General features: G+C 49.4%; 29 protein-coding genes across 29 annotated transcripts; 9 read left to right on the top strand and 20 right to left on the bottom strand.

The window, feature by feature from the left end:
* The first annotated feature begins 435 nt into the window (after positions 1-435).
* BC939DRAFT_466506 (uncharacterized protein) lies at positions 436-3,805 on the top strand. The gene is made up of 2 exons (XM_051557650.1): positions 436-806; positions 950-3,805. The coding sequence occupies exons 1-2, from the start codon at positions 451-453 to the stop codon at positions 3,624-3,626; spliced, it is 3,033 nt and encodes a 1,010-aa protein (XP_051407364.1). The 5' UTR covers positions 436-450; the 3' UTR covers positions 3,627-3,805.
* A 2,907-nt stretch (positions 3,806-6,712) lies between these two features.
* BC939DRAFT_481303 (uncharacterized protein) lies at positions 6,713-10,023 on the bottom strand (the record flags this gene model as incomplete). The annotated part of the gene is made up of 2 exons (XM_051559013.1): positions 6,713-9,704; positions 9,791-10,023. The coding sequence occupies 2 exons, from the start codon at positions 10,021-10,023 to the stop codon at positions 6,713-6,715; spliced, it is 3,225 nt and encodes a 1,074-aa protein (XP_051407363.1).
* Positions 10,024-10,470: 447 nt separating this feature from the next.
* On the top strand, positions 10,471-13,943 carry BC939DRAFT_532902 (uncharacterized protein). Its single transcript, XM_051561679.1, has 2 exons — positions 10,471-10,828; positions 10,933-13,943. The coding sequence occupies exons 1-2, from the start codon at positions 10,608-10,610 to the stop codon at positions 13,889-13,891; spliced, it is 3,180 nt and encodes a 1,059-aa protein (XP_051407362.1). The 5' UTR covers positions 10,471-10,607; the 3' UTR covers positions 13,892-13,943.
* A 6,272-nt stretch (positions 13,944-20,215) lies between these two features.
* Positions 20,216-22,506, top strand: BC939DRAFT_466497 (uncharacterized protein). The gene is made up of 6 exons (XM_051557649.1): positions 20,216-20,587; positions 20,693-21,093; positions 21,197-21,261; positions 21,364-21,467; positions 21,554-21,695; positions 21,781-22,506. Exons 1-6 carry the CDS (start codon positions 20,301-20,303, stop codon positions 22,246-22,248), a joined length of 1,467 nt encoding a protein of 488 aa, XP_051407361.1. The 5' UTR covers positions 20,216-20,300; the 3' UTR covers positions 22,249-22,506.
* Positions 22,507-24,693, top strand: BC939DRAFT_466494 (CRAL-TRIO domain-containing protein). The gene is made up of 4 exons (XM_051557648.1): positions 22,507-22,828; positions 22,988-23,719; positions 23,817-23,976; positions 24,080-24,693. The coding sequence occupies exons 1-4, from the start codon at positions 22,764-22,766 to the stop codon at positions 24,623-24,625; spliced, it is 1,503 nt and encodes a 500-aa protein (XP_051407360.1). The 5' UTR covers positions 22,507-22,763; the 3' UTR covers positions 24,626-24,693.
* On the bottom strand, positions 24,681-28,663 carry BC939DRAFT_496772 (uncharacterized protein; the record flags this gene model as incomplete). The annotated part of the gene is made up of 9 exons (XM_051559693.1): positions 24,681-24,847; positions 24,983-25,023; positions 25,121-25,206; positions 25,284-26,194; positions 26,300-26,545; positions 26,643-27,218; positions 27,296-27,491; positions 27,584-27,837; positions 27,931-28,663. The coding sequence occupies 9 exons, from the start codon at positions 28,661-28,663 to the stop codon at positions 24,702-24,704; spliced, it is 3,189 nt and encodes a 1,062-aa protein (XP_051407359.1). The 3' UTR covers positions 24,681-24,701.
* Positions 28,664-28,763: 100 nt separating this feature from the next.
* Positions 28,764-31,813, bottom strand: BC939DRAFT_466488 (uncharacterized protein). The gene has a single exon (XM_051557647.1). It carries the CDS (start codon positions 31,681-31,683, stop codon positions 28,897-28,899), a length of 2,787 nt encoding a protein of 928 aa, XP_051407358.1. The 5' UTR covers positions 31,684-31,813; the 3' UTR covers positions 28,764-28,896.
* A 1,461-nt stretch (positions 31,814-33,274) lies between these two features.
* BC939DRAFT_335051 (uncharacterized protein) lies at positions 33,275-36,242 on the bottom strand. The gene is made up of 5 exons (XM_051551629.1): positions 35,929-36,242; positions 35,608-35,763; positions 35,486-35,527; positions 34,949-35,362; positions 33,275-34,824 (listed from the first exon to the last, which is right to left on the bottom strand). The coding sequence occupies exons 1-5, from the start codon at positions 36,161-36,163 to the stop codon at positions 33,581-33,583; spliced, it is 2,091 nt and encodes a 696-aa protein (XP_051407357.1). The 5' UTR covers positions 36,164-36,242; the 3' UTR covers positions 33,275-33,580.
* On the bottom strand, positions 36,092-36,978 carry BC939DRAFT_334782 (uncharacterized protein). Its single transcript, XM_051551627.1, has one exon. The coding sequence runs from the start codon at positions 36,803-36,805 to the stop codon at positions 36,275-36,277; it is 531 nt and encodes a 176-aa protein (XP_051407356.1). The 5' UTR covers positions 36,806-36,978; the 3' UTR covers positions 36,092-36,274.
* Positions 36,922-38,774, bottom strand: BC939DRAFT_402795 (acyltransferase-domain-containing protein; the record flags this gene model as incomplete). The annotated part of the gene is made up of 6 exons (XM_051552698.1): positions 36,922-37,440; positions 37,526-37,714; position 37,759; positions 38,121-38,230; positions 38,406-38,459; positions 38,547-38,774. The coding sequence occupies 6 exons, from the start codon at positions 38,772-38,774 to the stop codon at positions 36,922-36,924; spliced, it is 1,101 nt and encodes a 366-aa protein (XP_051407355.1).
* Positions 38,775-39,681: 907 nt separating this feature from the next.
* On the bottom strand, positions 39,682-42,893 carry BC939DRAFT_334779 (NADPH-dependent cytochrome P450 oxidoreductase). The gene is made up of 4 exons (XM_051551626.1): positions 42,801-42,893; positions 42,405-42,693; positions 41,175-41,815; positions 39,682-41,063 (listed from the first exon to the last, which is right to left on the bottom strand). The coding sequence occupies exons 2-4, from the start codon at positions 42,621-42,623 to the stop codon at positions 39,767-39,769; spliced, it is 2,157 nt and encodes a 718-aa protein (XP_051407354.1). The 5' UTR covers positions 42,624-42,693; positions 42,801-42,893; the 3' UTR covers positions 39,682-39,766.
* Positions 42,894-43,805: 912 nt separating this feature from the next.
* BC939DRAFT_466462 (uncharacterized protein) lies at positions 43,806-44,850 on the bottom strand. The gene is made up of 2 exons (XM_051557646.1): positions 44,600-44,850; positions 43,806-44,488 (listed from the first exon to the last, which is right to left on the bottom strand). The coding sequence occupies exons 1-2, from the start codon at positions 44,669-44,671 to the stop codon at positions 44,000-44,002; spliced, it is 561 nt and encodes a 186-aa protein (XP_051407353.1). The 5' UTR covers positions 44,672-44,850; the 3' UTR covers positions 43,806-43,999.
* A 720-nt stretch (positions 44,851-45,570) lies between these two features.
* BC939DRAFT_466459 (uncharacterized protein) lies at positions 45,571-47,400 on the bottom strand. The gene is made up of 3 exons (XM_051557645.1): positions 46,599-47,400; positions 46,238-46,488; positions 45,571-46,121 (listed from the first exon to the last, which is right to left on the bottom strand). The coding sequence occupies exons 1-3, from the start codon at positions 47,188-47,190 to the stop codon at positions 45,789-45,791; spliced, it is 1,176 nt and encodes a 391-aa protein (XP_051407352.1). The 5' UTR covers positions 47,191-47,400; the 3' UTR covers positions 45,571-45,788.
* Positions 47,401-47,453: 53 nt separating this feature from the next.
* BC939DRAFT_466456 (kinase-like domain-containing protein) lies at positions 47,454-50,469 on the bottom strand. The gene is made up of 5 exons (XM_051557644.1): positions 50,002-50,469; positions 49,720-49,881; positions 48,766-49,616; positions 48,278-48,667; positions 47,454-48,178 (listed from the first exon to the last, which is right to left on the bottom strand). Exons 1-5 carry the CDS (start codon positions 50,126-50,128, stop codon positions 47,501-47,503), a joined length of 2,208 nt encoding a protein of 735 aa, XP_051407351.1. The 5' UTR covers positions 50,129-50,469; the 3' UTR covers positions 47,454-47,500.
* A 2,031-nt stretch (positions 50,470-52,500) lies between these two features.
* Positions 52,501-54,726, top strand: BC939DRAFT_466453 (acyltransferase-domain-containing protein). The gene is made up of 6 exons (XM_051557643.1): positions 52,501-53,161; positions 53,315-53,448; positions 53,550-53,568; positions 53,696-53,803; positions 53,899-54,477; positions 54,570-54,726. The coding sequence occupies exons 1-6, from the start codon at positions 52,704-52,706 to the stop codon at positions 54,637-54,639; spliced, it is 1,368 nt and encodes a 455-aa protein (XP_051407350.1). The 5' UTR covers positions 52,501-52,703; the 3' UTR covers positions 54,640-54,726.
* A 3,390-nt stretch (positions 54,727-58,116) lies between these two features.
* BC939DRAFT_334701 (uncharacterized protein) lies at positions 58,117-61,221 on the bottom strand. The gene is made up of 2 exons (XM_051551625.1): positions 60,912-61,221; positions 58,117-60,828 (listed from the first exon to the last, which is right to left on the bottom strand). Exons 1-2 carry the CDS (start codon positions 61,121-61,123, stop codon positions 58,173-58,175), a joined length of 2,868 nt encoding a protein of 955 aa, XP_051407349.1. The 5' UTR covers positions 61,124-61,221; the 3' UTR covers positions 58,117-58,172.
* A 64-nt stretch (positions 61,222-61,285) lies between these two features.
* BC939DRAFT_466435 (uncharacterized protein) lies at positions 61,286-65,420 on the bottom strand. The gene is made up of 10 exons (XM_051557642.1): positions 65,115-65,420; positions 64,795-64,962; positions 64,657-64,700; positions 64,487-64,550; positions 64,264-64,377; positions 64,084-64,185; positions 63,653-63,976; positions 63,267-63,541; positions 61,982-63,171; positions 61,286-61,886 (listed from the first exon to the last, which is right to left on the bottom strand). Exons 1-10 carry the CDS (start codon positions 65,313-65,315, stop codon positions 61,369-61,371), a joined length of 3,000 nt encoding a protein of 999 aa, XP_051407348.1. The 5' UTR covers positions 65,316-65,420; the 3' UTR covers positions 61,286-61,368.
* A 4,308-nt stretch (positions 65,421-69,728) lies between these two features.
* BC939DRAFT_466423 (phosphoenolpyruvate carboxykinase) lies at positions 69,729-71,919 on the top strand. The gene is made up of 2 exons (XM_051557641.1): positions 69,729-70,413; positions 70,529-71,919. Exons 1-2 carry the CDS (start codon positions 70,007-70,009, stop codon positions 71,766-71,768), a joined length of 1,647 nt encoding a protein of 548 aa, XP_051407347.1. The 5' UTR covers positions 69,729-70,006; the 3' UTR covers positions 71,769-71,919.
* A 100-nt stretch (positions 71,920-72,019) lies between these two features.
* Positions 72,020-77,738, bottom strand: BC939DRAFT_334567 (uncharacterized protein). Its single transcript, XM_051551624.1, has 5 exons — positions 77,641-77,738; positions 76,076-77,527; positions 73,563-75,978; positions 73,313-73,437; positions 72,020-73,203 (listed from the first exon to the last, which is right to left on the bottom strand). The coding sequence occupies exons 2-5, from the start codon at positions 77,522-77,524 to the stop codon at positions 72,271-72,273; spliced, it is 4,923 nt and encodes a 1,640-aa protein (XP_051407346.1). The 5' UTR covers positions 77,525-77,527; positions 77,641-77,738; the 3' UTR covers positions 72,020-72,270.
* Positions 77,739-78,508: 770 nt separating this feature from the next.
* Positions 78,509-79,529, bottom strand: BC939DRAFT_466420 (uncharacterized protein). Its single transcript, XM_051557640.1, has one exon. The coding sequence runs from the start codon at positions 79,419-79,421 to the stop codon at positions 78,597-78,599; it is 825 nt and encodes a 274-aa protein (XP_051407345.1). The 5' UTR covers positions 79,422-79,529; the 3' UTR covers positions 78,509-78,596.
* Positions 79,530-79,920: 391 nt separating this feature from the next.
* BC939DRAFT_496760 (E1-E2 ATPase-domain-containing protein) lies at positions 79,921-82,039 on the bottom strand (the record flags this gene model as incomplete). The annotated part of the gene is made up of 2 exons (XM_051559692.1): positions 81,712-82,039; positions 79,921-81,331 (listed from the first exon to the last, which is right to left on the bottom strand). Coding segments are annotated over exons 1-2 (1,428 nt in total), but the record flags the coding sequence as incomplete, so codon positions are not given.
* A 4,718-nt stretch (positions 82,040-86,757) lies between these two features.
* BC939DRAFT_485248 (NAC domain-containing protein) lies at positions 86,758-87,376 on the top strand (the record flags this gene model as incomplete). Its single annotated transcript, XM_051559300.1, has 2 exons — positions 86,758-86,974; positions 87,114-87,376. 2 exons carry the CDS (start codon positions 86,758-86,760, stop codon positions 87,374-87,376), a joined length of 480 nt encoding a protein of 159 aa, XP_051407343.1.
* A 125-nt stretch (positions 87,377-87,501) lies between these two features.
* Positions 87,502-91,121, bottom strand: BC939DRAFT_532882 (Afadin and alpha-actinin-binding-domain-containing protein). The gene is made up of 9 exons (XM_051561678.1): positions 90,803-91,121; positions 90,530-90,692; positions 90,334-90,414; positions 90,163-90,227; positions 89,967-90,072; positions 89,518-89,832; positions 89,126-89,424; positions 88,794-89,006; positions 87,502-88,705 (listed from the first exon to the last, which is right to left on the bottom strand). The coding sequence occupies exons 1-9, from the start codon at positions 90,982-90,984 to the stop codon at positions 87,556-87,558; spliced, it is 2,574 nt and encodes an 857-aa protein (XP_051407342.1). The 5' UTR covers positions 90,985-91,121; the 3' UTR covers positions 87,502-87,555.
* A 90-nt stretch (positions 91,122-91,211) lies between these two features.
* BC939DRAFT_428980 (NADH-cytochrome b5 reductase 1) lies at positions 91,212-92,748 on the bottom strand. Its single transcript, XM_051553216.1, has 5 exons — positions 92,505-92,748; positions 92,284-92,359; positions 91,998-92,154; positions 91,727-91,885; positions 91,212-91,637 (listed from the first exon to the last, which is right to left on the bottom strand). The coding sequence occupies exons 1-5, from the start codon at positions 92,650-92,652 to the stop codon at positions 91,281-91,283; spliced, it is 897 nt and encodes a 298-aa protein (XP_051407341.1). The 5' UTR covers positions 92,653-92,748; the 3' UTR covers positions 91,212-91,280.
* A 1-nt stretch (position 92,749) lies between these two features.
* BC939DRAFT_466390 (uncharacterized protein) lies at positions 92,750-95,293 on the bottom strand. Its single transcript, XM_051557639.1, has 4 exons — positions 95,004-95,293; positions 94,778-94,877; positions 94,441-94,683; positions 92,750-94,354 (listed from the first exon to the last, which is right to left on the bottom strand). Exons 1-4 carry the CDS (start codon positions 95,115-95,117, stop codon positions 93,159-93,161), a joined length of 1,653 nt encoding a protein of 550 aa, XP_051407340.1. The 5' UTR covers positions 95,118-95,293; the 3' UTR covers positions 92,750-93,158.
* Positions 95,294-95,501: 208 nt separating this feature from the next.
* Positions 95,502-100,008, bottom strand: BC939DRAFT_481280 (uncharacterized protein; the record flags this gene model as incomplete). The annotated part of the gene is made up of 14 exons (XM_051559012.1): positions 95,502-95,515; positions 95,662-95,788; positions 95,893-95,991; positions 96,101-96,192; positions 96,245-96,431; positions 96,532-96,790; positions 96,890-97,127; positions 97,214-97,361; positions 97,474-97,493; positions 97,627-97,773; positions 97,861-98,095; positions 98,189-98,313; positions 98,423-98,677; positions 98,769-100,008. 14 exons carry the CDS (start codon positions 100,006-100,008, stop codon positions 95,502-95,504), a joined length of 3,186 nt encoding a protein of 1,061 aa, XP_051407339.1.
* Positions 100,009-100,758: 750 nt separating this feature from the next.
* Positions 100,759-101,698, top strand: BC939DRAFT_466383 (uncharacterized protein). Its single transcript, XM_051557638.1, has 2 exons — positions 100,759-100,953; positions 101,055-101,698. Exons 1-2 carry the CDS (start codon positions 100,850-100,852, stop codon positions 101,515-101,517), a joined length of 567 nt encoding a protein of 188 aa, XP_051407338.1. The 5' UTR covers positions 100,759-100,849; the 3' UTR covers positions 101,518-101,698.
* Positions 101,699-103,476: 1,778 nt separating this feature from the next.
* Positions 103,477-106,257, bottom strand: BC939DRAFT_466381 (heat shock protein 90). Its single transcript, XM_051557637.1, has 5 exons — positions 106,090-106,257; positions 105,758-105,987; positions 105,352-105,649; positions 103,837-105,246; positions 103,477-103,742 (listed from the first exon to the last, which is right to left on the bottom strand). Exons 1-5 carry the CDS (start codon positions 106,165-106,167, stop codon positions 103,572-103,574), a joined length of 2,187 nt encoding a protein of 728 aa, XP_051407337.1. The 5' UTR covers positions 106,168-106,257; the 3' UTR covers positions 103,477-103,571.
* Positions 106,258-106,614: 357 nt separating this feature from the next.
* On the top strand, positions 106,615-113,608 carry BC939DRAFT_507519 (uncharacterized protein; the record flags this gene model as incomplete). Its single annotated transcript, XM_051560892.1, has 5 exons — positions 106,615-106,872; positions 106,957-107,171; positions 107,299-107,590; positions 107,715-111,355; positions 111,463-113,608. 5 exons carry the CDS (start codon positions 106,615-106,617, stop codon positions 113,606-113,608), a joined length of 6,552 nt encoding a protein of 2,183 aa, XP_051407336.1.
* Positions 113,609-116,108: the final 2,500 nt, after the last annotated feature.

The following is a 116,108-nucleotide window of genomic DNA, read 5'->3' as shown; positions in this document are numbered from 1 at the left end:
AACTGTCCTACACATATTCGCGTTCGTCCCTCTGAACCCTTTAAGCTAGGTTAAGACAGGCCAAGACCCACCGATAAACCGTATTCATTCCTCTGGTTCTGGAAAAAATACCGTTTTTCAGGACACCTTCATAATTAAGATTTCACCGCACAGCAATCGGAGTGTATTGATAAAAGAAGGTCACTGACCACGGTGCGTACGTGGAATATCGGGCGGCAATCCGCTACATGCGCCCAAATCCACCTCGGTTCTTCCATGGACGCTCAGACGGGAAGGGGATCTTAGACAGGCGAGTCTCCTTCCTGGAGTGATTTCCATAGTGCAGATACACTCAGCAGACACATGCCACCATTGTACTCATAGTTGCGGCATGATAACGCTTCCTCGTGCAACCATACCACCCCCCCCCACCCCCCCCTTGGCCACATTCGTCCTCAAGCAAGCAAGCGCATGGGATATTTGTTTATTTATTTATTTTGCCCGGTCTCTGTCTTGTCTCTTTCCTTTCTTCCCACCACGTCGCCCATCTTTTATCGCTCCCCAAGCGCCGCTCAAGGACACCGCTTTGGCATCAACACCCGAATGGCCGAGCCAGGAATACCACAGCAGCGGTTCCAGACGTTCCGTCCACACTACAGCTCTGACCTTTTGCCTGCGTTCAACAATCGAATTGATGTCCGTATAACTACTATTGATGACAAGGATATTGTTCTCTGGGGTGACATTCAGGCTGCCGTTCATAATGCCGAATACATCACATACGAAGGCCAACCGATAGATTTCCTCGTCGACGAAAAGGAAAGAGAGTGAGTAAAATAGAGACAGGCACAGCGAAGCGAAGGCACCTAACAAATTGCACTTGTTAAGGGAAAGTGATGATATCCAAGTTCCTCTAACGTTTAACGAGTATCTTTTAAAAAAAAAAAAACGCACGCACACGCACATATAGGATTACGCCGCTTCGGATTTTGGCACAGCCTACTAAGGTATTGAATGTGGTCGTTCAGGCACCTACGAGAGCTCAAGCTTCAGGAAGGAGAGGACCTGGAGCACTGTCGAATTTGATCGCACACTCACAAATGCAGTCGGCAGTCTCAGCATCCGAATTTGAATCACTTCCTTCCTGGGCAACTTCACCCTCAATGATATCTTACGACAACACTCCTAATCGGGCAGCAGAGCCTTTCAGAAACCTCTCGCATACGCCTCCAACATATTTAATATCGATTTCCGCAGCAACAACGGCTGACTCGTGTAACGACGGCGCTGTGTATCCCGACAGCCTTTGGGACTCTCACCGCGACACCGATCCACCGACTCTCAGCAGTAGCGTCAGCAGCAGTGGAACCTTCTACAGTGTGCCAACGAGACAAAATTCCATGGCACAAACGGAGCCGGCTACAGACAGTGAGGATGAAGACGAGGGCAAGGATGAGGACGAAGATAAGAGTGAGGACAGAGACAAGGACAAGGACGAAGAAGATGGACTCAGCACGTCGCTCGTACCACCTAGCCCCGCGCTGTACCTGACCACGGATCTTTTCGCTGAGCTCAGCAGGGACTCAACCCCCATGAATAACGGTGGAATGACAGCTTCAGCTCCTCACAGTGGCTACACTCCTTCCGAAGCCGAGAGTACAGACCTTAGCGACTCAATCCGGAGAATCACCTTGCGGGATGAGGGCATCACCATTCTCTCTGTATCCACAGATGCCTCAACGTCCGCCCTATCGGCAAGTAGTGCTCGGGTACATTTCGAGGATACAGCCAGCAACCCGACTAACGCCCATGCTCGTCAGTTTGGAAGGATCCCTTCGATAAGTAAGGGACGATCACAAGGAGTTAATTCCAACCTTCATTCTGTGAATACCATCCCAGCGCCAAGAGATGTCCAAGGACAGGTCCTGCAGTATATGGAGCAGCTGCAGTCTCTACTGCTGCATGAGGTGCCGATGCCGCAGCTGTTCATTGTCATGCCAAAGAGCTGTCCGAACGAAAACCAGGCCAGGCCTTATGCGGATGGATATCGTCTCTTTTGGATCTGCGAGCATGGTGGCGATCACCCAGATGGATTCACTGTCAACGTCGATAGAGCACATGAGGATCCAGGATGTTATCTAGAGGCTGTACACGGAGGATTCGAACTGGAGCGGCATTCGGAGTTTTTCATGAAGTATGGCGATATCCTACAACTGAATCTGCAGGCGTTCATGTACAGTCGGCACAACGAGGCGATGAGCGAACCACCAAGGTCGGCACGGAGTAGTGGGCCGAGGAAGGAGAGCGTTGGGTACGATGAAGGAATAGTGTTCTTGGGGAAAGCACTCGGCATGACCAATCAGCAAGTGGAGTGGAGTCTAACCTGGATCCAGAACCATCTGGTATCGCTGACGCTGCACTCCACAACGATGAACCGGTCGGACGCGCGGAACGGGGCGAAAGACCGAGCGTGGCGCCTGACACCGGACGATCTGAAGGATTTACGGTCATATATTTGCCAAGCCCCGGATCCAAGCGCGGGACCGAAGGAGCGCGGAAACTTGTATCGGTCTGTCGACGCCAGCGGTCATGTGCGATGGGTCTGCTCAATCCACTATTGCGAGCTCCATCCGTTCTTTTTCCCCATATACGTCAAAGAGGCTTTAAGGAGCTCGGAGAGTGGATACTACGGCATGAGGATGGGGCAAATTTCTATGCAGCCGCGCTCAGGTATCGAGGCGTTGAATATCTACAGTTCACTGGTTGCGATCTCCGGCTGCCTGTCCGAACTGACGCTTGAGATTTGCTGGGATGTGACATTGGAGGAGTTGAGGAATCTTCGTGACGCGATCGTCTGCTTCGGAGTGGTCTGCGTCCAACTCACAGGACCAGGGCTCCGAAGAGCCTCTGCGGCCCATGCGGAAGTCATCATCGAGATTCTGTCGCATCCACGGATCCAGTCCTTTAAGTTGGAGTGTGCTCAAGGAATCCTAAAACATCTCACATCGGTCATGTTACCGACGATATTTCCGGGGCTCCGAACGCTGGAGCTGAGTCTGGAGACCACAGGATCGGACTTGGATACTATCAGCCGAGGGCTCTCCTCAGTGGTCATGACTGCCCTTGAGCTGCAGGAGCTGGTTGTAAAATGGGAAGAGTTCGAGGAAGTTTTTGATCTCGAGGATTTTCTGCGGAGAATCACTTTTGAGCTGTCCGAGCCCATCAGAGTTTCGCTAGAGATCCGAGGGCACAAGATCGGCTTGACGACACGTAGGGATGGGGCTTGCGATGCCTCGGTCGAGTGCTCGGATTTGTTGATTGCATGGTCGAACCATTTGGTTTCTGGCGGACGGGTTGGGAAGCTGACGATCACGAATACTATAGATATGATGGACAAGAGCAATCACGAGTTGATCGAACGGATCTTGGAGAATTCTTGTTCAGCATTGAGGGTGCTCCAGCTGAATTGCGATATGCACCACTTCAAGACTGCCGCAGAACTGATCAGAGAATATCTACTGAAGCAGCAGCCTCGTTGTGGGTTCAAGTACCTTTTTCTGGTGGACAGCACGAGGCCCAGTGCTGTGAGCAAATGGAAAGTTTCATTCCCGTTTGAAGCAGCATCGATTGCTTATGAGGTCATGTAGTTCTGAATAAAAGGATATACCTCCAAGAAACACTGGATCCTGTGGCGACATCTATGGCCTGCACGGAAGAACGTTGCGGATAAAACTAGTTGTGTCAAAGGGGTACTTTCAGCACTATCTGGACTATTCTAGCTTTATTATAGCCCATCTCAAAATGAGCAACATGTTTCCTAATATGGAGGTGTGTACACTTCTCACATTTAGAAATTCAAGTCAAACAAAACGTGCCGTTCAGAATTGCACGTTTTCCGCTTTTGAAGTTCAGGACAAAACGGAACGTCCACGTTTACCTGATATGAGCTTTAATAAATCAATCGTCCGTCATCAATCCAAGGTAAACCATCCTGTTGTCATGCCTCAGATTTCGAAACACCAAGAATACCTTAAGGACCTGGAAACACGGTTGGCTTTCGCTATTATAAATGGGGACAAGGCGTTGGAGGAAGATGTTCTTACTCTATTTCACTTGGTTTTGGAGTCGCGATATCTTGGTAGAGGCTGCGCGATTATTACTTCTACTCCACCAAGTTCCACAACCTTCCGGACGGTCAGTTTCAATCTCGGTTTAGTACAACTCGACAGAGGCTGGCAGCAGTTACAGCACTGATAGATAATCATCCTATATTCCTTGTGGTGTATTCACCATGTTGTCCTGCTTTCTGAAAGTGCCCCATTTCTCTGAATCTGCCACCACTCGGCGCTGATTATGTATTAAGAGCATACCTCCTATACTAGATGCACGACTTGCCCATTATTAAAAGGGCATTTCGTTTTTCACAGATATCATTCCCATACTCCGCATTCCTCAACAACTCAAACCGCCAACAAATACATCCTGGGAAATTATGGAAGCAGAATCAGAGTGGACGAACTGGCAACGGGCTTGGACATAAGAATGGGAACTGTTTCATTGTACACGAGCCGAGTGATCACAGCATTAATATCACTTGCACCACAATGGGTAAGGTGGCCGGACGAAAAGCGCAGGGAGGAGCTAGGCCATGTAATGCGCAAGGAGGAGACTCCTGGTTGTATTGGGCTCATTGATGGGACTACCATTCTTCTTTTCCAGAGGCCAGCACTTCACGGCAACCGTTATTTTGACTGGAAGAAAAGGTGCGGTATTGATGCTATACAGGCTCATGGTTACAAGGGAATTCAACCCTCATATATTTTTATTTATTTGAAGTAGATATTCCGTCAATATGCAGGTTGTTTGTGGTGTCGACGGCCGGATTACTGCGATCCATGCTGTGCGCCCTGGTTCCACTTCAGGCTCGTCTGTTCACAAACTCATGGAACTGCACATGCATCCTGGACTATGCTTCTCCCCGGGTCAGTACCTCCTTGCCAAGTAATACATTCCTGCATATAAACCTCCTGCCGCAGACAAAGACGGTAACGCTGAATTCAACTATTGCCTGACCCGCTCACGAGTCCGGAACGAACATTGCGTTGGAGTCCTGAAACCGCGATGAGGATCACTCAGAGAGATGAGGGAGCAGATCCGGAGCATGAGGGATATGCAGATTCTAACGAGCTGGATGCACTATATTGACCTATGTAGTACGTGCGAGCAGAGACAAGCACCCTTCACGTGGTGCAGACGGGCAGTGCCTTATAAGGTGCCCGTCTGCCCAGGAAATAAAGATCCTTCTCTTGTCTTGCTGACCTCCTGTCTGTAAGTAAATATATAAGGGTAAAAGATTGCACTGGATACTGGCTTTCTGCGTGCTTCACAACATGCTGGCGTCAATTGGCGATGTCTGGGAGAAATCGTACGCTGGCGAACCCCAATCTGTGTGTGCTGATTCTGGTGAACTAGTCCAGGCTACCATTGGCGTGCAAAGCTTTGAAGACGACGCGTGAGATAAACTATGCAAAGGGTGTTCTAAGTTCTAAATCTAAAATAAACGAGAAAAATTCCCGCGCAAAGATTTTCGTGCCGCAGCCATGTAAGAAATAAGATTTTTTTCGAGACGCGTTAATTTAGACTTTTTTTTTTAAACGCGTTTCTCCCTGCCCTTACCCACACCTTGGTTTATTCATCAGATGTGTCTGCAATTGCCAGGAGTTCTCTAGCTATAGTCTGATATTCGTGTGTCATAGCTGTTATACAAGTCTCAGCCATGTGAAAGGATCCAGGCTTGATCCAGCTCTTATCCATATTGGACCTCTGAGAATGAAACGCTTGTTGCCTCGATCAATCCGAAGGCCACATGCCTAGAATATTGGCAGTGACCTTTTACCCCAACCAACCTCATAGATAGCTTATAGGGATGGGACAACCCCATACTTCTGTAGGCGCTCCTTGCTGGCACATCATCACTGTAGAGAATCGGACACGGACACATTAAAATTATACATGACAATTGATAGTCAAGGACGACTGTAAATAATCAGTCAAGTCAGAGAGTCAAAGGCTAGGTCATAGGATATGTACTAAGCTCTGCGCTTTTCAACTATGTATGGAGATGGACACATCTTTGCCAAGGAAAGCCGACTTACTGTCCGAAGGACACGAGCGAGATGAAGATCTGTTTCCTGGGCTCATTTTCTCAGATGAAGTAAGGATGATGTTCTCATTGGAGTTGAATGAGGATGAAGCTGTGCATGCAGTCTGCTCCGTGACGTTTTTGAGGTCAAGCACATACCTGAAAGACCCGCATAGAATAATACAAGTCGACGATGTATTGTATTCTGGTTGCATAGTGCAGCATCATCAATAGCCAACTGCACACTCCTTGCTTTGCGCCATACTCGCTAAAAAACCTCGCTTCAAGACGAGGTCCATTAAGCAACATAACAAAAAAAAAACGATTTTATTTTTATGCCCTGCGATAGCTCTGATGGCAATCTCCACGGCGAAATGGCCTTAAATCTGTGCTTGAGTTACTTGCTAGCATGGTCAGAAGTGCATGCACGTGCATGCTGTCGCATGTCTAGGCTTTGCCAAAGTCATTTGTCCTGAACTTCAAAAGCGGAAAACGTGCAATTCTGAACGGCACGTTTCGTTTGACCTGAATTTCCAAATGTGGGAAGTGTGCACACCTCCATATTAGGAAACGTGTTGATTTTGAGAGGGACTAAATTAATGGGAAATCCTTAATCTCAGTCACTAATGTCTTCTCCTTGAACGCGATTTCCACCTCCTTCAGCTCCACCATATCTCTGCATCGCGCCAAAGCTGAGCCCTTCACATGCAGGGACTTGAGCGACACCTCAACGCCGTTCTGAGGAATTACTTCCGTAAGGACTCGCATTTGCTGGAGCCCAAAATTCGTATTTTCGAAGCTCAGGGTCTCCAACGTTGAGAAGTCGACCGCCTGGATGATTAAGTTCCAATCATCCGCAGAAAACTCCATGTTCTCTAAGCGTACATCACGCAATGGCATCCATGGCCAGGATGGACTCACAAGTGGATCAGATTGGGGCGAGGACGGTGTAGCGGCAGTGGGTGGGATGACAGGTGCCTGCAGAATCCCTGCCAGCCATTTTGCGCACGTTGTAGGGACGGATTGCCGCTTCACGCAAACGATTTCGAAATTGTTGAGTTTTGGAAGATAGCGCCGCTCAGGGAGCATCTTGCTGATGCTGGTAAGCCATTCTGCTGCGTGATCGCCTCGGAGAGTCAGGCCGTTGAGACGGTCTCCATACTGGATTAGGCACCGTTGGATCTTTTCCTGTTGGGCAGCATTACCCAGCTCCTGGAACTCCATTTGAAGGTCTTCGAGGTAGTCAGGCCAGTCAACAACTGAATCCATCTTCTCAAGGGCGACCTGTGTTACCGAGGTGAGATCCAATCTCAGATGCCGAGGGCCACAGTCTCCTTCGCGGGCGTATTTTTCGAGGAGTTCGACATGATAGTTACTGAACGACTTGCCAGCGACCAATTTCTTGATGGACCAACCATACATATCCAGAAGGTTCGCGACGCCGGAAGCAATAGAGGAGGAGGCCTGAGAGCTCATCCTTACGTCGGTCGACATGTCGAACTCGCCTGAGGTGCCTGAGAAAAATACGGTCATGATCGCAGCATCTATATGATGATTGCCGTCGCTCTCTGTGCCGGGGTCGTGTGTTTGTAGTCGTAGCTCGCGCAACGCAGAGGTGAGCCTATCGGAGATCATTTTCTGGCGTGTATCCTTGATCAGGCTGAAAATGTTGTGGAAGCTCCCTGCACCACTCGTAACCTCGATCCTGTCTATCTTGGGACTGCACCTCAGAAGTGCTGCGAGTCGATCGACGCTGGAAGCATCGGTAGAAATGTGCCTGATTTTGAGCTCTGTCAGGAGACCCTTGTTCAGGAAATGCGATTGAGAGGTAACGTCATGGATATTGGAGAGGTCTGCGATTGCGGCCAAGATCTTGCCTTGAGAAAAGCGGATGGTTATGGTGGAGTCGCTGAGCCTGATCATAGAAGGCATGGCAAACTTAAGGACCATTTTGTTGAGCTTATGGTTCGGGTTCAGCCTAGTGACAAAACTGTAGGTGGTCCACACGCAGTCGCTTCGGAGAGTCAGTTCGGTTAACGAGGGACAGTTTTCCAACGTTTTTTCAAGTGCAAAGGAAGGACTGCCTTCCTTGAGCGGAATTTTGGCGTCAATCGATAGCACCTTGAGCTGAGATACTTTTGTAGCGACATTGGTGATCCGGGAGAAAAAATCGTCAAAGTGCTCGAGTCGTAAGGATTGGATGGTTAGATTGCTCATGAGTTCTATGATAGGCTCGAAACGACGACTGGCGCTTATCAATCCGCGCGCTTTCGAGGGGCTCTGGAGGGAACTGCCGTTCAAAGTCAGATGGGTAATGATGGCTTTACTGACGGCGTCTTTGAGTTCTCTTAGGTCACTAGTGGTAACATCCCAGGCGAGTGACATGTCCAGTTCCCGGATCCCGCGTGCCTTGACCATGGCCTCGTAAAATTTTTTGGCTACGTCTCTGGATGACACCGAGATCTTGATCCTCCCGTACTGCTCGTTGAGCACTCCACCGTTGGACTCGACAACTTTTCTCAGCGGCACCATGGCCATATCGCGATAATTCTCGCGATAATGATCTATGCAGACCCACTTGACATGCCCCTCGCCAGTGACGATCCTGTAAAGGTTCCCGAGGACACGACCCTCGTCCTTGATTTCCAAGAATGACTCGAGCTGGCGAAGATCCGCTCCCGCGAGGGCCTCCAACTGAGCGAGCTCGAGCTGGCCGTCTGTCCGCTCCGGATCGTAGCTCGAATCGGTCGGCAGTCCTTGAATGTATGTGATCATCTCATCGACGACGGATCCAAAGCTAGCCCTTACAGCATCGAGGGATTTCTCCACCTTATCGGTCACTCCTTCAACGCTGAACAAGTTCAAGGCTGGCACGACCATCCCGGCGATCTTGCAGCCTGTCTGGACCATTTGGAGCATGGTCAGCGCATACCGGCCATATTTTGCGAAAAACTCGGTCGGCCGGTCCAAGTCGTAGCCTTCGTGCTTTGCCAGATGGATTTTGTGGAAGATCCTGCTCTCTTTGGATGATGTATGCTCGCCGCACTCACAGAGAAAATAAAGCCGGAACTGCTTCTTGAACGGTTTGAGAAGCCAGTCCCTCCGTCGAGGATCCCTGGGCAAGACGATGAATAGTCTTGGAATCGGGTACTCGTGCAGCTCATAGTTTTGGGAAATGACATGCTCGATGCGCTTTTTGATGTAGGTAACATTATTGAGGATCTTTTGAAGCCTGTCGGTAGTGTTGATCTGAAAGTTGTTGGTTCTGATCCTGTCTTCTTCAAAGCCCTGAAACATGCTCATAAGCTTGGCCTCCGTGATTCGGCCAGACATGATGCCCTGGGTGTATGTTGCAACAAAGTCCTCGTCCATAGGATCGCATTGCTTTGTGAGTACGTATTCTTCGCATTCATACTTTGCGTAGGGGCTTTCGACTAGTGTTGTAACGGACGCAGAAGAATCGGGTGGAGGTGGCATCTGGGGTCTCGATGGGGTGTTATGTGGCGGCATATCCTTGGGGGCAACATCGAGGACAACATCGAGGACCGCGCCTGGGTGATAGCTGATTCGTTCAGGAACAAGGCTGAAGGGAAATACATTTTCGAGTTCAGAAAAGGTCGACTCTATACGGGTTGCAAAGAGCTATGCCTATAGGGTTGTCTTACTTACTCTTCAAAGTTGGCGTCAGTCAGGAGAGCCACATGAAGGTCTCCGTTCATGACATATTGGACGTTCTTGAAGACCTCTTTAATATGTTTCCAGAGGATGATGTACTGTCCTGTGATTAGGTCCTTGTGGGCTTTGATGGTAACGATTCTAGGTGAGCACGAAGGTGCTCCAGAGGGTTCGCAGGCTCGGAAGGTCTGGGTGGGGTTCTGGTGGTGGCTGCTCGGCGCGGCCATGATGTTGCTTTTTTGCTACCGCAGCTGCGGGAAGCAGAAGAAGTGAGGTTGGAGTGCGAGGGAAAGATGGAAAGAGGGGTGGGGACACCTGTATGTATATATAGTCTCAAAAAAATAAAAAATGGCGAAGACCATAAGAGAGTTCACGTTGGTGCTCTCATCATTGCCCTATTTGCTATATCTCCATCTCCATTTGCGCGGTTTAGACCTGCATGACCGCCTCTTTTGGACCTTCTACTCCTCTTTTCCAAGGAAAACATGGGTAGACAACCACTAGACTACCTGCGTAATCGATGAGGAGCGAGAAATCGTCTCCGGCAGCCTGCCGGATGCACAATTGCCCTTTTTGTCGTTATCGCTTTTGTTTATGGACTCCTCAGTGGCTCGATTGTTTTGTATAGTGCAATGTTTTCTCCGTACCACCTTCGCTATGCCTTTCTCGCTCTTGTTTACACCTGCTCTGTCACATCTTGTCCCCCTTCGCCCCTCAGCCCTGTTCTTTCTGGTTTTTTTCCCTTGGCTTCTCCTCTTTTCTTCCCTTCCCGAAACCACGCGCCATCTCAACTCTCACGGACAAAGCCAACATGACAGCTACAGGAGCCACTCCAACGCACCAGGCTTTTCGCGTTCGCGCCGAGGGACCATCCAATGTAACCGCTCCTGTCGACATTCGCCTGGAATTTGACAGTCGGATTAACCAGTATATTGTCCGATGGAGCGAAATCCAACGAGTCTTCGAGAACCCCCGGTATATCGTTCACGGTAACGAAACCATCTCTCTCGTTATCGATGAGAATTTGAACGAGTAAGTGAGGTTATCAGTAGAGCAGTTTCTGTAACATATTAATTTCAGCAATTGAAGAAAAAATCACTCACGCACTCTGATACGCACAACAATCAAACCCATAGACTGACACCGCCTCGGATTGTAGCTCGCCCCGATGTGGTCCTGGATGTAGTCCTGGAGCACTTTAGCTCTCCCGGCTCCCCAGCTTCAGTCTCGGGTACATTGCTGAGGAGACACGCATCGACGGCAGGAACGACGGAGCATTTGTCATACACACCGCCCACTCGACGTTCGCTTCAACCCTCCTTGCGGCGCTCACCTGAACAGGCCGTGCAGACATCTCTTAACGTTGCCCTGGCCGATATCAAACGTCCTATCACCCCAGGGGCCAGTTTCAGCCATCCTGGCAACTATCCTTGGGCATACTCTGAGAACCATCCATTGGTCCTTACCAGTGGATGGGAAGGCTTGCAATACAACGTCGCGGATCCTGACACGCCACTGGTCAACGCTTATGCAGTCAGCTTTACACATCAAAACTACCCTCTCGTCGATTTTAGCAGGGGCAGCGATGTTGATGCCGCCGCCAGGCATGATACTCCATCTCTTCGTGCGGCCCGAGAGATGGCGGTCGTTAACACTAGTCGGGCAAGGACCTGGACTTCAGCGCATCCAACACCGGAGCAGGTGCATGCAGTCAGTGTTATAACACAGGAGAATCCAGCAGCAACACAACAGCCCCAAACATATGTCGATAGGTCTGAACTGCCTCATATCGTGGAATATCTGACGCAGGTGAATTCCTTGAGATGGCACGAGGCACCGATGCCGCGACTATTCATTGTGATGCCACGCGTCTTTTCCGAGGTGCTCGATCTAACTCGAGATACATTCCGTCTCTTCTGGATGTGCGAGTACATGGGTGATCCTAGCGAGAGCGAAGACCTACTTAAGCCTACCATCATACCTCACATGGACCTTCACCAAGGTTTTGATCTTGATCGGCCAGCCGAGTTCTTCATGAAATATAGGCCTCATCTCCTGCGTAACTTTCAAGTGTTCATGTACGACCTCTACTGGAATCCCTACAGAGGCAAGTCCTCTAAAGTAGGGACATCGAACGAGCCAGATATCCGTTACGATCAAGCCATCCGGCATTTGCAGGGAATGCTCAATATGACCGAAGAGCAGGTCGAGCAAAGTCTGAGCATGGTCCTCAGTCATCTTATGACGCTGTCTTCTGCGGCCCCGGACGTTGCATCATCAAGGCGGAGTATCCTTTCGTTCTCAGCGCCAAAGTGGTCCAACAACCCTCCCCAGCTCACCCCACAGGACTTTGCTCAACTACAGTCGTTTTTGTTGAAACCTGGCACAAAAAGGACAGGAGCCGAGAATGTGGGCAATCTATACCGGTCCGTCGATATTAATGGCAACGTGCACTGGGTCTGCCTCGCCCACCTTCATGCTATCTACCCATACAGTCTCTTCGGTCAAACGTTCATGCGGGATACTGAGGCGCTCTGCGGGACTTACAACGCTCACAAGGGTCAGATCGCCGCTCGACCTAGGTCGGGACTCCAGGCACGGATTCTCTATGCGATTTTGAAATCGAGCCCTGGATTCGTACCCGAGATCTTTCTTGACATCGGAAAGGAATGGACCATAAGTGACCTGGGCTACATGTGCAAAGTCGTCACCGAGTCCAAGGCTACGAGTCTCAATCTTACTGGACCAGCCGATTACCTTGCGTCCCGCGCCAGCTCCGAACTCTTGCTTCAGATCCTGATGAACGAGCAGATACAATCCTTCAGCATGGAGAACGCACAGGGGCTTTTGAAGCATGCACCTCCGATCATGCTTCAAAGTGGAGCATTCAAGAGTCTACAAAGCTTACGTCTCACGCTCGATACCGATGGTCAGGCTGCTACTGTACTGCTCTATCTGCACAAGGTTATTAACTGCTCGCCTTTTCTCGAAGACCTGAGCATACGCTGGGACGAGTTGGAGACTGAACAAAACATAGAAATATTTCTGTCGAACCTGACCAACCGATCAACGCCTCTCGCTGTCAACTTGAAGGTTAAGGGTCAGGACGTCTCTTTGACCATCAACAAGGGCGACATTGGTGATATCAGTCTGGAAGTTGCGGATCTTTCTTGGGCCTACAACAATACTCTAATTTCCCAATATCAAGTTGAGACATTAAGAATCATGGCTCGGATTGTTTTCTCTGACCCCGATACGGAACCAAGGCTGCGATGGGTTCTCTCGCACAGTTCGGCTTTGGTTAAGCTGACGCTGACCTGTTGTGCGCTCGATTTCCGACTTGTGGAGGACATGATCAGGAGAGTTACGGGAGAACTACCAGCAGATTGTGGTCCTCAATGGTTGGTCCTAAGAGAGACTGAGGACGACAACATCCGAGCCATTTTTCCGCTCGCCTCACCTCAGGGCGATTCCGCGCAGGTTGATATCACGGTTTATGAGCACGATAAAGGTCTAGAGTCGTTGCTGCAGACGTATGGTTCCGTGGTCCGCACGTTCAACACAACTCATACCTCTGGACAAAGCCAATTGAAGTTTCTATACCATGCCATGCGTTTGAAGAAAGAGACTTCCCAACTGGCGTCTATGATGATCGCCCTGAATTGCGGGAAATGGCGCGCGTACGAACCTCTGAAGGGGATTTTCGAGATCTGCAGCGGCACCCTGATGCAGTTGACTTTGGTCGGATTTATGGAGCGTCAGGAAGATGAAGTCTTGTTTCTGGAGACCTTGAAGTCATACGGAGGTCGGCAATTGATTATTTCCAAGACGAGACAGCCCCTAACACCCCCGGGTCCTCCTCAAGTACTCCGAAGAGGGAATACGTCGTTTTTTAACAGTAGGTTTCGTAGCGATAGCAACGGCCAAGGTACTGCTCAGTCTAGAGACTTGGATGCGGTGATGCAACGGTGGATTGCGAAGATTAAGGAGAAACTTCCGCGTGTGGATCTTAAAGTCGTTGACGACTTCGAGGCACTTTGTGATATCGTGCCTGGCGTTACAAGAAACAGTTTTACACGGCTGCAGCGAACGTAGTTTATTTTATTGCAAATGACAATAGTTAGGAGATGCGGAGCAAACATTAAAGGCACCGTTTAACTATTGAAAGTATCGGGCCGTGGATCTACATATTTTCATATTTTTCTTTTATTTGCGTGGGTGTGCATTATGTAACGAAAGTTGGAGAGCATGGGTCTGGAGAAAGAGCATATTCGTTTTGTTGACTGGCGTCTGGCAGTTATCAGGAAGCAGGCTTTATGATATAATCCACTTCTTTTCACCTCCCACAGCTAGCCTTCATCGCCTTTTAGCCCTTATAGCCCAATTCCTACTGCGATTCTGCCAATGCCAGAATCGATCCCCCATTCCCTACAGCCACCGCCTTTTCTGCTCCTCCCATCGCGGCGGCCGTTGTTGTGGTCCCTGCATGCGAATCTGGTGGCGACCCTGCTAATCCCGAAAACCCAATTCTTGACGATCCAGCCGAGGTCGGTGCAGGATTCGTGGAACTGTCCTTCGAGATAGAGTTGCGTCCAAACATAGACTGCAAGCGTGTCAGGCTGCCCTTCTTACGGATCGCGTTTTGAGTGTTCTCGCTCTGGCGGAGGTTCAGGATTGCATCGTTGGCGGGCGGAGGACTACCAGAGGTGGATAAGCTGCGGCCGTGATGACTGTGGCCGTTACTGTTGTTGCCCTGAACTTCGGACCAGGTCTGGTTGTCTGTGGCGATGTCGCCTCCGAGGGTCGTGGGGCGAGAGAGAAGGTATGAGATCGACTAGAGGGTTTATACAAATAAACGTTTTTGAGGGGGGTGAGATGGCCATGCGACGGTCTGCATATCAGAGGTAAACAGTAGTGTTGTAAGGAGAGGAAGTTGCTTACCTGGAACCAGAGTTCGTGCTTCTCACGCGTAGGAGCTTTCAGTTTAAGGTTACGGGTTGTCGTCTGAATCAGCAAGCTGACGTTAGGTAGACCCGGATTTTGCCCGCTGGTGTTTTCGTCCGTCACCTGGAAGACGGCCAGGATGAATGCTACAACGTTGGTGAGGGTAAAAAGAAGGCGGAGGATTAGAATAATAATCCAGCGGGAAAGACTCATTCCTTAGCATCCCTCGATAAAAAAATAGCAAATGGTGCTTACCGCTCTTGGCACGCTGCTCGCGCGATCCTTCAGCGCCGGGGTTGCTTAAGCTCCAGTACAAAGTCTTGGTGTAGGGATGGACCCACACATAGCGTCTGTGGCTCTTCTCGCTTCTCATATTCGTCATCTTTCTGCGGGTATACTTCCAGAGATAATCTCCAATCATAGTCTGGGTGATCAACTGAATCATAGTTGGATCTGTCGATGTAACATCATAGTTCGAGCCGCTCGACATTCTTCGTCCATTGCGGTATTGTCCACCATGGTTATAGTCCGTCGACATACTCGAGATCGAACCATTGGGCGAGCTGCGGTAGTTGGGATGACGACCAACCACGGCACCCGAGGCGTCGGTGATAACATGATGCTGGTGGGTGCTGCTGTTAAGTTGGGGCAGCAGTACCTGGCTCGAGTTTTGGTCGTAGGTGTATGTGGTTCGAGAGGAGACAGAGACGACGGTCGCGGGTATCGGTCGAACTGCAGGCTGCGATCCTGAGGCAGAGGCTTGGTGGCCCTTTTCTGTAGCTGCAGCAGCAGAAGTGGAGGCATCAGTCTCTGAAGTGGATGGGGCCTGTTGCTGTTGCTCGTTTTCGTTCCGCTCAGAAGCATGGGATCCTCTCCGGCTATTCTCCACAGTCTCGGGATACGGAGCAGAGGCACTGCCGTTGGAAGAAGAGGAAGCATTCTTGCCATTCGAGAGCACATGTGTTGCTGCTGCGGCTACTGCTGTAACTCCAGCTGCTCCAGCGATAACTGCAGGTGCTACAGATGATGACTCAGTGCCGGCCTCTTTAGAATTACGATCGTTGTCCATGTGAACCGAGCGGATTCTTCCTGTGTCAGTGGCACTGGGATCGCCACCAAATGCGGATCCAAACGAGACCCTGAACTCCCGTTCCTCATCATCCACAAGAGGGGGATGTTCGGACGAGAGATCCTTAGGCATCTCAGGAACAGAAGGCACGTCAGATGCAGGTCCTGCGGCGATGGTCTGGCTGAGGTCACAGGTGTGCCGACGCTCCTCGTCAACAGCAACGCTTGGTTTGCTGCGAGGCACGGGCGCATCTTTTTGCCCGTCCTCCTTCTCCTCCTCAGCATTATCTTCAGCATCAGTGCTTGTGGCAGCGACAACAACATCAAGAGCTCCGACGTCGGGAGATGAGGCAATGGGGCCCAAGGTATCGATGCGCTTTGTTTCCGTTCCAGGTTTACCGGTGATGGTTGTGGCGTCTGTAGTGTCCTGTTCCTGAGCTTCCGATTCCTTGTCAACACCGACCTTCTTAGTACTTGGCTCTTCGGGTGCATTTACAGGCGCAGCGACAGGGACAGGCGCAGCGACAGGGTCCAACTCTCCAGATGTTTGTTGAGATGCGGCTGCGCTGTTCAAAATATCTGTCAGTCCAGGAACTGTGTGAATCCAGCTCTCGATGGGCTCGGTCATGACCTCCTGGTCCTTGTACTCTGCTGGGGGCTTCACGTTAGATGCAGACGTCGCCTGCGCCAACTCTGCAAAGAGTCCTCCGGCAGGGAAGGGCGAGCCACGTCCGTTGCTGAAATCCTGGGATTCATCCTCTGACAGGGCCATGCTCAAATCACGACGGTCCGCAGCATCGACTTCATCCAACAGGCCCATTTCTGAGGGATACCTTGAGCCCACACCACCAAGCATAACATGACTCGATCGCTTCGACAAAGAATCGGGCTGCTCGAATGCGACGGCACCTTCCAAACGCATTGTCTCGATGGTCTCTTCACGGTCCGCCAGCATCTTGACCAACTCCTCCTTTTCAACCAACAGTTCCTCCTTTTCGTTAAGCAGCTCTTCCTTTTCTGTGAGCTCCTTGCTGAGCTTTGTCTGGAGTTCATTAATGATAGACTGCTGATGCGCAAATGAAGTCTCCCTAGCCAAAGACGTGATCTTTTCTGCTGAAGCCGCTACTGAGGCGATTGCAGGAGCTGCAGTAGTTCCATCGCTGCTCAACGTTCTTGCAGGCGATTGGATCAATAGTGGTCGACCTGAGGTGTTCTCCTGCTCCTTCTCCTTCTCTTCAAGTTCTTGTGCCAGGGCAATGGCATCCTGAGTCGCCTTCTTTGAGAGCTTTTGCTGTTGCAATGCCATCTCCTTGTTGAGATCTTCGACCTTGGTCAACAACTCCGCCTTCTCGCGTTGAACGCCCGCCATATGCTTGCGCATGGCCGCTATATCTTGCTCAAACCTAGTCTTTACGAGCTCGAGCTGACTGGTGATTTTCTCTTCCTTGTCCTTGAGCTGCTCCGCTTGTTCTGTCGCGGCCGTGAAGGCCTTCTGGACCTTGGCATTCTCGTGCGTTGCCTTTGACAGCTGTGCCTGAAGTTCTGCGTTCTGATTCCGGAGTTCCTGATTTTGAAGTTCCAAGTTCCATTGGTCTTCTTTTTGCCGTTCTATTTATACGTAAACATTCGCTTCAGATGTGCAATTATCTGCGACCTGAAAAAAAGACCCAATGTAACAAGACTGCTGCATACCTTCACTCTCCTCCCGAAGGCGTCGCTGCTTGTTCAGGGCATCGATGATGCGCTCCTGCTCGTTGATCTTGGTGTCATACTCCTGATTCAACTTCTCTTTCGCCTCTGCTTGGGATGACCAGTAGCGAACTTGGCTCAACAGCTCCTCTTGAATTTGAAGAGGGAAGGCCGCATCGCCCACAGAAGGCTGAGAGGACATGTTGACCTTGTGTCGACGCGGTTTTGATATTATCTGCGCTGGCAGAGCACTCGAAGGTAGGGCACTTCCTACAAGCATGGATCCGGGGCGAGAAGTCTGAAGCTCACTTGGAGGATTGGGTTCTGTTACGGGCTGCATGAAATGGACAAAAGCATGAATGTTGCGTGAGTATCATTGGCCCAGAGCGCATGTGCTGACCACAGCAATTACTGAATCGATGCAGAAAGACAGACTGGCACATGCTTTTTATCCCTCATTAGATAACGCCCATACAGTGGGAGCGTTACATTAGAAATGGTGATGGATAATAATGGATAATGGATAATGGATAATGAAATTAAATGAGGTTGAGAGCACCAACAAAATGAAAGACATGGGTCCTCAGAGCCACCCTTCCTTTCGTTTCGCCCGTTCACCCTCCCTCTTCTGGATCAGATGCAACCCTTTGCACATGCTGGTAGAAATACATTCCTCGCGCGCAGCGAAGCACGATATTGAAATTCGAGCGGGAAACCCGCAGATACATGGCAACGTGTATCAAACTCAATTGAAAAAAAAAAAAAAAAAAAAAAAAAAAAATGAGGATGTCCACTGGAAGTCAACAAGGTGTCGTCGGGAGAAAGATGAGATTGCACGCTCTCCGGCGTAATAAGAAACACAGATAGCATGCACGGGCATACACCTGCATGCATTGGCAGAATACCGGTCGCCCATCGTCGCGCACGTAATATGTGGTTTGCATAACCTACCATTTGTGCATCTATCAATCTCTTCAGTCCCGCAATACCGTTCTCGCCTTCCTGAAACTCCTTATCAAGAGCCGATAACTGTTCGCGAAGGGACTCTGACAACGGCTGCTGTTGGACTTCTGACTCGTGGTCTTTGCCCTGCTGCTGCTGCTCCTGTTCAGTTAACTGATGGAGCTGTTCGAAGACATTCTTGAGTTCCTCCTCTCGCTTGACGAATAGCAGGCCGATTGTCTGAGTCAACTGCAAGTCATTATGGATCCCTGCGAGACGGGCTTCAAGCTCAGCCCTTGCCTGACCAACCGTCTGTAAGTTGGAGATGGAAGTCGAGCTCGAGCTCGGGGTGAGGACCGGCTGTCGAGGGGACTGTTGGGGCGTGAGATGTGATCCTTGGGGGGACTCTGCCATTGTTTGTTTTTCAGGGCCCGCTCTTCTGTTGTTGCTGTCGCCGTTGTTGATGTCGTCCTTGTTCAACTCAGAATGTTTTGGGCCGGGATGTCGATACAAAGACTGAGGGTGGTGCCGAAAAGAGGAGACGCGTAGGTGTCGCTCTCAGGTGCGAGGCGAGCAGCGGTCAGGTGAGCAGCGGTCGTATATGCGCACAGGTTCCTATCGCGACAAAGATATATGGGCGCAGGTAGGGTTGGTTCAGTTAGCAGGTAGATATCCAGTCAGAGCATAGTGCTGATGCATGGGCACCGTAAAATGGTGTGTGCCAGAGAGGTCGACGAACAAGCTAGAGAGAAGGAGATCCGGAGTTGGAACAAAGGAGCTGTGGACACAGAGCACTGTGGAGGAACAACAGTCCGCCGGGGCGAAGTAGCCGAGGTCGTCCACAGGAAAGAAAGCTGTGGCCGCCGGTATGGGAAACACAGAGGAGATTGGGAGGCAGACAACGGGTTGTATGTCCATGGTATGGTACATGAAAAGGGGCACAACCGTTCCTGAGATAAGACAGGAAACAGTAAACGTACTTTATGAAATCCGTCCACTCAGAAGCGCAAGCGGGGTCAGAGAATGGGTGGGTGAGAAGGGATTAGAGAGCCGGATGGGGATAGAGAATGTGGCAGACTGAGAGGGGGAGGGGGGGGAAAGATGAGATGGAAGGAGTGATGAGAAAGAGTGTAAAGAAGGGGGGTTTGTGAGTGTAGTGTTTTAGCTACTGCTGAGTTTCTGGATGTTTTTCTTGTTGTCAATGTGAACACTTCAAGCAAGCGCGTGCTTGTGTTTGTCTGAGCGAGTCTGGCTCATAAATTGGCATCAGAATGATTAGGTCTTCTCTGCAACAGCCTCGTGGGGACCCTAAGGGATCACAGTCGCGAATATCTGGGTCAAATAATGAATAGTGAAGTAGTAAACCATAAGCAATGGCAACCGACTCCATGCTCCCGCCTTCCACCCATTGCAACCCCAGTTAAACATAACGTATCTTTCGTCGCCACGAGGGATAGAAAACGCCCAGCTGTACTCGCCCTCCAAACTAGAAGCGCTTGATTAGCAAAGAGCGCCGACCTTATTTCAGGAATCGAGCTCGAGGAACGCCGCCAACTCAAACTCTTGCGATCAATGATCAACTCAGGACAAGGGACAGCAGATGTCACTGCTGCCTCCAATATACATGCCAAGACCATTCCGCTGATAGTGCCTGGCAAAATGCGGACTATTAGCCAGCTGCAGCCCTCAAAGTTCTGCGACTTTATCGGAGAGGTACGAACCTGCGGAGGAAAAAAAAGGAGCACGTATTGTACGTCGACCTTTACGCTGACATCTATCCTTTCACCCACTCTGACAATGCACATGCTCACAGGTCTGCTATTTCAGAGCTGAGCACAGTTCGTCCGGCAATAAGGTCATCATGCTCATGACAGACTACACTGACCATGCCTCGTTGCCGCATCAGGATAACGATGATAAATTGACGCGCATCATAGTAACACTCTGGGACGAGCACTTCGAGACCGCGTTATCCATGAATATCTGCGTCGGCCAGCTCCTCTATCTCAAGAACCTAAACTGCAAGGTCAACAAGAGTAACATAATCGAGCTGAACATGAACGGCTACCGACCAGGTAGAGGATTTGCGCAGGTTGATCCGATCAGCATCTTGGATACTCATGATCCTCTAGTAGCAGCGCTGAGACGGTAAGTTATTTCGTCCGGGATCGATACTGGCAATGCGTCTAATGGCGAATGTTGACTCTTCAGGCCTAATGCATATTCTGGTCTCATCATGCCGTTTCATAATAGACGCAAAGCCCGCCATGGAATCACATCCGGAGAAGAAGGTCCACTACCACAACTTCTGGCCACGGAAAGCAGCACTTCGCAGCAAGGAACTATGGCGTCCAATACTCTATCCGGGCCAACAGTGACCCCCAACCCCACAGCGGTAAAGCCAGCACTACCTGTCACAATAGCACCAAGTTCGACACCATTAATTGTGCAGCCCACCAAACCTGCATCGTCTTCAATATCGACTCCCTCAGACCGACCAGTCACTTTCAAAACGGAGCCCCTCTTGCCGGTGAATCTCAAAAGAGAAGTCGCGTCGCCACCACGTTCTAGAATGTCGTCGACAATACTACCGTCTCTGCCTCCACCTCTGCAATTTAGTAATTCATGTTCGACTACCGATGGACCTCCAACACGTAAGTTATTCGGTACTCTAATATGCCAAGCGGATCAATCCTGAGCGCATAGCTTGGATGACAGTCATTTTCTGACACAATGCGCGTTTTCAAATTTTATTAGGTATTTTGATAGAGAAAGTTAGACGAAAAATTCGTGATAAGCCGAGCGGAAGGTTGCCTGCTACGGTACGTGTATGGGCTGAATTCTCTACATCCCAAAGAAAAATTGGCCATGTATTTGTGGGTTCTGTAATAACGGCTGACATTTCTCTCAATTCAAAATCGTAGCAAATTCGATTTCTGAGGCTGAATGCAGGTGTCGTGGATTTTGAGCCGTCGCAAATCAAGGACTTTTCAGTGGCAACTTGTAACAATTGCGCCCACGAGTACGGGTAAGCTCTTTCTTTTGTCTCATGAATCTGAAGAAAATAGCCAACGAAATATTCTTTAACACTGCCGCTGTTTTTGGATAACAAAGCCCTGTTTCAGATAGGAAAATCCCTACGAAGTGTCCTAGATGCCGGCGTGACGATAGCGTCAAATTCAAGTACAAGTTCATGTTGAAGCTGATGGATGAGCTATACCAGATCTACAACGTACATGTTAACAACGAGGGAGCAGTAAGTTCTTATTGTAATTTTTCTTCCCTACTGAGATCGTATTGTTCGTGCAATGGCTAACTAATATCTTTCAATGAATGTTTAGCAAGAGTTACTTGGAACCGAGCTTGCAAATGCACCAAAGCTGCGTAAAACTGGAGATCATCTTAACAAACTAAAGGAAAAACTCGCGCGCATTGGAGTTGTTGAAGGTCATGCCAACGCAGCACAGAAACCATCCATATATTTTGACTGCTACCTGGAACTGGTTAAAATCAAGGGCTCGTCGCCTGTTGAGGAACCGGAGGACCACGATTGGCGATCTGACGACGAAGGCAATGATACGAAATTGGAAGGCGACACGAACTCTGAGCTGTTTTCGCAGCCATTCGAGACCATGTGGCAGAAGCGGCAAATGACCAGTGATATGATTAGGCGAGGCAAGAGACCCTGTCGCAATGTGCTTGAAGGTGTACCAAATGAAAATTCCGTGGGCCTCGTGTTGCAAGGACTCGATAATCAGGAGTCTCAAGCAGATTTCCAGGCGCTGCTTGTCTGCACGACCATCGTCTGAAGACTCGTTCGATGTAGAGCACGTTTGTACTCCATTGAATATGCAGAGGAGCAGGCAATTGTGCCTTACGGCTTCATCCATGTACCAGTTCGCAAGCGTGCAATATGCATGATGCACAAAAGTGAATAAAAGTTGCATGTGCAGGGGATGCAGCGAAACAAACAGTAAAACTTGCTGGACAAGCGGAGCGGAGTGACCCCTTCTGGAACGGTGGACTCGGTTTATGGCCGCCCCGCTCTGCTGCCCTGCTGACTGCTCAGACAAGACGCATCCACTTTCAGGAAAACGGATGGGCGATTCCTGATTCTCATTCACGCCACAGCGGAGCAGCTGCATACTGCTGTCTAGACGTGGTTGATTACCTTCGCCCTTTCTCTTCTCTTCTCTTCTCTGTTCTTTTCTTCATTCATCCCTTTCCTCGTCACATTAGCAATCATCCGTGTCAATTCAAAAACGCTAGCCAGAACAGACTTGCCGGACCACAACTACAACAAACTGGTGTAACATCGACACTAATGAAGCATCAGTCAGAGTCCACAGGCCATGTTGGCAACCTTACACCAGAACAATGGGGTGCTTTGTAAGTGCCTCTTTTGCCATGTTGAGCACAAAACGCACGGATGGTGCAACAAGAAACTTGAGAACGAGGAGCACTGGGCTAAGCATATAAACCTTTTTTTGTCCCCATGAAAGTCTTGATCTCTACTAACAACACTTTTCGATGAAAATGATCTGACAGAGGCGAGATCTGGTCCTTCCTTCTACACCTCTGGTATTCGGAGCCATCTTCGCCCACCAGATCCAACTCGATGCATCCGCGCAGAGCCAGCAGCCATGGATTTTCCATCGCAGCATCAAACGACGAGGTCCAAAATCATAATGGCGAACACCAGCCCATGTCTTCAGGAAGCTCAGGACATCATCATAAGCATCATCGTCGTGGAAGTAGCAGCACTGGTGGTGAAAGGAGATCCATTAGTCCACCTCCGGCATCACCGACCCGACTTAGCCAGTCATTCTACCAGCCTTCGATCGCGTCCTCACCGCCCACTGGTTCCCATTCACCTATCAACAACCACATACACAGCGGAAGCACATTTTTGCCCGGTGGAGCTGCCTCGGCGGCGGCGGCGTTGAGGAGATCGTCCGCGAAATTAAAGCCCTGGTTGCCTGCCAAGAAATTCACGTTCAAGTACTCGCCTGCAGAGTACCAGACCGCATTCTGGGCGTTTGTGCAGGCGGAGCATCCGGACACGGCTGTGCTGAGATTTTTGAGAGCAAGAAAGTGGAACGTGGAAAAGGCCATGGAGATGTTGATCTTGGCATTGGAATGGCGCATCTCGATGGGTGTGGATGAGGTCGTGCAGGAGAGCGAGGAAGCACTTGAGGCCAAGTATCCGGGCTTCTTGGAACAGCTCAAGACTGGAAAGGTCATTTTCCGAGGTCACGATCGTCAAGGTCGTCCTTTATGGTAAACAGGGCTAAAGTGCGTACAGCGTTGGAGTGTCTTGCTTTTCTTTGTGTTCGGTCTAATCCTCTTTCGCTTTTTTACTTTTTTGATATTTTAGTTTGCTGGATCCTAGTCTGCATAACCAACACGCGCAAAGTCACCAGGCTGTCCAGAAGTTGTCAATCTACGTTATCGAGACGGCGAGGATGATGCTAAGACCTCCGGTTGAGACCATATCTGTCGTCTTTGACATGAGCTCATTCTCCATGTCTAACATGGTATGAGCATTCCTTCGTTATAGTTTGCTGGTCTTGGTCTTGTGTCAGGTTGTTGTTCTATCTGCAACAGTGGTGTTGAGATGAATTTTTTTTTCATCGCTAGGACTGGCCAACCACCAAATTCTTCATCCACGCTGCTGAAGCATGCTATCCAGAACTGCTTGGAGTATGTGTGGTCCACAAGGCCCCTTGGATCTTTGGCGCGCTTTGGAAAGCCATTTCGCCCATGCTCGATCCCGTCATCCGCGCCAAAATCAAGTTCACCAACAACCGCAAGGACCTAGAGGAATTCATCGCTCCCGACCAATTGATGAAGGGCAAGGCCTATGAGGGTGAGGACGATGTGCCCTACCAATACGTGGGACCGGAGGCCGACAAGAAGGATCTAGTGCGTGAGGATCCGGAGGCTAAACAGCGTGCGCTGGCGAGAAGGAAAGAGATGGAATTAACTTTTGAGAGGCTAACTGAGATTTGGCAGGGACAGAAACAGCTTTCATCGAGCGCAGCTGTGATCCAGGAGAGAAATGAGGTTGGCATGCGTATGGCGGACACTTGGTGGGCCACGGAGCCGTACACGAGGGCTAGAACCGTATACCATCGGATTGGAGCCATTCAGCCGCCTGGGCATTCACTTGTAGATTCTGTTTAATGGGACAATGGGAGGGGGACTGACACAGCAACATAAGTTAGTTAGGAATAAAGTAGTTTAATTTTTAATTTTTGGGCTAGTTCTGGGCCTCTCGTTCTTCTAAGAATGCATCCTCGGCCTTGGAGACTTGCACAAGACAAAGCTCGATATCGATGCCAAGCGACGTCAGTAGATCGATCCAGACCCGCTGCTTGGACGATAGTCGATCAGCGGGACCCTTGACTTTGAGCAACAGTTAACAGATCCAGGAGACATGGAGACAAAGAGAGTCGTCAGCGTGGGTTCCAGGCTGGGATGATAAACGCGCGTTCTTTTTTTTTTCTTCTTTTTTCTTTTTTTTTCCTTCCTGTACCATACCTTCCACGAACTTGACCAGTTTCTTGTTATAATCCCAACAGCTACATCAAGAACAGGTATCAAACTCAGTCGCTAGTAATTTAAGGCCAAACCCACCGTGGAATAATACGTAATAAGGACGCGATGTCTAATGCTTACCACAAGTCCGGCATGCCCGAACAACGCTTGCTGTACTCCTGCGCTAAGGTCTTGCAAATCTCCGATAACGCATCTCCGCCGATGCACTACAGACGACAGTATACAGTCAGATAGCATAGCTCACCTAAAAGGAGATAGGCCGCAAGTACATACTTCCACTTACCTCTGCAATCTGCAGGAGTTCCTCCTTGGAAAACATCCAGTTGACCCCTACGCAGAATACCTTCTTCTCGCGGTATAAATCATCGTGTTTCTGCAGTAAGTTCAAATAAAAACACTCCTTTCGTTTTCGTGCCAAGAACTCTTTGCGCGCCTCTTCCGCTCGTCGACTCTCGGGATCCTCCTCTGCCTGATTCAATTCTTGGTTGATTTCTTCCTCAAATAGGATATTGTTCATTAATTCCTGGTCCGCCGGCCTTGGATCCGGCCTATTTTGCCTTCTTTGATTGACCAAAGGCTCGTCCTCCCCCTCCGCTTCATGCTCTAAGGACTCGTGCTCCATAATCTCCTTTCTGATCGCCGCCGACTCTACTGTAGTCTTGAACGATACCTCGGATTCGTCAAGGATCTTCGACTTTGCAATATTTTCAATCCTCTCCATAATCATATCCTGCCTTTGCAAGAAAAACGCATCCGTCCGTAGATCTAGAGGCTCACTTTGAAATGAGGTCTCAAAGACACCGGGTTGTGGAGAAAACAAGATATCCCAGAGCAGTAGCCCAAATAGGGTTGACAGGATGCTGTTCTCAGAATGATAGCCTCTGTATCCGAGTGTGCCGTAGTAGCTGAGCGCAAGTTCCTCCACAGAACATTCAGAGCCGTCAATATTTCTCCAAAGGGGCCTTTGGTGTGCGATTGGATGAGAAGAGCCCATAGAGCTGGGGACGTACGAGTATCCATGGGAGGAGGCGTAGGATGGAGCAGCTGTTCCTGGGGTATTAAGTCGTTCACCTGTCAGGATACGCTTCTGTGCTTTCCGAAGTTCAAGGTATGAGAAATTGTGGCGGTCTCGAAAAGGAACCTTGAGCTCTGTCTCCAGTCGGACGATTCTTGCTTGTATAAGTGTCGCGTCCACTATTATTGTTTTTGAGGATCGGCATCGTTGGGGTTATAGAGTACTCAATAATACAGAGCGAGGCTGAAGAAAACCACAGGATAGTCTGAAAAATGATCGCATACCTGCATGAACATGCTTGTCGCGCAGTGCCATCATACACACCTGAAGCGCCTCTTGTTTTCCGAGTCGCTTATTATAGGCATAATTGGACTTGATCAAAGCGAGACGCTCATACCACCCACCTCTCTGGCCCAATGAATAAATATGTTGGTCTAGCAGCTCGTGTAACAAGATCGACTCTTCTTCGAAGCGCTTCAGAAATGCGAGTGCACGCATTTCCAGCCTGAGAATCTGTGTATATACCCAGCCTAGAAAAGTCAATTAGGAGACAAATGCCTCAGCTGGTGAGTGGCCTAATGCATGGGACTTCCCTGTTTGCCGTTCATCAAATAACATGAAACATACCTGGAGAGAAGCGCAATAAAAAGTAGCTCGAACTTTTTTTAGACATCTCGGTCTCTGTTGCAACATAGCTCCTCCACGCGTCCCTGATTCCCTCTGCCTCCTGAATAACCTTCTCGTATATCTTGATAACCTCAAGTCGCCTTCGCTCGCGCTCCGGATCCTTCTCCTCTTGGCCTGTCCTGTTATTATCGCCATTGCCGCTCTCGCTTTCAGGTTTTTTGACCGGTCGCACATTACTTGATCGTCGATGAATATTTGGTCCGCCATTCTCTTTGTCCTGCTCGCCATCCTTCACATATACCACTGCGTCCTTGCCGGGCCCCATCGCGGATTCGATCATTTCTGAGAGATCGAAATAGAGCTTCAAAGCTGCCTCGTACTTCAGGAGTGTGTCCCGGCTTGGAAATACCGTACTGGTACGCGTGATGTCGTATGTAGGGAAGGTACGCTGGCCAATTTTGGCGAGGATGGCTTCCAGGAGTGCGGGCCGTTCCGAGTACTCTCGAGCACGATAAAATACCAGATGGAGGCGCTCGAAGACCTTCATGATATTTGGGAATATTTTGATACACGGACCTGAGACAAAGAGGAGAGAGATTTATATTAGATGCAGTGGTATGAGATGCGAAACCTACGAGAATATGCATTCACACCTGAAATATCGATGATCCTGTCGACAAGGGCATTGTCTCGCTTGTTAGGATCGCCCGAGAAAATATGGGTTGCCAATCCTGTCTTCCGACCCTTGCCTTCGCCATCCGGTGCTCCGCCAGGCGCAAGCAGCATTCTCTTGAATATGAACGATTGCTGCCGAAAGTGTTCCAAGATTGTAGACACAAGCGCACTTCTCTAAAATGTATCACAAGATCTCGGTTAGTAAACACGACTAGTCTGTGATTGATCACTCTTGTCAGTCCAAAACGTGCGATCCATTACAGTACCTGTATTCCTGACAACTTTTCCAATATCCCGATCCTTCGCGCCAATATCTTGAGTTCGTCCATTGTGAGCATAACAAGCGCCTCCTCCGGATCCTGCATTGCACTCTGATCTATCAGTAATCCAGCTGTTATCAGCTGCTGTATTGCAGATTTCAAGTCTTCGATTTCCCGGTACCGACCCTCCAGTTTGGACTGTCGCTGCCAGTACTTTTGGTTCCGCAGGAATAGTCGAACAAACAGGTGCTTTGGATCGTCTAAAGCGATCAGATCGAGGTTCGTAGAAGTTTAGTGACAAAGGAACCATCGATCACACAGAATGGTCCAACTTTCGTGATTTCCATACTCACCTGGGAGTTCTCGATAGGTCTCAAAAAGCGAATGCTCCTCGTCCGTAAAGAGAGATGACTCTTCTGGGAGTACCGTGTCCAGGGCGAGTTCGAATGCTGCGACGTAGACGGTCTTCCAGCGAAACCGTGGTGGAAGAACCTGATCCAATGCGTTCTTATTCTCGTCCTCCGGCTCAGGCTTGATCTGCAATAGCTCGCTCACATCGAGTGTGTCTTCCGCCTTGATCTCCAATAATGAGTCGTTCTCGCAGTCCGCGTCTCTATCGAGATGACCGTAATCCTTCCGGCGTCTCACAACTGCACTGTCGTCACTATCATCCTCGTCGTCGCCGTCTCCGTTCAAAGTACCATTCAGGCAATCCTGATCTTCGTCATTTCCGGTCCAATCTCCTGCAGCCGCCTTGGTTTCCGTCTCAATTGAATAGGCGCTCCCTTCCTCCAGGGATTCTCTACACTTTCTGGATGCTACAAGATTCACCCTGATCACTGGGGGGTTTGATAATGAGGGTGCCGAGGTCGAGGGAGGTATTTTCCAGCGACTCGAAGGACTGGTGATGTTGGTGGCGTTTTCTTGTGATGGCGATATTTTTTTTACTTGAACAGCATGGCGACTAAAGTCTAAGGGCAGTTGTCTCTTCTCGCCAGTTTTTGATGTTGTTGCAGAGGTCGAGGAGTCGGCCGCGGCAGCCTTGGTATTCTTGGGTTTGGTCGATTCTCTCTTCTTCATGGCCATGAGGAGGAATGAATGTGGAACACAGGTGAAGTGCTGGGAACAAGTTGTCTCTACAGTAGACCACCTGTTCAGGAGGGGCACCTCGATTGACCTCCAAGCGCATAAACCTAAATAGAATTAAGGTGCTCTGTGTAGCTTGTAGTCTTGTACAGTACGTATGTCAAAAGAGGGTGTAGCTTTATTTGAAAAAGTGCTTTTGCGGAATATCATCGCATACAGTAATAAAATATCATTTATGCGACTCTACACGATAACGCGTAGACTACCGGCCCCCGACAATTTACCACTCCAGATGGCGAGGTCCATTTCGCAGAAAACCCCTCCGGCACAGCCGCACCGATCGCCACATAATCAACAGATGAAAAGGTTAGCTCGCCTGCTCCCGTAGGCAGACGTAACGTCTCCTCGAACGGATGTTCCAGCTGCTCCACGAGCTCTTGCATCCACCGTCCGTACTCGTTCCACCCAAGCGACATCCCTGTCAATTCATTCCAACTCTGCAGCAATATCTGGATCTGCTCTAGTCCCTCACCATCAACCTGAATCGTGAACGTTTGCACCTCGGGCCTTTGTACCAGCTCGCGTAGCACGCTCATGAACCGTGGGTGACGCGTTTGCTCTGTTTGGAACCACAACAGCTCATAGAACCAGAGCCCATCCACTGATGTATGCTTCACCAACAATTCTAGTTCCTCCGCGTTCTTGAACTCCCAGTCGATACTGAGAATCGTGGCAGTATAACTCAACGGCTCCATGTACGGCCGAAATCCGTCGTCGTAGGTTTTCAACGCAAGGCGCGTCTGATCCGGTTGCTGAGGACAAAGGGATTCCAGTGCATGACCCTTTAGATCGTCCAACCGCAGAGGAACCGCATACTTCCTGTACACAGCCTCAGCCTCATCACCATCACTATCGTCATTATAATCGTGGCCGCGCTCATCTCCACCTCGAGCGAGGGCAGCTGCCTCAGCGATCACCTCGGCTTCCATGAGTTCCTTCACGACAAGCGGCCATAACAGCCCTAGACCCTCGGTCTCACACGCCAAATCCAAGCTCGTTAAGGCCCCGATATTGTTGTGGATCACGTTATGCAGCGCTTCTGGGTGATCCCACAGTCTCGCGCACTCTGTGATGGTGTAGTTCTCGAGGCCCAGAAGACTCTGCTGATAAATATTGGGCCCCTTATTCGTACGGCGCTGGACTTTACGCAGCGCAGGTCCTCCCCCTGCAACTCTCCAAACAGTAATCTCTGCTGATTCCAATGCGGACTCACTAATGCCGACATATGTAATACTTCCAAGGGTCGTCGTAGCGTTTTGGATTGAGAGGAAGAAATCTTTTAGACACGAGGTCAGGGTCTCGAGGTGTGTCAGGTTGGGAAGACAAAGAACCATAGAGGTAAAACCAGGAATGTCGGGGTAACGCTCCCAGCGAAAGAAGTACAGCTTCCGAAGGGAAATGTTTTCCGGCACCACCAGTGTCGACGCATTGTCGCTCGATTCTCGGAACTGTTGAAGCGAAAAGGCTGCCAGGTCGCCTTCGGCCTTAATCGTCCTACCTCCTGGAAAGATATCACCGTTGAATTTTTGTACCGTCAGTGTCTCCAAGCCCTGCCGACAGATCATACCAAGCAATGGTCGGAAGCTCGGCTTGGCCTCATCATCCGCATCAAGGCCACTTTCACCACCACGGCCATCGCCTCCAGCGCCGCAATCCACCGTCAGCTCTCGAAGGTCCAGTTTGTGTACAGTAATGCACAGCTCCCACAAATCTTCGTCGGTCACCTTGTTGTCGCCCTCGTTCTTTTGCCACAAAAGCCCTATTTCCATCGCGAGCACACCTCTGTATTCGTCTAGGATCTCGTACAGCAAACGCGCGTCCGATCGCGATTCCATCTGAATCCGCAGCTGCTTCTTGACCGGAATCCATGTCCCGTGGTGTTCCTCCACAAACCGTGCGAGTCGCTCTGTTCTGGGAGCATCACGAAACATTTCCTGATGTGCTTGACATACCCACAGCATTGACGTCGCCTCATCGTCTTCCACGCCTGTGTAGGCGCTCATTCGAAAAAGAACCCAGCTGTTCTCCTGAGTAGACTCAACATCGCCCAGGGTCCCATGCACATTCCCACTAACGTACGCAACCGCTTCTGCCGGATCCATGAAATCACTTTGCTTTAACGATGGGATTAATGCCTCGAATTCGTTCAGATCGTCCTCATGTGCCGAAGGATGGTCGCGGAAATTCAGCAGAGTCTCGTACGCTCTTGTGGCCAGAAACCGAATCGCCGTTTTGATCCTCCCTGCCATAGCAGGGCTCGCGAGAGACGTTCCTGAGACATTCGGGTCATCATTCTCCTGAAGCACGCGTAAAAGACTCAGCATCGTGATGGTGTGGTGTAGGAGAAAGTTGTCAAAGTCGTAAAGTCGGAGACCATCTTGACCCTCTCCCTCGGTATCGGCATCATCTGTGCAGCTGAAATCTTTGCAGACATGCAATCTGATAGTCTGATCTTGAGGAGCACCATAGTCACACAGGAAGTGCACACAAAAATCCTGCTCCGCGGGGTCGATTGCACATACACTGCCGCCATGGCTCCCACTTCTGCTCCTGTTCTTTTTGATGGCGGTGCTGTTCCTGGGTAAGATGACATACAATCCCGGCAGGGCGACAGTATCCTCCGCTGCTGCGGTTTCATGCGCAAAGCGCTGTCTCCGAATCAACTTGCGAGCGATCCACCGTAGCTCGCGGTCGACAACCGGGTCTTTGAGAAGGAGCATAGGGCTCGGTTGTGGGTCGATGAACGTTGAAGTCGACCAACTGTGGAGTGGGCTCAGACAGAGGTTCGAAAAGTCGTACACGGTTGAAGCGTTCATGGTTGTGGCTATAGAGGACGAGTAGCAAGAGTCGGTGGCGTTAAATGGATGCTGGGGGTTGCGAGGAGAGGAATGTAGGCTGTTGGAGGAGCTGGAAGGGGAAGCAGAAGGAGAGACAGAGGGGGTGTTTGTGGATGAATACATGTACAAGTGTTTCCTTTTTTGGATGTATCAGTTCACTGGGTGAGCATGGTCGTGGAGTGTGAGAAGAAAGAAAACGTGGGAAAGAAGACACAAAAAAAAGAAAAGAAAGAAGGAAAGAAGGAAAGAAAGAAGCATGGGGAGAAGGAAGGGACAAAAGACGGCAGAATCAACCAGCAGAGTGAGGCATCAGCCGCAAAGGGATGTTCCTTTGGGGATGCGGTAGATATACAGAGCGGCGGAGGGAAGGGGTAGAAGCGAGGAGATATGCGCTTGCATATGAAGAGGGCGAATGGCGTAGCAGCTTTGCCTTTTTGTGGTTGCATGGTTGCATGGTTGCATGGTTGCATGGTTGCATGAATGCAGAGCTGAATTGACCCGGTGCACAACGGCGGGAAAAATGGATGCGATTTCTATTCAGGGATACAGCCGTGGTACAGGAAAAACATCACGGAGGGACAAAGGAGAGAAACTACATAAAAAGAGACGATAGCAGGAGTGCATATGTCGTAGATAAGGGTACACAATGACGGGAGTCGGTCCTTCGAAGAGACCGTCGATGAAATGGGACCGAAAGGTTTTTGCATGTCCTGCAAGCTCTGTGCACCCTCTTTCCTTCCTTCCTTCCTACCTTCCTTCCTTCCTTCTTTCTTTCCCTCCTTGCTTCCTTGTTTTTTTCCAACGGCTTTTGCCTAACATTCTTCTGCATGATGAGAGACCCACATGCTGTCTCTCTCCCCTGAACACGTTGCTTAATATTTTATTCCCGGCGATCAGACGTCATGTTTCCACCCCTGAGGGCTGATATGAAGCCAAGTGCTCCGGTAAGCTGAAAAAAGATGTGTCTACTTTCTGCATTGTGCCACTCTCTTTCCATGGAGTTGCACAACCTACATAGCACCAAGTAGAACGCGTCCCCCTATTACTCCCGCATGATATTTAAGCCCGTGCATTAGCAAATGCGTTTAAGGTTCTTCTCGATAACTTTATTGCATGTTCAAAGAACAATTAGAGACGTACTCCATCCATGGTCCACTACTTGTCCTCGATGCGGGAAGACCGATGATGCAGCTTCGCGGGCCGGGTCAGTTCTGGGATCGGGACACTGCTGCTACTGCCACTACCAGTGCAGGTGCTAGTACTACCCTCTTCAGCGGATACAGACATCTCTTGCGCCAACGTCGCAGCAATTCCTGATGACCCCTCCTTCTCCTTCCCCGCATACGTGCTGATCCTTCTCTTATTATTACCACCAACCCGAGGCACGCGACTCTGCTCCTCAGGATCATATCCTGCGATGAACGAAGATCGAGCCCGACTACTCGAACCCATCGATGCAGCAGTCGTAAAGCCTACGTTCGCCTTACTGTTCATATCCAAATCTGAGTACCTATACCCAAACAACTCGCCTTCTTCATCCATTATGGCCAAGTCGTCATCCACATCCGCCTCCGCCTCCGCCTCCTCCCTCTCCTGTCGACGCTGAATTTCTTGTTGCTCGCGATCCCGCTGCAGATCTCCAGAGGACGAGCTCTCGTATGCACCAAAGAATGAAAACGTGAATGATTTGCGGTTTTGTTTCTTGATCTCGTGGCTGGCTTCTGTGACAGATTGGCGCGATCGAGCCGAAGCCGCCATGGCCTTGGCTTTAGCCTCTGCAGCCTCCCTCGCACCCTTTGGAGCCGTCACTGGGACAGGCATGTCCAGTTTGGCATGCAAAATGGTGTCGTGAGGCAAGGTATCTTTTGATTGAAGCATCGTTCGGAGGATATGGTATGCAACATCCCTGTTATTTGATCAGAGTTTGCATGAGAACGCAAGGAATTAGTACCGGGACAGAGTTCCCTTGTGCTCTTTTTTTCTATTTTTCTTGCAAGCGACCAAGCATCGTGGTTTTAGTTTACCTGTTGCCCCAATACCGGAAATGACTCCGCATGCCCAACAGGTACTCGTTTGTGTACTGATCGACAGTCGTCTCCTGAAGGACATAGTCGATTCTGTACGGGACACAAGTCCGTCGACCTTCCACATGCACTGCCGTTCGTCTTTTGTTCGCCGTCGCCGCAGGGTCCTCTTCTTCTTCTTCAGTCTGGATATCCTCCAGCTTCGGCTGTGAAACATCTTTACTGGCAGTCTCCACTTGCGCTTCAATCTCGTGAGGTGACACTGACGGACGACGCACCATCGATTCTTGAACAACATCCGATTTAGCACCCAAACCCTGTGCTTTCTCCTCAGCGGTCGCACCTGTTTCCATGCCCAAGTAGTACTCTATTTCCATTGGCGATGGATCATCGCTGACCTTCTTGCTGGACATTTCGTCGACTGCTTCTTCGGGCAGTGCTTCTGAAGTGCTGCCGCATGCACCATCGCGTTCTTGATGCTGTTGTTGGTTCAGTAGCGCTGCATTGATAGCATCCTGGTTGTCTTCAATCCGACTGCTGACCCTGCGAGGGCCCAGACTAAGTCTCCTGACCGGTGTTGTTGCCTTGACGTTGGGTGATCCCGCAATCTCAGCCGTATCGCTGCAGCCCAAGTAAGCTGTTGCAGTTGCTGGGGTTATGCATTCCGTGGCCGAAACCTTCACATCAACAAGTGCATCCTCTTCCTCCTGAACCTTACTCAACACTTCATGGCCATGCGTCTCCTCAACCTCCTCCTGCCGACCGACTGAAGGCACCGGTGATGTGGCTGTCTCGCTCTGTGCACTCACGTCCCCTTCCTCGCCTGCAGTCATTACCGGTGTGGCTACTCCGCCAGTACTCTCAACAACAGCAGCGACTCCATTTCCAGAGAGCCACCGTCCACCTGCCTTGAGGGACTGGGTCATCTGAGAAAGACTGGACAATGTTGGGATCGAGGGCCTAGGCAGCGCAGGAACTTTGTTCTCCCAGAACGAAGAAATCGATTCCGGCAGTAAGGAAGGCAGCGATGGCAAGGAGATGGATGGAAAGAGCAACTGCTGCGAGCTGACGGTATTATAGGAAGTAACGGCGAGCGCGGGAACTCCTGCAAAGACCGAGTCGATCAGGGGCTCGATCCTGTAACCCAGCGGGTCAAACGGGTGATAGAGATTGTGGTGGATAATATCGTCTGGCGGGTGGAACGACTCCCACTCGAGGTTGCGCATCACCATTACAGCACCTATTGAGTTGCGATAATTGCCATTGGTTTGATCCGCAGGGGTGAAATTGTATGAGTTTCCGGTGTATTCCAACAGTTTCAAGCTGGGCGCATTTCCTTCGTCGTCTTGATGTTCCTTGCTTACCGACAGGCGATCCGACCGTGAATAGATAATGTGGTCTGAACTTGAGCTTTGGCACGACCGCCCGAAACTTTGTTTGATCTTGTTTCCTGACCTTGGGCTTTTTGTTCCCCGACGTGTTTGCCCCGTATTCCGTGTTTTTTTTCAGTCCAGGAACCTTTTGGTCCGCGTCCGATGTTGCATTCTTGCTCTTCGCGGCTGTGCCTTCATCATCTCTGCTTTTTTCCGACTCGACGTCTTCGTCGTCGTCATCTAAGCATGTCAGGATATCATACATGGCGACACCTCCGAGCGACAGCGCGAATACAGAGATCTTGCCGTTGAAATCCGGATGCTTGGCCATAAAGGTCTCGTATGCCTCGTTGAGATCGTCGACAATCATGCGGATCATGACTGAGCCAAAGTGGCCGTTGAAGTCTAGGCAAAGCAAACGATCAAATTCACGAATGAATGGCCATGGAACTCATAATACATATAACCAACAAAAAAACAAAAAAAAGAAGCTGCCGGGTGCGTATATCTTTGTCGTATGATTCTTACAATAGAGAATATCCGCAAGATAGTCGTTCATTACCATGCGCACTACAAAAACATACATGTTAGTTTCCACTACACATCTCTAGTTGATCATTCACCTTGACCCGCGTCGAAGTCGCGCCTACCTTTGGGCACTGTCCTCAGAGATGCAAGCGCCATGCGGTCGTCGACGAGGCTGTGCAATTTGGCGTGCCATTCGATCGGGATGATATGGACATCCGTCTCGAGTTCATGAAAGACACTTTGCAATACCGTCTTGATGTTCTCGACTAGATATCCGACTGCGTAAAGAAAGATCAAGGAGCACGTCAGTCTGCGATTCGATCCCACAGCAACAGGAAGCAACCGGAAGCTAGAGAGGAGGGGGGAGGGGGAGGAAAAGAGAAGGAGGAGGATGTACTTGTGATATTCACTTCTCTATCCCACTCGTCCCTGCTTGGCCTTACCGTTGCGTTCATAATTGCCATACTCCTCCAACTGGCGGCCCATTCCATGGACCACAAAGATGACATGATGTGCTGTATAAAAATGCCGGATTCGTGTTAGTTTTCGATGATTCTTACGATTCCAATGATCCCAGCAACCACATTTAATGACGATGAAATAAAATTTGTCTCCTACAGTGCTGATGTGCATCATCAGATTCTTGTGCTGGAGCAGTAGTGGGCGCTGTGTTTTCATTCGAGTTCGTGCCTGTGCCTGTGCCTGAGTTTGAGCCTGAGTCAGGGCCTGGGCCTGTGCATGGTTCCATCGTGTCACCTACAACGCCTTCAAGGTCCTTAAAGGTCGTTGTCATTTTCTCCGTTGTTCTTCTGCTGGAAAACCGCTGTTTTTTTTCTTTAACAACGACGATGAGATACAAAAGGAAGTGGAATGCCTTTTGGGTGGTAAGGTGAAGGCGAGGAAGTGAGAAAAAGTGAGAAGTGGGCCTTGCCCAAACGGTACGATTGTGCTCTTGCTAGGCAAGTGCAGGGGAGAATATTCATCCAGCGATTCAGCCCATGCCCAGAGAGCGCCTTCTTTCGCCACTTTTCTTTCGTTTCCAATAAAAGAACCATGCAAAATTCCTCGGCAATTGGCATTAGATAACACTTGCGAGAAGAATGAAATGAGTGGAATGATCATCCTCAGAATGAAACCTGGAACCCTGGCTCCCGAATGATATGTGCCCACGGTTATTTCGTCCGATTTGCACATGATTGCAGTCGCTCTTCCAATTGCACTTTCAATTGCGCTTTCTCCGAAAAAGATATCCACGCACATGCATATCCACAATGACGAGACAAAAAGCATCTTGAGTCTGGAGCTGCGGCCATAATACATGTTCGTTAAAAATACTTGCGACTACGATGAGCTTTAGAAATTATAAAGAAAAAGATAACGATATACAAGGAGACACCAAAAACCCGATCTGCCATCTATCTCCCCTATTCTCAGCTCTATGAAGAGTGCTGGAGCCCATAACGGATCGCAAATGCCACGATGGGCAAGGCAATCACACTGAGGGCGGAAGGCGACAGGTAATCCAGCATGTTGCGCGACTTCAACGGAATCCTGATACTCTGTCCCTGCGTCTGTCCCTTCTTTGAATCTGTAAATTCCTCAGACCCACTAATGTCCTCCAATGTCAGCTTGGAGGGGAACTTTCCGGTGGTGTAAAACTCCTCCATCAAATCATCCTTCTCCTGCCACCGTGCACGAACCCAATCCACAAATTCCGGTTCTGTCTCTGGAATGTCCTTGATTGCAAATCGACGCAGATGCATGTTGATTTCCTTGGGCTGTGCTTGGTCCACGTACAACCCAGGCAAAGGATACAGCTCTTGAGGAATCTCGCCATAGTGAACTCCAGAATATCCCACGGTGGCGTCATAGATGTACTCGACTGATCCCCGAAGTTTGCTAATGCACACAAACAGGCCACTGGTACGGGGCAGTAGCACATGGCGATGGTCCGTCTAAAGCATGTGCATACAATAATTAGTGACACGATATGACGAGGGGCTACTGACAGGAAAACTGGATCCCATACAACAGACTTACCAGTCCAGCCTTCTCTGCAAACGCGGTTGATCGTTTACGCGTTCCCTTGGAAACAACGGTCCCCTCTGGGAAGACCACGAGCCACAGAGGCCCTCCCTTGCTGGCACGATCCAAGTTTTCTTCAATCGCACGCTTGTCATGCGCCCAGTCATTGCGCTTCAGCAGGATAAAGTCGAAAAAACGCATGCCCTACAAAGTGAAAGGAAGATACACGATGCATAGATGCTTAGAACGCTGTAACGGAACTGATACGACTGCGCTGCTTCCGCCCCTTTTTGCAACAATCTTGTTCAGGAGTAGTGTGATTCTCACGATCACGTCTTCATGTAGCCAGCAGCTTGGAACTTACCCTGTTGGGTTATCGCAACATTCCGTCCAAGAAAAGACCGAGACATCAAAATATAACATAGCAGCAATGGAGAGCATGATTAGATAATTCATGTTAGGGCAGCACGAACTAAGTTTTCTTGGCATTCCCCAGAAAAAAAAAAAAAAAAAAACATAAGCATTGCCACCGTCTTGCACAGCATAATTGGTGCGCATGTGAGATTGATAAATTAATATATTCTTGTAAAGTAAGACTCCACCGACTTACCAGCCAAAGACAGGGATCCAGGTCAGGTCGCCCCGGAGAATAATCTTGAGCGCCCTGTGCTTCTCTGCAAGATATGCAAAGCACCAGAGATACATCCAATCTGAATAGATCTATTAATATTAGCGCCAAAAAAAAAAAAAAAAAAAAAAAAAAAAAAAGCAAGACTTAGCAACAAGTCACTTGAGCAGTAGACACGACGCTTTCTGCTTTGCCCCTTCCCACGTGCAATACACAGAAAAGGCTGGGTAAGTCCTGGGTTAGGAAAGAACTGGATGCCCTGCTTACCTGGTGGTTCGAGATCAGCACCAAGCGATCCGGCAAGTTTAACAATGTCTCGTCCTTGCCGTATTTCGTCGTCTTGTTCTCTCCATCTTCTTTGCCGTCCTTCAATTGCCTGCCCTTGTACACTTTGACGACCCCTCTCACGCTCTCATCGCCTGTGAGGATGATATCCGAAGGCGCAAAGAGCTGGTTCATCTTGAGTAGGAATGCTCCAAAGTGGCCCTCGGTTTTGTTGATGTGTCGGTGGTATACTCCTGGCGCAATCAGAGCCAGGGGCAAGGACAGGACCTGGGTCATTGATATCAAAGATGCTCCCAAGTTGAAATAAAGCGCCCATAGTAGGGTCCTGAAACCCTTGTAGATGGGGTTCATTTTAGGCCCCAATTTCCGGGCTGGCCTCTTGAGGAACTCGGGTGCGTGCTCACGAGCATCGTCGTCCTTACTACTCTCCATAGAAGATATGTTGGACGTGGTCCTGGTCGCGGCCTTGGTAGTAGTAGTGGTGGTGGCACTGGTTGTGGTCGAGCTGCTGAAGCTAGTGGAGTAAGCGTCCACCTTTGAAGAGGGGGGCGAATCTGATGGCGAGATAAAGCCATTGCCTCCCGAGGTCGTTGAGGCGGGGTCCAGCTTTGCAACGGTCATGGCCGTAGAATTGGATGCTGCAGTTTCGAGGACCGAGATATGTTTGCTGAAATGCGTATTAATCGACGGGGAAGTCGAGGCTGAGGAGAGGGAGGAGAGGCTTGTGGAGGATGAGGAAGCGGCGGAGAAGAAAGAGTTCAAAGAAGAAGAAGAAGAAGAAGAGGAAAGGGAGGAAGGGAAGAGGGAGTTGGTTCTGAAAAGGGGGGCTGGCTGCAGCAACGACCCACTAGTCGTCAACACACTGGTCGGCGACGTGGGCGAGGCCACGGGCAACGCTACAGGCGAGAGCTCAGAGGAAATGAGCGGCACAAGGGTCGCCCTCTTGGCCCTGAGATGCAGATCCGTCTGACCATCATCCGCATTGGCAGGGACATCCTCCTTCTGATCGTGCTGCTGCATGCCGTCGAGGGCCATAGCCATTGGACTTGGATGTGGTAAAGCTGTTTGTCGCCCTGCTCCGTTTCGGTGTGTGTGCCCCGGTGCTTGTTCGTGTGGGCAGGCCATGCGTGCCTGTGGCAATCTGTGGCTTATGAAGGTACCTTCGAATCGGCTGTCTCTGGCCGCCGGGTCGGCTCAGGGGCGTCATCCGGATAGACCCTTCTGGCGAGCATCCCGGCCAAAAGGTGTCAAGTGTATATTTAAAAGATTGTATTTTTTTTTTTATTCATGCGCTCTATGTATGTACTTATGATGGTGGTGCAAATGTCTCCAGGTCCTTTCCTTTATGACCAGACATCTTCCTCATAACGGCCGCGGCCGCGCAATTCCTTGACATAGGCTGTGGCCTTCTCTTCCGACATCTCGCCGCATGTCATGGCAATTTCAATCACCTTCTGGTTGACCTCACGCGCCATGTTCTTGGCGTCTCCGCACACGTAGAAGTATCCGCCCTTCTTGTGGATCAGGTCCCAGATCAGTTCCTTGTACTCATCCATGCGATGTTGGACATAGGTCTTGGGAACACCGGGCTGGCGGGACAAGGCCGTGATGATCTGAGCGCCCTCGATGTCCTTCATCAGCTCAGGCCACTCATCCTTGTACAAATAATCCTCGTCCTCGCGGCGGCATCCAAAGAACAAGACTGTCGCGCCAACCTTCTTGCCGTTCTTCACGTCCTGAGCGCGATCCTGAACGAATCCACGGAAAGGCGCAACACCGGTTCCTGGACCAACCATCACAATGGGCAAAGCAGAGTTACGGGGCAGCTTGAAGTTGGAATGACGGACGTGGATGGGCACCTTGACGCCATAGTCGCCCACCAAATGTATTCCTCTGGGTCCGGAAATCTCATACTTGGGCTCGATCACTCCAGCCCTGTTGATGTGGCCGTGGCAGTTGTGCAAAAAGTTAGTGGCCAAACCATAGACGATCTCATCGGGCGCGACCACAGGCTTGTAGTCCAGGACAACGGCAGTCAAGTGGATCGAGGTAGGATAGGCCTTGGCGGAGGATGAGATCGAATAGTAGCGGGCCTGAAGACGAGGGGTGGACTCGATAATCAAATCGAAAGGAGCCTCTAGGGTTTGACCAGGGCCCAAAATCTTTTCCAGAACAGTGCCCAAGCTGCGACGTGCATCAGCAACGTTGATACGGAAGGCTTCCTTGTCTTGACCCCAATGAGCAAACGTCTTGGCCGCCTCCTCAGAAGGAGCAAAGGGTGTCAACTGGCCAATGAAAGCACGCGAGGGTGGGGCAGTAATGTCAACGTAGTTACGCAGGATCGTGCGATAGGTCGTGGGAACCGGGAAGGGCAGTTTGGTCGAGGCAGGATCAGTGTTGGAAACAGTAAGGACGGTATCGAGCTTTTCGGTCAAACCAAGGACCTTGGCCAACTTTTCAACCTCATGCTGGGCATTCACCGGCCAAATTGCGATGTGGTCGCCAGCCTGGTAGGTGATGCCAGATCCAGAAATATCGATCTCCATGTGCAAGCAATGACGGTCAGCATCGGTAGTGAATAATTCACGAGAGACTGAAACAGGTGCAGAGTAAGGGTTCTTGGAGTCATAGGTAGGACGACTATAGAAGACGTCGAGAAAAGCCATAAAAACCGAACGGTTAGTATCCATCACAGTGGTCATCAGCAACATGAAATAAAGGGCGAAGTGCGACTAGGAACCATTGACTTACGAGCCGAGCATGAACTTGGGCTCCTGGTGTTCGCCGTAGTAAATCTTCTTCAGACCCTCGATTTCCTCAGTAGAGTGCTCCTGGATCTTGTATGTCGCTTGACGAGGTCCACTGTTGCCAGCCAAGAAGTCGATGCCCATGAAATCGCAAACAGCCTTCCACATGTCGTCCTTCCAGCTCAGGAAGTCTTCCTCCAGCGAACCGTCATCATCACCCTCACCGCGCTCGCCGATGCGGGTGGCACCAAGCGCTTGAAGCTTCTCATCGACGCGTCTGCAAACAGAGTTGTAGTGTTCATAGGTCTTGTTACCGAGTCCAAACATGACAAAGTGCAGGTTCGAAAGGGGCTTCTCCGCATCTTCATAGTCACCGACCGAAAACTCGGGGAGGTCCTCACCAGCAACCATGTGCTCCCAAAATTCAACAGCGTTATCCGTCGGCTCACCCTCACCGTAGGTGGCAAGGACAAAGACGGCGAGGTGATCCGAGGGCAATGTATCCAAGAGGTTCATATCGTAATCTTCCAAGTCGGCGGTCATGGTCTTGAAGTTGTAACGCTGGGTTCCCTCCTTGGCCAAACGGGCAGCGTAATCTTCGGCGGTTCCAGTTTGCGATCCATAGAAGAAGATGATGGTCTTGTCCTATTGTCGTAAACAATTAAACACGAAGATAGTGTTAGCCTTGCGCGAAGATCATGCGGATAGGGAGGACAACTGAAGACAATGGGATGATCAGAGCCGTATGGTGATACAGTAGAATGATTGCGAAAACCAGTAAAACGTCAATCGATCAGCTGCATTTCTATCTGAGCCGAGTGGATGCGTAAGACGAACGGCTATCACAAAACGATATGATAGCAACATGACCAATGGCAAGGTGGGCTGTGCCACCAACAAGGGAGTATCATGATAATAGAAGAACCATCCTGGGAATGAGTCCCGTGCTGCAGCTCCTGTTTTTGGAAAGGTTTTACTTCCTCTCGGGTCGGTCGGTCGGCTGCATCGGGTAGGTAAGAGAGAAGGGATCAAGGCTCTCGGGTAGCTCTTCTCTTCTCGACCACATAGAAAAAACCTTCATGGTTGCGGGCAGAGCAAGCCAGAACCGACAGGGAAAAGGTACCAATTGCAATTGCTGATATTCATTCATTCACCAAACTGTTCAATGACAACAAAAATAGACAATTGACATGATAAGGAAAGGTGCAGATCAGAGCAGGGTGTTTGCGCCTACCGTTTCTTTCATCTTCTGAACAAAGTCGCGGGTCCTCTTAGCGACCTTGTTGATCTTGAGGGCGGGGGCATTGGGCTTCTGCATTGGTACGAGGGGCTGCTTGGTGGCGGCCTTTGTGCCTGAACCCAGCAGCTTGTCCTTGAACCAGTAGATACCAGAGCCCACGAGGACAGCACCGAGGATGGCGATGTCGAGGGTGTCGATGACAGCGTCGGCCATGGTGAGAGTGATGTCGCCTTGAAGTTACTGTGTTATGAGGAGTGGATGAAGAAATAAGGAATCGACTTGTCTTGATGAGAAAAGAAGAGGTGTGAGGAGAGGGAGAGAAGCTACCAGGGGTTCGATTTATATGGCCTTACTTTGTTGAAGAAATCATATGCAATTGGTTAGACTTACTCAATTGGAACAATGAGACAAAGCCACGGCAGAAAACCTCATCCCACCCTCCCCGCGCGCAGCCTAAATTGCCCCATCAAAGGCAACCCGGGAGCCAGGACGATCTTTTCAAGTAGGACGCTATGCTCCACTAAAACCACGCCATCGACATCTACACATCCAAGTGTCCACGCCCGCCTGTCCACCGTGCTCCATTGTCTTCTTGGCCCCCTGGTCTTTTTTGTCTCTGCGTCCACGGCCGTATCACGCCATGTGAAATGAAGGATTGTCTTGGCCCATTTGTTGTTTATGGGGATGGGGACGATCACCTTCAACCTTATCCCCCCTCACGTTGCCCTCGAACCCAGTGCCATTGTCTAAGTGACAACAATGTTCACTTGCCATGTAAACCTGATTTTTGTTGCTATGCATGCATAGAAATAAATTCGATTAACGTGCCACGTCCTACTGCTCTTTCCTCTTTGTCATGCTTTCTTGGCAAAAAACGTGTTCTTGTTCATAGAATGTACGTCCTCTTCGCAGCAGCACCCCAATTGCACTCGCGACCACAATTTTGCTTGGCCATGATCTTAATACTGAAATTAAGATACGGTCAACGCCGTTTTCCCATTGCTCCTCCATCAACATGGATCGGATCGGTATGTATCCAGACCTGACCCTTGGGTAATCAATGCACCCATAACGTTGAATGGATCGGATCGGGCTAAATCGTTTTTGACGAAAGGAGGGATTACACTCAATGGAAACCCATATTTAGAACGCTCTATACAGCGGGCCCGCCCATTTCCCCTTCATGGAAAGTCAAAGCACGACTGCGCACACACTCAGTTTCTTGAAGAGCGCAGATATTCCTCCCCCATTGGCTCGTCAGGTTTGCCTGCTGGAAATGGAAAAACGCCTGGGCCTTGTGCCCCTGCGAACAACAGAATGCTGTGCTAATCATAGATAGCGCCCATCTATTAACTACAATACACTCCCTTGGAACACATCTGCAGCTCTTCACTCTCTTTAGCTCTATCACAAAGGGACGCCCACAGACAAAAAAAAAAAATCATATCCGGACAGTGATATGTCATACAGCGCATAACGCATTTCTCAACATTGCGATTTTCGTCTTTGGTCGAACGCCATGTGGTTTATAGGATGGTTGCAATGAGCTGCTAGTAGATGAATTGTATATAGACGTGTTTTCCTATTGTCTACATCAATAGCTGAGATGCAGCCAATACAACAGCTCCCAGCCCAACAGCCATCGCATTCGCCTTCACGTTCTCTCCACCATTATGAGCAACTGCCGAAGCTGCCGTGGGCGCAGGGGCCGATCCAGAGCCGTCAGCGGCTGGTGGAGCAGCTGCCGAAGAAGGCGCTGTCGATGTACCGGCTTCAGGACTGGAGGGGTTGTTAATCGTGAACATATTAGTGTAGCTCAACTGGGGATCAGTGCGGACGACAATCGAGTACGTTCCTGTGGGGACGCTCAGAGGCACCGTGAGGTCTGTGCGCGTACTAGATCCGGAGCAGTCCAGAGTGCCCAACGTCGCGACGTACCGCACCGCATCAGATGGTCCGGTATTGAGAATTACGGTGACGTTCTTGGCAGGCTCGCCCATCGATGCACAGTTACCGGTCCATCCCACAAAGTTGGAGACGCCCGCCGTCCAGACCGTGCCGGCTGTGGGGTTATTGATCTAGTCAGATTTGTACACCGGTATATTTGATTATTAGCATGGCGATGATGAAAGGATGGGCATGAGGCTGAGTGGTGGATGGTCAGGAAAGTGGAGTCATTCTGGCTGTACCTGAATCATGTCTGCGTTGACATAGGCCGCCAGAGTCGTAGTGGCAATGAGAAGGGTGGTTGTGAACTTCATGATTAGGTAGTATGAAAGATATGTCTTTTCTTGAACTTGGCGAAAAATTGGAGGTTAATGGAAGACGAGAAGCGGTTCTCAAAGGAAGTAAGTGCTGAAAAATAGGTTCGACTAGGAGAAGTTTAGAATAAAAGGGAAAGAGACGAGGGCTGCATTACTACTCGGCGTATTTATACGGACGATGACACTGAAAGAGGACCTCTCGGACGGTATCTTTCTATACACGAAACGAGAACCAAGGACCCCAGGTGTCCATACGGATTGCAATGACCGTGCTATCTTTGGGTGATGTAAAGTCGAACCCGAGGCCCAGGTTCCGCGCTCTCTGTATAAACACTATACGCAGCTAATCATAGAGCTGCCTATTGAAGAGCGCGTCCTTGTGCATCTTTGTTCCTTCCCCTCGATAATTCGCAATAGCGTTTCTCGAGCTCCCCTTGGCTTCTTCATCGCTCAATACATTCATTGCCTATGACCCCGCATTCGCCCCTCTCAGCTGAGGTTAATTGAACTCCTTTTTACGAGCTGCAAATAGACTACGTTACGACCGCTTACCCATCCTTCCTCGGGTGCGGTTCTCTGGTTCATTTGTTAGACTGTATGAGGCCGAATGAGGTTTAAAATAGCTTTCGTTTTCCGTGTCCACATCAAGCTAAGGAAGGACCATGGCGACGATAACGAAGATCATAAAGACCACAATGCTCGGTTAACCTTGAATAAAACGCACGCGATATGAACTCCTACGTGCCTTTTTTTTTTTTTCTCTTCTCTCGCGGGCTCGGTTTACATGGACCCGCTTCGATTAAGTACGCCTTGAAGGCCTTTTTTTGGCCTGTGCTGTCTCACGCGGGTGCTTCTAGAGGAATGGAACTAGATTGTAAGTTATTCTAGGACAGAACCCTAACTAAACGTAGTGCATACATGCCCAGCTCACATTCTTTTGATAGGGTTCCAATAACGGATTTTTATGCAGTCGCGACATTAGATATCTAGACGCTTGTATAGCTAGTCTACGACCTAAACTTAGGAAACACTCAAAAGTGGGTACAGCAGATAACGTTCGTAGTGGATTTTCTCTATATCGTTTATTCTATGTCTCTATCGAAGAGTGAACCATTTAATAAATCACAGTCGCTCGGATGGGGCACCTCCTTCTAAATTCCTGCTGCTGGAAATATGTCTTATGATATGTCCTCACGAACCGATAGGCCTCGGATCGACTCGATAGTCGAATCAGGTACTGGCAGGTCGATGACATTCGCCTTGAGGGAACAGGGATGATTGCAGCCTCAGTCGTGTCCATCAGCTGGAACCGACGGAATTCTGTTCGCAGATTATCCGGACGTGATGCAGCCGGAAGCCCAGAGACAAGAACTAGCAGCCCTGAGAGAGGTTCCGGCGACAACTGTGGTGGGATAAAGCGCTTGTCCCGAGGGTTATATGGATCCAGCTATTGGGAAGATAGTGTTGTCAATAAATTGCGTAATAACTTGCTAACTAGGTGATGTTGTCGGCTTCAGCACTACAGCAGATCATCGAGGGCACGCCATATGAGTATATGCTTACCACGTTCATGTTGAGTTTATGTCCACCTAAGAACTTGCCATACTTTTGCGCAATAAACTCAACAGCATCCGTCGCAGAGCGAAAGACGACCGTTGCGCGGTTCTGGAACTCCATGAACTGATTCCGATGGTAGATGATATCAGTAATGCTTCCTTCTGAGATCGCCATGCGTTTGATGTCGTCTGGCATAACGGCTGAGGGGAGTTGAGAAATCAGAATGTAGGGCGAGTACGCCAGTTTCTTTTTTGTGACTAAATGCGAGGAAAAATGAAACAGAAGGTGATGGTCAATGTCGTGTACTTCTTAGGATGTGCTACTACAGCTACGTCTCATGCCTCTTGTCCTGATCTGCGTCGCACACCTTTTGATATCGCTTCAAGCTTCTTAAGATTCATTTGAATATTGGACTGGCTGTTCTCCTTGTCCTCCTGGTCGCTTGCAGTCCGATCCTTTGGAATATCCCATGTTCTTGCCATGTTGACGGGCACAATTGTCGCTCTTGTTGAAGCCCCTCCAATAGATAAAGTCGAAGTCGATGCCGAGGATGCCTCCAAAGATGATGCAGCTGGCTTTTTTACTGCGTCCCAGCTGTAACCTGTGACGAATGTGCTCTTTGGGCCGTAATTGTTGCCTGAGGTTTGGTCGCTATTTCCTGGTTTGCTGACGCCGCTCATGCTCCGACGACTGCTTACAAGGACGGATGAGGGGCGAATGATATATGATGAGTTATGTTGCTGAGAATAAGAAATGCAGTTTGGGGGCTGCCTTCCCCGTAGAGCTGTCGTGTGAACTCCATGTCCTGATAGAGCTGTGGGTGCTACTGATGGCATGGTTGGCAGGAGACGCAAAGGAGCCAGTTGTAGGCAGGAAGTTGATCTTAGCGAGAACCTGCACTTCGATTTGAGCGATTGTGTCAAAAGAGAAGCAGCCGATCCTGATGTTACTGCTGCCATGGTTGCTCCTGCTTAAATCTATATTGCGCTTGCTGTGCTCCTGACGTGCTGGTGTACTCGTCCAATGACTCTATGTAGAGATGCCGAAGGTGTAGGTGTGCAATGTTGCACAGCTGAAGAGCAAGGGCGAAGAGTTGTGTTTACCGCCAGCCAATGAAGCCACCAAATGTTGCCACCAAAAAAATCGATTTCCCAAAACCAGAAGTTTTGGTATCTCTCGCGCATGTTCGAGACTGAGGTAGTCCCTGAGGGCCAAAGACACATGGAGTGCAAATAATGTATTACAAAAAATGGAAATAAATGATAACGTCTACAGACTCATACTCCTCAGGCGTACAGAGTCCGTCGCGCCCATACCCCACGCATTGGGATGGATTTTGAGCCCATGCAATGGATCCGCATCCTTGTTCTTCTTGCCACCGGGAGCATGGAATCCCCGGAAGGTATATCCCGCGAATGCCAGCTTCTTGCGCATATCCAGCAACCGCCGTCCCTCATTCTTGTTGCCCAAAAGCGGATCTCGGATGATTCTCTCCTCGCCCTCCGGTGCGGCCATGGGGTTGTCATCCACCATCTCATCAAAGTACCGTGTATCCGCTGGATCCTTCAAGGCTGGTCTGAACGGTGGCTGCTGCGATCTCAGGTTAGCCCAATCGATCCCATGGAACCACGGGTGGCTCTTGATCTCGGAAGCATCGCCCAGTCCCTGGCTGTTTAGACTATGGTTCAGCTGTTGTTGTTGTTGTTGCATCAAATGGGGAGACACGGTCGACCAGCGCTTATTCACATTCTGTACAGGCGGGCTACGACCGAGGCGGAATTCCTTCTCGCAGATCAGTTTCTCGATCAAATCTTGGACTTCGCGAGAGACCTTAGGCTTTGCAGGGAACTTGAGAGTTTGGCGCCAATTAATAATTTTGAGACGGGTCGTATGACGGGATTTGGAGATAAAAGGTGGATATCCGTACAGCATCTCGAACATGATAACCTAAAAGGAAACCAACATACAAATATAAGCGTCAATGCAACGTCCTGGAAGTCGGGTTCAGATGCGAAATAAGTATTTCATAAAAGATGGTTTTCGTACCCCTAAGCTCCACCAGTCGCATCCGCGGTCGTATCCTGCACCTCGAAGAACCTCTGGTGCCATGTAATTGTTGGTGCCAACAACCGAGAATGCCATCTTTTTCCTGTTACGATCGCGCCAAGTGAGGATGCTCTGGTTGGGTGGTGGGCGGCCTATTGATTGGGCGTAATCCTCATCATCCAGGTTCCAAGCCAAGGCCGCCTTTGGGTTGCCCGGCTTTTTACGTGGCCTGAGTGTGTCCGTATTCTCGATATCAATACCGGTCTTGCGCAGGAGAGCACGTCGTTGAGACTCGTAGTAGGCTGTGTCGTGCGCCCAATGGAAATCGGTCGCGAGTCCGAAATCAGATAGCTTGATATGTCCTTCCTTGTTGAACAAGAAGTTATCAGGCTAAAAAGATTGGTGTCAACGCGTGATAGAAAGACGTGTTTAGTACAGGCACCCAAAGAAAGGATTCCTACAGTGAGAGGTGTCCTGCATATTGTTACCTTAATGTCGCGATGAATATATCCCAGTTTGTGCGCTTCCTCGATGCAAAGAACCATCTCTGCGACATAAAACTTTGCAAAATCCTCCTCAAAGATATCCTTCTCAATCAGCAAGTTCAACAAATCCCCTCCAGACATATACTCCATAACCAAATACAGATGGTCTGCATCCTGGAAGGAATAGATCAGCTTAACAATCCACACCGCCGACTCGGAAGCAGCCGTCATGAGGTCGCGCTCCGCTCGGACATGTCCTTCCTGACCTTTCTTCAACATGTCGGCCTTGCGCATGACTTTCATCGCAAAGTACAGACCCGTGTCCTTCTCCTGAACCAGCTTGACAACGCCAAAGGCGCCGTGGCCGATTGCTTTGAGAATAAGAAATGAGTTTACCGAAATCTTTTCGCGCATCAATCGCATGTATTCTGTCTCATTTGCCATCCACTCTTGACGCTTCACAGCTTTTTCAGACTCTGATATTCCCATGGACTCGAGCTGGCGTTCCAGCTGCAGTCGGCGTCGAGAGCGGCCTGAAGGGTTGGTCAGCAAGCGATGGTAATAGCTTTCAAAAAAGACTTTGGTCGAAGACGATTGTTCGACAGTTCCCAGCGAGGGAATCGTAGATCGCTCAAAGTCCTCCCAGTCGCCAGGTATCCCATCGGCATTACCCTCTGAATCATCATTGTCGGCAATGATAAAGGTTGCATAAGAGGCATCGCGCTTATGGACATCGTTATTAGCGAGTTTCGCGTGGAAGGAAGGGCCCTTGAGGGTCTCGGGAGGAGTGGCAAACGTCGCCGAATCCTCCTGTCGTACAAGATCAAACTTGAGCTGGGACACTTTTGAAGGAACTCGAAAGGAGGGAAAGCAACACCAACGACCAACGCGCGTTAGACAGAGCCCCCTACTTTTTCCATATACATGTGCATATAATCAGTCTTTCTCTTGACTCACCTGGTAGTTTTCCAGCACTGGGATTTCGGATCCATTCTTTGAAAATCAGCTCTGCTTCTGCCTCGGTCTCGGTATGGATCAGATGTTCAAAATTCTTGGGCTCCGAGATCATGTTTTTGGAGATACGCCGCTTGGTTGTGGGTGAGAAAGTGAAAGTCTTGCCTAATTAGCGCATTTAAACCAAACGAATGGTCAGGTCTCCACATTCTCGCGTCCAGTACCTGCTCGAGAGTCCAGTCGCGTTCAAGCAGGAACGAAAACCGATATGAGTAATGAACTTGCCATTCTCCAAGAGCGACATCACATGGTTCGCAAAAGTGCCGAAGTTCATTTGCGAGGGCTGTTGCTGAAGTCGTGGTGAAGTGCTGCGCGGAGGAGGCGATTGAGGGTATCCTGCTGCCATTGCCATTTTTTTTTCTTTTCTCACCGACTTTGTTGGGTGGACTATATTTTATGATAAAAAGGGGGGACGTTGGCGTCAAGGCTGCTGAAAAGGATTGGGGATGTGACCATGAGAAGAGGGAGCGTCTGAAGTGTGCGCAAAGGGCGTCAGGACTAAGCTATAGAGAAAAGGCTCGAGGAAAAGGTTGTTGAATCCTCGCACAGCGTGTTAGGGCGAGTGTAATTGATGCGTGTTTAGAGGTGAAAAGTCGAAGTTTAGGAAGGAAAGGAAAGAGTGAGAAAGAGAGGAAGGCGATGTCAGCCTGGAAGGAGAAGATGATTATAGCCTCATTCTCCTCCACGCCCCCTCTTCCTCCGTTGGGTTGCAGTGCGTTGCAATACCCCTGTCTTCTGCTACATAGCTGTTGGCTGAGCGAATGAGATCTCAGTGTGCTTCTGGTCATGGTTGTTTGTGCATGGATGTTTGTATCTGTTTACGAAAGTCAATACGTGCTGCAGACTACAGTCGGAATAGGGGTAAAGAGCATTCGAAGGAGACTCCCATGTGTGTGGCAGCGTGTCAGTCTGCTTTGCCGCAGGAAGGACGGCTACTGCAGTCGAAAGGGCGGATCATGGCATCACGCTATTCGCCGTCCAGACCCACAGCCGATGGCCTGCGCTTGAGTGAGCTCAACCATGGTGCATCTAGGAGAGATCCAGTAGTCTTGAATTGTCGAGCCTTTTGACCGGAGCGTGTAGGTTCGGTCTATGTCGATTGCAGTGCCCAGGCAGTACTTGTCGCCTTGTCAGGAATCACCTATTGCACACTTGCTGCTCCCCACTGATGTCGTCCTCCTTCAAAGGCCGGCAATCATTGCCACCGCCTGGATTGCCCAATGCGGAACATCGTGCTCTCGCCCCACTTCATGTCGTCATTGGTCAATAGTGCAATGCCCTGGTGACCCCCAGGGGGCCCCTTTTCGCCAATCTCCTATTTTTCTCTCCCCTTGCCCGACCCCCTTTTTTGTAAACTGTCCTCCTGAAAATAAAAGGCTAACTGACCTCGACTTCGCCTCGGGTTATATTATGTCCCCATGCTCATCTTGCCATGACGATCGATTATTACGTTAGAACACAGCAATATTCCCGCCATTTTTTTTCTTTATTGTGGAGGTATACCTAGTCATGATCCTCATGCAGCAGACAGCGGGTTTGGACAGTAAGCTGGGGGCGACAAATCAAATCGGGACGGCTGGTGGGATCATGAGGACGTCTGGGCAGCAGGGAATAGAGAGCAGGGGTATACTGGTTGAAGCTTTCTTCTCCTGTTGTCTGGCCATTTTCTTGCTTTCTGGCGTTTCTAGAGTTGAGCATCCGTTCTACGCGACACATTGACTGTTCGAAAGATATGCTCCCTCAAATCTACTCGATATCAAAGACAACAACAACGCCATTGTCCTGTATCCTCTGCTCTCCCGTATACTCCGCCAGTTCCACCCTTGCCTGATCTGCAATAGCGCGTAATTGCTTCTCCTGAATGGATTTGATATCGACTCTGCGGGAATGGATCTTGTTCGCCTTGGGCAGACGAATGGGCCCCCGAATCGAGAGACCTGAAGTCGCGTGAATGGTATCCATGAGACGCTGGAAGGTCGCGTTTAGGGTTGCTGTACTTTCGGACTGGAGTGTGATGGAAAAATCGGCTTTTAAGATTGTTGGTGATGATTCTGGGCTGTGATTGGATGGTGTTGTTGAGTCCGTCATGGCAGTATGGTGAATCAGGCTGAATGCGTTGTCCGAGCTGCTGTCGTTGTATCAATGGTAGCAGTGGTGCTCCTGTCCTCTGAAGGCGAGTTCTTGTCCGAGGTGGTTCGATGAACGAGTGATCAAGAGTGGGTCGAAGAGCAGAAGACAACTGCCCTTCAGCTTGGACCGTGACTGCCACCGCTCATATTGATGAAATCCGGTGCCAGGCTGGATGCGCACACACAGGCACCAGTTCTTCTCTCAAACTATGAGACCATCACAGTCGTTATCTTTCACACATCACTGCCGCAGGGCACTATGCAACAAATGCACGCCTGTTTCATATCCACTTCTATGCACAATTACTCGCCCTGATCTCGCTGATCGCCCTGGATACCCTAATAGTTTTGGTGCTTAGACTATCCCTGCAACAGAGAATCGGTATACTCCGGATTCCTTTCCTTGCCCGTTTACCCCTCTCCCCTTGTATTGAAATGCCCTAAAAGTATCCCCAGGAGGAGAAGTTGAGCGCATCCTCCCGCCGATTGGCCTTGATTCGTTGCCACCAAAATGAGGGTGCCGTGACTGCGGGATATCATTTGGGCACGGACAAAAATAAAAGAGAGGATCCGAAGGAGAGCCATGACGAAAACTATCGTCGTCTGTTTTTCTTCTGTCCCTCCTGCCTCCTTCCTGCCCCCGCCTGGTCCCTGGGCCCTCGTTTGTTGTGTGCTATTTATTTGTGCTGGCCTGCTGCTGCTGGGGACCATAGCCTACATCGTCGCATCGTCTCTTCTTCTCCATCTCTTCTCTCTCCCTTTCCTTTTGGTAATCTTTCTTGACCTCGACCTCGAACGATGGGAGGATTCTTCACACGAGCCCCTTCTACCCCAAGTCCCACAGACGTTCCTCAGGACGACAACGACGACAGAAATTCTATCTCTGTCAGACCAGCGCCCGTCCCTGCCAAGGCACTATCAACGCCCTTTCCGACACAATGGCCTGCCACCGGAGCTGACGACAGCACTGCGACCTCAAAACTAGGCACTAGCGACAATGCAGGTGCCAGGGACCATATATCGTCACAATCCTCAGCAACAGCAACGTCTTCATCACCAAGGCTAGAGCAGAATCCCCTGCCGCATCTCCCCTTCGTGCCTTCACCTGAACATAATCCAGATCTGAAGTGGGCACCCCGTTTCAGGGCCGATCCGTCCAGCATTCTTCTCGCCTATCCACGCACCAATGTGGATCATATTCATGATTTTTATCAGATTTACAATCCGCCGGAAAAGGGATGGTGGAATGTCGCGAGGTATGGTACACACTATCCTAGCCGCCGTTTCGTGCGATATGACTTTTTGAGAAGAACGATGGACTGACTATTATTCTCGCTCTTTCTTTTTTTTTCTTTTTCTTTTTTTTTCTTTTTCTTTTTTTTTCTTTTTCTTTTTTTTTGCGAGAAAAGCACCATGGTGATGTGTGGAGTAGCAGCAGTAAGCAAGACATTTATGACATTCGGCGCCTACACTGGAGTTTACAACATGAACCCATTCCTCAAAGTCCTTTACGATCCTCACCGGACAAGACCGATCCTCACAAGTAAGTAAAGCAAGCTCAAATGTACATGAAGAGGATGCGATCACTATGATGATCTGGTCTGTACATTCCCTCTAATTTTTTTCTCCTTTTTGTGTCCATAGTTACCAACCATGCCTCGACGTAAGTCTTGAGCGAGAGACACAAAGCCTGCGCACTTTACAAGATCGGAATCGACTATTTGGTCATAACGGGACAGAAACACGGGGAAAAGACAAATAACAAGGATTATCTTGTTTCTGTTCTTTAGTGCCGATGACCCCCTGTTGTGGGGGGCGTTACCATGGAAGTGTTTTTTTCACCCCACAAAGACCATTCGATATGCATTGGGAGCTCAAGAGCTTTGTTACCCCAATAAGTGAGTGCACAATTCAACGATTCATAAGAGTACAAGCGTAAGATGCAATATGATCCCTTTTTCTTAAACCCTACACTTTCTGTTTACTGCCCTAGACCCGTTGGAGCGTTCTTCAGATTCGGACAAATTGTACCGATCATTCGAGGCAACGGCATCTATCAGCCTGCTGTAGACAAGTCGATCGATCTGCTCAAGAGCGGCCGGTGGGTCCACATTTTCCCAGAAGGAAAGATCAACCAGTCGGACCAACTCATCCGACTCAAGTGGGGCGTGGGCAGGATATTGATGGAGTACGGAGGACCACCCATCGCAGACGGAGGCAAGCCCATGAGTGAGGCAGAGATCCCGATCGTAATCCCGATTTATCATCTAGGCATGGAGGATATCCTGAGACTGTACCCGAACAACGACTCGCCCATCTTCCCCAAGTTGGGCTTGCCCCTGACAATCGTCTTTGGAGAGCCAATTGATTTTGGAACACTAATGCAGGAGTACAAGGAGGGTAAGATCCAGGAAGTCGAGGCGCGCGTCAAAATAACAGAGAGAGTGTACGAGGCGCTGGACGAGCTGAAGAGAGTGGCACTGCGGTTACAGAAAGAGCATGCTGATGAGATAGAGAAAGACAGGATCAAGAAGGGCCGGTGGTGGTGGATTAAACCTGCCGGATGGGGTTGGTAAGTACATGTCTATGCTCTACTGCTCTCGACTGGGGCAAAGTGATTTCATTTTCTGACCTACTCTCTGCAATATCTTGGACCTACCATAGGTGGAGATCGCCCGACATGGAGCTGTATCCGCAACATAGAGATGCCACAGTGAAGATCGAGGAAATTTAGACTATCAACTTAGAGCATACACCAATAATCATTAGAACACGGCACCCATAGTGCCGAATCATCATATCGCAATCAATTCTTTATGCGTGTTCAAGCACCGTCTTTTGCCTAGAATCATTTTCATTGCGCCGCTTTGCTCTGCATTACACTTCTGTATGCCACTTGATGAAGGTTTCTACAGCTGGTCGAATTTTTTCTATGTGGGCTACTATGCCGTTCAACTGCAGCTTCTTGTATCGGACATAGAAGGCCTGTAACCGCGGTCAGGGCGTCTCGTCGCTTCTCTCCCTTAGGGGCGATTCCTCATAAATCATCTGGTTCCGAGTTTCGCCCTTACAGCGAGCCTGCTACCATCCCCGTTGAAGACACATCACGCCAGCAACACAAAGCCAGATGCGCGGTATTATATATTAAGCAGTGGTCTCAAATCAGACCTTTTTTTTTTTTTTTTTTTTTTTTTTTTTCATGCCGTCGTCGTTCTATTGCTCGTGTGTACTTTTTGCGCTTGATAGCTACAGTTCGTTCGTTCCCCCAGAAGAAGAATATATCAGTTTATTGTCAAGCTACCGATTTATCGCGACTATACTCTACATGAATATGTAGCGTGGCTTAATTGAGAAATCAACGTCTGGTCGAATGTCCTCCATGTACTCCACGACGGCGCTATAGTCCCTGTATCCAACTTGAGGCATTCAAGACCTTGAAAACACGGAAACTAGGACAGGTACCAATGATGTGTTCGAGGAAATGCTGCCTGATTGAGGCTCTGTTCATCTCAAAGGTCCTGAGAGGATACCGATCTGGATATTCCTCGGGCGAGATTATGATTTTGGGCTTGACGGGGAAATGAGCTGTCTCAGGGTTGACGACGGGCTCGGGTGTCTCCGGGATTGGGTCCTAGTAGGCTAAAATCGTTGACGTCGCGCAGGCTCGGGCAATAGTGTCCTCATAAGATAGCCCGTATCCTCTAATGGAAAAGGTGCTTGATGTGGTTAAAAAGGCTTCTTTTTTTTTTTTTGGCGCCAAATCGTCGAATCCCTGCTGCATTTTGCTGTCGCTGTAGAGTTGCGCTGTTTCGGTTCTGAAAAAGTCCTCTTCCTGAGCCGAAGGGTTCTGTTGCTGCTCTTGTTCCTCAAAGCGCTCAAGGGATGGCCTCTCGAAATCGTCTCCATGCAATGCATGTGCTTTCTTGTGTAACAATGCTCGTTTTTTTTTTTTTTTTTTTTTTTTTTTTTTTTTATTAACATAAATCCCCATGAGCACAAGACGCATGGTCCGCAAAGGCCTTGAAGCCATAGATGCCTTCCATGCACGGCAGAGCCGCATCCCCTACCAACTATGTTGGCTTGAGGCGTCAAATTCATAACCCATGTCGCATAGCTAGCCTAACCTAACTCCTGCGTGACCTGTTGCGCGATACACGTCTCCTAATCCAGATCCAATGTTAATAAAGTTGTTTTTAAACCGAATAACCCCTCCATTATGTCCAACTTCCCTCGCCCCAAGCAATGCTGTAGCACCCTATAATCCGCGGTCCGTCTACCTTCCTGGATCTCCGTTGCAAGTAACCGTCTCCCTTTCAAATCAGAGAAATCACCAACACTACGTTGGTGTCCCCGATCACCGTTGCGTCCTCCGGCGCGTTTGCTCATGAAGGTGATTCCAACTGACTTTTCCCAGGCGACAGTGTCCTCGCATCGTTTGTTCCATATCTTGGTCCTGCCGAATTCTTCGATCCTGCTCACGAACTTTGTCACCATGATCGTCGCAATCCACTTAGTGGTGGTAAATAGCTGCTTCCAGGTCTCAATGAGTCCCGTTGGCACCAAACCTCGGTATAAGTCCTTGACCTCCCAATCTGCCTCACTCTCCGGCTCCTCTTCTTCCGCAACCCGATATGTCCCTCGCCTTTCCGCCGTCCCCTGAATCCACTGCATTGACTCCCAGATAGCCTTCGTTCCTGTTGCCGAGAAGTTGGGACAAGTCGCAGTGAAGGGCTTGTCCTTCCGTTCGGCCTCCTCTCTCTCCTGTTCCCATTTTCGCACTGCCTGTCTCCATGCACGATATCCATTCAACTCCACTTCCTTCACCGCGTCCCTCCACTCTTGTCGCTGGTCGCACAAGGTAGCTGAACAACGCCAAAGATGATCGTTCGTCTCTGGTTCCCTCTCACACCTACGACATATGTCCGTTTGGTAGGTATCTGGATGTCGTTTCTTCATCGCCTGCAATGTCGGCAAATCTCCATGCAGCTTCTTGATCCTGTGCGAACGTAAACGACAGTCTTCCAGGCTGGTGTATAAGCGCTTTGGCGGGTTGTTATCGTGTAAGATCCGTAGCGTGGGCGCCCATGCTACCGACCGCCAATCCTTGATGTAGGTCCTCGTTCGATGCTGCAATGTCCACTGATAATGGTGCCGTACCGCGGACTGCAACTTCAGTATCCTCCTCAAGTCCAGGTCTGCACTGTGCGTTGCAAACTGTGCGTGGCATTTCAAATCATGGTGCTGCGTTGCGTCTAGCCTCCATAGTCCTGTATCGATCCCATGTGCTGCCTTGGCAACAGTGTCTGCAGCCCTGTGTAACAATGCTCGTTCCAGTACAGTCGAAGCTCGAATATCCGAACGATACACAGTCAAAATCGTTCGGATAAAAATTAGGTTTAAATGAATTGATTTATTTAGAAACTCGCCATTTGTTTGGCCATTCGTTCGGAGTCATGCAACTGAGGAGTATATATTTTCTGCGAGTTTCTGAATACAATCAATCTAATTTTTATCCGAACGATTTTGACTGTGTATCGTTCGGATATTCGAGCTTCGACTGTACTAGGCATGTCCGGGTCGAGTCGAGGCGAGGCTGAACTAGCACTCAAACGCGTCCAGTCCCTTCATAGACTCAAGTGGCTGCTTCTCATGTCCCATATATCAGAAGTATTCAAATATCCATTCGAAGCAACTAATGGTGAGCTAGATCATCTTACTGAAGTACGGTTTCTCTTTGTAAAACAATAGTCGTCAGCTTTTTGCTCTGTTTACTGCATTTTGGATGTGCCGAGGTCTTGGTCTTAAGAGTTAGACGGATGTTGCTGTAACCATCGTCATACAAGACCTCCTCGTCTTCCTATTAAGTTGATGTGTCGAAGTAATTTTTTTTTTTTTTTTTTTTTACACATGTAGGAAATTGGTGGCGTTGGGCGAAGTCGTTTTAAGGTGAGGATGGAAAAGCGTTATCAAAATAATTTTATCGAGCAGGACTTTAGGTAGGACGATAGGATAGTAGAGCAAGGCACTTATATAGATCTTTTCTGCCAATTCCATGCGTCTCTCCGCCCGACTCAAGGAAAAGCACTGTTGGGGCTATAGAGAGCGAGCAAGAGAAACTAGGCAGAACACGACGACGACGGTTTTGTGTGAGCCTCAGCATTGCAGTTGATGCCCTACACACCTACACACAAAACAAACAACTTCCTCAATTGTTCAGAAAAAAATATATCTCATTGTTGCCCACACGTATAAGACTATCGTCGGGATCTATACAATAATCCGACATCTAGGCACCTGCTCCTTCAGCTTCTTCACAGTCGCCTCCTTGGCATGAGGTGTCATCGGACTCTTGCTAATCGTCAGCTCCTCGAGAGCCACCACGACCTTCCCCTTCTCATCGCTACCTTCCCCCTCGCCGCCGTCCTTGGGTATCACATGGGTTGGGAAGTTAATCACCCCAAAATTGCACCCTTTCAGGTTCAACACTTTGAGCCGACTGTAATCCAGCGCTCCCAGCAACTCTTCCCACTGGGGGCCTGTGAGACTGCCTCGTGGCCATTGAAAGGTTTCCAGTAGCGGGCACATCGACAGGATCTGTAATAACGCTCTGAGTCCTGTTTCTTTTAACGTAGAATGAGTCCCACGGAAGGTGAACGACTGCATGATAGAGTGTTGATGTTGCTGGAGTTGTTGATTCTGGGATGCGTGCGAGATGCCATCATAAAGTCGTAGACAGTATTTGTTACCATGAGGACTCGCATAGTCAAGACTCATCAGGTACGGAAAGATATCTCCGATGAAACCAGTCCACTTCTCGAACATATATCGCGATGTGAACGTGATACGGAGCGGTGCCGAGGACGAGGAAGGCGTAGGGATTGATACCACATGCTCCAACTCAACCTTCTCTGGGACGAGTGATGACAATGAAGATGACGCGGTTGCCAATGTAGCTTTCTTTGGGTCTGATTGCGATATAACTGCCGAAGGAATCGACAGCGGCGAAGGACTGTCAACTGAAGACAGATACAACCTCTTGAGCGTCTTGGATAGGGTCTGTTTGCCTACACTAGTGAGGCGGGAAATTGTGAGCGCATTGTAGTCTACATGAAAGTCGATCTGCTCCAGCTTCATGTTCTGTGATTGCTGCGTAATTGCGTCGAGTACCGACGCATCCTCGTCCCTGAAACGGTCGCCGATTAAAAGCGTGTGTAAATGAGCACCATAGCGTTCCAGAACCATGTAATCGAGGAGAAGGGGCGGTTCGTTGAAACGGATCGGGTCCAGCAAGGGAGATCCAGGTTCTGAGCGATCCAACCTGATTTTGAAGTTAACACTAGACAGATTCAGGAGCCTGAAGTGCGTGTGATCCATAGACAGCTCCTTGACGAGCTCGATAGTCCCACAAAAGCTGGGGCTGGAGCAGCACAGGGTAAGAGTTGCCAAATGTGGGCTTTTGTTGAAGATCGTCCGTAGTTTGTCCGAGTGCATCTTCGGGTCAAACAGTGCATCCAGATGGATCTCCCGTACTTGAGTCTGATGTAAGGCTGCAAACACGGATGACTTTGAAAAAAGGTCCTCAGCGTGAATGATGTCGATCGACTGCAGACAACTGCTGGCCGTCAACACATGCACCATGGGATCCAAACGTTTGTTCCGACCGACACGATCCAATATAGATCCGGTATGCCTGCCGCAATCCAGTCTCAGCTTTTGAAGGCGTTGCATTCCCAAGATCCAGTCTCTGGTTGTCAGTAGGTCCTGATAACTCGCATCCCACTCCAGCACAAGGTCCAGCTCACGAACATCTCTGACTGGTCCTAGGTGAGAGAGTAGATATTCCGGAGTTGCGGATTTCGACGGTCTTAAGGTCAGCCTGAGGATCCCGCGCTCGAACTCATAGACGCCATCGTTCCAGAGGACGGTATCCCGGAGACGTGTCAGTACATCCGTATCGAACTGTGTCTGGTGATGATGGTGACACAGCCATACCACCTGACCGTCATCGCTCTCTTCGCTGTAGAGTCCTCCCAAAGGTCTGTGCTTTACGGCCTCTCCGGTCTCATTTTCGGAAAGATCCTTCAGAAACGACAGCACCTTGCTCAGGTCCGTTCGTCCATCGTCGTTTAAATCCCCTGCCTTAACCTTCTCTTCAAATGTTTTATCCGCTTTTATAGACTGAAGGTGACCGATGACTTCGTCAACACTTGCCTCAATATCGTCGGCGGTTTCCATCAAGTGGACGCTATTCCATGAACCTCTGCGCACCTTGACGTACTCCAGGTCCTTAAGGAACGGTACGATCTTCCCGTTGACTGGAAATCCATGCTTCAGCTTCTGCAGAATGTTAAGCACATAAGGTCCGTAACAATCAAAGAACTCCGTCGGCCGATTTAGTTCGTATCCAGGATGGCCACACAGATGAACATGGCCTGGTATGGTGTTCGATGTGTTGTTGCCGGGCGTCCCGTGCTTAATCTCTTCTCCTCCTTCACAAAGGAAGTGTATGCGGAATCGTTGATCTAGGGACAAGTCTTGAGTCGACGATGTCTTTTTTGAAGGTAGGATAATAAAGAGCTGCGGGGGAATGATTGATGTAATGTCATGTGCCTTGAGGATAGGGGGAGATGGCGGCGTCCAGACTTGATGGTTGGAAACTTCCTGGTTGTTATACGGCACTCCTGCAGGGCGAGATGAAGGTAGCATTGCCTGCTTTCCATCATTAGGTGCTGCTTGTAATTGAGATGGTGATCCTGCTCCAGAACCCATAAGAGAGATATCAGCCGAAGATGCAGCATACTCTGGTGGCGATGCGCCCTCCACTTCATCGACGCCACCCGTCCTCAGTGCAGCTGGTGGATAGCCAGCTGTAGTGACATGGAGGACCATTCCTGGATAGTGCTTGATTCTTGCTGGGTTGTATCTATCGTTACATGAGCGATGATTAGTTTATTCCTATTTCTCTTCATCCCGCGACACCCCAGTGTCGAACGTTGCTATTATTACCGCTGTCCGGCCTTGTCTCTCATAAATGCGACCATAATATTGCCATTACGATGGACGTGACGAAGCCCTGGGAAGAATGTTTCGATGTCTTCCCAAAACACAAATTTCGCGCCCGTAGTGGAATCCGTAGATACCTCGATATTGACAATAGGATTCAGCGACGAAGATCCGTCGAGCTGGTCCCGCCGAAATGCCTGATGATCGATGTCCATGTATGCCAGCTCTGTCGATATTCACAATTTCGTTGGTTGACTGAGATCCAGTCGTGGTATGAAGAAGGGTCAGGGGGATGTGAAAGGACGAAAAAGATGAGAGAGCAGCTTGAAAAAAACGGTCAGCAGGTTTTTTATCGCCAAAATCAATCCAGTATGGTGGTACAAAATTGATGCGTGCGGGAACATCGTTTTTTATTTGATGGCCAAAAGTCATCTGGTAACAATCGACATTGGCGTGAGCTTTAGGCGAGCGCATGCGTCTTGCCAAGGTCCAGCCTCTGTGTCAAGACACTGATCGATATCAAATCGTGTGAGTAAATGTGGGCGCCTGCATCTAGGATTGGCTGCCACATGTCCTTGTCCTTATCGCTCGAGACCACGGCCACAATCCCTTCCTTCTCTCGAGGATCTTCCCCATCGTCGCCATCACTATGAGAACTATGACCTCCGTCGTGGTCCTTCTTACGACTTCCGCCCCTGCCTTTGGTAACCCCGGGCGTGGTACCGGTCTTGGTCTTGCTGGACTTCACAAGTCGATCCCTCAGAAATCCCAATCCAGTATGAAGAAGCGTCGACGCCTTTCCGCCGCCAGCCTCCACCACTGATTTGAGTCCCGGCATATCCTGTTTTATGGACGGTGATAGGTAAAAGACGCAATTCTCAAAAACTCGCTTCTCGCGGGCTCGATCAAGAGATTCGTAAAGGTCCATTCCGAGCTTTTGTTCGTTTGTTGAATCCTTAATCCGGAAGTCGTCCTCATCTTTGTTCAAAAAAGTGAAAATGGATGAATTTGGCATGATGCAAATAGCAATACACCGGTGTGTGCAAACGATTGCACGTAAAATATCGACTTACCAAGAATGGCATTGGCATCTATGCAGGCTTGAAGCCAATCCTCATGAACGATGGCCTTGCCTTGAAGTAGTGCTATCAAAAACTTGCCAGTTCGTGCGATGCTTGTGGCTACCAAGTGCGTGCACTTTTCAACAGCGGTTGTTGGCATGATTCCAAGGGCCTTGAGGGCTTTGGCCTGCGCTGCACTCTGCTCCTTGACACCCGTTGTGATATACCGCACGCGTTTCAGCTTTCCTGCTGCTGCCCCGGCCCCTTGCTCTACTGTACCAGAAGTATCCATGGCAGAATCCTCTCGATCTTTGTTCTTTTCTGATTTTGCCGCTCTCCTCGGTTTCTTGGATGGCATTCTAGGGCTGCTTGTATTCGCTTCAAGTTCCTGATCTTCATCGTCACCGCTTCCCGCAGGAGTGCTTCGTTCGTCGACACTACCCATACTGATCCGTCGCCGCTTTGTTGGAGAATTGCCCACTTTTTTCGTCGACGAAGGAACAGCTGCAGCTTCATCAACGTCCACGTCCATAGATTCGTCGTCCTTGGGCATATCCATGACCACCTGTTTCTTCTTTTTCTTCGACGCCTTCTTCTCGTCCCGGAGCTCCTCCTGGAACTCGTTCATATCCGGAACAATCTTTCGTAGTGCTTTACTGGCTTGTAGTGCAGCGCCACGCTTCTTTGACGTTCCCCGAACGCTAATATAATCTGGACTCTCAGTTGAATGCGATATTGTTGGTGAGGATGGCGCGCTGGTTGCTGGGGTTGATATGTCAGACGTCGGTTGCTTTGGATCACCAGAAGACTTTATATATGCCGCTTTCGAAGTAACAGGAGACGAGGGTCCTGACCACGCTTCGCCGAAAGTGAAAGAAACCTGTTTCTGTTCTTGCTGAACGGATTTTGATGGGTCAGCATTATCCTTGGATGTTGAGGGCGACGTCTCTATGTCGCCGTTTGCCTTTACTCCGCTCTTGGCGATTTCCTCATCTTCAGCGATATTGATCCAATCCTCCACTGACTCTGGTAAGAGCTTGGCTCCAAAGACGAGTGAAAGTTGGTTGGGACTTGGAAACAACATGTAGCGCGGCTTGGTCTCACTTTGCAACGTCCAAGCTTGGAAGCACTCCTCAAGCCATAGATGATTGACGATTTTAACATTCCACTCATGGCCCTTTTCATACTTGTCACCCGAAGCACTGTAAAACGAATGAGAATGCATTTTTAGCCGGGTACTACACACATTATATTAAGCATAAAAAACCATCGAGCTTTGGTGAAATTTGCCACATACTTTCCACAAATGATATGCGTTGTCGGCTCCGGCGACTCTGAACTCGACAGCGTCGGCTTATAAATTGCTCCTATTGCAACGATCATGCGCTTCAAATATTCGCGGACTGGGCCGGTGTAGTTGGATATGGTGATAACGAGTGAAGATGACCCTTCGATGGATCCTTGGGGTATAGGGTAATGGAGTAACCACGCTTTTGGCGAAGGTAATGTCCCGGTTTGCAGTACATGAAGCAGCCAATCGACCGACCCAACAATCTTGCCGTCCCTAGAAGCCTTCAAATGTAAAAACAGAGAAGAACGAGGTGTTAGCCGAAAAGATTTAAATAAAGGCACGAATAGCTGTAGAGTAACACAGTATCAGCGTGCAAAAGCATTCTCTCTCACCCCTATATATGCGGTCCCGGAACGATAGCGACAGATAAGAATGTCTACAATATCGCCAGAATACTCGTTTGCAAGAATGCCACCTGCAGCTTCAATTTTTTCCTCAAGTTTGGCTCTTCTTTCCGGGAAAATAAAAGCCAAATCGTCTCCCAATAGAATATGTAGCCCCTCTAAGAATCGGTTGCTGGGGTCATTTGGCGTTTGAAGAAAAGCAGTGACCGGTTTGAGACTGTTGGAGTAGAGTTGAGGTGCGAAACCTGTGGGTGGCTCCTGCCAGGCGTAGTCTGGATCATACATGGGTGGGCTGGGAAACTCATATGGAGCCTATGGGCATAATCATGAAGGATAAACGATGCGAACCAAAATGAGCGCCAGTGTACAAAACCCGCGCCAAGACTGCGACAACACAAATAATAAAATCTTCAGCATACCTCTGGCATGACTCGCTTCAAATTGCAACATAATTGGAACCAATGCGGAAGCACGACTTTGATCTCCAATTCTGGGTGCGCCATAATGTAGTCGTATTTCTCCTATAATAAGCACAACCCCTGAGGTTAAAAATCCATTTCCTTCGACCATGACTGAGCAACAACGACTTAAACACTTACTCCTTCCGGCGTGATAGCAAGCATGTGTGTGACATCGGACGTAATTTGTGACGTATAAAGTCCACCGTAATCCTCGACAGCATCGCGAATAAGTTGACGATCAATTTGTGGCAGCTAAATCCAATTGAAAAGAAAAAAAAAAAAGCAGGTTCTGCACATTAACGTTGATCTGTTCATGGCGATAAGAACATTCGTCTTTCCGTCGTATAAGAACGCTGCATACACCTGTCGTTGCCAGTATGATCCCGGAAAACATCATGGCTGGATTCGGAGAAAAATATTTTGGGCTATCGTCAACGAGCACGAAAAGTCAATCATCGATATCACATTTGGAGAGTATAAGAGGATGGAAATGCAAGTCAACTATCCTCTCTGTCTCCGTTCACCTCTTACTTTTGCAAACTGTGGGCGCGCACCGATCGCAAGACCCAATCCGGCTAGTAAGGAATAGGTGGAGGGGATCAAATATCAGATATTGTCAGGGCAATCGCAGGTGACCTGTTGAAGAATGCTCTGACCAACGAGACGTACCTTGACAATTTGGATACCCCTTGCGGCAGCGTGCTTATAGTCTGGGAGATCCAGGTCGTCGGTGATGATATGTGTTGGGTTTGCGATGCTGTTCTGTCCTTCGTCGCTATCCTCGGTCGATAACAAACGGGACCTTGATGCGCCGTGTTCACATAGCAGCGAGTCCAACTGGTCAAAAAATAAGAATAAAATAAGATAAAGAATAGATGGATGGAAATTGGCGGCGTACAACGTCAATTGACGAATAAGCAGGAAATCAAAAAAGAGACAGAGTGGCAAAAGGCGAGAGATCGTCTCTTTGGCATTCAACCAAGACTTACCTCTGCCAACCTTTCTTTCTCGAGAAAGGGGTTGAGGTAAAACACAACGTTCTCGAAAAGAGGGCTCACCGCCCCGTCCTGCTCATGCGGGTGTGCTGCATACTCATGTGTGGAAGGACCAGGGCTCAAGAGTGGGTCGCTAGCTGGGCGTGTAAGATCTGTGTTTTGGGGCAGTTCATTTGCGACTTCCGGGCGCGACATTGTGCCAGATGGCGGCGGCGTATTGACGGGCGTAAGAGGAGGGGGAGAAACCAGCGTCAGGCACGGATAAGGATGAGAGAAGGGGACGGAACAAGACGAAGCATGACAAAAGCGATGAGGCGACCACACACCCATACACTGGCGCGGCAATTTTGGTGGCGTGCCTTAACCGGAAAATAGTGACTGTCGGTCAATTGGCCGTGGACGAGGGTCTGTTTTACGCCCCATTCATTTGATCCTCCAAGGCCAAGGGGGAAAAAAAGCACTTCAACTTTTCTACCACGCGCAATGGTTGACAGAACGTATATGCGACTCCCTTGCCTGAAGCAGACCCCAGAGGATTTTTAAAAAGAAAAACAATGGATGTGTCATAATATCACTTGACCGATTCCTTCCTCTCTTAGCCTTGCGAGTTGCAAACATCGAGCTGGAAAATAGTCAAGCATGTACAGTGTAACTATTGTGTCTGGAAGCACAACTTTCATGCGTTGTCCGCAATTTAACAGTAACACGCAGACGGACAAACGCGTCGCGAAGGACACCAGCAAAAGAGACGATGGTTTCTACTGTGCGACGTAGAAACTCCTAATTTGTCTTTCTCTCTTTTCGTGAGCTTGCTATACACACACCCGTACCCGACCGTAACAACACTTCTCCAGTATGGAAGGTCCGGAAGAGGTCTTTCGCCCGCGTCGCTGACTTTGTTGCGCTGATTTTGCTCTTTTGAAGACGGCTGGCTTCTCCACACCCCGCTTTTGGCGTAGTCTAGGCATGGCACGAATTCCCCAAATCAAGCTGAGATCAAACCTCCCAGATCCTTGTTTGTCTAGACAGGCACCGCCAGTTTCCCATGGGAAAGCATCCTAAACAGCCTAGACTACTGTAAAGAGTGCTTGTTGCTTAATGTAAAATGTCTCCTCTTTTTATGGAGTTTTTTTCTTTTTTTTGTTGGGGTCGTTGGAAATGGGAATGGTCCAAGCGCAATATGTCGTACAATTGCGGGCAGGCACTCGACAACAGAGACCAAGTAATTTGGTCAAAATGCATACCCACAGCACATAGTCAGGCCATAGATTATTCACAGCATAGGAGCTATGTGAATCGTTGCTCCGTCCTCCTCAACGGCGCTGGAGCACTTTATGACACATCACTACGATTTGTGGTCATCAACCCGGCGCCAGAGAACAACTTCTATTCAATGGGGAAACACTTACGAACCCCGACACTAACCAGTTCTATTAGGCCATTCTATTTGGGTGCGAAACATCTAAATTGTCTAGTCTACACCATCCTCATCTGCATCTACATCTGCATCCAACAATCCGTGCCAAACATCATAGGAAATTGCAAAACTCCACATTTGAAGTCGGAGAACTAATTGTCATAAACGAAGGCACTAGTACATAAAAAAAAATCTTCCATGGTGCTACAGTGAGAAATCCTGGCTCGGGCCACCTTTTCACCCCTTCATCCTCCCCCCTCCCCCTCTTTCTATTCTCACAACGCAATACCCAACAATATTCAAAAACAAGCATTCCGCAGAGAGAGAAAGAGAAAAAGAGAAAAAAAGAGAAAGAGAAAGAGAGAAAGAGGAAGACAGAAAAGAGAAGACAGAAATATGATGTTGGAGATGGAAATGTGTTCAAGGGACTATGGTCCCGTTATGTTCCTGTCTGTCTCTCCAAGAATATACTTGCTCTTATTTTTTTTCGCTGATCTCTTCCCTATTCAAAGTCCTTCAAAAAGCATGGACCATCGGCGACACCATTACACTACTTTACGGCATATGACTCGGACAACTTCGGGAACCTTACTCTCCGGTGCATTCCCTTAGCCGGTCTACTCCTGAAATAAGGCACCGCTGTCATATGTTTGCTCATAAGGACTAGCTATGGCTTCTGACTATGGCGACATCAATGCTTTCGCCTCCGACTCGGAGCAGACTATGCCAAGGAGAGCAAGGGCTTTGAGGTTGAGGACCGCGGAAATGAAAAAGGATGCGATCCAAGCGCTGTTCCACAAACAAATTGGGGAACTGGGCAGAAAAAAAGCCAAGGAGAAGACGAGGGATGAAGGAAAAGAGGCGTCTTTTGTTGCGTGTGTCCAAAGCTACGCTCTCCTTTCATGCCAGTCAGGGTTCGCCCAATGTTCATCCCTGCGATCGATCAATAGCCTACAGCTCCCCGGTTCTTTGTATGTCTATTACGGGGTCACAGTCCATCTGACTTTGATTTATTTTCTCGTCTCTGGTCTCCACTCCCGCTAACAAACTACTCTAGAGTCATTTATTCCTTACTTTACATTGCTGTCTTGCTGAGGTGCAAAAGTGGGGCCTGCCTACGAAAGTATTCTTCAAAAACTTTTAAAGAGTAAAGAATGAATTGAAAATATCGCGTTTCCTAACATAGTAATAAAAAAGGTTTTTTGTGGGGAAGCAGACAAACAATAAAATTAAAGAAACGCTGGCGAGCATGCAAAACAAAACGGTGGGCAAAAAGACCAATAAGAATCCGAGCAGAGGAGTCATACTTTGGTACCTGGATGCAATGCGTCGGAGGGGCCTCATCTTGCTGCGTGAATGGGATGTAAACCGCAACAGCGACATCGATCCATCCCACTGCTTAGGAGAGCACTTTCTTGCACCATTGCTGCTAGCGAACAACAGAAAAAGAGAAGAAAATGACGGATGGGGGGATAGGGGGAAGAACAAGTAGGGCCTTTCTCTGGATAGTACATGGAAGATGTCACACGCTCGACTACGACGCCATGATGGAGTGCTGCGTAAGGAAAACAACGATCCGTGAAGACATCCACGGGAATGTGAACGTGCTTTGCCCTGTGTTCAAAATCCTTGTTCCTGAACGCCTTCATAACAAATTTTTCTCACGATCACCCCCCCTCCTCAACTACTCATTCCATACCATTGCATGTTATTCCGCGAAAGGACGAGTGTTGGCCTCTGCGCCTATTTTGCGGAGAAACAACAATCAGAATATGTCGTGGCACACTACTCTCCAGGACAGAATGTTGCGCCTTCATTAAGAAGAGACGGGGGATCCTTACAGCAACGAGTGAGCAGGCAAGTATCCTCTCCCAGGATACATTACGTCAATGATGCCTGGGCGTAATTTTTAAGGTATGACAATTATGATGCCCCTATGATGTCTGCCGGTCGATATGAACAAACACATCCCCACCCCTTGAAGGCATTTGCACCGTTGTCGAGACTATTTTTTTATGTTGACTCTGGACCTATGTTTTACTCGCTCCTTTTACCCTGAAACAGCCTTGGTGGTCAAGAGACGATGCCGCTACAATTGATCGTGAATAACCGAAGAAGCACGGGCGCTTTTTGTTCTCTCTCGTATGGATGAATTGTTGGGTTTGAGGGTTTTTGCAAGCTTCTCTGGGGAACGATTGCGTTGCCGTGCAATTGGACAACAAACATCAGCACTCTTCACAGCCTCAATGTTAGTTAGGCTAGGACAGCAATGTTAATACTCTAGTCTCTCTAAATAACGCAAACGCATCTTTTTGTGATTTTCATGGTCATTCTCAGCCCTGTGTTCTTGTGGTAGGTAATTATTCCCTTGTGCGGTCCAAACCATTTTGAGCGCAATACAACAAATATCGCACCGCTCATCTTTGCAAAAAAAAAAAAAAAAAAAAAAAAACGTCCATCGTCTAATATCCTCGTTGCTTCTCTCTTGGTTAATAATAAAAATAAAATAAAAAAAGCCCTCGCATGGCCATGTCATATGTGAGAAGGGAGAGTCTGCTAACGCGCACCCTCCATTGGGGTTCCGCAATGAGTCGACTATTGATCATACAAAGACCGCTCCAGACGCGCTCATAATATTTCGTTTTCTTAAACTTTTTTTTTTTCTCTCTGTACCTAACAAACAAAAAGGATGACGGCCAGGACGAACAATTGCGTCCGGCCATCGCTGCAAGTGAAGGTGGCTGCATCGGTTTCAAGTGACATGGCTGACGGAGAGTTCAATGGGGGCGAATCAACTGTCGATGCGAATAGGTAAAGGTGCGTCTTGGGAAGGATGAAAGGGCATGGTCGCTGGATGGGTGAAGCTGGTTTTCTTTTTTTTTTTACCACGGACTGCACCAGAGACGCATCCGTGGGCAGGGATGGACTCTAACATGTGCTGGATTCGAATATTCGGATAGAATACTGCATGCGATTCACTCGAGAACGATCCCTTGTTAAAAATAATCTCAATGCAGTCCGCTCCGAGCGAAACGCACCATACGCTTCCTATACGCTTCCTATAGACTTCCTATAGACTTCCTATACATTCACTGAATAGAAAAAAAGACGGGCTTTGTTGCCCACGGGCAAATCCATCCTGCAGCGCCCCACTGCACCAAAAACCGTAGTCAATACTCTAAATGCATAGACTCATACCCCTGGCCCTTACTCTTAAAAAAAAAAAGCATCGCTTCCGCTCGTCATCTTGACCTGCTCGTTCCGATCCTTCCGCGCCTCTGCTGCTGCCCCTCCTTATAAATACCACCTCCATCCGCCTCCATCACGCTCCTTGCTTCACTTTCATCTTCACCAACCAACCCACTCTTCTTCCCCCCATCTATACCAGGCGTTCGTGCCCCTTCTCTCGCTTTCTTCAACCCGCCCTCTCCACTCTCCCACACTAAACCCCCTCACACAAACAAACAAAATGGCTCCTTACAAATCAAGATCGCCCGCCGCGTCCATCTTCAAGCACGATGCCGAGCTGGATGCCTCCGTCGGCAAGGACGGTATCGACTACACCCGCGTGAACCTGCTCCGCAACACCTCCGTCGCCAAGCTCTATGAGGACGCCCTCCGCTACGAGCCCGGCACCTTCATCTCCTCCGCCGGTGCCCTCGTCACCTCTTCCGGAAAGAAGACCGGTCGCTCGCCCAAGGACAAGCGCATTGTCGACGAGGAGTCCACGACAGAGGACATCTGGTGGGGACCCGTGAACACAAAGTTGAGCGAGCACGCCTTCCTAATCAACCACGAGCGTGCTGTCGACTACCTGAACACCCGTGAGCGCCTCTATGTCTTTGACGGATTCGCCGGCTGGGACCCCAAGTACCGGTAAGTCTGCGATGCAAACCAACGCTGGGCTGGCTGTCCTACGGATGTGGAGAAGCGAAAGAAAAAAAAAATTAACTAACATTCGCCCCCGTTCTGTATTCTCCCAATAATGTAGACTCAAGATTCGCGTCGTCTGCGCACGCGCCTACCACTCACTTTTCATGCACAACATGTTGATCCGCCCCACGGAGGAGGAGCTCAAGAACTACGGCGAGCCCGACTTCACCATCCTCAACGCCGGCGCCTTCCCCGCCAACAGATACACCACCGGCATGACCTCAACCACCTCCGTCTCCATCAACTTCAAGCTCCGCCAGATGGTCATTCTCGGAACCGAGTACGCCGGAGAGATGAAGAAGGGCGTCTTCACCATCATGCACTACCTCATGCCCAAGGCCGGCGTCCTTTCCCTCCACTCCTCCGCTAACCAGGGCCCTGACGGCGACACCTCCCTCTTCTTCGGTCTCTCCGGAACCGGCAAGACCACCCTCTCCGCTGACCCCGCCCGCGCCCTTATTGGAGATGATGAGCATGTCTGGACCGACACTGGAGTCTTCAACATCGAGGGAGGCTGCTACGCCAAGTGCATTGATCTCTCCGCCGAGAAGGAGCCCGAGATTTTCGGTGCCATCCGCTTCGGATCTGTTCTTGAGAATGTCGTCTTTGACGATGACACTCGCCTGGTCGACTACTCTGACAAGTCCCTGACCGAGAACACCCGCTGCGCCTACCCCATCGAGTACATCCCCAACGCCCTCCTCCCCTGCATCGGTAACCACCCCAAGAACATCATCATGTTGACCTGCGATGCCTTTGGTGTCCTCCCCCCAGTCTCCAAGCTGACCTCGGCCCAGGCCATGTACCACTTCATCTCTGGCTACACCGCCAAGATCGCCGGTACTGAAGAGGGTGTCACCGAGCCCGAGGCCACCTTCTCTGCTTGCTTCGGCCAGCCCTTCCTGGTTCTCCACCCTACCCAGTACGCCACCATGTTGGCCCAGAAGATGCATGACCACACTGCTGATGCCTGGTTGATCAACACCGGCTGGAACGGCGGTGTCTATGGTACCGGCAAGCGTATTGCCCTCAAGTACTCCCGCGCCATCATCGATGCCATCCACAGCGGAGAGCTCAAGAACGCCGAATACGAGACCTACCCCATCTTTGGTCTCGAGATCCCCAAGGCCGTCACCGGTGTCCCTGCCGAGGTTCTGAACCCCGCCGTTGCCTGGCAGGGAACCAAGGAGGACTACAACAGCACCGTCACCAAATTGGCCAACCTCTTCAACGAGAACTTTGCCAAGTATGCTGACCAGGCCACCGAGGACGTCATTGCCGTTGGACCCAAGCTTTAAAAAAAAAAATTAAGGGATCTTTTTTTTTTTTTTATTACCTTTTTCTTCATAATCCCAACATTTTGCATCGATCGCATCCATACTTTTTCCAGCATGGCTCCCGTAATTCTATCCCTTTGTAATAATACCGAAAATAAATTCATTTTACAGCATTTTTTTTTTCTTTGATCCATGAGATGAGAAAGGTTGTTGTCAGAAAAGAAACCCAGGTTTGAAGTATAAGTTCTGGCAGCACAGCAGCGTCAGTAAAGGCAATAGTAATTGATTGTATCGTCAACTCAAAGAAACCGCTTCACTTCCTATCCCCCCTCCCCGTTTCTGTAGCCAAATTGGCATGGTAGAACTATTTACAATAGTATGTTTCCACATCGATACGAGTTCAAGCGTTAAGCACTCTGCAATACGTTTTTGGGCATTCTAGTTTTATTAAAACCGCAGTTGTAATGTACAGTAAAGCTGAAAAAGAAACGGAAATAGTTATCAGTCATCTTTTTCCGACCTCTCACTTTTCCTTCGTAGGACTTGAAGCAGACGTCGATACTGTCGTGGGCGTGGTCTCGTTCAATGTCGATGCCTTCTCCTGCGCTACAACCGTAGATCCGTTGCTCAGGCTTACATCCGTGGCCGTACTGGCGGAAGGCGGTGCTTGCAAGGGCTTGGCTTGGGCATTCTCATTACTAGATGCTCTCGTAGTAGCCTCTGCTGCTGCTTCTGATGTAGTTACCGACGTAGGTGCTGATGTAGTAGCTGATGTAGCTGTCGATGAAGTCGGTGGGACAGTTGCTGGCTCAATGATTTCTGTTACTGTTGCCTTTTTGTCCGCATCGTTCGCAGCAGCTTCCGCAACCTTGGCCGCAGCTTCCGCATTCTTGGCCGCAATTACCGCAGCTTTAGCGCCCTTGATCGATCTGGTACCAATCGAGGGTCGCTTCAGGTTCGCTCTCGTCACAGTGCCTGCGTTCGCAATCGTCTTTTTCAGCGCAGCCATAGGCCCACCATTGCCACTGTTAGAGCCTCCAGGGCTGGTGCCTTCCAAATCTCGCTTCCATTCCTTCCAGGCATCGACATCGATCAGGGCTTGCATACAACCCCAGTCCACAATCTTGCGCTCCAACCAAGGGAACTGCACTGGCTTGGTGATGTAGTCGTTGCACCCGGCTAAGAGCGCTGTCCTTCTCAGATCCTCACTCTCAGCCGAGGCTGTTAATGCCACGATAATTACGGGAGAGCGGAATGGCGACGCTGGCGGGGTCGTGGGCGTCTGGCTCGTAGAGGATGACGACGAAGCGAAGCTGGGTGTAAGGGCCGATTGCATCGAATTGCCGACAGAATTAGGCTTATCTGTTGGGAATACACCGATCTTTTGGGCCTTTTCTAAGCGACGAATCTCACGCGTGGCCTCGATACCGTCCATGACTGGCATCTGAATATCCATCTGTAGGACATGAACAAGAACATGAACAAGAACAAGAAAAGAACTGAAGATCAGCATCGGTATTACGAAGGAGCTGCCCTGTTACTAATGTCAGAGAGTCATGACTTACCAAGACCAAGTGAAAGCCTCCAACGCGCCATTTGTCCACGGCCTCTTTACCATTGCACGCTAGTTCGTACTTGATCTTGCGCTGCCGCATAAACTTGACTAAAATTGCTTGATTGATATAGTTGTCTATAGGACAAGAGAACAGAGGCACAAAAATGAAATGGCGTTAGACAGGTGTTACAATGACATGGCATGAGTCATGGATAAAGTGCGTGTTCGGGACCGAAAAAAACGTGATACAAAATCATTACCTTCGACGATTAGCACGTTCACCAGAGGGCTGACTCGCTCAACCACACCACTCTTGACCAGCGAAGGTGTCGCGGCGCCCACTGTCCTCATATCCCTCGTTTTCTTGATGGGGATCAGACCCCTCGACCGACCAGACCCGGTTTTTGGAGGAGGCGGAGAGGAGGCGTGGCCGGGCGAAATTCCTGGTGTTCCTGGACTGGACCGGACAAGCGAGCCGGGGGACGTTGGAAGCGGTGAAGCGGTTGGAAGTGATCCTAGGGGTAGCACTGGATGAGGAACCTTGGGATTATCCATGCCGATGCTGTTCATTGAACCAATGCTGTTCATTGAACCACCACTGCTGCCGCCATTACGCGCCGCTATTGCCTCATGTCTCTGAGGCATAGGCGACGCCATAACAGAGTGCCGGACACTTGGTGGCGAAAACAAAAGACCGGTCGATTGAGTGATGGTTGGAGGCGTGCCCAGTGGCGAGCGTCCCACACCCGGTCGTAGCAGCGGACGCATAAGAGTTGTAGCAGAAAGTGTACCGCCCTCGGACGACCGTTGAACATGTATCGATGCAAATGGCTGATGATTGCTGGCGATGATGACCGGTGGTGGAATGATAACAGCTCCTCCGTCGTTGCTGGAGATAGAATGGCTGGTGCTGCGCCCATTGCCATTCGAAACCCGTCTAAAGCCCTGACCTGGTGTCGCAGGCGACTGAGTCCCTGGTGGTCTGGCGGTCGGATCAAATTGAATGCCTGCTGGTTGATTAGCAGTTCCGAATACAGGGATTCCTGTTGGAGAGCCGATTGATTGGGTTGATCCTGGAGTTTCCGGCGTTGTCATATCGACAGCGGAGTGGTCAAAGGGATAGGCGATTGTTTCAACATTGCCGCCTGCGTCGATCAACTGGCGTATCATGTCCCGTTTCTGATAATGCTCATGGGGAAGATTGTCGTTCGGACTAAGAGCCCCTGGGGAGCTCTGCGTAGAGTGTGGGACCGACCGAGCGAATGCTTGGTTCGATACGGGATCATATACAATCTGATCTCTGTCCAGTGGATTGATCTCTTCGCTGAAGTGACGGATCGCGGGCGCAGGAGACGTCGGTGCAGTGGCAATGGGGCTATACGATTGGTCCAGCACCGGAACATTGATTGCCGTGTGGATCGCCGTAAGCACTCGGCGAGGACCTGCGGGCTTGGGAAGGACCAGAATGTACGGGAGAGGGCTAAGAGGGCCAAGAGGCGCATGACCCAGGGTGTTGCCTGACAGTGTGTTGGCGATGCTGTAGCTCACGCCCGGTATTTGAGTTCCAAGGATGAACATGATGGTATCTCTAGCCTGCTTGAACGTCGGCAAACTTGTAAAGTAGATGATGCTGGTGTGCTGGATCGTGGTGACAGACTTGTGCCGACGGTGGGTCGGACGCTTCGAGGCTCCTGCTGCTGGAGCTGGCGAGGCTGGGTTGGACTGCATTTTGAGAATCTGCTGACCGAGGGCCTTGACGTCGTCGTCGATCATGATGAATGCTGGGCTCAGCGACTTTGTAGCCGATGATGAGAACTCGGATTTGCCACCGAGGCCAGGGTACTTGCTACTCAGGGACGACGATGAGCTCGTGCGCTTAGCGCCACCAACGGGTGTCTGCGGCTCCTCGCTAATAATGACATCTCCGAAAACAGTCTCGCCAGGGGCACTGGTACTGTCGCGGATGGTCCTCTTCAAAACGTTGATATTCCATGTCTTCAAATATCCAGTAAGGCGAACTGCAAAGGCCGAGTTCTCCCTTGCCATCAAAACTACTCTGAGCCCCGCCAGCTTTTGACTGAATCGAACGAGCTCCGTAATGGTCGGCTCTGCTGAAACCCTGGGACTGCCGCCACCGCCTGAGCGTCGCGGTGGAGGAGACGAGGGTAGAGGCGTTGGTGAGACCAGAGGCGTTTTGACATGTTGCTGGAGGAAGTGCTGAGATTCGTGAACTGGGTGCAACGTCTGCATGTTTTCCAGGCGCTGAAGGTGATCCTGCGCAGTCAATGATGACACCATATCGTCGGTTCTGGAGGGCTCCAGAGGGTGGATAGGTCGGTGTTGGTCGTCCAGATGCTTGAGGTTTCCAATCTTCTCCTCCTGCGGTATTGGACTGAGTTCCACCTCGACCGAGACAGTGAACCGCTTGGCGTTTCCTTCCAGCTGCTCAATTTCTAATGATCCACCCATCGCCTTAACCAGTTTTGAGGCTAAGAGGGCGTTCAGATGCGTGAGATCGTCCTCCGTTGATGCCGAGTCCGGATTGGGGTAGTAAGTGATCTCAAAGCTGACCATGACCTTATTCTTTTCCTCTCCAGGCTGGGGTATCGTGAACAGGACCAAGCAGAGCTCGATGGTCGATCCAGCCTTGGCGCAGTCGATGATGCTTTTAATCAGCTAAGAGATGAGAACGAAAAATCATGTTTAGTGTGCCTGAAAGATGTTCAAGATCAATGTGACACGAATGAGCTTGAAAGACAAAGGGCTCTCTTACATTAATAAGGGCATGCCTCCAGCTATCTTCGCTTCCCCTGATGGGCACATGGTTCAGGTCGTACTCGGAGTGATAAATGACAAACTCTACACCCTTCAGCGATGCATCCGCAGAGACGAGGTCGCCAAGACTCTGTACAAACTCGCCAACGTCAAATTTGTTTTCTCCTCGATGGTAGTGAGGCGAGGTCTTTTCGACAATTCCCTGAACGTATTCCGTAAACATTACTCGTGAGAGACGCTCCATGTTCCTGGCGATGTACTGCAAGTGGCGCATCGTTGTGAACAGACCGAGAATGCTGGTAGTGGGTATCGGTAATGTGCATGGACTCAGCTGTTCTCGAGAAACGCTTTGAGGGAATAGACTGCTGGGCGTCATCTGGCGCAGAGTTTCGATCGCCAGGGTTGCTGCATCCTGCACCTCCTTTCCGACTGTCTCCAGCAATATGTTCTTTTTCAAAAGGTCTTCATCCCTGTATGCCTCCATGAGGTTTTCATAGCGCTCCTGCAACTCGTCCAGTTCGGCAGTATGATGCGCCTTATCCTTGGACAGCGCAATCGATATTCTGTCCAGCCCCATCAAGGAGGATCCCACCAGCAGTGGCGATAATGTTGCCAAGAGAAGGACAGGGCTCCAGAAATGTGAATTCCATGTATGAACAGCCGAGATGGAGGTGAATCCTAAGAGACCAAGGAGACCATAGCTTAGGATATAATACGAAAGAGAGGTTGCTGTCGGAGGTGAGCAGACAGAACTAGGGGTATTGGAAGACTTTGAGGAGCCTTGCTTGACCTCTTCCGTCGAGGTTGTGTCCAAAACATCAATTGGCTCGGCTGCCCCAAGGTCATTGTTAGGTCTATCGTGGTCACAGACGGCTCCGTCTTCGCTATTCCTCCTGCTGCTGCCGGTACTACTGACTTTCCCTGCACGGTCTCTGCTGCTGAGCGCCATTCGTTTGAACCATTGCCAGGAGCATGTCGCCGCGAAAAAACCGTGGTATACGACCTGCGCCACCAGTCCAACCTGTCCGGTACCGCGCCAGCCCTGCCTTGAAAATCCCTGTCCGAGCAAGATAGCGCATCCTGCCATGGAAGCCACAGCGCCAAAAGCAAAGACATTGCTACGAATGGATCGTACGATGATGGAGACGGCTGATTCTGCAGAGCCTGAGGATGACGAGTCTGGCAAAGCATGGTTGAAGTAACTGGCGTGGAGATTCCTGATCAGCTGTGCTGGTCGATGTGGAACCTTGAATCGACTATTCCTGTTCATGGTGTCATCCAGCGCAGACGCCTTCCGTTGATGTGGTTGCGAAGGCTGATCGAGTGAGATGGTGGCGGCGTCAGTCGCGAGAGCACTGGCATTGGTATCCGTGCCCGCACCGGCTGGAGGAGGGACCCCGTTCGCTGCAGTCGTGCTTGGTGGCACTGGGGGCGTCTCCGTTACCATGACCTAGAAAGTCTAGTCGAATATGAGTTTATTTTCTGCACAATCGCGCGCAAAAGATAAAAGAGAGATAGAGAGATAGAGAGATAGAGAGATAGTGGGCTGGTTGTAGATGTTACCTATGCGTTCCTTGATGAGAAGGGGGGGGGCAGAAGAAAGTCGCTGTGGAGGGGCTGGCGGAAGTGACGGGGTCCGTACTGCTTTTTTTTCTTTGTTGTATGTGAGTATAGAATAGGAGAATGGGAGTGCGTGGAAGAGAATGAGAATGAAAGAATGAATGAATGAATGTGGGTGGGTGTAGCTGCGTAGAGGCGCTTGCTCACAAAAAGCGTGTGTCGATAAGGTGCAGACGCGGTTGCGTGCGTGCTGGTCTGTTTCTAGAGAGCCAAGAAAGAGGGACGGATGGCAGTGGGAGGAGGAGGAGTGGGAGGAGGAGGAAGAGGGGGAGGAGGGGATAGAGTGGCGTGTGTCGATGATAACAGTGCCGGCGAGGGGAGGAAGGGAGGAAGGGGACGAGAGGGACGAGGTGGGGGGAGGGTAGGGGGGAAGACGGAGGAGGACTGGGACCGTGGAAAGGAAGGACACACTCGAGTCGATGGCGATGAAGAAAGGAAGGAAAAAGAAAAAACACCCCCCGCGGCCAAAGGTCGATCCCAGCGAGAAGGATCCGCCACCGGACCAGTCTTTCAGCCTATTCGCTCTGATCCCCCTCCCTCCTTTCTCCCCCCGCCCTTCTCCTTCCCCTCCGTTGACTGGTGCGCGTTCGCCTTTCTTTTTTTGGCTCTCTGCTCGGGCCCTGATTGGTGCATTCTGTGCTTGCACAACAGGATAGGACAGGACAGGACAGGGTGCAGGCCAGCGGACTTGCACACCAGCGCATGCGCGCCTACACAACCATGGGAAGAACAGCTCAGCAATCGGTCGCAGCTGTTGGCCGATGCTCGTAACGAGACTTTATCTCTTTCATAGCATTTGCGATATATTTGTTATATAAATTCCTTCTTTTTATTATGTAGATCTATCAATAAATGGTCGAGTATATGGCAAAGGAAGGAAGCCAACTCTTTTGGCGTCTTTACTTGTGCTCCTCCACAGCGACAGCGTGCTCAACAGCGTGCTTCTCCTGCAGAGAAGAGACAACAGCGGTCATGACAGCGACCTTGCGGACATTGTCAATGCTGCGCCAGACACGCTCCTGCTGGATCTTGGATGCCTTGCGGTCAGACAACTTGTGGCGGCGGGCGCTCGTAGGAACGAACGTGGCAGTCAACTCGAAGGACCAGTGCTTGAAGATCTGGACCTTGACAACATCAAGGATGATGAAGTAGATGAACGAGATCAACAAGACGACGATGGCCTGGCCGGCAGGGACCTTAGGGGTCAAACCACCAAAGATGACCATCAACAGCGCAATGATCTGGGTACCGATAATGACAAGGGCAAAGATGGGAGAGGGCAGGTTCTCCCAGAAATAACCAGTCAGACGGGTTGAGAAAATGACGAAGTGAGGCGCGGACGAGATGTGGAGGTACATGATCGACTCCAGCTTGCGGGAATCGTAAGGGGCCTTGTCATCCAGGGGCTCGTAGCCAAAGTGCTTCCAGAAAATGAAAAAGTGGGCAAAGGACAGGGCAGTGAGGCAGAGACCAAGGACAATGGACATGGTGATCAACTGGCCGATTCTCCACTTGTCGGGGTGCTCCGAGATCTGGGCGTTGTCAACGGCAATAACAAGGGTGGCCAAGTCGTTCAAGATGCAGATCAAAATCAGCAAGTGAGCGGGCAAGGACCAGTCGTAGGCCATGACGACGACAAAGAAGAACATCAAAAAGTGGACAGTCGAGGTGATACGGTAGAGGGCATAAGAGCGCATGCGCTGGAAGATAGCACGGGAGGTCATCAAACCGTCGACAATAGTGGACAAACCGGGGGCGAGCAAAACAATATCGGCAGCAGAGCGAGCAGCATCAGTGCATCCGTGGACAGCAATACCGACGTTGGCCTTCTTGAGAGCGGGGGCATCGTTGACACCATCTCCGGTCATACCGACAAGGATACCACGCTTCTGGAGCAACTCAACGACGCGGTACTTGTGCTCGGGAATGACCTGGGCGAAACCATCGGCGCGGATGCAGTGCTCAGTAATCTCTTCCTCAGACTTGTCAGAGTCGACCAAGTGGCCAGCATCCAACATGACACGCTGCATACCGAGACGGTGAGCAACCTCCTTGGCAATAATCAGCTGGTCACCAGTAATCATCTTGACAGAGACACCCATCTTGTTGCAGCGGCGGATAGTATCGGCAGAGTCAGGGCGGGGGGGATCAATCAACGAGATCATACCAATGAGCTCCCACTGGTCCATGTTACCCTCGACAGTGCGAGCGACACCCAGGGCACGGAGACCACGCTTGGCAAGAGAGTTGACGGCACGGACGGCATCATCATCACCACCAACAAGACGGATAATAACCTGGGGGGCACCCTTGGCGACCTTGAAGGTCGAGTTGGTCTCGAGGTTGGTGATGGTAGCCTGGGTCAACTTGGTCGAGGGGTTGAAGGGCAAGAAGGAAGTGACCTTGTAGCCGGGAACCTCATGCTTGTGGGTACGGTTCTGGAGAATCGCAAGCTGTTCCTCAGCAGCTGTGCGGACGGCGAACTCGATGGGATCGTTAGCACCAGCCTCGGCAGCGAGGTAAGAGTACAAGAGGATGTCATCGGAGGAGTAGTTGTTGGCGAGGTAGGGCTCGTCAAAGGTCAATTCGTTCAAGGTCAAAGTTCCGGTCTTGTCAGAGCAGAGAACAGAAACGGAGGCCATCTCTTCAACAGCGGTAAGACGCTTGACGATGACCTTCTTGGCAGCGAGTTGCTTGGCACCGACAGCCATAGTGACAGACATGACAGTGGGAAGACCGACAGGGATGGCAGCGACAGTGAGAACCAGGACCTTGCGGAGGACAGTCAGGAAATCACCCTTGCCATCAACATCGCCGTGGAAATGAACGAGCTGGTAGATCAAGATAATAACGACGAGGACGACGGTAATGAGGATCAAGAAGTTTCCGATGCGGTTGATAATCTTCTGGAAGTGACCCTCCTCGGTGGTAATAGAGATCAGGTTGGCAGCACGGCCGATGAAAGTATTGCCACCAGTCTTGGTAACAACAGCCATCTGCTGACCCTGCTTGACAATCGAGGACGAGTAGACGGTCTTGCCCTTGTTCTTGGCAATGGGCAGGGACTCTCCGGTAAGGGCAGACTGATCAATCAAGAGATCACCCTCGGTAGCCTCACCAGTAGCACCAATTCCGAGGAGGCGACCATCGGCGGGGACAATATCACCGAGACGCAAGACAATAATATCACCAGGAACCAAAGCAGCGACATCGAGCTCAACCAAATGGCCATCGCGCCAGCAGCGGGTCTTCAAGGCAAGAGTTTGACGAAGGGCATCCAAGGCAGACTCGGCCTTGGACTCTTCAATGAAACCGATACAGGCATTGACGAGCAACAGACCCAAAATGATACCGAAATCCAACCAGTCCTTGACGACGGCAGAGATGACACAGGCAACCTCGATCAGGTAGGCGATGGCTCCAGTGAAGTAGCTCAAGAACTTGAGGAAGGGGTTGCGCTTGACCTCAGCGAGCTCGTTGGGACCAAACTGGGCGAGGCGCTCGGCGGCCTCGGCAGTGGTCAGACCGTGCTTGGGGTCGGTTTGGAGGAGAGCCTCGAGCTCGGGCGAGATTTCATCGCTGTGCTCGTGATGCTCAGCCTCCTCGACTTGGAGTTGACCCTTCGTGTGGGTCTCTATTGTGTGGCGATGGACAGTAGACAGGAAGGGATTAGCATCGGTGAACACGGCTGATAATGATAATACTAGTGGGTCTGAAGGGTACACAAGGCGAAGGAGCAGAGAAGATGAAATGGACGTGATTGACTGTGTACGAGGTGGGTTGAGACTAGGCCGATCCTAGGCAACGGTCGATCTCAGGAACGCATTTTATGAAATCACCAGCGAGGGAAAGCTCGCAGGAGATGCAAAGACGCGTGCGGGGGATCAAACGTGTGGAGGATGATAGCGAGATTGCTTATGGTTGCTTATGAGTGAAGCGCAAGAGGGAGGGAGAGCGGAGGAAAGAGTGGAGTGTGCAGAAATCTGGTGGAGCGAGATGGCTAGGACACCTTACCCTCAATCTTTTCGCTCATGGCTGGTTAGTGCTCGGTTCTCGCTCGGTTGCTTGCGACAACAGAAGATGAGAGGGAGGGTGAGAGGGGAGAAGAAGGAGGGGAGAGGGGGAAGGACGGAGAAGGAGGGGAAATGAAATGAAAAGTGAACGACGTCGGGGCGATGGGAGGGAGAAGAAGAGGAGAAGAAGGGCAGAGGGGAAGGGGTGCTGTCGTCTTTTATATGAAGACGAAGAGGCGGAGGAGAAGGCGAGCGAGAGGGGGCGAGGAGGGAGGATAAACCCGTTGCAGTATTTTCCTATCGCATCCTATCGAGAGAGTGAGAGAGTGCGTACAAACAAACAAACAAACAAACAAGCAAAACCAAGCGAAAGAAGGGAGGGCGAGTGAGCGATGGATGGGACAAAAGTACCCCCACCCGCCTTGGCTCTTTGTCCAACTGGACCCATTGGCCTGTCGCACCCGATCTTTTTTCTTCTTTTTTATCATTTTGAGTTTTCAGCTGCACTAAACGAGACAAAATAAACGGGGACCACCGCGGACGTGTGCATGTGTGTGTGCCTGTGGACCAGACCATGTCTCTTTCAGGCCGCATCTGCAGTGGACTCCACTCCTGCGTAACTATAGTGCAACATCGCCCACAGCTACTCCAGCCCTCAATGTATATCCTTGGGGCCAAGAGACACAATCCCCACCCGGCGCTGCTTGTCATCTTTCGTGTCGGGGAAAACGACCTTCGTAACAAGAAGGTCCCAATCTCAAATGGCCTACTCCTCAACGCTCACAACCCAGGTCCTACGCAGTCGCTAGGTTTCAACGCTAAAGAAACACGCAGCCCCATGGCTCCTCGCCGTTTTCTCTTTTTAATCCACTATACAGCTCGCTTACGGCTACCCTCGACACTTGGCTCATATGGCTACTTCCTTCATGGCCTATTCCCAGGATTTGGCTGAACCATAGTCTACCAAAGCCCGTTGTAGGCTCGGTACTTTTTTTATTTTTCGCCCATTGGCCTAAATTTCTGTTGCTCTTTGGTCGCCCACTCAGTCGAGACAATACTTACCTCCTTCCACTGAGCCATTTTTTCATTCTTTCGAGCAACCTAAAAGAGGTCAAGCTTATAAACGGTAAAATAAAGTATGTACAAGTACCCCAAGGCATATAAATATATTGCGGGGAACGAATTTGCTTCAGAGCTGTCCTGTAGCCACAAACCCTGTCCCAATGAGTAACAGCACCTGTTGGTACCATGCTTTAGAATGGCGATACATGTCCACCCTCACACGATTTAGCTCTGCAGAGCGCCTTGATATGGAAGTGTCTGCAACAACTGGATTTCGAGAGACTTCCTTCCCAGGTGGTCTACTCCCAATTCCCTCCCTACTGGCCGACAGAGGAAAATATACAGACAATTTTTTCCTATATCAGGAGCGTTACAGGAAACGAAGACAAAGGGAGTCAAAAAGACCACTAGCACTCCGCCTGTATAGAGAGGGAGATGGACCGATCGAACTATACATGTAGTGCAATTGCCCGGATTTAATTTTACTCACGAATTTTCTTTATTTGTTGTTGTTTCTGTTGTCCCTGATGTTGTTTCTGTGGTCCTTGTTGTTGTTGTGCTAATTGTGGTGTGGTACACGCCTTTAATCTCTTCTGCGTTGTTCTCGTTTCCATTGAGCGTTTCTGGAGGTCAGGATGTATCAAAACCATGGGTGCATCCGCTTTTATGATTCCCGAGGATTCACAATGAGGAGCAAAACTGTACCCAGAGAAGGGCCGGCCCAGCCCTGGGAAAATAGACATATCCCCAGCATTCTTATTCCACATAGGCTAGGCGTCCAGGCATCTGAGACGGCTGTGAAGGGACAATATTAGCTCGCCAGTCAGTGTTAAGAGTGGAATTTAAAGTTTACGGGCCTGATTTTGCCGAAACCCTGATCAGAAGAAAACAAGGACCAGATACAAAGGTAGAACTCTCTTACGTTTCCCCTCGCCTCCTTGTCTCCACGTCTATGCTCACTCTAGTCTATGATAAGCACAAGAGGCAACATGCGCAAAAGTGAGCCATTTTTTTTTCGTCCCATGCCTGCTGTTGTATCACAACGGGGATTGCGATGAACGATTACCCTTCTTATTGTTGATGTTGCTTTTGTTGTTGAAGGTCGATGGCGGTTTCGTTAGACTTCGACTAAATTTATACCCGGCCATCCGCTCATGGAGTATCCTTCCTTTTCGCGCTCTACTTGGTCGTAAAAGGCCAGGGCACCACTGCTGCGGACTTTTTTCCTTTTCACACGTTGTCCTGCTCGAATTCAGAGCCATTCGGCCTTTGTATACAGATAGTTTACGTGTATTGAGGGTCGTAAACTGTCGACAGTAGACGACATGCTCCGGGAAAATGACGATGACTACAACGGCGGAGGGAGAATCCTTACTATGCCAAACAAATAAACAGTGGATAGATCAATAATTGCTGTGGGCCTTACACATCGCGTGAGACGAGTGAAGGTCTTTAGATACCAAAGCCTAGGAGTAGGATTGACACGCTCAAGGCTCGTGGTAAAGCGTTATTCCTTTTTTCTACGGATCAAACTCCAATAGATGTCCTCGCGAAAGACAACGAACGCTATTTCTCGCATGACAGCGAAGGGAATGCATGATAAAACAGTTTTTACGGCTATTGCTTATCCTACCAGCGTATATGTTAGGTGGTCTTTCCTTTCAGACGCGACCTTCATGATCTACATCTATATACCCTCATTGCAGTTTGCCTTGAGGATTCTTGGGAACCCTGTTCCCCCCACCTCACACCCCACATAGAGATGATCTGAGGGTGAGACAAATAAACTTATACAAGTGGGAACCCTAAGGGCTATAGGCTAGGATAAGGTAACTCGGTATCTACAAGGACCCAGGTAATCTTCCCACCCGCAACCCGGTCATCATCATCACCTCACGCGAGAAAGATGGACTGCGCGGTAGACGATCTCTTATTCGAATAAAAATGCCTCATCCTCCGGATGAACTTAAAGTTTGTTCCTGAATATATTTAGGCACTTGTGTCCAGACGATGTTCTCAGAGGTCGTGAAAAAGCAAACTGCCTTTGATTCAGATGTGCCTGCTTTAGACGCGACCTGCTTCAGTTTCAAAGTGTACGTTCAGGTAAGCTAGACCAGGAGACCATGTCGAAGTCTTTTCTGTCCTCGCTGGACCCACCATGGCATAGTGTTGCAGTGCATGAACGAGCCCTATCCTGTGGTGCTCTCTTCCCAAAAATAATAGCCGCACATGCACACAGCAAGTAAGCACCCAGTGCCTACAGGTCAGAGATTTGCAGCAGGATGTATCGCTAATCGCGATGGACGCTCCTGATTGGATATCTACATAAAATCCTTTGACGAACGAAAAAAGTTGCAGATATCCATTGTTTTATATTTCAAAGAGAACGTGTCATAATCATTGGTGCTCATCGCTCTTCAATGGATATTAAGACCGGTAAGTTTTTTTTACTTTCGGTCACTAGGAACAAGTTATACCTGCAAAAGAGACCTTTGTGAGGATGGGGGCGTCCTGAAGAATCGCAACAACAAAAGATAGGGCATGCACGGAAAGCTCCGTGCCTAGGCCATTCTGTGCGCACGCGATGCGGAAAGTCCTCTCTTCGGACATTTCTACCCCAGATCTTTGTTTCTGAAGAAGGGCGTGGCAAATTGAATAGGCTGCAGTACGCCTTTCTTCATCTCCCCACACTTTTCTCATTGTCCACAGGTGGTTGTGGAGGGAGATCTAAAATCGAGACGGACCATCACCTGTTCTCCCTCGGCGTCAGCGCGTTTGGGACCGGGTTCAGCTTGTTGCTGAGCAAGGACTTGACCAGACTGCAGCAAAGGGTGGCAGCCTAATCTGGTTTATGATCGCACGTAACGACTAATTATCTATAATGATTGTGCTACTATGGTATCTGGGGCTTCAAGGATTTAGGACTGCCCGTGCTACACCCATATAAAAATCGAACTCGGTTTTGCCACCAATTTTTTTTTTTGGCTGATCTGGTGAGTCTGCAAAGGCGGGATCTGCTAGGGTCGAGATTCATGCACAACCCCTGAGTATACCAAACAACTTGCATGGGTCGGTTTTTCGAGCATTGTTCCTCTATTTCTGCACCACAATGCTGGTTTACTATGTGGACCGTAGACTCCAACATGGCTCCCAGAAATCCCAGAAGACGCACGACTCTCGGCCATAATGAAAGCAGCGTAAAGCTGGCCCCATTATCGGACAATTTTGGCACTAGCTAACGTCACGAAAATCGCAAGATAAAAACGAAATGGGAGTGACATTTGAAGGACCACAGCCACCCTGGCACCACGGATACCCATGGCGAGGCCTAAGGGTTTCTTCAGGTTAGGGTTTTCTTGCAGAATCCCGCACATCTGCGCACGAATGGGTGACGTTGCAATGTTTTTATTGTTTGTGAAACAGTCCTATTTGTACATTTTTTTTTCCTGTACTGCTGCAGTGGATGCCTGCACCAAAAATGGCCTATAAGGAAGCAGTGATCTCGTCCTCTTCTTGAACCTCATTCATCCTCACCCCTCCAGGTAATGCCCGCATCGAGGCTCACAGCTATCAGGATACGCACAGCAGCACAGTTCACGAGCACTACGAAATTGGAACCGCACAACAAAAGACGTTCGTGTCGTCTTTTTGGACTTTTGCTTGGAAAGAGGACTTTATTATTATTATTTTTTACTGTGTTGAGAACAATCAGACATGAGAACAGATCAGCAACTTGGCAACATAGACAACGCCTTCCATAACCACGCCAGCCCATGCATTCAACACAGACTCACTTCGGATGACGTTCAGTGTATATACTGTTTCCATGGTGTATCATTGCCAACCAACCAACTCACTTGCGACATCGATCTTCGCGACCCTTCCTATTCATCGTCTATTCTTCCGCTGCACCTTTGTCCTAACTTCCTTTTTTTCTGACTTGCACTCTAACCCATGTCCTCTCATCCATACCAGAATATCAGACATGAACCCTGAGAAACTTGCCAAGCTCCAGGCCAACCAGAACCGCTCCAAGGGTGCCCCCCGCCGTGTGATCAAGAAGACTCACCGCCCTGTTGCCCAGGATGATCGCAAGCTCCAGGGCGCCCTCGAGAAGTTGTCGCTCGTTGCCCAGCCTTACGTTGAGGAGGTCAATATGTTCATGGAGGAGGGCACCGTCATCCACTTCCGTCAGCCCAAGGGTAAGGAACTACTGATAGCAATCTTTGACCAAAATGATCAAGTTACTCTGCTGGACCATGTGAAAATGGTGATACGATACAAATTATGAAAGCAAAATTTTGACAAAGAATTGTTTGATGTTCTTCTTGTCGATCTTAGTCCACGTCTCGGCTGCCTCCAACACCTACGCCATCTACGGACGCGGTGAGGAGAAGGAGTTGACCGAGCTCGTCCCTGGCATTTTGAACCAGCTCGGCCCTGACTCGCTCAACAGCCTCCGCAAGTTGGCCGAAACCTACCAGAAGTCCGCTGCTGGCCAGGCTGCCCTTGCTGCCGAGGATGACGATGATGAGGTCCCTGCCTTGGTCGAGTCTTTCGAGGAGGCCTCGATTGAGGAGACCAAGGAGGAGGCCACCGCCTAAGCTGGAACAGTTCGTTATTTTGTTTAAAAAGAGTCCGAATAACATACTCAAATGCATCAATCTTTTATATACTATGTTCTGAAGTCTGCAATGAAATGAAATACGGGGGATACAAATATCATACAGATCTAGATATGGTCTTTAAATACGAATAGCTCGTGATTGGCATATTCCTGTTCTTAAAACTTTTGTCGTGACGAAAACGTAGAGGATGAGAGTGGCGGGGAAGCCTTGCCGCCCGTTTGGCTGGAAGTCATACGAATCACACTTGATGAGGCCCCAGTGTTGCGTGCCAGCTTGGCAGCGGATGGTTGTCGGTGTGGGGCGGATGATGACAGTAGAGAAGACATGGTTGTGTTCGCGGAAAATGACTCAGATCCCATGCCGGATTTCAACGGTCGAGTGGCAGACTTTCTCGCCGTGAGCTGCGCTGCTGCTTTGGAGAGTGCAGAAGGAATCTTTGCACCGCTTGATCCAGCCTTGCTGCTGCTGGTGGCGCTCATGTAGCTAGTAGGTGATGGCAATGTGCCTGACGTTGACTTAGAATTGATCGGAGCGCTGGGCCTAGGGCGCTGACTAGATAGAGCTGCACCCTCGTTTGCGGTCGATGCTGATGCAGACGTTGTTGAAACTGTGGTCATAAATGGGCGTGATGGAGCCGGTGACGGGGATAAGCGAGAGCTTGATGAAGATGAATTGAGTCCGGCGAACATGCTGCTAGACTTTGTACTAGAGGGCGCTGCTGAGGTCGAATTGAACGATCGAGATTTCGCTGCAGACACCGCCAAAGATCGAGACACTGGGAGTTTTTTTAGAGGTTCCTGCGCTGTCTGTGTTGCAGTGGATGGTTTCCTAGCCTTGCCTTTAAAGGACGAAGGAATGGATGCTGTTGCAATAATGGCGCTAGGTTCAAGCTCAGGGAATGCCGATGACGAAGCAGTGGCGGCCGTCTTGACATTTGGTAAGGGTGCGGAGGACGCCGCTATTCCTGAACGGAGGCGTTCTTGCGCTGCCTCATGGTTGCTTCTGGATAACTCTTCAAGCCCAATCGATGATATGGCAGTTGTTCTTTGCCGCGACGGTGTTCTCAGCAGCTCCTCTTCTTCTTCGTTCTCATATTCGTCGTATTCACCATTGATCACACTTCCATCGCCTTGTTCATTATCCTCGTCCGGTACTTCGATGACGGTCGTTTGAGTTTTAGGCCTCACTGAACGTTCATACAAAGCGCCTGAAAGCGGCGAGGTCGCCATTCGCTTCCTGGATGGGTCTTCAAATCGGCGTATCGGCGACGACGGTGGTGAGCAATTCATCGTTCGCTTCTCGGACCTATCAATTTGAAAGTTGAAAGCTTTGATTAAAACCTTGAAATCCAAGACCGAAACCGACGACTTCTGAGGTTCAGAATTAACTTTACCTTGGAGAAAAGCTCAAGAACGACATGACTTTTTCTAAGCGAAAGGTTCTCTTGCTCTCCTCGAACTCTTGTTTTGCCCTCTCCAATTCCGCACGTTGCTTGCCCAGGCCCAAACACGACTCTGTAAACTTTTTTCTTTCCTTGGCGAGATCCTCCCGTTGCTTGCAAATCTTGGCCTCTGCCTCATCAATCTCCTGTATTGTCATATCGGATCTGTGAAAATAATAATAATAGTAATAATAATAATTAATATATGCAGGACAAAAACAGTAGCGCAAGGAGTAGCAGGCAAATTGACCAGCAAGACAGCAAAAAAAGTCTTGCAGCCTTACCCTTCCACATTCAGCTTGAAATCCTGCAGCCCAGCCAGAAAGTTGCCACTGGACAAGTTGTCAATCATTTTCTGTGCGCCCTGAACCAGCAGGGTGGAGTCTTCGAGCTCCAACTGCATTTTGACAATCTCTTGTTGCAGATCCTCGATTCTCTGGTCTCGGACAACAATTTCGCTGGGCGAGATGGCTGGTTCGTTGGGGGCTCGATGATTCCATTGATCGCTCAGCAGCGTTAGAGTGTCCCGGATCTCAGTCTCGATCTTGTGCTTGACCGTTTCAAATGGTAGGCCATAAGGTGTCTATTTCGCAATTGGCCGTGAAACCATGAATATCGGTCATTCCAGATATGCTGATCAAACAGTGTTTATAACATGATAGTCCGGGATGCCTACCACTGCGGTGTTTTTCAGCGACGAATGCTTCCTGATCAAACTCTCTAACTCCACATGTACTGTATACAACGTCCTCCGAAGTTCCTCGTTTTCCTGAACAATCTCCGTTTCCTTTGCCTGTTGCTGCTCAATGACCTCCTTGAGCAATTGCTCCGCATCGTTCGCATGTTGCTTCCCATAGAGAGAACGGGGCACAGGGTTGAGAATTTTTATCCCTCCAGGTATTGATGGCGAGGATGATTGGGTCCTGCTGATGGATTTTTGTACTTTATCCTTTAGCACATTCATTTCCTGTTCCTTCTTCCGAGCTTCGTGCTATAGATAATACCAAAAAAAAAACAAAAAACAAAAACAAAAAAACCTGAAATTGTTATAATCTATCCGGAGAACTTCTTACTTTGAGGTCCTGACAGTAGTTCACATTTCTATTTATCAAACTCTGGGCTTACAGCATATTGCGTCTTCGCATATGCGAGATTTGCTTTGCTCGACTTGACTTCCTCCCGTGTGTGCCGATGCTTTTCCGTCTCTATTCGAAGCTCCTCTTCAAGCGCTCTAATGCAAAGCAAATGCAACCACCCACCCTTCTGATTAGCCACAGATCTCAACAAGAGTTCGTCTGAAGTGAGACATGATCCAACTTACATGATTCTGCTTCCGAGAATGTCAGTTTCCCGCTCGGTTTTCTCCAGTTTCTCCTTTGTCGTGCTCTATGCGTCCAGAAATAATGTTGAATATTACAAGAGATCTGTCAGTCCCAAACTCTAAGCGGATATACGCAACATGTAGCAACATATTCATCCATGCCTCACATACCAGGTTCTGGATAGCTGTATCATAGTCATTCGAGAGTCTCCGCCAGTTCAGATCCATCTCCTCCTTGTACTCCATGTCTTTCTGCGAAACCCCCCCAAAAAAAAGAGCGGAGAAAGAGAGGTGAGACTTCAGTTCAATGTATCCTGCTACGACAGCAAGGAATTGAAAAACACAGATGTTTTGATTGTAATCTTACCACATGGTGCTGTAAAACCTTGTATAATGTCGCAACAATCCTTGCGGCGCTTGCCTTGTCGGCCCTCAAGAACTGCAGATTAGAGGCGAACCCATGGATGCCGAGCTGGTGGCTGACATAAGCGCTTGTCTGGTCGAAGTTCTCTTCCGTGCAAAAATCATCTCTGGGTCGAGGACGAGCATCCATTACTCAAGGACTGTGAGCAAGGACGTTTAAACCAGCAACAGATACAAAAGGACTATTTGTCTTGTAGTTTGATCCGTGTTCGCTTACCCTGAGCCTTGGTATAATGAGGGATCGAGAGCAGCCAGCCTCTGGGCGAATGGTATGCTAGGGACATAGTAGCTTTCGTCTTGGTCGAGATCCATGTCATCTTGCCACTCATCGATGCTTACATCGAACCCACTGCCTTCCAGACTGGGAATTGATTTAGAATTGATCTCTGGTTTGTTCATGTTGCTGTCGCGGTTGACTTAATGCTACTGCGAGACCGTGCCCCTGTTATCGTTGCTTTTCCGGTAGCTCCTGTGTCCTGCCAGCTCCGATTCAATGGCTCCGGTCGGTTGGTATACTGTGATGTGAAGGCGTGCAGGTACGAAGCGCGTGAAGATGGATGAAGTGTGACTGTCGGATTTGCAACGCGCGCAACGGACGCCCTGCATCAAAAAAAAGACAGTGCGCTGCAGGTTCAATTGTTCAATGTGTATTTCTCTTCTTTTATCTATAGTATACATATACAGTTCATTCGCTCTTAAAACTTGAAGACCTGGTCAGGAAGCTTGGAGACAGCGTTGACTTTGTCATATCCAAGATCTTGTGTGACCTTGGACATAGCCGAAATCATGGGTGGGGGACCGCAAAGCAAGACCTTGATGTCGCTTGCAGGCTTGGGCATGTGCTCCTTGATCATGTCCGCGTTCACAAAGCCAACACCGCCGGTCCATCCCTCTGGAGGGGTGTTCAGAACATAGTAGACCTTGAATTGAGGGTGCTTTTTCGACAAAAGATCAAGCTCGGCTTTCAACAAGATATCCTCATGGGTGACGTTAGCAAAGATCAGGTTAATGAGGGTCTTGTCCTCTGGGTTCTTGATAATCGCACGAATGATCTATTGGATTCCCCCACAAAACAAACAAAACTTAAGTCACTGGACGGTACAACATATGAATCAATTCAGGCGAGGATGGCAAAGCGTACCTGAAGCATAGGAGTGAGTCCAGTACCGCCAGCAATCATGCCAATGGCACGGCACATGTTGGGCGTGTAGGTGAATTGGCCCTTGGGACCACGAGCGTTGATCGTGTCGCCGATCGAAAGTTCGCTGAACATCTTGGAGATGTTTCCTTGAGGGTATGACTATAGAACATAGACCAAGAGCAGTTGTTTAGTTACTACTCAATAAAGTGTACGGACTTGACACATGCTCACTGGGCAGTCGTGAGAATGAGACAACCAACGGGGTCTTTACCTTGATGCAGAGAACAAAGTGTCCGATGTCATCGCTGCCGCTGGTAGGAGTGTAGCTGCGCGAGATCTCCTTGCCATTGATGTTGGCCATGATAGACATGTGCTGTCCGATCGGCAAGTTGAGGATATCATCCTTGTTGGGGAGCTCAAACTTGTACCTTTTCAGCATTAAAGGACGACGAAAGTTAATTTCATGCGCTTCCACTCTAGGAGTCGCTTTATGAAGTACATGACGAGACACGCTGGCTCGGAGGTCCTAGGGTCCTCGCTCGACTCTGCCAACTTACATGGCAGTGTTGGGGCTGGCGATCACCTTGTCGACCAAAGTGAACTTGCGGTATTCCTTGGGGTCCAGTGGGGGGACTGCCGAAGTTGGTTCATCCATGGACACAAAGCACGATTAGCATTTACATCATCCCTAATTAGCATAAACAAATCCTCCTTTCAGGAGCAAGAGATGAATGACAGACGGCCTTCCTGCTCTTGCACTGTTGACAGAGTCGCTTACTTCGAGAGGCCCTCTTCTTCAGAAGGCGGCGGACCCAGGTGGCAGCAACACCGGCGGCGACAATAGGGATCGAGGAAGGGTCGACCAGATAAGCGCCGACGAGGACGACGCCCGAGGCCGCAGCGACGGAGGTGCTGGAGAGAGTCATTGTTCAAGATCGGTTGGGCAGCGAGCTGATAGAGAGAATGGAGGGCCGATGAAAGAAAGGAAGCAAGGAAAAAGAGCGCCGTTGGTTAGAAACCTGGATCAGTGCTAGTCTTCCTTTTTTTTTTTTTTTACACTGCATCAATGCACCGAATCGGAACGGCTCGGGCTACGTCCACGACTGAAAAGCGGGACTATCCTAGGTCCCTCTGCGACGCGTGGTTTTTGTCGGTATGAAGCAAAAAAAACGGTGACCTCCACCAAGTTTATTAATATGTCTAGGCTGGTGCATTTGCAGTTTCCGTCGTTAGCAATCAGAAGTATATGTTAGTTTCCTGTTTCCTCGTGGATGCTGCGAGTGTTGCCAGCAGCAGCAAAGTTCATTTTGGGCTTGAACCATCTGTCTGCAGATCTATTCATAATGCGCAGCAACAGGATATAGGTTGCGTGTCATTGTTAGTGCTGTCCCTTAGGTATGCCAAACGATTGAGAGTGCAGGTGGTGGACAACTTACTTGACGAGCCGTTCAGTAATGGCAGGGAGGTCCAAATCCAAGTACCAGGACATAAAGTCTCCGATATCGGTATTCTCGTGGTTGCCTTTCAGTCTGTCCAAGATCCTGTTTCCGTTGTCACTGGAGCTCTCTGCATACAAGTTGACATCGACTCCGGTATGACCCATGGTGGTCCATCCAAGACTGGCACGACGAGAGATGGCATGTCCCAAGAATCGAACGAAATCGTTGGGTAGCGTATCTGGGTTCGACAGGAACTCAATCTCATCCTCTGTAGGATCTTTGATACCGAGACCCTTCTCCAAAATCTCTGTCTTGATAAAATCCTGGACACGACGATGGCGACCCTGAGAGTCTTTCGATCCACTACCCAATGCCTCCGAGGCATGGAACGCAACTAGGTTCGCAGTCAAGATCTCGGTGGAGACCAGTGCACGGTCAATGACTTCGGGTTTCCAAAGGTATTCTGGGTAGACTTTCGGATCTGCCTGTAGTCCCAGCGTGAAGCCACCTGTCTCATGATCGCTCGTCGAAATCATGATGGTATCGGTATTGTTCGCCACAAACTCTCTGACCACCCTGATAGTCTCGTGGTATTCTAGAATCTCGTGTACGTGAGCAACAGGATCGTTGTTGTGTGCGCCCATATCGATCCTAGATCCCTCGATCATTAAGAAAAAGCCCCGTCCTGGCTTGGTCTTGGCTTTGAGCGACTTTAGAGCCACCTCAGCCATCTTGCTTAGGCGAGGCTCCTCCTCGGGCTTGCGTCTCCGATCAATCTCAAAGTTCATGTGGCTCGGATGGAAGAGACCCATAGCAGGCAAGGGCAGCACGCCCCCATTTTTCTTTATCAAGTCCTCAAACTCACGCCGGTTCTGAACCACATAATCCCACCCATACGATTTGCTCTCCTTAATCAAATCCCGGCCATCTAAACGGCAGCTCCCTTCAGTCGTGTTGGGCAAGAAGAAGCAGCGTCCGCCTCCCAACATCAAATCAACCTGGCGTCCCAGCTCGTAGTCTCCAATCTGCTGCACAGCGATATCTGCCTCCATGTCACGATGGAGCACGTGGGCCGAGAAGGCCGCCGGAGTGGCATGAGTCACTCTGCTGGTGACGACCAGTCCTGTCAGCATGCCCATATGTTTGGCTGACTCAAGCACTGTGCCACACGGAGTACCCTCAGGATCGACTATTCATTAAAAATGTAAGAGTATTTGATCAGATTATGCTTTTGGTTGACATATTCAGTGCTAACGAAAAGATCTTGAATGCTACCTCCAATCGCAGCATTATACGATTTCATAGCACAAGAGAATGCGGTAGCACCGGCTGCAGAGTCGGTGACCAAGCTGCTGCTGCTGCGGGTCCTGGATGCCCCCACAAGGATCTGATCCAAAGATGTCTGGACTCCAGCGGTGTAATTGTGCTTGTACTGCCAAAAAGATCGACCGTATGTCTGAGAAGCAGGACCAAATCCATCTGACACCATCATGATCACATTGCGACTACGACCTGGGGCTACGATGAACCGTGTTGAAAAGTTGGATGCAATGCTTTTATTAGTCCTGACGAACTCGGAACGATATTTTTACTTAGTAACCCATTGACTTACTCGACGGCGAATGCTTCGTGAAAAGATAGGTCGTGGTGATGGCAGCAGCGGATGCCAATACAACAGCCAGACCGAGACAGAGGCAAAGTCGTCTGCGCTCCTATATAGCCCATCCCCCAGCAAAGAGATAAATCCTTGAATGAAATGCGCAGCTGACGACCTCACCCGGCACTCATATGTCAGGTTCATAGCATGCTCATCATCCAAAGACAAGGAGCTTGCTTACTCTGTGGACTTGGTTCCGGGATTCTTGCTTGAGCAACTCGCGCTCCTGCTCGTCGAACGAGTCGCCACGCTCCTCGTTGACAAGCAATGGGGCACTCTCCTGTCTGTTGACCATACTGTTTGCTCGGCTTAGCGTAAATCTTTCCTTTGTTGAGAGTCGGGTAAGTAGATGAGTAGTATCGATGAATGGTAAGAGTAATGGAGCGAAGTGGAGTAGAATGGAGTGTAGAAGCGATGGAATGGAGAGCCAAACAAAAAATATAAAATAAGGAAGGGTGCCCTGAATTTTCCCGCCAACCAATCACGATTCTCCTTGCGAGCATTTTCGTGTCAATGGCTGGAAAATGATTACCATAGTGGGAATGGAACCAACACGTTCCTAGACTAGGCCCTATAGCTTTATTATGACTCCACATATCCCACACACACAAAAGGTCCGCATCCGCTCTCCAGAAACTCTCGTCTCTATCCTGTTGTTTATCTTGATGCGGAGCAACTTTTACAACTCGACGCCTAAGGACAACAATAGCACAAAACACAAAGCACACAACGGTTGGGTAGGCATTAGATGGTCAACCAATCGATTGAGAAGCACAATAATAACAGGACAAAGCCAGATTCATGCAACCCGTTGGCAGCGTTAAAACGCTATGGCTTACCTCCGAGCTCCTCTCGGACAGCCTCTAGCTCAGGAATAGGTCTGTCAAAACGGTGCCTCAGCTGCACAATCACTCTGGATATAAAACTCTCGGAAATGAACTGAAAGTTTGAATTAACAATAGTGCGCTGGATAAGAAAAGAGGGAGGAGTGATAATAAGCATGGTTAACGGCATGCATGAGGTGATATCGACAGCTAGAAACACACTCCAGGTAGCGTATCCACTCGTACCTGATCGTCCGTCATGCCCTTCTCCTCATACACCTGGATTGTCCTGTTCACGTATGCCTTGAACAATATTGCAACGCTATCCACGATTCTGCTATAGAGCTGCATATCAGGTAAATGCAACCAAGATCAATGAATTGTTAGTGGTTTTCTTTCAGCAGGTCACAATGCAGCACCTCAGTGTGATATGGACAAAGGTAGCAAAATTTACTGTCAAGCTGCCGATCAGGCAGATGTTGTTTACGAACTGCAGCATGACCGTATAAAAGGCAATCATGCTTGCTGAAAGAGGTGTTGTCGAGCCTATTGACCGGTTCACAGAAACATTAGTATTCAAACGAACAATCATGCATACGTGCGAAACACAAAGGCTTAGTATCCATACCCAGTTCCTCTCCAGACATGGCTGCAAAATCGTCATGCTCAATGATGGCGTCCATCCTTTCTAAGCAGCGTCTTTCATGCTCGGCAATTGTCTCAATCAAGTACGGCATAAGCACAGCTTCCAGTACAAAAGACAGATCCAACCCTATGTCCTTCAGCTATAAAACCGCAATGAATAAGACAGTAAATGTTTCAAAGCTGTTAGTCAACTGTCCTCGCTGCAATTGAGGATTGTGGGTATTAAACTATGGTTCTTACCTTATTGCACTGCTCGTTGGTGACTCTTGCGCAGTCTGCGATGGCTTGAAAGTTGCTTTGCTCAGCTCCAAAGACAATGTTCTTATAAAATTCCGCAAAGTACTCGATCTCCTGCTTAGCCCACTTTACAAGCGCCGACGACAGCTTTGGATCCTTGAACGAAAGCTCAAACCATTCAGACGTGTTTTTGATGGAGGTAAACACAATCATAGCCAGCTCCTCAACGTGCAACATGGGATCTCTCTTTGGTTTCACTCGACTACGAAAAGGAAGACAAAAACACAAGCCAGTCGAAAAACGACGTATATGTTGGTTATCGAATTCAACGATACACCCAGCTGATTGAGAGAATGATTACCTGATTCTTTGTCGAACGACTTTGGTCCTGTTGTTCAAAAAGACATCTCTCGCTTGATCGAGACATCCCAGCCGCTCCAGCCATCCAACATCCCGTTGGACTGCAGTTTTTGTGATGTGAGACTGCCCGAGATCCAGAATGATGACTTTAGACAAGCGGGCAACGCGCTCATCCAAACGCTTCCTTGTCTCTTCCAATTTGGTCGCCGGCAAGGTCATTTGTGAGAGCATCACAGTAGCTATAAATCAGAAAACATAAGGTCAGAACCCACAGTGATCCTATCCTTAGCTAAATAGCTGAAAACAGCAAGCCCCGCAAATATACCTTTCTCGATGCCTGCAACTGCACCGTCAAGTTCCCTCTGCGCGATCATAACATCGAGTTCATCTGTGAATTCTGCAAGCCATCGTGCGTCTGGCTGACTAGAGGTGACCGACGCTCTGAACTTCATTCCTGTGCGGTTGGGCATCGCCTAGTATAGTCGGCGAGAGAAAGGGGGGGTTAGCATGCATGTATACAATTTGCTCCGCACTAACTGTCGCTATCCATGGTGCACAAGGAAGAATTCCCTAGATATGACATACGGGAGTGAATCCAAATAGTCCTATTTAGTGAAGCGCATGGCATGTTCGTATGATTAAAAACGTTGTTAGTGTTTTGATGTTGTAGCCCTTTGAGCTCTTTTAAGGAACGATCTTTTGCGAACATAATAAAGATCAAAGATGATTGGTATTTACCTTTGTTGCGTGATTCGTTGGATCGTGCGAGCATTTCATCCGTAGTACGCTTTGCATTGACCAGCATGGTCTGCTTTTCTTGTCCCTTCTCAGTCTTATATACAAATACTTCATCGCCATGCGTGATTTTGATTGCATTTCGGATCTCTACATATAAATAATCCAGTATTCAAAGTGTTAGCAATGATCCATAGAGTTTAAATGTTTTCAAGGCTATGATTGATCCTTTTTTACCTGTGGTGTCCTTCATGTCATCGATTGTAATCTCTGTTAATGGCCAGCAGCGGTCCCCGAGCAGTTTGTACTTCGAGTTGGCTGCCGTTTTTTTCTTACGGGTTGCAATGAGGATAGTATCATTCATCAAAACAATATGGACGGGATGCCTGATCTTGTTTGTCGTTGTGTTCACTTCCACAAAGCTCGGTGACTCGCGGATCAGATGTCGTTTGGGATGGTATGGCAGCATTTTCTATTGAAAGAGAGATATTTGTCAGTGTGAGCATTAACATGGCAAAACATTATCGACGGCAGACCTTAATCTGAAAATGAACAATGTCTCTACCTGTGCGCCTTCGATACCTTCCCATAGCGCCATCATTTGTGCCTTCCAAACAGACGTCAGGTCTGACATGCTCGACACCATCACCGTCATTCGTTTTGGCACTACAGGAGCAGAATCCTCGATGCCTATGACAAAATCCCATGAAAGAGGAACATTGATAAGAATCCTACTGCTTTGGAGTACACATTTGATCTATTTATGTGTGACGATTAATAGAGATATGTCTTCACTCACCTGCAGTCAGCAAGAATTCATCGTCATCGTCCATAAGATTGTCACTCGCAGATTTTAGATCGTCTAACAGTCCACGCAAAGTCTGCATGTCGCTCTCCAGCTTTGAAATTTCCTTTGAAATAGTAACAAATTCGTTGTAGTTCTTAAACACGTTCTCCTGCAGATCCTCAGCCGCCAGCGATTTTGAATCCTTGAGTGACTGTAGAAAGCTGCGGATTGTCTCCTCGCTTGCGGTAGCCAAGTTTTGCGTCAGATCTAATTCGTACATTCGACCAGAACTGATCGGTCAGTTCCATAACTCAATATGCTGCCAAATGGAGCGTCGTAAAATTCAGTGACCACTCACATTCTTCGTGATTGAAGCCCTCCTTCGCAAACTGTGCAATTTCCACGACTGGTCGTCGATCCGAGTTGTCCGGCTGGCGGCTCATAGATGATGGTGATGGCGAGGACATTGAAATCAGATTCTTGCGCATTGGCTGTTGTGGTTGAGTCGGGGTTTCCTTACGTTGGGGCACAGCATTTTCCTTCTTCAAGACTGGCGACAATGCCTCCTTCTGGGACTTTGATGATGCCTCCTTCTGAGACTTTGATGATGACGCTGTATCTCTTCGGACGGGTGCTTTGGGTGCTGTCAGAGGCACTTCCTTTCGTGCAACAGGCGAGGGTATTGGTGCCTCATTTCGGATTTGGGGAGAAGAGGAAGCATCGTTGCGACCAGAGATCGCAGGTATTTCCTTGCGGATCTTTGGTGACGAGTTTTCTCGGCGCAGAGGATTGGGTGGCGCCATGACTGCAGGACTGGATGCTAACACTGGGGCGGGTCCTGGAGTTGGACTAGGACTCGACGTCTGCACAGGTCTGGAAGGCGGTGTCCCTGTATGAGAAGTCTTTGGCTGATAGTTGATCGGCACCAGGGGGGAATGCCCAGAAGCGTAAGCAGGCGTGGAAACATTGGAGCTTTGTTTGTTTGATGGTGATCCCATGCCTCCATAGATGGAGAGCGGTGCAGACTGGGCCGAGCTACTAGAGCCAACAGAACTTGATACAGACCCTGGTCCTGATCCCATTCCTGATCCTGGTCCTAGCCCCATACCTGGTCCCATTCCTGGCCCCATTCCTGGTCCTGGTTGTGGGACTCTGTACCCTGGGATATTGGGATTGGGTCGAGGCGGACCCATGTTTGGGGGTGGGCTAGGTCTACCCATCGGAGGCATATTCGGTCCGCCCATTGGTCTCTGTCCCATCGGCATCGGTCCTCCCATAGGCATTGGTCCACCCATCTGTCGAGGAGGTCCGTTCATCGGCATCTGGTTGCCCATGGGCATCATATTAGACATATTAGGCGGCGGACGAGGCCGCATGTTGGGTGGCGGATAGTTGCCTCCTTGACCCATAGGTGGACCCATGGGTGGGCCCATCGGTCCACCCATGCCCGGCGAAGGAGCGTACATTCCGCCTGGTCCTCCCATAGGTCGTGGTGGACCTTGTTGCTGTCGCATATATTGCCCTGGTGGCGGTGGTCCACCATTAGGCGGTGGCATCCGTTGTGGAGGCGGCTGCTGTCGCCTTGGCTGAGGCTGCATGATAGTTGCTTCTTACTACAAGTCTAGGGTCGGGAAAGAAAGGGTTGGTGATTGAAGTTGGTCTGGTACCCTGCTGTTGGTAACTGATCGGTCCTTGGTACCTGTTCACAGGGTTTGTTTGGACAAGGTGAAGGACGAGATGGGAAGGAGGGATAAAAGGCGTGTGCTGGTTCGATAGGAAGGAGGCTGCGATGGAATGGACCGTTGACCATGGACATGTTTCGCGCACAAGATGAGCCCCAAGCAGTGCCTTGGAGGGGAAGGGAACACGAAGCCACTGGTCAGCTCCGTCAAATTTGGAGTGTATCCATGTGGTCTGATATGAAGACGAAATGTAATGTGAGTCGAGTGGAACGGATAACGCTAGGGAATGACTCGGACAATGCACCACGCTTGGTTGCCCAGCAAAGACCGATGCAGCCAGTACTAGCCATGTTTGAAGCAGCACACCTTTTATTCATCAAGGGCATCGTAGGCTTCTACCCACTCTTCAAGTCTACAAGTCTTCAAGTCTACCTAACAAACACTGCGAGGGACTTCATTGAGCAACAACTCTTAGGATGTCAGGAGTATTTTTTCAGAGGTGTGTGCCATCACACCTACCCTAATACCATATACCATATCAAATGCGTGCACAGCCTAGTCGGCACATATATTGGCAAGGGTTGTTGTTATTAATCGCGCAATGCCGCGATTCATAACGCGTCTTTTCGCGTCAACGCGCGTTTCATAGGTGCAGAGGGGACCAGGCTGACCCAAAATAGGATGGAAATGGCGACATGATTCGCGCCCGCAAAAAAGACGACGCTGATTGGCCGCGTTTCCAAGCGCAGTCTTTCTCATGTTCACTGTGAAGGTTGGCTTTCTAACAACGTACCCACTTTCCTCACATCACCAATCAACCAACATGACTGAGATCGCTACTTTCGCAGCAGGATGCTTCTGGTATGATCACAAGTTCATCACTGACTCATCAAACTATTGCTCCTACTTTGTCCCACATCTGTTCTGCACGTTGAATTTGGCTGACAAATTCTTTGTAATAGGGGTGTCGAGAAGGCCTTTCAGAAGTTCTACAAGGACGAGGACATCAAGGCCAGTGTCGGCTACACTGGTGGCGCCGACAACAACCCAGACTACAAGAAGGTCTGCACCGGATCCACGAACCATGCAGAGGCTATCCAGATCCACTACACTCCCAACGATAAGATCAATTATCCCAACCTGGTCGAGTTCTTTTACAGGATGCACGATCCCACCACTTTGAACTCACAGGGCCCCGATGTCGGAACCCAGTACCGCTCCGCCATCTTTTACCACTCTCCCGAGCAGGAACAGATCGCAAAAAAGGTCACCGCTGAGGTTCAGGACAAGCATTACAAGGGTCAGCACATTGCCACGCAGATCGTTCCCGCGGGCGAATGGTTCGATGCAGAGGAATACCACCAAAAGTACTTGGATAAGAACCCAGACGGCTACGAATGCCCCTCGCACTTTTTAAGATGGTAGAAGAGGACAACAGAAGCCCATAATCAATAAATGATATGCAACATCACGATGACTCCAGGTTCCTCCGTTTCCAGTCATGTAGTCTATGAAACCAAATTTTTTGAGCCATTGCAGAAATCCGCACTCCTGGCCATTGGTTACAGATCACAAAGAAAATAAACCGCACTTCTTTGCTCATGGGATATCTGTACCTTAGCGGTATTCAGAGCCGATTCTGGCATTCATAGATAAGCCCACAATGTTCAGGACCTGCTTAAGTTTGCAAAATGACCCTTCGCTTAATGTCAGTAGCCTAGACAATGTGCTGCTTTGTGGGCACCGCTTCGTTGTCCTGCTGTGCATGTCCCTCTTTCATAGTGAGAGGCACAATTCGGTCAACTAATCTCTCAGTGAGACGCTCTTTCATCATCCGTCAGGATTGACGCAAGCGGAAGAGCGCGTGCCTCAGATGTACTAGTGCATCCTCCGACTCGCGTAATCGACCTGGTATCTGTTACTGTTGTGATGCGCCGGACTAAGTGCTGCAATTCTTTAATATTTGAAGTACCACGCGAGGAGGATGGTTTTGGCGTTCCTCATCAAGAATGCGGGAGGTTCCCATTTGGCTATCGAGGTTGACCACAGTCTCCAGAGCCTTCTGAAGTTCACTAGTGAGAGGTCTAGGTTTGCTCTCCAATTTTGTTTCGTGTAATTCGCGTCCAGTTGATTTCAGGCCGCCAAGTTGAGCATAACGCATGGGAGGAGTAGTATGAAAGCAGCGAATTTCATCGATGCTCAGGCGACGCGAATATCATAATACGAAGCACACCCGTTTATTATTTTTATAGACCAAGGCACTGATCCTAAATATTATATTCTCGCCTTTGGATGTAATATCTTTATCAGTCTCAACAGCTACTCTCTACAATGAGGTCTATCTCATGCGCCTTACTTAGTAAGTAATAATCGGAGGTGCTCGTCGGAGGCGCTGCTTGATATTGTTATAAGAGGCAGTAACTGAGAGGCGTTGCACATCCAAAAAGACCTCCAACCTGAGGAATTTGGATGTGAAGAGTAAGGAGATAGAAGGAATCAACAGCAAAAGTGACAAGGACAATCCAGAGGTAGATAGAAGCTCACTAGAGGTTTAAATGGGCACATAGAAAATGTGTGCTTTGTATCAGAGGAAAGCAAATATTAGATAACTGCAGAGTAAGGTTCGGACAAGACCTTCCATCTATCTATGCAAAATGGATCCACATCTGGAATGGTCTGTAGGCGTCTACAGATTCGCCAAGCAACATCGGCGATAAAGAGGGGAGGATCCACAGAGAGAACCGTGGACGCTGAGACAATGATTGGCAATCGGTGCTTTGTCGTTACCACTGTGCCCTAAAAGGATACATGCTGGGGGTGGCATTCTTTAGGAGCGTGGTCGTTCAGACTCGCCTACAACACCCATAAAAGTCTCTCGCCCCCCACTCTTTCCTATCCTCACATTCTCGTCTGTCGTCTTCATCCTGCTCCCCACTTAATTTTCTCATTATCTGCCCTGCCTACAACGGCGGCATTATATCCTGTAATCCTATTGTATCTCCATCTAACATTCGTTCCATACTCATTTAAAGTTCGGCCAAGTTGCGCACAGCAGTTTCATTTGTGAGTATTGATCTCGTTTAGTCCGCTAGACCTGGCCCACAGCAAGCTCATAGTCCGTGCTGATGAATAGAGGACTCTTATAATATGTTGCCAGTGCGATGCATTAGGAAAAGTTGAAGGTCGGGTCATCAAGTGCCAACAATGCAATTAGGACAGATATCGAGACCATAACGCTGGCCATAATATGGCTCGCGCCGCCCTCTGTCATGTAGAGCGCCAAGAGTGGCCTCCGGAGCTGACGCGTCCACAGCAATAACAGCAGCAACAACAGCAGCAATAACAGCAGTAACAACAACACTAAGCGCCGTGTGGAGCGGCAGCGTGGACACAGTGGGAGATGAAAAAGAGCTGTGTCATTCATTATCTCTTGTTACAAAAAATTGAGTCTTAGAACTTAGATGGAGCAAGAGATAACATTATACTTTCTCGCCCTCGACGACTTCAATCATCTTTGGTTGCATGACAGTGCTCTTAGACTTTGACGCATCAGAGGCAGAAAGAGAAGCCTCCATGATGGTGTTCAGACGCTTAAGCATCGAGCGAGGATCATCCAGTACTCCGGCGGCGATCAACGCGTTATCGTAGATCTAACAGCGAATGCAAAAGTGCAGAGATATTAACAACAGGAAAACGGACATCTGCAACACATACAATGCATGAGAATAGAGGCATGTCGTATACCTGCTCAGCAATTTGCTTAGCGAACTCGGGGTTCTGGGACTTGATCGACCAGACCTTCTTGATGATGGGGTGGTTGACATTGATCTCCAGGCTGGTTGGAGTCGGTGGTAGGTTATCCTCGCCAACCTTCGCAGCCCCTGACATCATGGCCATCATCTTGCGGACAGCTGGCGAGTCGTGCTCTGTGACGACGGCTGGATGGCTCATATGGCGCTTCGACACATCGACCTTACGAACCTGCATTCCGAGTGTCTGGCGGAACCAGTCTGCAATGTTCTCTGCCTCAAGCTTAGCCTCCTCCTTGCTCAAGGCCTCCTCCTTTGAAGCGTTACTGTCATTGGAGTCACTCTTGGAGTCATTGTCGAAGACCGTATCCTTGATATCGGCAGCATCGATCGACACCAACTTGTGTTGTCCAACCTGGCGCAGATTATTGACAACGAACTCGTCTACAGTGTCGTACAAGAACAAAACCTCGACACCTTTTTCCTTGAACTCCTCGAAGTAGGGGCTCTCCTCCGCAAACTTGCGCTTGGGCACGCAAGAGTAGTAAATATTTTCCTGTCCTTCCTTCATACGATCGATGTATTCCTTTAGGCTGAAGACTTCGCCTGGCTTGCCGACACTGCTCTCGTACCGCAGCAGCTTGGCCACATTCGCCCGGTTGCTCTCGCTCTCGGTACAGACGCCCTCCTTAATAAAGTTACCAAATTCTTCAAAGAAATTATTGTAGGTCGTAGGATCTGACTTGGACTCATTCTCCAGCCATTTGATCACACGGCCGGTCAAGACTTGGCGCAACTTTGAAAGAGACTGGTCCTGCAGCAGCTCACGCGAGACATTCAGGGGCAAATCTTCACAGTCAACCACTCCCTTTACAAATCGGAGCCACTCTGGTAAAAGCGCTTTGGACTTGGCCTGGATCATGACCTTGCGAGAATACAAACTGACTCCGGGCTCCTCTCTCTGCATGCCCAAGACCTCCATGTGCCGCTGAGGGATGTACAGCAAACTGCTGATGGCGAGAGGCGAGTCCGTCTTGTAAACCAGTTTGAATTGAGGGTTGTCCCAAGCGCCGGCAATATAGCGATAAAACTCAGTGTGTTCCTGATCCGAAATTTCGCTCTTATCCTTGGTCCAGAGAGGCTGCACGGCATTGATTTTTTTGTTGTTGAGGTGGACGGGATAGTCAACAAAGTTGGAGTACTTTTTGATGATAGACTCGATAAGGGCTTCCTTTGCATACTCCTTGCACTCATCTCTAAGGGTAATGACGATCTTTGTACCGACGGCAACATTCTCGGCCTCCGCGATCTCATACGATCCAGAGCCGTCAGAGGTCCAGCAGTATCCCTTTGATCCAGGCTTAGCCGAGCGAGTGTACACCTTGATCTCGGATCCTACCATGAACTACGGTCATGCAGACAAAAATAGGCAGATCGTAGTACTTAAATATGGATCCAAGTGCGAGGAAAACATCTCTGTAGCGCAACTATGAAATTTCAATGTACTTACAGCTGAGTAGAATCCAACGCCGAATTGTCCAATGATCTTATCCTTGGTCGATCCAGCAACACCCTTGTCCTCCAAGTTCTCCAGAAAGGCCTTGGATCCAGATCTGGCAATGGTTCCCAGGTTGGAAATGGCCTCTTCTTCTGTCATACCGATACCATAATCCTGGATTGTGAATGTGTTCTTGGTCTCGTCGACTGAAATGTGGATTTCGAGAGGCTTTCCGGCATCGAGGCTCGAGTCTGTCAGTTGAGAATGACGGAGCTTCTCCAAAGCGTCCGAGGCATTGGATACCAACTCCCTATTGTAGTCCATACATATTTTTCAAGAGACAAGGTTAGGTCTTCAGCCGCTCATACCTTTCACAAGGAGGATGGCCAATACTATATCAATGGCTGTTATAGCATACCTAACAAACACCTCCTTTTCAGAGTAGAGCGAGTGTGTGACAATGTCAAGCAGCTTGCGAGTTTCTGCTTGAAAGGTCTTCTTCTTGGTCTCTCCAATGATTTTTTCCTGCTGTTCGTCCTGGTCGCTGCTGGTCTCGGTGGTGAAGGTACGGATCGAGTTGTACATCATATTGACGGACTTGCGACCGATAGGGATGACAGTGGCGCGAAGAACAGTGGAGTGGCACGTCTAGATAGATTAAAAAATATAGGTTTACTTATGTTAGCAGCTTGAGACATAATGTGTTGGAAACCAACAGCTGAATATGCAAGAGCATAGACGACTTCATACTCTGGCAACAGGGCCAGACACAGAGCTGGTCAGGCGAGCCCGGGCCGTCAAGGCGGTTTTGGCGAGTGAGCGCAGCATTGGAATACTTATATTTGGTCAAAGTACCAAAGGTTTAAGATATGCGTGAAGATGCGGAGCAAAAGTAATGCGATATGAGCGAAGGAGGAGTTCCGGAGATATTTTCTGTGAAGTTCGATGGACTCCGCCTGGTAAGCCCTGTCGGTGACTGCTGATCGTCACGGCGGTGGTGGCTTGCTCGTTAGAGTAAACATTTTTTTTTTTTTTTTGTGTGTGTGTATAGACGTAGAGCTTGCTTCACTTTTCTCTCTCCCCTTCTCTGTCCCTCCATCCCTTTCTTGACGAGAGCGTTGCCTGTTCACTCCTCTCCGTCTAAAACACATACTCTATCACTCTTACTCATTGCATTTCATACCGCATTCAACTCCATATTCATTTCGATTGCATTTTTTTTATATTTCCCTTTTTTTTTTTTTGTTGCGTCCCCTCAGTTTAATATTCCACTATATGCCGAGCATGTCTTCGTTAACCCAGCAGCTTAGAAAGATTGGCACAGCGGACGCTAACCGGGGATCCGAGAGGGCTGCCAAGCATCGCGCGTCCTTCCTTTTCGACTCAAAGCAGGCTGCCGACTATGACATCGATACAATCTACTCGATCGGTGTTAATGGTATCGCGGAGTTGAAGCAACTCGATCCAAAGTTCTCAGCTTTTGAGAAGACCCTGTTCTCAGAGTCCATGAAGAACGTTGACAGAGTCCTTCAGGTACAGCGTCTTTTTGAAAACTTTGTCAATAATCTTTAACAATGGGATTCTTCACTAACGCGACATATTTACTGATGACTACAGACAAAGGAAGATAACGTCAAGCTGGATGAGAGCATCACATTGTTTCTTCGCCAATTGTCGCCATACTTCCTGCTGAAGCCTGCAGGAAAGGCACTCGAGTGGCTCATCCGTCGATTCCGTATCCATGAGTTTAACGTCGATGCCATCCTTCACGCCATCCTCCCATACCACGAGACCGCGCTCTTTGTCACCATGGTCTCCCTTCTCCAGATCAGGTACGTTGGTCGCGGACATTACTTTTTCCAATAGTTTGTCACAGAACTGTTCGGCATGTGGCCATATGTGACAATGTTTTATCGGATATTAACAATACGTACCCATTTTTGCTGCCAAACGTTTTAGTGAGACTAGTCGATGGTCATTTCTGCGGCCTATTCGCAAGTCAAAACAACCATTGGATAGGACAATACTGGTTCAGAACATGCTAAAGGACCGTTCAATTGTCGAGTTCGTCTGCGAAACCGTTCTTCAGGCTGTATCCCGTCGCACAGCCTTCAAAACCTTGCTCTCCTTCTACACCGCAATCATACTGCAGTACATCGCCTTCTTGCCAGTTATCACAGACGACGTTTTAACCGCCATATTTCCATACATCTTGGAGGGATTAAAAGCCAAGGGATACCCAGAGTACCAGGTATGTTATGGATAACTAAAAATGCCATTGACGATGCTGGACCTTGCACAGTACAAAGGGGCAACTTGAGATTGAGACAAGCATTCTGTGCTGACATTCTTTTGCCTTACCCTATCCATGTTAGATTGCCTCGTATATGATCATCTCGCAAATTTCAGAGCGCGCTACCCTGACATACGAGGTCCTCTCATCCTTGTTCGCCACGATGACTTCCAGCTACGTCAATCCGTCTCAAATGCTGCTCTGCCTGGTCCACATCTGCCAAACACAAGAGACTTTTGAGGAGTTTCCTGAGGAGGCCTTTAGGAATTTGTCAAGAATTGAAGGCATCGACACTGTCATTATCTCGCTCCTTCAAAAGTACAGCGCCCAGCGATTCCTCTACCCCTTCCTGACCGCCCTTTCAAAACATTCCTCAAGGCACGAGAATTACTCGCGCGTCCTCAACAGTATTTTAAAGCAGGAGCGTCTACCATCCTCTATAGTATACGGTGTTTGTTCTGCCATCCTGGATCTCTATCTCGCGGAGCGTAAGCAGAACGATACGGCGGAGCTGAACGAACATGCTTTGTCGATCTTGCACGTTCTGCATCAGCACTACTCTAAGGATCTGGACGCCGCCCTGCAAGCCAAGCTGGAGGAAGCCAAAGGGGAGCAGCACACAAAGACGCATTCCCATCTCTACGCTTTTATCTCTAAAGTCTTTCACGGAACTCGCCATCAACCCTTGAAGGGATCCAACACAACCTTGTTTCTCAGTGTCAACCATGCAGAGGCTTCCATTCGTCTTCTTGCCGTCAAAAAGCTGAACGAGATTTTGATTGAAAAGTCATCGAAACTTGCCAACCTGAATAATGAGGATACTTTTGTCAGGGATACGTTGCTCGCTCGCCTTCAGGATGACGATGAGAGAATCGTCCAACAGGTTTTGGACATGGATGGCTTGAAGCATTTTGTCGCGCCCCAGGACCTGCTCAACGGCCTGGTGGGCGTTGTGACGGCACCCAGCAGTACCCGGGCAACACGTCGTCACTGCCTAGTCTACCTGTTGACTACCTTCCTCACTGACAATAAGGATCTCCAGGACAACGTTCTCGCCATCGTTCTCGGACACCTGTTGCTGGTCAAGGATTTCTACAAGGCCAGCATGGCACTGATTTCCAAAATTCCTTCTTCTGGCCTGAAGAGCGAACCACTGTTGAAGAACGTGTCAAGTGTTATCAAAGATCTTACCAATGAGGACGCCTCGCCCAGTGCTGATGCTATGGTTTCTGCCGATATGGCTTTGATCAAAACACTCGCGTCCAACTTAGTGTCTCACCGCAGCATGTCGGAGGGATTGGATGTTTACCTTCAAGGACTCAAGAGCGGTAATGCCGCTTTCCGACTTCTGTCCATCTTTGTCATCACCAGCACAGTTCATCAGCTTGGCGCGGAGCAGCAGATCAAGGTTGTCAGTCACTATCTCCCAGTGCTCCTCCGTGTCCTCAAGTCCCATTCGCTCGCCACTAAAGCCTTAAAAGCCGAAGTCAAGGACGGTCGGCCCTCAAAGGAGTTGCTCACCCAAATCGTCACAAAGTCATGGACGCCTTCGACTGAGGTTTCCGCTATTCATTTCTCTCTGTTGAGCATCGTCTCCGATCTGAAGAAGCCCAGCAAGTCGATTGTTCCTTGGCTGTCTGCTGAGCCTCTGTCTGAGTATGGTTCGATTCTTCTATCGATGTACAAGACTTTTGTGGGCACTATCATTATGGAGCCATACGAGCAGATGATTGAGAAACTGTTCGAGATTCACTTTACATCCGATTCGATCGAGTTCCTATGCAACCTTTGGACCGACTCTACTGCCCCGGCTCTTGTTCAGGTCCGCTCTATTCAGATCGCCAGCGCCAACCTCCAGGCCTTCGCCAAGCATGCAGACGCAGATGCTCCTGACTTCCAAGTTGTGATCCCTACCCTCCTGATGGCATTGGGCAACCCCATCAAGGCCATGCGCGAGACCGCTGTTGCATGCCTTGGCACTATTGCCTCATTTTATCCCAAGGTCAAGACCACCGGCAAGAAAGGCAAGAACATGGCCATGAACATCTTTAAGTTTGACACGTTCTATGGCAAGACCTCGGATAAACTGGAGTTCCTGATGTCGGAGCAGGCCTCGTCTTTCTTGACAACATTACTCAAGTCTCGCGAGGAATTCATCACCGATGGAAGCTATCTCACCAAATATTTCGCCGAGACCCTGAACCATATCGCAAACGAACCCAAGACTACCGCCTCGACCAAGGACTCGATTGTCTCGTTCATTCTTTCTCACGTTCTTGCGTTCGAGCGTACTAGCAGCCGAGTCGAGCTACTCCAGCTGCTGGATGGCGTCACCTCACTCACCAAACTGAAGATGCTTCTGCCCCTGATCGACTCCCTTGTGCAGTCGACTTTTGTTGGACAAAATGTAGACGACGTTAACACTGAGCTGGCTCGCTATCTTGTTCGTTGCTTCTCGCCCGAAACGTCGTCTCTCTTGGAGGGCAAATCTGGAAAGTACAGGAATGCGTTCCTACAGCTGCTCAAGCTAGACAACACTGCAGGAATCAATACCGACACTGAGGAATCGAGCTCATCCTTCCGCCGCCTCGCTTTGAGCCAGGTCAACAGCCGCTTTTTCGATGGCCTCAGCACATCTCTTCAGCGCGACATCTTTGTGGTCTTGATCGACTTGGCCACCAACGCTCCCCAGGAGACCGTCCGTGTCGTGAAGCAGGTTCTTCGCGATGTCTCTATCAGCAGTGACCTTGTCATCTATGAGTTGGCGACGATCCAGTCTAGCCTGGTGCAGGAGGCCATGGTCGATGAAGAAAACAATTCGAAGCGTCAGCGCAAGGCTCCTGTTGATCCATCTGCCCCCGGTGCCATCGTTGAAGCACTTCATCGTCTCGTCTCTGTCCTGGAGCTGCTCGAGTACAAGGATGTTACAGAGACTAGCAAGCTGGTGACACCCCTGTTCGAGTTACTTTCTACGATCATGAACTCCGACCTCAACAACACCCCTATCTCTATCGAATATATCAACCAGCTGATGCTGTCGAGCCTGACGAGTTTTGTTCGGGATGCTGAATCTGGCGCCAACGCCGGCAAGCTGGACGAGGGCATTTTGCGCGTGGATTTGGTTGTCAACTGTATCCGTGCCACAGGCAACCCTCAGACTCACAATCAAGCACTCCTGCTTATGGCGGCCATTGCCACACTGTATCCCGAGAAGGTCCTCCACAACATCATGCCCGTGTTCACCTTCATGGGTGCTAATGTGCTGCGCCAGGATGACAACTATAGTTTTCATGTTATCCAGCAAACCTTGGAGAAGATTATTCCGCCATTGGTCGCTGCCCATCGCCGGCAGAGCGTCGAAAGCCAGAGTCTGGTCATGCAAGTCCGTCCTATCATCAAGGTCTTTATCGACGCACTGTTCCACATCCCCAAGCACCGCCGTCTCCGACTCTTCTCAGTACTCATTAGCACCCTGGGCGAGGGGGATTTCTTGCATGCGGTGATTTGCATGACAATCGAAAAGTACACTGAGAGGGCCAGCAAGGGCCATCAGACCGAGGCAGACTCTTTGAGCGAGTTTGCTCTAGCGCTTTCGAACCAATTTTCAGCTATTGTTCAGATGAAGTCTGTGATCGCGTTGATGGATGTCATCCAGGCTGTGCCTAACGAGAAACCTGCGGAAGGCGGCGATGTTGACATGGAGGAACATCTCTTTGACCTCAGGTATGATATTTTCTGCGTTTCTATGGGGCATGTGTTAATATACCCTTGTCATTAGTTCTAACAAATGGTTGTTGTTTTTTCTTTCCATTTTCACTGGACTTTATTAGCACGCACAACAACAAACAGATCCGCCAGTTCAAGCTATCTGTCTTGACGTTCAGCTCTAATGTTATGACTGCCAAATCGTTTTTGTCCAAGATTCTGACACAGACCAATATCGACTCTTCTGCCGAGACTGTCCTCGAGAGTTACTATCTTCAGCTGGCGGAGCGTCTATTGACCCTAGTGGGAACTTTTACAGCTTTTGTCAACACTCTGGTCACACGCAAGGAACCCTCGGCTGTTGTGATCAAGTTTTGGCGTGGCATTATTAAGGTCACTTATGATGTCCTGGACAAGGTCCACATTCTCCTGTCATTGCCGTCGTTTATCAAGATCATGGTGGCGCTGTTTGTTCACAAGGACGTCACGATTCGTCGCAAGGCCATGGTCCTCTTCAACCAAAAGATCTCGAACGTCCCTGGAAGCCCCGCTGCGGTGCCTGCGGTCTATCAGAATATGGTCGTCGCTGTGAGTGAAGACTTGAAGAAGGCTGTTGAGGTCGATCAAATCGAAGGCGCCACTGCCGAGGAGGTGGCGATCAATAAGCAGACCGCATTGCTCTGCCTCTCGACCATTGTTCGTCAGTTTGGTGCATCTCACCCCGCAGAGATCACCAAGATCGTGCCCGTCATCATTGGATCTAGTGGACTGCAGCATCCTAACGAGCAGGTCAAGGCTTCGTGCCTGGTTTGTCTCACATTCATGAGCCAGGAACTTGGTATCCGTATGGTACCTTTCTTGCCCAAGTTTATGCCTGTTGTCCTCTCAATTCTTGGTGGCACACTAGTCAGCACCAACGCTGCCGCAGCTGCCGCAGCTGGAGCCGATAATAGCAAGTCCAGTCGATACAACAACTCCGTGCTGCTCCAACTAGCAGTGGTCTCGCATCTCGAGACGTTGATCAGGGTCCTGCCCCAGTTCGTCAGTCCTTATGTAACCAAGATTCTTGCCAGCACGCTGCATCCAGTTCTGACGGGATACGAAGGTAGCGATGCCTCAAAGCTTCAGATCCTGGACAAGAACAAGAGATTGCTTACAGAAATGTCGATCCATATCCAACCACGTACCTTGCTCCCGCCTGTGCTTGGATACTATGAGACCGCGGTCAAGGACGGCAAGGACTCGCTCTTGGCGCTGTTCGATCTGGTCAGCCAGACTGTGCAGGCTATGCCTCGCGACGTTATCGCGGTGCACTACAAGCAGATCTTCAAATTTTTCTTGGGCGCGTTTGATTACCGCCGTGTCATTCGCGGTCAGCAGGACAAGAGCAAGTTTGTCAGCATTGCTGCTGTAGAGGACGCAGTGATCGAGGCATTCATGAAGCTAGTCATGAAGTTAAACGAGACGTTGTTCAAGCCCTTGTTCCTCAAGACTCTTGATTGGGCTACAACTGAGCTGCAAGTCGCCAAGGGTTCATTCAAGGATATGCAGGACCGTCTTGTCTTCTTCTACAAGTTGATGAACTCGCTCTTGGAGCAGCTCAAGTCGATTGTCGCCCCTTACTACGGATATGTCGTCGACAACGTGATTGAGGCCCTAACGGGCTATGCCGAGGCGGTCAAGATCTCATCATCATACGAGGACAACGATAGCGACAATATGGATGAGGACAATACCAAGAAGGCAGCGACCAAATCGAGAGAGATGGACGAGCTCTGGCCTTGGATGGTGTCATCGCTTCAGAAGTGCTTCTTGCACGATAACGATGGACTCTGGAATGCGGACCGCTTCGAGAAGCTGCTTCATCCCTTGGTAGATCAGCTTCTGGTGACTTCAAATTTGGAGGCTGCCGAAAAAGAAACTGGCGCCGAATGGAAGTCGTACGAGAACAGGATGAACACATGGTTGGTCCCATGCCTGGGTCAGCTGGCTGTCACGCTTTCCAATGATGCGCTCTGGAAGCCTTTGAACTACCAGGTCCTGCTCAAGACGCGTGAGGATAACAAGCACATCCGCATCTCAGCATTGAAGGTCTTACAAGAGTTCTACAAGCGTCTCGGCGAAGAGTTCCTGATCCTATTGCCCGAGACGATTCCATTCTTGGCGGAGCTCATGGAGGACGATGATCACGATGTTGAGGCCTTGACACAACAGGTCATTGCAGATATTGAAGTCTATCTCGGAGGAAGTTTGCAAAAGTATTTTCACTAACTGATTCAACATCTGAAGCTACACAATAAACATTCTGCATTTGATCATTATTTAAAGCATGGTATCTCTGTGTTATGGTGCAAAACCTTTTGTAATAATTCTGGAATTCAATCTTCGCTATCCAACCCCTTCTACACAAAGTATGCATTCGTATTGAACAGGCCCTCTGACTACGCGAAGTATCCTTTATCCGGTAACTCGTTTAGTCGGTAACATCTATACTAGCTCCTGCTTCTACTCCTTCTCTTGCAATTAGACGCACAAGGAATCGTTCGCGGGTGTCGAGGAAGACGAATGGTCTTGACCATCTTGCTATGCATGGAGGTCGATAATATGGCTAAATGCAGCGCACTCAAATTGAGATCTAAGGCGTCAAGTTTATAGTAGAACAACACTCACATCTGGGATATCCTCAGTATGTTTTCATCGAACCTGTTGCGTGTAATAATAGCAGGAAGAAAACAATAGGCATAAATGCTGCAATTCAAGTTTCCAGCATCCTGACACAAAATTCAGCTGTACAATAAAACATGTCGAGTGCCGCTTTAAAGCATTGACAGCGTTCTAGGTAAAGCCTTGCTGGGGCAGGTTGGTTCGTCTGCGACATGTGTCTTAGCCAGCATCATCGCACAGCCCACCGCTGGGTGTCTCGCAAAAAGGAAGTGTCGATCCTCAGCGACTGTGAAGTTCAAGAGCACTGTCTAGCAATGTGCCGATCGCTCCCTATCGCAATGGGATGAAGAGCGTCAGGCTAAGATACCGCTTGGAAGCACTTGGATCTTGGAAGGGCCGGTCAGTAATAAGATTGTTGAAAGCAGCACAATTCTCGCTCAATATTCGTCACAGGACGTGCATAGTTGTCACATGTACGGTTCCTGCCACTGCCATGGAGTCTACGCGCTTGCATCCACCAGCTCACCATTGCCTTTGCACCGCCTCACTACCGCTACCGCTGCAGCTTCTGGCTTCTATATGCGCCCCTACATCTTGCTGCATCCAAGGGTAGTTTCTCTGCAATGTGAACCATGCGAATGGCTGCGCCCAATGCTAGGATTTTGAGTTTGATCACGGCAACGAAGGTCGAACTGGTCACAACTCTTCATTTTCTTACCGTGAAAGACGCGCGCACAGCATCTTCACACAATCATATGTACAGTTCGCTAAACAATAAGACCAAACCTAGCGACCATCAGCATCAGAGATAACATCAATTAAACTATTTGTATTCTCGCTACTCATTGGGGTCGCTTCCTTCAGTGAAACAGGATTTTTTCTTGTATCGCCTAGTCGCAATGCCCACCCTTGTGTGCTCTTTCTTTCTTCCTCTTCGCTCCTTTTATTCAATAAGTGAACCGTTTCATCTCATCAAGGTGGATAGCGTATCTATAGTGCTGGGGATACCTGATCAAATGAAACTCGCTTTTTGCCGTTGTCGTTTCGTCCTTCATCTCCGTCTCATCAACTCACAACGGGATTCGTACTAGAGATTCGTCCACCTTGTAGCGTCATTCATAGCCAGTTCTTTCATTGAATATCTTGCGTAGTTTCAACTGCTACCGATCTATGCAAAGTGTAGCTACGAATTGGCAGGAACCAAACGCATTCCACCTCGACTCTATCCTGAATCAGACTAGGTAGAATAGATGGTCCTACCACAGGCTCTGGAAGCTGCTCGTTTTACAGGACATTATCTTCCTATCAGTACCAATGCCTTCCAGCTCTGTCTTTTTTTTACCCGCATACATACTGAAGTATTTAGGCATTGTATGGTTTGACTCTAATACCTTTTCTTTTATAACAGACCTATTATTGCTTCGTTCGTCTGTAACGTGGAATATTGTCATGGTTGAAATAAGCGCGGCCTATCTCGGTCGATACGATGGTGAATGAACCCTCGAATGTAATGAACTTTGAAGGCATAAGAGCTATGTCCTTGGCGATGTTGATGTACATTTTCTTTGTCTTTGGACGAATCCGGCCATAAATTCTACTGTTGTATGCATGCTGCAGCTAGCCTACACCGCCTTTTAATTTAGGGATAATCTATTTGACAACCCGGGTTGACACTGCTATTTGGCAACCCCTATACTAACTCCATGTAAGGCCAACATTTTTTAAATGTCGATTATGCCAGTAGTCCTTATGTTACCTGGCCCCGACTCTTTAAGCTAGATCGTCATCTGTCTCTTAAAGGACTCCATAATGTAACTGATTTCCCATTTCGTCATCGCCGAGTCCGTCATCGATAAAATCCTGTTTTCCGTCATGAAGAAGGCTTCTCCCAAGGTCGCAAAAGGTTACATGGGGTGCCAGGTGGAGGAAGGAATGGTTCTCAACCTCTCGCCGCGTTGTTTCGACTTGAAATTCGCAAAAGGTACGAGTCTTGTTTTACATGGGGTTTGTGCAGGGGTTGCCAAATAAGATTAACAACTCGGCTGGGTTGTCAAATAGATTATTCCTTTAATTTATTAGCACGATCAGCTTCGAGTACAATATCGAC

This window comes from Gamsiella multidivaricata (genome assembly GCF_025024155.1).
Source record: "Gamsiella multidivaricata strain RSA 2152 chromosome Unknown BC939scaffold_97, whole genome shotgun sequence".
NCBI classification, from domain to species: Eukaryota; Fungi; Mortierellomycota; class Mortierellomycetes; order Mortierellales; family Mortierellaceae; genus Gamsiella; species Gamsiella multidivaricata.
Note: the sequence above shows the minus strand (reverse complement) of the source record. Positions and strands in the feature narration are given on the sequence as shown.

Excerpts from the sequence above, each read along its gene's own strand:
- BC939DRAFT_466506 (XM_051557650.1), top strand. The coding sequence starts at position 451 with ATGGGATATTTGTTTATTTATTTATTTTGCCCGGTCTCTGTCTTGTCT. Across the intron at positions 807-949 it reads GTCGACGAAAAGGAAAGAGA|GATTACGCCGCTTCGGATTT; the intron begins GTGAGTAAAATA and ends ACGCACATATAG.
- BC939DRAFT_532902 (XM_051561679.1), top strand. The coding sequence starts at position 10,608 with ATGACAGCTACAGGAGCCACTCCAACGCACCAGGCTTTTCGCGTTCGC. Across the intron at positions 10,829-10,932 it reads ATCGATGAGAATTTGAACGA|ACTGACACCGCCTCGGATTG; the intron begins GTAAGTGAGGTT and ends TCAAACCCATAG.
- BC939DRAFT_466497 (XM_051557649.1), top strand. The coding sequence starts at position 20,301 with ATGCTCATGACAGACTACACTGACCATGCCTCGTTGCCGCATCAGGAT. Across the intron at positions 20,588-20,692 it reads CTAGTAGCAGCGCTGAGACG|ACGCAAAGCCCGCCATGGAA; the intron begins GTAAGTTATTTC and ends GTTTCATAATAG. Across the intron at positions 21,094-21,196 it reads TACCGATGGACCTCCAACAC|GTATTTTGATAGAGAAAGTT; the intron begins GTAAGTTATTCG and ends AAATTTTATTAG.
- BC939DRAFT_466494 (XM_051557648.1), top strand. The coding sequence starts at position 22,764 with ATGAAGCATCAGTCAGAGTCCACAGGCCATGTTGGCAACCTTACACCA. Across the intron at positions 22,829-22,987 it reads CCAGAACAATGGGGTGCTTT|AGGCGAGATCTGGTCCTTCC; the intron begins GTAAGTGCCTCT and ends ATGATCTGACAG. Across the intron at positions 23,720-23,816 it reads CGTCAAGGTCGTCCTTTATG|TTTGCTGGATCCTAGTCTGC; the intron begins GTAAACAGGGCT and ends TTGATATTTTAG.
- BC939DRAFT_466488 (XM_051557647.1), bottom strand. The coding sequence starts at position 31,683 with ATGTATTCATCCACAAACACCCCCTCTGTCTCTCCTTCTGCTTCCCCT.
- BC939DRAFT_335051 (XM_051551629.1), bottom strand. The coding sequence starts at position 36,163 with ATGAAAACACAGCGCCCACTACTGCTCCAGCACAAGAATCTGATGATG. Across the intron at positions 35,363-35,485 it reads TCTTGCGGATATTCTCTATT|ACTTCAACGGCCACTTTGGC; the intron begins GTAAGAATCATA and ends TGCTTTGCCTAG. Across the intron at positions 34,825-34,948 it reads CACGGTCGGATCGCCTGTCG|GTGCTGTAATGGTGATGCGC; the intron begins GTAAGCAAGGAA and ends GCAACTCAATAG.
- BC939DRAFT_334782 (XM_051551627.1), bottom strand. The coding sequence starts at position 36,805 with ATGTATTATGGCCGCAGCTCCAGACTCAAGATGCTTTTTGTCTCGTCA.
- BC939DRAFT_334779 (XM_051551626.1), bottom strand. The coding sequence starts at position 42,623 with ATGGCCGACGCTGTCATCGACACCCTCGACATCGCCATCCTCGGTGCT. Across the intron at positions 41,816-42,404 it reads TTCAGAAGATGAAAGAAACG|GACAAGACCATCATCTTCTT; the intron begins GTAGGCGCAAAC and ends TTACGACAATAG. Across the intron at positions 41,064-41,174 it reads CCCAAGTTCATGCTCGGCTC|TCGTCCTACCTATGACTCCA; the intron begins GTAAGTCAATGG and ends CGTCTTCTATAG.
- BC939DRAFT_466462 (XM_051557646.1), bottom strand. The coding sequence starts at position 44,671 with ATGAAGTTCACAACCACCCTTCTCATTGCCACTACGACTCTGGCGGCC. Across the intron at positions 44,489-44,599 it reads TCAACGCAGACATGATTCAG|ATCAATAACCCCACAGCCGG; the intron begins GTACAGCCAGAA and ends AAATCTGACTAG.
- BC939DRAFT_466459 (XM_051557645.1), bottom strand. The coding sequence starts at position 47,190 with ATGGCAGCAGTAACATCAGGATCGGCTGCTTCTCTTTTGACACAATCG. Across the intron at positions 46,489-46,598 it reads GCTTGAAGCGATATCAAAAG|TCACAAAAAAGAAACTGGCG; the intron begins GTGTGCGACGCA and ends CCTCGCATTTAG. Across the intron at positions 46,122-46,237 it reads ATAAACTCAACATGAACGTG|CTGGATCCATATAACCCTCG; the intron begins GTAAGCATATAC and ends TCTTCCCAATAG.
- BC939DRAFT_466456 (XM_051557644.1), bottom strand. The coding sequence starts at position 50,128 with ATGGCAATGGCAGCAGGATACCCTCAATCGCCTCCTCCGCGCAGCACT. Across the intron at positions 49,617-49,719 it reads CAGTGCTGGAAAACTACCAG|TTCCTTCAAAAGTGTCCCAG; the intron begins GTGAGTCAAGAG and ends CCTCCTTTCGAG. Across the intron at positions 48,668-48,765 it reads ATATTCATCGCGACATTAAG|CCTGATAACTTCTTGTTCAA; the intron begins GTAACAATATGC and ends CAATCTTTTTAG.
- BC939DRAFT_466453 (XM_051557643.1), top strand. The coding sequence starts at position 52,704 with ATGGGAGGATTCTTCACACGAGCCCCTTCTACCCCAAGTCCCACAGAC. Across the intron at positions 53,804-53,898 it reads GAGCTTTGTTACCCCAATAA|ACCCGTTGGAGCGTTCTTCA; the intron begins GTGAGTGCACAA and ends TTACTGCCCTAG. Across the intron at positions 54,478-54,569 it reads AAACCTGCCGGATGGGGTTG|GTGGAGATCGCCCGACATGG; the intron begins GTAAGTACATGT and ends GACCTACCATAG.
- BC939DRAFT_334701 (XM_051551625.1), bottom strand. The coding sequence starts at position 61,123 with ATGGACATCGATCATCAGGCATTTCGGCGGGACCAGCTCGACGGATCT. Across the intron at positions 60,829-60,911 it reads AGAGACAAGGCCGGACAGCG|ATACAACCCAGCAAGAATCA; the intron begins GTAATAATAGCA and ends ATGTAACGATAG.
- BC939DRAFT_466435 (XM_051557642.1), bottom strand. The coding sequence starts at position 65,315 with ATGTCGCGCCCGGAAGTCGCAAATGAACTGCCCCAAAACACAGATCTT. Across the intron at positions 64,701-64,794 it reads GGGGTATCCAAATTGTCAAG|CCGGATTGGGTCTTGCGATC; the intron begins GTACGTCTCGTT and ends ATTCCTTACTAG. Across the intron at positions 63,542-63,652 it reads CCGGGACCGCATATATAGGG|GCTTCTAGGGACGGCAAGAT; the intron begins GTGAGAGAGAAT and ends TTACATTTGAAG.
- BC939DRAFT_466423 (XM_051557641.1), top strand. The coding sequence starts at position 70,007 with ATGGCTCCTTACAAATCAAGATCGCCCGCCGCGTCCATCTTCAAGCAC. Across the intron at positions 70,414-70,528 it reads GGCTGGGACCCCAAGTACCG|ACTCAAGATTCGCGTCGTCT; the intron begins GTAAGTCTGCGA and ends CCAATAATGTAG.
- BC939DRAFT_334567 (XM_051551624.1), bottom strand. The coding sequence starts at position 77,524 with ATGGTAACGGAGACGCCCCCAGTGCCACCAAGCACGACTGCAGCGAAC. Across the intron at positions 73,438-73,562 it reads GAACGTGCTAATCGTCGAAG|ACAACTATATCAATCAAGCA; the intron begins GTAATGATTTTG and ends CTTGTCCTATAG. Across the intron at positions 73,204-73,312 it reads GAGGCTTTCACTTGGTCTTG|ATGGATATTCAGATGCCAGT; the intron begins GTAAGTCATGAC and ends CATGTCCTACAG.
- BC939DRAFT_466420 (XM_051557640.1), bottom strand. The coding sequence starts at position 79,421 with ATGACCTCCCGTGCTATCTTCCAGCGCATGCGCTCTTATGCCCTCTAC.
- BC939DRAFT_532882 (XM_051561678.1), bottom strand. The coding sequence starts at position 90,984 with ATGAACAAACCAGAGATCAATTCTAAATCAATTCCCAGTCTGGAAGGC. Across the intron at positions 90,693-90,802 it reads TCATTATACCAAGGCTCAGG|AGATGATTTTTGCACGGAAG; the intron begins GTAAGCGAACAC and ends TCCTCGACCCAG. Across the intron at positions 90,415-90,529 it reads AGGTTTTACAGCACCATGTG|AAAGACATGGAGTACAAGGA; the intron begins GTAAGATTACAA and ends GGGGTTTCGCAG.
- BC939DRAFT_428980 (XM_051553216.1), bottom strand. The coding sequence starts at position 92,652 with ATGACTCTCTCCAGCACCTCCGTCGCTGCGGCCTCGGGCGTCGTCCTC. Across the intron at positions 92,155-92,283 it reads GCCAGCCCCAACACTGCCAT|GTACAAGTTTGAGCTCCCCA; the intron begins GTAAGTTGGCAG and ends AATGCTGAAAAG. Across the intron at positions 91,886-91,997 it reads ACTTTGTTCTCTGCATCAAG|TCATACCCTCAAGGAAACAT; the intron begins GTAAAGACCCCG and ends TATGTTCTATAG.
- BC939DRAFT_466390 (XM_051557639.1), bottom strand. The coding sequence starts at position 95,117 with ATGGTCAACAGACAGGAGAGTGCCCCATTGCTTGTCAACGAGGAGCGT. Across the intron at positions 94,878-95,003 it reads CCCGGAACCAAGTCCACAGA|GAGCGCAGACGACTTTGCCT; the intron begins GTAAGCAAGCTC and ends TGGGCTATATAG. Across the intron at positions 94,684-94,777 it reads CACGAAGCATTCGCCGTCGA|CCCCAGGTCGTAGTCGCAAT; the intron begins GTAAGTCAATGG and ends GGTTCATCGTAG.
- BC939DRAFT_466383 (XM_051557638.1), top strand. The coding sequence starts at position 100,850 with ATGTTCACTGTGAAGGTTGGCTTTCTAACAACGTACCCACTTTCCTCA. Across the intron at positions 100,954-101,054 it reads TTCGCAGCAGGATGCTTCTG|GGGTGTCGAGAAGGCCTTTC; the intron begins GTATGATCACAA and ends TCTTTGTAATAG.
- BC939DRAFT_466381 (XM_051557637.1), bottom strand. The coding sequence starts at position 106,167 with ATGCTGCGCTCACTCGCCAAAACCGCCTTGACGGCCCGGGCTCGCCTG. Across the intron at positions 105,988-106,089 it reads TGTCTGGCCCTGTTGCCAGA|ACGTGCCACTCCACTGTTCT; the intron begins GTATGAAGTCGT and ends TAATCTATCTAG. Across the intron at positions 105,650-105,757 it reads GAAAAGGAGGTGTTTGTTAG|GGAGTTGGTATCCAATGCCT; the intron begins GTATGCTATAAC and ends GGACTACAATAG.